A 128,556-nucleotide genomic window follows, 5' to 3' on the forward strand; every position below is an offset into this window, starting at 1 on the left:
TAGTTGGTAGGTCTTTTCACCTCAATTATTCTATCTAGAAAGTCCCTCACAGGCACTCCCAGAATTCGTTTCCATGTTTATTGTAAACCCAATCTAGTTGATAAGTGAGATTAACCATCACAAGTAGGTAACTTATTATTTCATTTTAGGTAAAATATTTTAAATTTTATTTTAAATTTTTATTTATTAGAGGGAGAGAGTATGTGTGTGATAAAATAAAGGAGACAGAGAATGGGTGCATCAGGGTCTCTAGCCACTGCAAATGGACTCCAGACACATGTGCCAAAAAACCTTCATTTCTGACCTGCAATACAAACCACCCACAAATATACATACCTGTAAATTAGAAGAGTTTGAGATGAATGAGGTTTCTCCTTGGCACTTGAGTTGCCAGATTACATTCTCTCATTTACCAACTACGTGGTCCTGGGAAGATCAGTTAGCTTCTCTTTTTAAAATGTTTGTTTATTTATTTAAGACAGAGACAGACAAAAAGAGAGTGAGTATGGTATGCCAGGGCCTCTTGCCACTGCAAGTGAACTCAGATACATGTGCCACTTTGTATTTCTGACTTTATATGAGTACCAGAAAATTGAATTTGGGCCATCAGGCTTTGCAGATAAGTTCCCTTAACCACTGAGCCATCTCTTGAGCCCCAGATCACTTCACTTCTTAAAGCCTCAGTTTCCTTATTTATAATAATGGAACAATAATACTATGACTAGAATTAATACTAGGACTGTCTATTATTATATAACAATTTGAAAGAATCCACTACCAATCATTTCTATTCCTGTCATATCCCCGTTCTGACATAGTGAACTCTTCATTTTCACTCTATTTCTATCAGAAAATGACCCTATGAAGTATGAATATAACCAAAAATACGGCTCTGTGATCAATAGTCACATTGAATATAGAAGGATGCTGTCCTTTGATATGTGTTTATGGGTCCCTTTTTGTTATGCTTTTAGAGGCAGGGTCTCACTACAGCCAGGCTGACCTGGAACTCACTTTGTAGTTCCAGGATAGGCTTGAACTCACAGTGAGTCTCCCTAGTGCTGGGACTAAAGGTGTGAGCCACCATGTCTGGCTTGGGTGCCTCTTTTAAACTGCTTAAATGTTTAAGACTTGAATCAAGAAGATTTTCTTTTTAAAATATTTTATTTATTTAACAGAGAAAGAGGGAGGGAGGGAGGGAGAGAGAGAGAGAGATTAGGCATGCCAGGGCCTCCAGCCACTGCAAACGAACTCCAGATGTGTGTGCCCCTTGTGCATCTGGCTAACGTGGGTCCTGGGGAATCAAACCTTTGGCTTTGCAGGCAAACGCCTTATCCACTAAGCCATCCCTCCAACCCAGAACCAGGAGATTTTCATAATGCTTGCCCAGTGAGGTTATCTTGCATTATGTTCTAGCAATCCTAAACCCAGCCAAGAGGAAACGTTTATAGCTGTGTGAGACATGTACCCAATATTATATCCAGCAGCGAACAGAATGTTCTCTAAATGGATCATATGATAGGACACAAAGCAAGTCTTGAAGAATGTAGGGAAACTGACATACTTTCAGATAGTCTATCTGACAACAGTGGAATTAAACTAGAAATAAACAGCAAGAATAATTACAGAATATGTACACATTCATTGAATGATGAATAGGTCATTGAAAAAATAAAAAAGGAAATAAATAAATTATTGGAATCCAATGAAAGGTAACATAACAAAACCTAATAAATCTGATGAAAGCAGTCCTAAGCAGGAAGCTTATGGCTATATGTACAGATCTCAACTAAATAATAATGTACCTTAAGAAACTTAGAAAAATAAAAGCAAGCTAAACCCCAAAGTAGGAGTTGGAAAGAAACAATTCAGAACAGTGAAAAAATTAATAAAATTTAACAAAAACAAAAAAAATTTAATCAATGAAACAAAAGGTTGGTAATCCTAGAGTATGTTTTTAATCCTAGAGCAGGAAAGATGGAGACAGGCAGATCCTGGGATCTTACTGACCAGCCAGACTAGCCTAAATTGGTGGGCTCCAGGTCGATGAGAGACCCCACTTGAAAAAAAGTTGGGTATGGGCAAGAGAGATGGCTACAAGGTTAAGGCATTTGCCTGCAAAGTCTAACAAACCAGATTCAATTATCCAGAACCCACATAAAGTCAGACGGTCAAAGTACCACATGCATCTAGAGTTCATTTGCAGTGAAAGCTGGATAGTGTTCCTGAGGAATGATATTTGAGTTTGATTTCTCACATCCATTCATGCACACGTGTGTGTGAGGGCGTGTGCACACTCCAAGAGAGTACAACAGGGTGAATGTGATCAAAAATATATTGTATAGCCAGGCGTGGTGGCACACACCTTTAATCCCAGCCCTTGGGAGACAGAGATAGGAGGATTGCCGTGAGTTTGAGATCACCTTGAGACTACATAGTGAATTCCAGGTCAGCCTGTACCAGAGTGAAACCCAACCCCGAAAAACTAAAATACACACACATACACACACACACTACACATGTGTGAAATTATGTAAAAAACAAGTTATACACCAAAATAAATAATGTAAATACACATTTTAATTTAAACAAAACCAAAATCCAAAACCAAAATCAATGAAGCTGAATTACTTGTGTTTGTTTGGTTGTAGTAATTTTAAAAATTTTCTGAATCCAGATAAATGCAAATCGCCTCATCGTTTTACTAATTAATAGCATGTACTTGGAAATTCAACCACCAATGCACAATAAATGATAAAGCTTATAATTTTTATTTATTTATTTATTTTGGTATTTTGAGGTAGGGTCTCACTTTAGCTCAGCCTGACCTAGAATTCCCTTTGTAGTCTCAAGATGGCCTCGAACTCACAGAGATCCTCCTACCTCTGCCTCCTGAGTGCTGTGATTAAAGGCATGTGCCATCATGCATGGTGAGCTTATAATTTTTTCAGAAAGAAAAAGTTACTTTCAACAACTTTGGATTTTTTTGCAGAGAATAGATGATAAAATAAACATAGAAATGGGGGTGACCAGTAAAGAAAAAAAAAGTTTGTTATTAAGAAGGCAATTATAGGGCTGGAAAAGATGGCTTAGAAGTTAAGGCCCTTGACTGCAAAGCCAAAGGACCCTCATTCAATTCCCCAGGACCCACATAAGCCAGATGCACAAGGAGGTGCATGTGTCTGGAGTTCATTTGTAGTGGCTGGAGGCTCTGGCATGCCCATTGTCTCTCTCTCTCTTTCTCTACCTCTTTCCTTTGTCTCTCTCAAATAAATATATAAATAAAATATGCCTTTCTTAAAAAGGCAATTATGGGCTGGAGAGATGGCTTTGTGGTTAAGGCACTTGCCTACAAAGGACCCAGGTTCGATTCTCCAGGCCCCATGTAAGTCAGATGCACATGGTGGCACATGTGTCTGGAGTTCGTTTGCAGTGGCTAGAGGCCCTGGTGCACCCATTCTTCCTCTCTCTGTCTCTAATAAGTAAATAAAAAATATATTTTTTTTAAAGAAGGCAATTACACTGCGTGCGGTGGCGCATGCCTTTAATCTCAGCACGCTGGAGGCCGAGGTAGGGGTATTGCTGAGAGTCCGAGGCCTTCCTGAGACAACATGGCGCATTCCAGGTCAGTCTGCATCAAAGCAAGACCCTATCTCAAAAAAAAAAAAAAAGGTAAATTTAAAATAAATAAATAAATAAGGGCGGGAGAGACTGCTTAATGGTTAAGGTGCTTGCCTGCGAAGACTAACGATCCAGGTTCAATTCCCCAGAACCCACATAAGCCAGATGCACATGGTGGTGCATGTGTCTGGAGTTCATTTGCAGTAACTAGAGATCCTGACATTCCCAATCTCTCTCTCTCTCTCTCTCTCTCTTTATTTCACTCTCATATACAAATAGATAAAAGTAAAATATAAAAATATATTTAAAAATAGAAGGCAAGTATAAGATTGCTCAATCAATCTAGCCCCTACTTTCTGTGATTCTCATCCCAAAAGGGCTGATGTCATTTCTTTCTTTTTGTTGAGGACTTTATTGTATGAACATATTGCACATTTTCCTCTCCTTTCCCCCATTCCACTCAAGACCCTCTTCAGTGGGGTTAGCAGTAATCACTATGGGGTCATGAATGCACCAGTCAGTCTTTGGAGGGGGTAGGGGCCACGAGATGATGCCTCAGAGTACACCTTCCCGCTCCGTGGCTCTGACATTCTTCTGCAATGTTCCCTGAGCCACAGAAGGCATGTGGTCATTTATTTTTTGAGCAGGCCCATTAGAATGAGCTCCCTGCAGACACACGATTACAGGTACACTGAAAGATGACACATTTGATGACAAAGAAAAGTTCCCCTTACAGAAAAGAATATAGACATAAATAGATGAGAGTTTGTCAGTGAGTGAAAGAAAGGAAAATGAGTGATGGATGATACTGAACTTTGAGTATACACCAGCGGCTATCTGTGTTAACCCTTCCTTCACTGGAACAACTCAATCCTTTAGGCGCTGTACTGTGATTTTTCCCTAATGTGAAATGAAGACGTTGAGGCTCAAAAACATTAAAAGAACCAGGAATTGCACTGCATACCTACCCCAGCACTCTGGAGGCTGAGGCTGGAGGTTTGAATTTAAGGGCAGTCCGGGTAGGCCAGTTATCAAGACCTACCATATGGCCCGACTTACAAGCAGCTGTACCACAGAAGAAAATCTATCTCCCTCTCCCAGAAACCACTAACTGTCGCTAGCTCTGTGTACTTACCCTGAGAAAGCAATGTCAGCCTACACTAGATACTTTCACACCCATGGCTATTCTAGCAGCATTGTAATAACCAAGTTATGGAATCGCCTTAGGTGCCAGAGATATACAAATAAAGAAAATGTGTTATATATGCACTAAATAGCATATTATGTAAATATTCTATTTAATGTATATATAATTATGTTATTATAAATAATAAAAACATTCTAGGGAGGCTCAACACTCATCAAAGTGCTGGAAATAAGTTACTGTTGAGTGGTCAGGGCTGAATGAGACATCTCTACCACTCCCTTCAGAAGCTCAGGGAATACTGTGGAGGATGGGGCAGAAAGAATGTGAGAGCCAGAGAATGGGAAGAAGTGCTCTGGAACACTGCCTTATGCATATGACATGACATGGCTGTTAAACTCATGACTCCACGGGGACTGCACAAGACCTACCCAAGACCAGGCCTCTCAACATCCTGTCGTGGATGGTGGGGGAGGGCACGCAGCTCTGATCACTTCTCAAGGAGTTATTGACAACTAGTAGGTGCTGGAGAAGAGCCATCTATTTTCTTCAGTGGTACCGCTGCTTGTAAGTCGCATGTGTTTTGGGAAATGGCTCTCCCCCCATGTCAGCACCCCATCAAACTCGGTGGGTTACACTCACTCAAGAGGGGTAAAAAGACATCAAAGCAGAGGAAACACTAGTTGAGAAGAGGGGTTCCGTGGGAAGGGGAGCCAAGAAAAGATAACAAGAGGACATTATGATCAAAATATATACATGGATAAAAGTTGTCAATAAGATAGCTGGGCGTGGTGGCGCACGCCTTTAATCCCAGCACTTAGGAGGCAGAGGTAGGAGGATCACCATGGGTTCGAGGCCACCCTGAGACTACATAGTGAGCTCCAGGTCAGCCTGAGCTAGAGTGAGACCCTACCTTGAAAAAACAAAACAAAAAATTGTCAACAAATAAATTAAAAAATGGATTCATGCCATTTATTGGTAAATGGGCAGGAGATCATTATGTTAAACAAAATAAGCCAGATTCGGAAAGACAGATATTATGCTTTCTCTCAAATGCAGAATGTGGATTTTTTCTTTAAGAAGACATGAAAGTAGAAAGGGGACTATTGGGAAAGTTCAAGGTTACCAGGAGAAAGTGGGGAAAGAAACAAGAGAGGGTCATTTGGAAGAATATGATCAAAGTACACTTAAGTGTATTATTTTGTACAACTAATATACACTAATAAAATATTTCTTAATAAAAGATCAATTTACTGATGGTGTATAGTAGAATCTGTATCCCATACTTCATAAGTTTAAAAATGTGGGATAAGGGCTGGAGAGATGGCTTAGCAGTTAAGGTGCTTGCCTGCAAAACCAAAGAATTTGACTCTCCAGGACACCTGTACGCCAGATGTACAAGGGGGCACATGCATCTGCAGTTCATTTGCAGTGGCTGGAGGCCCTGGTGTGCCTATTCTCTTCCTCTCTTTCTCTCTCTCTCTCTGCCTCATTCTATCAAATAAATAAATAAAATATATTAAAAACCAAAACAAGGCGGGTGTGGTGTTGCACACCTTAAATCCCAGCACTCGGGAGGCAGAGGTTGGAGGATCTCTGGGAATTCAAGGCCACCCTGAAAATACAGAGTGAATTCCAGGTCAGCCTGGGCTAGAGTGAGACCCTACCTGGAAAAAAACAAACAAGAATATATACATGTACATATATATATATATATATATATATATATATATATATATATGTGTGTGTGTGTGTGTGTGTGTGTGTGTGTGTGTGTGTGTGTGTGTGTGTGATGGGATAATACAAAAGAAGACAGACTTCTGTCAGAGAACCTGATTACCCTCCAAAGGTTAATGGTAACACCCTACTGCCAAAGACACCATTTACTGTTGGTACTGAACATAGAAACACCTGGCTGGAATCTGGAAGACAGCCAGTCCCCAGACAGTTAGTTTGTCTAGTTCCAGAAGGTGCTACATGAGCTACTGGGGAAAAATGACCAAAATCTGTTCAAAAAACTCATGCTCTAAGCTACTCAGCAGCAAACAACCTGAGGTGATGCTCACCCTAGTGCAATGGTGGCAAAAAGGCCATGGTGGTCACCAACTACTCTTGGATTGGCTAACGGATCCACTCAGTGGAATGGCACCCATAGGCGGAACTGGGAAACAACTCAGAATCATATCCAAATAAAGAGTTTGCTCTCCATTATCAAGCTCCCATCAATCTTGGGTTGCAACCCACTTAACCAGTGTCAACTTCACTCTCCTTTGGAGAATTTGCTCCTCTTTTTTAGATGGACACAGAGCCTGAGGAGAGAATCAGCTCATCACATCTCACCAGGGTCCCTGCTGCAACAGAGTAACCGGGAAAAGGAGCAAGAATGCTGCTTTCTTGGTGAACCTGACATCACCACAACGGTGAAGGAGACAGACACTGAGGACTCCTACCAAATGAGAGATCCAGAGATAGAGAGGCTCCCAAGAGCCCATCACTGAAGTTGACCTAAAATGAACCCAACTTGGCTCAGGGAAAGTCATGGAAAAGGGGGCAGAAAGATTGTTAGAGCCACAAGTTGGGACATAACACACAGAGACATTCCCTTTTCATGCATGACCTACAATCCCCATGGGGATAACCAGCATTCCCAACAAGGAGGGTTCCTTTGGAGACGGGGACAGGGATGACGGTAAGAATGGTACCAACATATGCTGTTTATACACTGAGTATGTTAATAACTAAAAAATATATATGTATATATAATTACATTTTTAATGGGATAATAGTACATAACCTGTTATGATACATATAAAATAATAGTTTTTTTTTGTTTGTTTTTTTTTACAAAAATAGTGCTTTCTCCCTGGCATTGGGTTCTTTCCGAGAGTGCAAGAATAATAGCACATAATTGTCCAGGAAACTTCAGGCTTTTGCAATGGTTATCTTATTTAACCAACCACACAGAGATCACGGTTTACCTTACTTAGCAAGCAATGTAATTACTTGTAGTGTAAAAGTGCGAACTTTAGGCTCAGGATTAAGTATTAACTATCAGAAAATTTAATACTAATCCCTGCTTTACATGAAAGGAAAATCCTGTTAGGTTTTATTGCATAGAACACATTGAACTACAAGGTGGGAAGAGAGAGAGAGAGAGAAAGAGAGAGGCCAAAGGAGATTGAAACAGGGCAAGAATGCAGTGAAGGGCTTAATTCTGTTTAAGCAAAAAAAAACAGATGAAAGACTGTTGGCTGGAGTCTGATTTACACTAGAAGCTGCTGATTTTATCTGGTTATAATTGCAAAGCTCTCTGTTGATTCAATAATTATATCAACTTAAAGATAATGAGTAGGCTTGATTCTAGTGCCATATTTCCAGTTATGCATCCCATTCTTATTATTTTAATATTAAAATCTTTATGATGCAAGCATCCAAAAACCATTTCCCCCCCCCAGAAACTAAACCCTAGCCAGTCGTTAGAAATCTGCACATCTCCCTCCATCATGGTTTGACATGACATCCTTCAGGTCAGCCTGGTCTAGAGCAAGACCCTACCTTGAAAAACCAAAAACAAAGAAAGAAAGAAGTTGGGGGCATGGCTCAAGGCAGGATTCTTGCCTACTATGTATGATACCCTGGATTTGATCTCCAGATAACAAAAGCAAATAAATCAAAACTAATGTTCTTTACAACTACCAGAATACTTTATTCTCTGAAATATACAGTCATTTCTGTGGGCCCTCCATAGTCTAGTACTGTATTCTGAAATATAAGTTTTTTTTTAAATTTTTATTTATTTATTTATTTGAGAGCGACAGACACAGAGAGAAAGACAGATAGAGGGAGAGAGAGAGAATGGGCGCGCCAGGGCCTCCAGCCACTGCAAGCGAACTCCAGACCCGTGCGCCCCCTTGTGCATCTGGCTAACGTGGGACCTGGGGAACCGAGCCTCGAACCGGGGTCCTTAGGCTTCACAGGCAAGCGCTTAACCACTAAGCCATCTCTCCAGCCCTGAAATATAAGTTTTTACATATAAAGATAAGATTCCCTGAAGAGTCACTTATTTGTTGTGAGTTTTATGAATGAGATTTATTTACTGCAGGCACCACAGACAGAATAGACAGAATACTTTGAAGAGCCAATTCAGCTGACCATGGTGGAGCACTCCATTAATTCCAGCATTCAGGAGGCAGAGGTAAGAAGATTGTGGAGAGTTCAAGGCCACCCTGAGACTGTTACTGAGACTACACAGGTCAGCTTGGGCTAGAGGGAGACCGTACCTCATAAAAACAAAAGAAAGGAAAAAAAAAAGGCAATTCTAACTCTTCACTACTGTCCTCTCAAAGGAAGAATGAGGTAGGAACAGCAGCTCCAGAGATCACTATTCCATTCTTTCAGATTTCATGTTGAGACTGGCAAGGCTGATATCATCCTGTCACTAATGTCTAGTTTGACTTAGTTTATTCTACTTTCATATTCCTAGTTGTCAAACTCAGCAATCCACCACCCCACCTCTATCGCTTAAATAAAACTTGCACTTAAATAAAAAAGAAAATTGAGAACAAATGGGTGTACCAGGGTCTCTAGCCACTGCAAATGAACTCCAGGTGCATGTGCCATCTTGAGCATCTGGCTTTACATGGTTACTGGGAGTTAAACCTGTGTCCTTAAGCCTTGCAGACAAATACCTTAACCACTGAGCCATCTCTCAAGTCTGCTGTCCTTTGTTTTTGAACAGGCACATCGAGTTTTTGTACCAAGTGCTCACTGGTAAAGTCCAACATTAATAGGAGCAAGTGAATAGATTAACAGGGGTGAAAAGGCCCAAAGTGAGGACAGGGGAAGAGATTGAGTAAAGGAAAGGTGGAGGGAGGGCTAATCAAAATCAAAGAGTATGCAAATAAATCATATGGAATCCTCCGATTTCAGACAATGGAACACTCAGGAGTCACAGATCGTTGTTAGAAAATTTTCAGTGCCAGGAATGGGATACCTCCAGTGAGTTGTTGGCCAGGGAGGTCCCTGATGCCCCCAAAACATTATAGACCATTGCTGAGGCCCTTGGTTTCCCACCAGGAATAGATGGTAAGACCCTATTGCTGAAGACTTCACATACTTGGGCTGCAAGGCCACTGAGAAATCTGATAACCTCCTCCATGTAGACCAGCTGACAGAAAGCTGGAAGAAGCCATTCTACATGTAGTTCAATGGGAGAAAGAGATACCACCAGTGAAGATACTCAACAGTGGACACTGCAAGCCTTATAATTGGCCAGCCAGGCCAAATGAGCCAACGGGTGCAATAGTGGCACATCTGTCATGGTGGAAACCAACTGCCCTCCAATTGGACTGAGGGCCAATCCATGGGAGAGAACACATCCCTGATACTGGAAACTTAAAACAGGGGTAGTCATGAGCCCTAGGGGTGTAACATCTGCTGATATCTGGAAAAATGTATACACTATGCTTATCAAACTGGTCAGTAAGCACTTCTCTTAATATTTTATACCCTTATATTAATGCTATTCTCTTTGGGTAAAGAATCTTCTCTTTTCAGATGGCAGTGACTTTGGGATGACTCAGAAGGTATCACAGTGCTGGAAAGAAGTGACTGGAGTACTGAGTAACATCTCGATCACACCTTCTAAGGCTCAGAGTCTGATGCGGAAGAAGTAGTGGAAAGAATGTAAGAGCCAAAGGAAGGGTAGGACTCCTTACAACATGCTCCCTCCAGACATAAAATGACCTGCATATCCATAACCTCATAGTGCCTGACACTACCTACACAAGACCATCATAAGAGGAGGAAAAGATGATGACATCAAAGTAAGAGAGAGACTGATCGAAATCGGGAGGGGATATGATGGAGAATGGAATTCTAAGGGGAAAGTGGGGTGGGGGGAGGGAGGGTATCACCATGGGATACTTTTTATAATCATGGAAAAAATGTTAATAAAAATTGAGAAAAGGGCTGGAGAGATGGCTTAGCGGTTAAGTGCTTGCCTGTGAAGCCTAAGGACCCGGTTCGAGGCTCGGTTCCCCAGGTCCCACGTTAGCCAGATGCACAAGGGGGCGCACGCATCTGGAGTTCGTTTGCAGAGGCTGGAGGCCCTGGCGTACCCATTCTCTCTCTCTCCCTCTATCTGTCTTTCTCTCTTTGTCTGTCGCTCTCAAATAAATAAATAAATAAATAATTAGAAAAAAAAATTGAGAAAAAAAAGATTAATAAAAAAATGCAACACCAGGGCTAGAGAGATGGTGTTGCAGTCCGGTTCACATTGCTGGTATAAATGACCCAACCAAGAGCAGCTTCTGGGAAAAAGAGGTTTATTTGGCTTACAGGCTCGAGGGGAAGCTCCACGATGGCAGGGGAAAATGATGGCATGAGCAGAGGGTGGACATCACCCCCTGGCCAACAGAAGATGGACCACAGCAACAGGAGGGTGTGCCAAACACTGGCAAGGGGAAACTGGCTATAAAGCCCATTAGCCCGCCCCCAACAATACACTCCCTCCAGGAGGCATTAATTCCTAAATATTCATCAGCTGGGAACCTAGCATTCAGAACACCTAAGTTTATGGGGGACACCTGAATCAAACCACCACAGATGGCTTAGTGGTTAAGGCACTTGCCTGCAAAGCTAATGACCTGCGTGGCCTGGGTTCAATTCCCCAGTACCCATGTAGAGCCAGATGCAGAAAAGTGATGGCTACAGGCCCTGGCATGCCCATTCTCTCTCTCTTTCTCTCTGCTTGAAAGTAAATAAATAAAAATAATAAATAATAATGCAAGGCCACATCTGAAATAATAAAAGAAGTAAAAAAAAAATACATAAAGTATGTAGTTTTATGAATGCAATTTCCCTGAATACTTCTTTACTTTAGATGTGAGGGAAGGGTAGTGGGCAAGCGAAACAAACAGCCTCTGGAAGACACTTTAACTCCCAACTCTGAACACCTCACTTTACAAAGAGATGAAGCAATGATGTTTGTCACACATAAAGTTGATCCCCTATGGCCTCTGACCAACTCTTTGACTTCTCAGTACAGAGAATGAATATTTTTCTTGGCACTCTTTTTCACTGTGAACAATTCCCTTCACTTTTGCTTCTGATCTGGCCTTAATACTGTTTCCAGGCCCTTGCTGGCTTCTCCCACACCTCAACTAGAGGCAACTGTACATATTTTTGGGTGAGTGGCCAGTTTTCAAAGGACTTCATTTGGTTTACCTCAGGACCTAGAATTTATGTTTCAGTTAAGGAAATATAGAAGTGTTAATTTTTTTTTAATCATAGTCCAACAAATGATGTTATTGAGATTTCATCATCTAACATTGTAACACAAATACTATTACAAAATCAACTGTGAATCTATTGGGTGCACCACAAAGTCTCCAAATCCGAGCACTGCTCTGGCTGTGTGGAAGGCACTTGTCCTACCCTTGCTGCTTGTGACTAACCGTATTACGTTAGAAGTCTTGCTCTCTGGAGGACTTACTTGATCTAAACGTCTTTAATTGCCCTCCAACATCACTCCCAGTTTTCCATGTATCATTTGTCACTAAAGTAAATGAGGTTGGGCTGGAGAGATGGCTTAGCTGTTAAGCGCTTGCCTGTGAAGCCTAAGGACCCTGGTTCAAGACTCGATTCTCCCAGCACACACGTTAGCCAGATGCACAAGGGGGCGCACACATCTGGAGTTCATTTGCAGTGGCTGGAGGCCCTGGTGCGCTCATTCTCTCTCTTTCTCTCTGTCTGGTGCTCTCTCAACTAAATAAATAAACAAAAAACAATTTTAAAAAAGTAAACGAGGTCATCTGACTCTGTTTTCACTTACTTCAGAGTAAAGTGTCTCGAGGCAAGCTTTATCTTATTGTGCAGTCAAGCTCTTGCTGTGGAACTCCATTGCGCATAAGCACAAGGTCCATAACTGACTCCTTACTTGCTTTAGTTATTGTCCTGTTAATCACGCCATTCAGTCAGGTCCATGTTTCTTGGCAGGTGAGAAGAGCTAACCCAAAAACCTGAATGAACCAGCCCTCCCAGAGGTTCCCCCATAGCTTGTAACACTGTGGTGCAATTATCTATATACATGCTGGGTCACCTACTGCCCAAGAATGCGCATGAGAACAATAGCAGTTCCAGAGCCAGGCTCAATACGTGAGTCATGCTCACATGACTCATGCTTGTGGGTAGGATAATTAGCTTTCAATGGATGGATAGTTATAAGCCAAGAGGAAATATTCATGGTCTTTCATCCCTTAAAAAATCTCACCTTGGGGGCTGTAGACATGGCTTAGGGGTTAAGGCGTTTGTCTGCAAAGCCAAAGGACCTTGGGTTCAATTCCTCAGGACCCACCTAAGCCAGAAGCACAAGGTAGCGCTTGTGTCTGGAGTTTGTTTGCAGTGGCTGGAGGCCCTGGTGTGCCCATTCTCTTTTGCTCACTGTCAAATAAATTAAAAATAAATAATACATATATTTTTTTAAATCTCATCTTGGGCTGGAGAGATTGCTTAGCAGTTCACTTGCTTGTAAAACCAAAGAACCCACGTTTGATTCCCCAGGACCCACGTAAGCCCGATGCACAAGGTGGTGCATGTGTCAGGAGTTTGTTTGCAGTGGCTAGAGGCCCTGGAGCACCCATTCTCACTGCCTCTCTGTTTCTTTCTCTCCTCTCCCTCTTTCTATCTCTGAAATAAATAAATAAAAATAAAATATTAAAAAAACTCAGCTCATTACTAGGTGCAGTAAGAAAATATTCCCCTATTTGCGGAGTTGACCCTTAAAGGCTCTACATAAGCCAAAAATGCTAATGTGGGATTCTTTCCTGTTGTAAAATAGCTACATTTTAACATTTTTATGATCTTTGATGTCTTCTGTAATTCAATACATTCACATTTCAGGAAGCTGCTTTAGCATGTTAACATCAACTTCAAGGTCACCACGGTGCAGTCTCACTCATTCCCATGGCCTCACACAAAACGATATACCTCACGTTCAATGCTGTAGCCAGGGTTAAATTTCTTTCAGCTCTCAATCATGTCAAGATCCCCTCCTTATCTTCCCATATCTTTACCTGGCAAACTTCTCATCTTTTCTATGAATGCTTAGATATATAGCTCTCACTGAAAGAATGATCTGGGGGCTGGAGAGATGGCTTAGCAGTTAAAGCACTTGCCTACAAAGCCAAAAGACCTGTGTTCAATTCCCCAGTCCCCACATAAAGCTAGATGCACAAGGTGGTACATGTGTCTGGAGTTTGTTTGCAGTGGCTAGAGGCTCTAGTGTGCACATGCTTCAAAAAAAAAAAGAATGATCTGGACTGGAGAGATTGCTCAGTGGTTTAAAGGCACTTGCTTGCAAAGCCTGAGAGCCTGGGTTCGATTCCCCAGTACCCAGTACCCACATAAAGCCGGATGCATAAAGCGGCTGGCACATGTCTGGAGTTTGTTTGCAGTGGCACTAAACCCTGTTGTGCCCATTCTCATTCTATCTACTTGCAAATAAATAAATCAAATTATACATATATATATATATACATATACATACATATATATATATATATATATATATTCCTCCCTGGCTCACAGAGGATCTTTCCTTTCCACAGGCTTCCCCATGGCTTGTGACACTGTATTATATTTGCCTGCTTAGCTACTGGGTCAGGTGCTACACAGTAAATCCTGAGAACAATAAGCAGCTTCCGAGCCAAGTTCAACAGAGTGTGTTGTTGACATTAAACACACTCGTGGGTTGAGTGGCTAGCTTTTACTTCACACACTCACTAGGTACCTTTGTGATGTGCTCCTATATTGTGGTTGGATTTTTTATCGTACCTAACAGTTAAAAGTACTAATGTCTGATTGCTTACCTCCTCCCATAGAGTTCCCAGGTAAAGCAGGCATTTGTACTTCAAGCTGTCAAGCTGTGAAACAAAGCCACGGAGGCCCGGCAATGGCTGACCTCACTCATTCCAAAGTAGGGCAAGCCACACGTGTTTTGATTTTGTCTTCACCACAGGATTGTTCAGGTTTTTGTACTGTTTCTCCAGGTCATTGGCATGTGCCTTGGTGGGTCACTGGCCCAAAGGCCCCTGAAGTCCCCCATCTGGACCTGGGTAGGTATGTTAGCTAGTAGGCCTGTTTCTTTTACATAGGGAGTAACAAAAACAGCTTTGATTAGAGATCTGGAAATCCATGTAAGTCACAGCCTTGGAAGCCTTCCCTTTTCTCACGGCCACTTTATGGCTATATATTGTGAAGCACACTTGCTGTGTCCACCACGTGAAGCAAATGAAGAGACGTTAGCAATCATCATAACATAAAACAGGTAACAACTGATTCACTGGTTACCATCCGATACAAGATCTCTTATGTAATTGTAAAACAACTAATAACTGAACTTTAATAAAACTCAGAATGTCAATAAAAGAAACAAGAAAACTAAATTGTACCAATTAAAATTTTTGATTAATTTTAAATTAATTAATATAAAGAATTAATTCCCTGTTAAAGTTATTCAAGTCTGGTAAAATAATGTACTTGTGAGCTGTCGGTACTTATATATCAAGGTATTATATTTTTTTCCTATTATAAATTTTACACATACAAAACATTTAATGTCATAATTGCTATAACTCAGGGTTTTATTTCCCTTAGTCACTATGATTGCTATTATTGTTTACATTAGTTTTATTATTTATTTATTTTACTTGGCAGTGCTGAAAATTGAAACCATGATTAATAAGATCTATGTCACTGAGGGGCACCCCTACTTACATTTACTGAGATACAGGAACAGATAAGGGTTGGAGGAACAAAGTTTCTAGGGAATAAGTATAATGTGGTTGTGTCCAGAAAGGAGTTCTTTCAGTTCTGACATTACCTTCAAGATTCTTTAAAAATCACGAGGGGCTGCTGGGAATATAACTCGAGAGCTTTGCAGCTGTAGGACTTGGGTTCAATCACTCGTTCGCACACACACAGTCACACACAACTTAGTAAAAGACAGAATCTATCGCCAATTTCTTTTTAAAAATATTTTATTTTTATTTATTTATTAGAGGAGGGGGAAATAGGTGCGTCAGGGCCTGTAGTCACTGCAAATGAACTCCAGACACATGCGCTCCCATGTGCATCTGGTTTGCATGGGTTCTGGGGAGTCCCACCTAGGTCCTTAGGCTTCACAGACAAGCGCCTTAACCACTAAGCCATCTCTCCAGGCCATCCATTTCTTTTTGTGGTGAGTGGGGGCGCTGGGGGTCAAATGCAGGGACTCATGCATATGCGGCAAACACTCTACTGAGCTATATCCCCAGCCCAAGACTAAATCTATAAGTGGTCAGAGGCAAGATCTTATATGTCAATATCTGAAAAAAAAAAAAAAAAAAAACAGAAAAGGATCATATCAAAAATTACCTGGTATAGGTTTCTCATGTTCCAAGTCTGGTCTTTGTCATAGACTAAAGCGTGGTTAGGATGAAAAGTGCAATAAACAATACCAGCAAGATTGCTACTGTAATAATAATTAATTTTGAGAATTTATTATATGCAGACATAAGTACAACATTGCACGTAACCTTAGAAAACAGCCTGAGATAAACCGAATGTCTTATAGCCTCTGAAGCCAGACAGACAGCCATTGGTCAGTGACTGCCACCTTACTGGTGTGTTTGAACTCTTGCAATTCAGTTACCTACTTGAGAAAACCTTCAACCTAACACATCCAGGTTCCTCATAAGAACGGGAGGGAAAAAGCACACCTCGCACCTTCCACTTCTCTCTACTGTTACAGAAAACTCACCCAGGATAGATCCCAACAGTCTTTATTGAAGATTATGTTTAGGAGGCTAGGAACACAGCCCAGTGGAAAAAGCACTTGCTTTGGTGCCTGAGTACCCGAATTCAGACATCAAGGACCCATATAAAAGCTGGATGCTGGGCTGGAGATGATGGCTTAGCGGTTAAGGTGCTTGCCTGCAAAGCCAAAGGACCCACCCACGTAAGCCAGATGTGGAAGGCGACACATGCGTCTGGAGTTCCTTACTTCCTTAGCAACTGGAGGCCCTGGTGTGTCAATTCTCTACCTCTCTGTATGCCTGTCTCTCTCTCTAAAAAAAAATAATAATAAAATTTTACAAGATCTGGATGCTGATGTGTGTCTATAATCCAGGGCAAGCCTGAGGTGAAAAGCAGGGGGCAGGGCACTAGGGGGCAAGACAGAGACCAGAGCATCTGCTGGAAGCTCCTGGGCCAGCTGGGCAGGTGAGCGCATGACAATGAAAGAACCCGCCTCAAACAAGGTGCAAGGTGAGGACCAGGACCAGGCTCCTACACCTGACGTTCCCTGACTTCTCCCCCCATCCCCAGGGTACACTGTGGTACACAAGTGCACATGCATGCATACACACACGCACGCACACGCACCATTATGTTGATAATGGACTCATTTAAAACTGATGGCAGGAGTTGTTAAGCAGGTCTGAAGGGCACGGGGATGGGTCGGCTGACATGATTAAGCCATTTGTGTGTGGCAAATGGCATTCAGCTGGACTCCTGTTCTCACACAGGAAAGGGGAGTTTGGGATTCTCTTGTCCAGCATGAGCGATGCCATTGAAGTCTCTTATCACACCAGTCTCTGGTTTGTTTGTGTGAAGTCTCCAAGCATTAGTATTCTGCTTTAAACTGAGAAATCTGATGCTGATTTTAAAAAATTTTTTATTTTATTTTATGGATTTATGAGGGAGAGAGAGAGACAGAGAAAGAGACAATGGGCACAGCAGGGCCTTCAGCCACTGTAAACTCCAGACGCATATGCCACCTTGTGACCTGGTTTATGTGGGTCCTGGGGAATTGAACCTGGGTCCTTTGGCTTTGTAGGCATGTGCCTTAACCAATAAGCCATCTCACCAGCCCCAGATGCTGATCTTAAATGTTCATTCCTTGCTCTGAACATAACCCCATGTTTGAACACCAGAACTTGAACACCAGAACTGAGCTTAACTCTCTCTTCTCCGTAGAGTATTCTGTACTGTTCTTATCTTGTCTAAATAAGTTCACAAATATTCCCTCTACCTAATTAAAGAGAAAAGTCCCAGCTACTGTGATATTCCAATCATAGCCCTGTTTTCACACCTGAACCAGTTCATTCAACTTCACACCCCACCTTTTCCCCACCCCTCACAATTCATCATGAGTGGCTGACAAGTTCTGACTCAGCCATCCAGGTTTATAATTGGGTCTTAAATGAGTTCCTGCCCTTCCTCCCCTAAGGGAACTTGGAGAGCATCCTACTTCACATACTTAGATAATGGAAGAATTACATTTCTGAGTTAATTTGAAATCCAGTCATCAACCAAGAGTTTATTAGGAAAAAAAATGACATCATTGTATGGTTATTTAATAAGTTATGATCACACTTTTAAGAGAGCTATTTTCCAACTTATAAATCCCCATGAACTCTTTCACCTTCTATAATCTTTAATCATTTCAACAATTCTACAAATTACTAGTGTCATGGCATTGTTAACAATTAATGGGAAATCCAAGTAAAAAAAATGAAGCCTTTTGACTTTTGATATCAACTAAGATCTAGAACTGAATAGAAAGGATCCGTCAGAGTTTGCCAACCTTTAACGTGAATCACCCAGGATCTTTCAAAATGCACACTGTGATTCAGCAGAGAGCCTAAGATTCTGCACTTCTAAAATCCATCTTGGAGGGGTATTTGTTGCTGGTTTGCCAACAGCGCCTCATGTACATGTCAATTTCTGTGGAGACAACGTCCAGATAACATGCAGGGCTTCCCCTAGGACTACTGTTTACACCGTATGCTCAGAACAAATACATTGGTATGGCACACGTAGAACAAAATTAAACTGAAGAGACAGTAAATGTTAGGAGATTTGGGATGATGGGAGAGTTACGTTTTCTTTCACTTTGCATTTCTTCATCTTCACAAAGCATTTTTCTCAAATATTTCTGCATGAGCAACCCTTTCCTTTTTAATAAGAAGTTTGTCCTTTGGGTTTTTTAAAAATAATTTCTATTTGTTCATTTGAAAGAGAGAGAGGGAAAGAAGCAGATAGAGAAAATGGGCATAGTTGGGTCTCTAGCCACTGCAAATGAACTCCAGATACATGCGCCATCTTGAGCATCTGGCTTTATATGGGTACTGGGAGTTGAACCTCAGTCCTTAAGCCTTGCAGGCAAATACCTTAACCACTAAGCCATCTCTCAAGCCTGCTGTCCTTTGTTTTATAAACAGTCACATGAGTTTTTGTACACACTCGTACTCACTGGTAAAGGCCAACATTACTAGGAGCAAGTGAAATGTAATGAATACCAGATGTGATAAAAGTTGTGGATAAAGGGTTTTAAGAGAGGTGGAGATCCAGCATTGTGGCACAAGCTATAATCTCAGAACTTGAGAGGCTCAAAGCTCTCAAACTGAAGGTCATCCCAGGCTACCTAATAAGGAGAGGAAGAGAGGGAGAGACAGACAGACAGACTTGCCTGGTCCATGGTGGTTATGTCACTGTGACTCTTGTTTTAGTCACACAAGTAGCCAGAAGGTCTCTGTGAGTATTTGGTATGTTTTTTCATCCAACAAACATTTTTGGATGATCATTATTTTCCTGTGAGGTAGAAGTTTTGTCAAGGAGCCAAGATCCAGTCATTCTGAGAGATATCGTACGCCGAGGATAAAGTACACTTCGGATGCTCCCGAGACACTTGTGAGCGGGGAATCTTCCTCTGGTCCCCACACAATGACAGGGTTCTGCCGGGATCAGGAAGACCTGGAAAGCAAATTCAATAGTCCTTCAACTATCACCTTGTATTTTCAGCAGCATGTTTATTTCAAGTCTATACACATGTTACAAGCAGCTACCTGGGAGGTAGGGCATCGCATTTACAGCTGATGTGGTGGCACACACCTTTAATCCAAGCACGTGGAAGGCCGAGGTTGGAGGAGCACCATGAGATTGAGGTCAGCCTGGGACTACATGGTGAATTCCAGGTCAGCGAGGGCTACATCGAGACACTCCTTCACAAAACAAAAACAAATCATCATCATAATTTTTTAACTTGAGATAAAATTTACTCAAGCATGTGGGTTTAAGGAATTCAACCAAACTGGAAAAATACAGGACCCCACCCCCACCCCCGCCGCCCCAACTCCTGGATCCCCTGCTCTGGAGGAAGGTCATGAGACCCAAGGAGATAAACCACCCCTGGCATCCCAGTGAAGGCCCGGGAGGCACCACAGAGGAAGTGGGGAGACAGCAAGAGTGCTGCTTCCATGTGAGCCTGACAGGGCGAAGGAGAGAGACCCCGAGGACACTCAACACCCACCAAAGCAGAAATCCAGTGGCTCCTAAGAGCTCACCACTAAAGCAGACTTAAAACACACTCACCCAGGCTAGGGAATTTTGTGGAAGAGGGGTGGAGCCACAGAGGAAGCTCCAAGTTAGCCTGTGCTAGAGAGACCTTGCCTTGAGACAACAAACCAAGCCAGCACTTCCATAGCTGCAGGGGTGGCGTAGGCCTTCGATCCCAGCATTTGGGGGCAGAGGTAGGAGGATGCCTGCGAGCTTGAGGCCAGTTTGGGACTACAGAGTGAGTTCCAGGTCAGCCCGGGCTGGAGTGAGACTTGACTTCGCAAAAAACAACACAACAAAGACTCTGGGAGCTGGGCGGTGGAGCACGCCTTCGATCAGAGCACTCAAGAGGTCAGAGGTAGGGGAACACTGTGAGTCTGAGGTCAGCCGGAGGTTACACAGTGAATTTCAAGTAGGCCTGGACTAGAGCAAGATCCTTGGGCAAAACAAAGCAAAAACAAAAACAAAAACAAAAACAAAAAACAAAAAAATACTTCTGTGGGCTGGGGAGATGGTTTAGCAGCTAAAGACACTTGCTTGCAGTCTGTCAGCCTGGGTTCAACTCCCTAGGACCCATGTAAAGCCAGCTGTACAAAGTGTTGCATATGAGAGAGAGAGAGAGAGAGGGGGGGGGGGAGGGAGAGGGAGAGGGAAGGGGAGGGGGAGGGGGAGGGAGGGAAGGGGAGGGGGAGAGAGAGAGAGAGAGAGAGAGCATAAAAACATTTAAAAAGGAAATGGGGCCGGGCATGGTGGCACCTGAGCTAGAGTGAGACCCTACCTAGAAAAAAAAAAAAAAAAAATATATATATATATATATATATATATATATATATTCAAAAGCCACAGGTTGGGATGTCATGCCCAGAGGCACCGCCTCCGCACCACTGACTGCTGCCCCCACAATGCACAACCCACAAGCTCACAGGGAACACCAGCAACTCCACTGAGGAGGGCCCCCTGCGGGATGGGGGCAGAGAGGAGGGAAAAGACGGTACCAAGACATGATGTATCCACACAAAGCATGTTCTTAATAATATCAATAAAATACAGAAAAGAGAAGGAAAGGAAACTACTGGGGCATCGCCAGCTTTTCTGAGACAAGAAGGCATCAGATATAAATCCCAGAGGGAAAACGAACGAACATGTCCTAAAGAAAGCGTTCAAAGCCGAGAGCTGCCAGGCTGTGAGTAAGTGTAGGCGGTGGGGGAAAGCTCTCCCAGCCCCATCATGCAGAGACCGTATTCCTTTAGTCTTAGCATGAGTCCTACCACAAGAAGCGAAGGTCACCGCTAAGAAACTCATCCATCTAACGATGGAAAAAGCTAGACATATGCCCCTTTTCTGGGTCATAAATGCAGAAGACTATTAGGGAAAAAAAGCAGACTGGGGATGGAGAGATGACTCAGTGGTTAAACGCGCTTGCTTACAAAGCCTGAGGGTCTGGCTTCGATAATCCCCTAGTACCCAGGCAAAGCCTGACGCACACCAAGTATCACATGCATTTGGAGCTTGTTTGCAGCAGCAAGAGGCTCTGGCACGCCCATTATCTCAATCTCACTCTCTGCTTGTAAACACACACACACACAGACACACACTTGTTGCACTCTACTGTTAAATACAAGCCTACATCTTGGATAGGAAGAAAAGCAAGTAAAATCATGTCATGTGACTAGTTATCATAGCCCATAACAGGGCAGTATTCTAAATATTTTCATTTAACTTAATCCTAGAAAGAAAACTCTATGACACTACTTATCTACCTACCTAACAAGTAAGAACATAGAGATTAGACACTTACCCAAAGTTACCCTTTGGTAAAGAGCTTGGAATCCAAAGAGTTGAACTCTGAGATGGCTTTCTGAGAGTGTAAGGATGTTACCTTATTTTATTATTATTATTAGTTTGGTTATTGGAAAAGAGTTTTTTTTTTTTTTTTTTTTTTTTTTTGCCTCCATTCAATATGCAGACACTGAGACATGGGATAAATCAGCCAAATGAATAAGCTCAGGTTTGATATTTAGCTGCCAAGGAGGTGAACCTTACTGTTGAGTTGCTACAGGAGGAGGATTCACTCAGGCCAATATTGCCTTTCATAGTCATCAAGTAGTTTTTTAAATGATTATTATTATTATGAACTGTACAGTATTGACATATTACATATTGGTCATATCTCTTCTCTCGTGCCCACATTCCTTCTCAGTGGGGTTGTTGGTATTCTTAGTGTGGTCAATGACAAGACATCTGACTGCTTAACACAAGATGAGCCATCTCTATCACACCTGCCAGGGCTCAATGACACTGTTGGAAGTGGCAAGTTTTTAAAAAATTCTTTACCAAAGGGTAACTTTGGGCAAGTGCCTCTCTCTATGTCCTTACTTGTTAAGTGTACAGGATAAGTAGTGGCATAGTTTTCTTTGTAGGAGTAAACATAAGGTTAATTGCCACTCTCTAGGATTTAAACATAAGTGCTGGGGCTGGAGAGATGCCTCAGTGGATAAGACACTCGCCTGCAAAGTCTAATGACCCAGGTTCAATTCCCCAGTACCCACATAAAGCTAGAAGCACTAAGTGACACATGCATCTGGAGCTCACTTGTAGTGACTGGAGGCCCTGGCATGACCATTCCCTCTCTCTATTTCTTTTCTTTCTATCTCTCTCTGCCTGCAAATAAATAAAAATATTCTATTTATTTATTTATTTGAGAGTGACAGACAGAGAGAGGGAGAGAGAGACAGAGAGAGAGAGAGAGACAATGGGCGCGCCACGTCCTCCAGCCACTGCAAACAAAGTCCAGACACATGCACTCCCTTGTGTATTGGGCTAATGTGGGTCCTGGGGAGTCAAGCCTCGAACCGGGGTCCTTAGGTTTCACAGGCAAGCGCTTAACCACTAAGCCATCTCTCCAGCCCAATAAAGAGATTCTCAATAAATAAATAAATAAACAAACACCAGTGCTGCTCTCACTGCTACCGTGACAACCTCCTTCAGGGAGAAGGTGGTAGATGCCAAGTAGACTTAAAAACTCGTCAAGGCAAGCAGCTGTGAACACAGATGAGCTAGAGGGTTGAATTCCTTCCTCAAGTGAAGGTATCACCAGCCTGCCGGGAATGATTCTCCAGCCAACAAGCCTTGCAGGATTCAAGGACATCAAGATGACTGTCATCCTTGTCATGAACGCGAATTAGAAAACCCATGAGGTCCTCAGGCATTTTGATTTTGAGATAGGACCTCCCTAGCACTCAAACACACCTGCTCAGGTATCTTCTGACTCCTGGAAATAAGTCCCTGCAAAGATCACCTATACCCGTGGGAGAGAGATGACCACAACCGCATTCTTGGCCTATTTAATAAGCACGTGGAATTACCATGTGACCCACACAAGCTATGTGACCTCCAGGCCAAAGTTAGCTCATCGGTAAAACTGGCAGAGCCTCGTTACCTTGCCTGCCAAGGGATCAGACTGCTGGAGGGCAATTCGAGTTTTAACTGAAAATATGGGCCAGACTGGAAGGACTGGGTTAAGAGCCTGTTCGATCTTTTCTCCTCAAAAGCCAAATCCCCACTCCTTTAGTTAACTGCACAGGAACACTCCTTCCTCAGAAGAGGGAAGCCTCTTTCCAAGGGCCTGCTTAATACTTCTGGGTGTTCCAAACCAGGCCAGCGTTAAAAACTGAATTGAAGTTGTTTAATGACAAAGGGGATAAATCAGAAATCCAAGTTGTTTCGATCTGCTCCAGACCTTTGTCAGCAGAAGTACTGTCAATTCATTCTTCACTATAAAGGTCACTGATCCACCCAGGTTCGATTCCCCAGGACCCACATGAGCCAGATGCACAAGCTGGCGCATGCGTCTGCAGTTCCTTTGCAGTGGCTGGAGGCCCTGGTGTGTCCATTCTAGCTCTCTCTCTCTCTTTTGCTCTCCCTTTCTCCCAAAATAAATAAATAAATAAAATATTTGAAAAAAAAGATTATTACAGTACTTCTAGCTACCTTTTCTTAAAAATATTTTTTGTTCATTTTTATTTATTTATTTGAGAGTGACAGAGAGAGAGAGGGAGAGAGACAGAGAGAGAGAGAATGGGTCTGGCCTACGTGGGTCCTGGGGAATTGATCCTCGAACTGGGGCCTTTAGGCTTCATAGGCAAGCACTTAACCGCTAAGCCATCTCCAGCCCTTCTAGCTACCTTTAAACTGGGTGATTTTCCTACAGTGCTTTCAGTGCTAAAATAATTTAAAATTCCAGATTAAAAAGATTAAACGCCTAGCATGGTAGCAAGCGCAGTTGATTCCAGCACCCGGAGTACTCAGGAGGCAGAAGTAGGAAGATCACGGTGAGTTCAAGGCCAGCCTGGGACTACAGTGAGTTACAGATCAGCCTGGGCTAGAGTTAAATTCTACCTTGGAAACAAACAAACAAATAAAAGAGATTGAATGTTTCTTGAGCCCAACGTGGTGGCGCAAGCTGTCAATCCCAGCACTGGCGAGGAGGAAGTAGGAGGAGGATCACGGTGAGTTCAAGTCCACCCTGAGACTACCTAGCGAATTCCAGGTCAGCCTGAGCTACGGTGAAACCCTACCTCAAAAAAAAAAAAAAAAAAAAAAAAAAAAAAAAGTTTTCTAAGGTTTCGTAAACTGGAGTAAAGATATTTTGCGGAGTAAACCCCTTTCAAATGGAATTTTACCTTCAAAGTTCAGTCTGGTCCCACCTCCCCCACACCCATTTCCTTCCCTAGCTTCACCTGAACCACAATGGGGAGAGGGGCGGATGAAAAGTACACAATAGCTCAGAGTGATAAGAAAAAATTTTGCTTTACTTCCTGCTCCGATTTGTTTTTCTATTAAAAAAAAAAGTTCATGTCGGCTTTTAAAGCAAGCTTTTCTTCCCCCCCCCCCCCACACACTTCCCAGAGAGCCGACCTCAATTCCCTTCTGCATTAGGTGATCACCAGCCAAAGGGGGAAACAAAAATGAGATCTGATAAGAGTTAGCTTGCATAACTCAACAGCTGTTACTTCAACCCTGGCTCTCTCTCCCTCGCTCTCTCTCTTAACTTAAAAACTTAAAAAAAAATACCTTTTGTCCCCGCAGGCAGCCGGGATGCGTATCCACCCAGGAAGTCTAAGGCTCCCAAAGGGGCTCCGTGGGCCTCGCTGAAGTCCAGCGCCCGCCAGGCTCCAGCGCTGGACTCCCCAGAAGAGCCCTTTGAAGGATTATCTCGCTTCCACCGAACTTGGACCATTTGCTCAGGCTCCAAAGTCTCGTTTCAGCCCCTGGGGGTGGGTGGGTGGGTGGGGGTGTCATCGGATCCGCGGACCTTGTCAGTGCCGCTGGGTGCGGAAAGTGACCGCGGTCACGCAGCGCTCCTCGGTCCTCGTGGTCGCGCGCCCCGTCGTCCCCGCGGTCCGCAGCACCTCCCGGGTCACCTGGTAATCCACGACGCGCACGAACACCGGCCTGGCCGGGGCCGCGGGCTCCCGAGGCCGGGCTCCTGGAGCTCGAGGGGGCCCCCCGGCTCCCCCATCCTCGTGGTCCCGGCTCACCTGGGGAAGGTCCTCCCCGCGCGGCCCCTCTGCGCAGGCCGGGTCCCCTGGCGTCCCCATCCACCTCTCGGGATGCAGGAGAAAGAGCACTTTCTCTCGGACCCAGGGCGCACACTCCACATTCCCTCCGGCTGGGGATGCGAAGTCCGGGTTCCCGCCGCCCAGGCTCCCCGAGCCACCCTGGCTCTGCGCAGGGATCGGGGCGCCGGGAGCCAGCGGGGATGCGCGCCCCTCCCTGGGCAGGAAGGACCGGGCGCCGACCGCGGGGCGAGGGGGTCGCCCGAACTCCATCCCGCAGGGAGGGTCGTTCACTGGTCCAGGGCGAAAGTCCAGGAGGCTCTGGGAAGCGCGGGGCGCGGGCGTTGGGCGAGGCCTGGGCGGAGCAGCCCCGGGGCCACTGGGGCTTCGAACCCGCCTCCTCTCTGGCCTCGCAGCCTCCACAGATCGAGGCTCTGCCCATCCAAAAAGGCCTGACAACAGCACCATTGGCTCCTCCTCTGCTCACTCTAGGCCCAGCCCCTTTTTTCTTTTCTGTTCTTTTTTCTTTTCTTTTTTCGAGGTAGGTTTTCACTCTAGTCCAGCCTGACCTGGAGTTCACTATGTAGTCTCAGGGTGGCCTTGAACTCACGGTGATCCACCTACCTCTGCCCCCTGAGTGCTGGGATTAAAGAGTGTGCCACCACGCCAGCCTTCTTTTTCTATTTGAGACTAGCCCCCAGGATGGCTCTGGATTTCCCATTCACCCCATCCTTTTCCTCCAGAGCTGAGGAGCAAGACACCCTCTCAGAGCAGTCCCTTCAAAAGTTCAACTCACCATTTCTTTCCACATACACTCCTTCACCTGAAGGAACAAGGTAGTTTAAAAAAAATATTTATCTGACTTCTTGCAACTGCAAATGAGCTACAGATGCACCTGATACCTTGTGCCTCTGGCTCTAAGTGGGGAATCAAACCAGGGCCAACAGGCATTGTCAGGAAACGCCTTTAACACCACAGTCATCTCTTCAACCCCAAAATTGGTGGTGGTTGTTGTTTTCCAGGTAGCGTCTTCATCTAGCCCAGGCTGACCTCAAACTCACAGTGATCCTTCTACCTCTGCCTCCTGAGTGCTGAGATTAAAAGGCAGGCGCCACCCCATCTAGCTCAAAGTTTGGCTTGTAATAATCTGATTAAATCAAATTTTGTTTTGCTGTCTGCTTTACAAAAGTGACAGCAATGGTGGTAATTCTTGCTGTCACCTGATACTGCCAGTTGTCTGGTAAAAGATACTTTGGGGAATAAAAGGACCTCCAGATGTCTATCAAATAATATGAAGCAAATTGTTGAAAGGGGAGAGTATGAAAAAGCACTGAGAAATAGCCTACTAGATGCCTGGCCTGACCTCGGGCTGGCCACTGCTAAATTACAAATGACATTTTTCATCACGATTTCTTTGATATCTGAGAACCTTGGAGCATTGGAGGCTAAATGAGTGCCCAGCGTCAAAGCGGGGCGCAGGGATGGGAGACAAGATTAAATGTTTGCTTCTGGCTGACCTTTAAATCACCTTCATCTCAAGACTATGAGTCCATGGTCAGCTGGGTTTCTTCACTTGATCAGTAATTACCATGTATGTGCTAAACGCCAGTCCCTTCTCATGGGGACATCTAGAGGAACAAGCCCAAGCCCAATTACTTCTTTCCTTTAAGTGCTCATTCTCAGAGATATAGCCACGTACTTAGATAAAATCCAGGATTCTACACTGAAGTACATAAAACCACCTGCAGATCAGTACCTCATTAATGAACCCATTGACTCCCTCCCTAAATCACCTATCGAAAGGCCAAATATAACCATTTTAAGTAGAAAGGCCCAGGCCTGATTTAGATAGAGAACTAGCCGGCTAATGTGCTGAACTTTTGCTTCTGTAAACTTTGCTTGCTTAACTGCCGCCTTTCCCCCTAAAGTTTCTGAGGAATCTCCATTTCAAGGGCATTCCAGAAACACTCCACTGCGGAGGCCTCCGGCCTCTGACCTGCTTAGATAAACCTGTCAATTCAAACCTTGTAAAGAACCACTGTTTGCTTAGCCCATCACAATGGAGATTACCTCATCTGCCTAGAGTGCCCCCAACTTTGCCCACCGAAAACCCGAACCAATCAGAACTATTTAACTCAACTACTTCTTTGCTCAAATTCCTATATGAACCCCTTCCCCCAAAAGAAAGGGGCTCTCTCCCATTCCCGCTGGCTGCGTCGGCCTGTGTGGATTGGGTCCCTGCCTAGGCTTGACAATAAAGAATCCTGCTGTTATTGCTTTCGAGTGTCTCGGCTTTCTCGGTTCACTGGGTGACTCCCGAGGACCCCAACTTCATTTGGGGGTCTTGGTACTTCACTATGAGAGCTATAAATGTAGAAGCCAGTGAGGGTTAGTAAGGCAGCCTATATCCCTTGGGTCTGAAAAGTGACAGTTGAACACACCATTCTTATGCCCTCTTAGGCCTGACAAAGACTATCAGTAAAAGACTGAAAGTCACACTGGATGGGCGAGGTGGCGCACGCCTTTAATCCCAACACATGGGAGGCAGAGGTAGGAGGATCGCCATGAGTTTGAGACCACACTGAGACTACATTCAGTTAATTCCAGGTCAGCCTGGGCTGGACTGAGACCCTACTGCTAAATAAATAAATAAATAAAAAATAAAAAGATGAAAAGTCAGACTGGGGAGATGACTCAGCACTGCTTGCTGCTTGCAAAGCCTAACATCTTAGATATGATTATCCAGTACCCATATAAACCCAGACATACAAAGCAAATGTGCATCTGCAGTTTGTTTGCAGTGTCAGGAGACCATGGTGTGCCCATACTCTCTTTCTGTCTGCCTATCTCTCTGTCTCCCAAATGAAAACAAATAAAACTATTTAAAAAAAGAGGGCAGGAGAGATTGCTCAGTGGTTAAGGCACTTGCCTGCAAAGTCCAATGACGTGGGTTTGATTCCCCAGTATGCATATAAAGCCCGCTGCACCAAGTGGCTCATGCATTTGGAGTTCATTTGCAATGCACGTGGAGGTCCTGGCTTGCTCATTTTCCTCTAACTTTGCTTGCAAATACATATACATATACATATACATATACATATACATATACATATACATATACATATATATTAAAAGATTACAAAGTCTATCAGGGCCTGGGTGCTCTCATTGTGCCCGTTAGATTTTTTTGTTTATTTTTATTTAGTTATTTATTTGAGAGCAACAGACAGAGAGAGAGAGAGAATGGGCGCACCAGGGCTTCCAGCCACTACAAACGAACTCCAGATGCATGCGCCCCTTGTGCATCTGGCTAACGTGGGTCCTGGGGAATCGAGCCTCGAACCGGGGTTCTTAGGCTTCACAGGCAAGCGCTTAACCGCTAAGCCATCTTGCCAGCCCTTGCCGGTTAGGTTTTTAATGTGTGTTTGTGCGCATGCGCACATGCACATCTGTGCTCGCGCTGGGGTCAGAACCAAGAGCAAGTGCTTTACGGTCCAGCTACATCCCTTAGCTACAGTGCCACCCTCAGGTACTCCAGTTCCGCCTCCGGAAGACCCATGCCCGCTGGGCCAGCTTCTGGCCTTTATTTACACCCATAATAATATTGTCTCCTCCCCTCCAGCTCTCATCTCCTATCAGATCTAACATCCTTGGGTTGAAAGACTGCTCTAGTAACTACTTTTCAACTGGTGAAAAAGTAAAATGTAGGGCTGGAGAGATGGTTTCGTGGCTGAGGCACTTGCCAGCAAAGCCTAAGGACCCAGGTTTGATTCCCCAGTACCCACACAAGGCAGGTCCATAAGGGGTCGCATACATCTGGGGTTCATTTGTAGTGGCTAGAGGCCCTGGTGTGCCCACTTGACATAGATATCTGCCTCTCTCTCTCTAGCTCACTAATATAAATAAATTATATATATATGTATATATACGTATATATATGTATATGTATGTGCGTGTATGTATGTATGTATGTGTGCGTACACACACACACACACACACACATATATACATACATACATATATATTGTTTTGTTTTTTGTTTTTTGAGGTAGAGTGTCACTCTAGCTCAGGCTCACCTGGAATTTACTCTGTAGTCTCAGGGTGGCCATTAACTCATAGCGATCCTCCTACCTCTGCCTCCTGAGTGCTGGGACTAAAGACGTGCGCTACCACGCCCGGCTTAAATAATAATTTTAAAAAAGTAAAACGTAGTCTTTCCGGCAGTCAGGATGCAATGATCCCAAATGAAAGCATTCGACGGTCACAGAATCGAAACACTGATTGGCACTAGGCTTGGATGAAGACAGACAAGGCATGTTTGTCAACTTTCTGCTGTTGTAACAAATACCTGAGACAAACTACTTAATTTAAAAAAAAAAAAAAGTCTGGTTTGGCTCAGGGTTTCACTGATTTGCGTTTACATCCCCTGACCTTATTGTTTTGGGCACACCGTGTGGATGTGGCACGTCATGGAGCCTGTGTTGGGAGGGGCCTGCTCATCCCATGGCTGTTGGGAAACAGAAAGCCAGGAAGGTACTTGAGAATAAATAAGTAAAATAACAGAAAAGAAAGCCTCTAACGCCATGGGCCGGAATGACGTAGAAACAGGGATGTACTCGGGGTCAGGAGGGTGGAGACCGATGGGGCAAACTGGGCTCAGAATGAAGTTACAGTTGTCTGACCACAAACTGCCTGAGGTGGCTCCGGCACCCGGAAGTACAGGGAATGTCAAAAGAACCAACATGACTCAAATGAATCAGGGCATTCACAGGGCTTCACTGTTAACTTTGCGTTGTGGAAAGTTTTCTGTTTGAGCAGATTGCTTACTGTTTTGTAGTTTTTAATTTATTGATTGATTCATTTTTAAGAGAGAGAGACAGAGAGGGGAGGGAGAGAATGAGTGCTACAGGGTCTTTAGCCACTGCAAACAAACTCCCGATGCATGCACCTCCTTGTGCATTTGGCTTACGTGGATCCTGGGGAATCGGAATCTCTCCAGCCTTAAATTTTTTTTCATGATAGCTGGCCATTCTGACTGGCATGCAGTGCAATATGTATGTCAATGTGATTATGTCAGTGTCAGGTATAACTAACAATAGTATCCAATGTTGATTAGGTTTTTTAGAAATATTTTTTATTTACTTATATGAGACAGTAAGAAGGAGAGAGAAAAAATGGGTGATCCAGGGCTTCCAGCCACTGCAAAAGAATTCCAGATGCATGTGCCTCCTTGTGCATCTGGCTTACGTGGTGGGTCCTGGAGAATTGAACAGGGATCCTTTGGCTTTGTAAGCAAATGCCTTAACCGCTAAACCATCTCTTTTGGCCCCTTGACTAGGTATTTAAAACATTTTTATTTATTCGCAAGCAGAGAGAGAGAGAGAGAGAGAGAGAGAGAGAGAGAGAGAGAGGTAGTAGTAGTAATATATGGGCATAAGCGTAAGTGTTTAGGGTTGGAGAGATGGCTTAGCGGTTAAAATGCTTGACTGCAAAGCCTAAAGGACCCAGGTTCTACTCCCTAGATCCCATGTAAACCAGATGCACATGGTGACACATGCATCAGGAGTTCGTTTTCAGTGGCTAGTGGCCCTAGTGTGCCTATTCTCTCTCTAATATATAAATGAATAAATCAAAACATAAAGTAAAAATTAAAAAGTGTTTAGAGGGCAATTTGTTGGACATAAAACATCCATCTAGTCAGACAACCGAAGTCATTGCTTCCCTAGGGTTTATGACATTCCTCAGCCATAGACTTTTGACTAGGTTTTTAGTACCATGATGTTCTCTCCTGTGGAGCAGGCCTCTACTCCGATCCAAGAACAGTTGGTTTCCTTCATAACAGAATATTGCACCAGTTGGTACTTTGGCCTGGCTGGCCAGCTATAAAGCTTGCAGAATCCACTGCTGATTAACACTGTTGGTGGCTTTTCTCTTCCCAAAGGCTGCAAGCTGCATAGCTTTTTCCAGCATTCTGACAGCTGGTCAACAAAGAGGAGGTTTGCAGCTCAGCTCCAGACCTGCAGCCCAAACATGTGAAATATTATCAGCAAATGGTCTTACCATGTAGTTCTGGTGGGCAGCCAAGAGCCTTGGCAATGTCCTATATACTTTTTTGTTGTGGTGGGGTGGGGGATCAGGGGCCTCCTTGACCAACAACTCACCAAAATGTATCTCACCCAACTCTATCCATTCTTTAAAAGGGTTTAAAACACAACTGAAAGTTGGACCATTATATCCATCAATGCAATTTGGTGGAAAAAGGTTTTCAAAATATGGTATCTGGCTGGGCGTTGTGGCACATGCCTTTAATTCCAACACTTGGGAGACAGAGTTAGGAGGATTGCCATAAGTTCAAGGCCGCTCTGAGACTAAATAGTGAAGTTCAGGTCAGCCTGGGCTAGAGTGAGATGCTATCTCAGAAAAGCAAAAAAAAAAAAAAAAAAGATATCTGGGCTGGAGAGTTGGCTTAGCAGTTAGGGTACCTACCCGCAAAGCCAAAGGACCCAAGTGCGATTCCCTAGGACCCACAGAAAGCCAGATGCACAAGGTAGCACATGCATCTGGAGTTCATTTGCAGTGGCTAGAGACATTGGCACACCCATTTTCTTTATCTACCTCTTTCCTTCTCTCTTTAAAATAAATAAATAAATATCTATTTTTAAATATTGTTAGGGCTGATGGTGGAGATGGAAAAAAAGATCATGAAGCAATGAGAGAAAGCATCACTTTCAAAGGATTCCCATACTACTTAAGAGGCCAGTTAATACAACAAATAAACCAGCTGGGCATGGTGGCACAGGTCTTTAGCTCCAGCACTCAGAGGCATAAGTAAGGGAATTACTGGCAGTTCGAGGCCAGACTGGGACCACATAGTAAATTCTAGGTCAGCCTGGGCTAGAGAGAACTTTGTAAGCAAGCACCTTTAACTACTGAGCCATCCATCTTCCCAGCCCCAGAGTCCTTTATCTGTGAGTTAATAAAAGCTCTTATGTGTGTATTGTCAAAATAAACACCAAAGGGAAGGTACTGAAACCGACACTCACAATTGACCATAAATAGAGTCAGAAATTTCCTAAATGTTCACATGACAATTTCTTCCTAGTCTAATGCTGCACTTCCTCAACTTCAGCTTCAACTCCAAAAAGAGACATAATCCATATCTTGCTCAGGAGCAAGACTACACAGCAAGGGGAGCCAACCAGACAGCTATTACATTATATTCAAATGTGTCTTATTGGACAGTTTTATTATTTGTTTTATAACTTGATTATCCAAGGCATAAATTTTTTAAAAATTTTTATTAGCATTTTCCATGATTATAAAAAAATCCCATGTTAATTCCCCCCCCACACACTTTCTCCTTTGAAATTCCATTATCCATCACATTACCTCCCCATCAGAATCATTGTACTTACATATATACAATATCAACCTATTAAGTACCCTTCTCCCTTCCTTTCTCTTCCCTTTATGTCTCCTTTTTAACTTACTGGCCTCTGCTACTAAGTATTTTCATTCTCACGCAGAAGCCCAGTCATCTGTAGCTAGGATCCACATATGAGGGAGAACATGTGGCGCTTGGCTTTCTGGGCCTGGGTTACCTCACTTAGAATAATCCTTTCCAGGTCCATCCATTTTTCTGCAAATTTCATAACTTCATTTTTCTTTACCGCTGAGTAGAACTCCATTGTATAAATGTGCCACATCTTCATTATCCACTCATCAGTTGAGGGACATCTAGGCTAGATCCATTTCCCAGCTATTATAAATTGAGCAGCAAGAAACATGGTTGAGCATGTTCTTCTAAGGAAATGAGATGATTCCTTTGGATATATGCCTAGGAGTGCTATAGCTGGGTCATATGGTAGATCAATCTTTAGCTGTTTTAGGAGCCTCCACACTGATTTCCACAATGGCTGGACCAGATTGCATTCCCACCAGCAGTGTAGAAGGGTTCCTCTTTTTCCACATCCCCGCCAACATTTATGATTATTTGTTTTCATGATGGTGGCCAATCTGACAGGAGTGAGATGGAATCTCAATGTAGTTTTAATTTGCATTTCCCTGATGACTAGTGATATAGAACATTTTTTTAGATGCTTATATGCCATTCGTATTTCTTCCCAAGGCATAAATTACACATTCTTAATTTGGTTTTTGGTAGGTTTGGGTAAAGCAAATGAATATCAAACATCTCTTGTCTGTTGGCATATGTGGAGGTGGAGGCAGAGGCAGGAGGATTGTTGTGATTTGAGGCCAGCCTGGGACTATACAGCAAGCTCCAGCTCAGACTGGGCTAGAGTGAGACTCTGCCTAAAAAAGAAAAGAAAAGAAAAGAAAACAACAACAACAAAAGACAAATAGAAGAGGAATATTTGTTCCAGAAGGAACTGTGTGAAGGATCATCAATTTCTACACATGGGCAAGGGAAGAACCATCATTTTTTGGAGCCACATGAGGCTGTTCATTTTGTTCCAGGTCTGAGGAAAGAAAAAGGCGCATGTAAATGGAGTACGAGTGTTGGAGGCCTTGAAGAGAGGAATTTCCACATCCTCTCATACAATCTAGCTATACAAATGGGCATACACTCATCCTCATTTTCCTAATCTAGCTTCTCATAAGCATTTTTATGTGAACTTTAATGTATGAACATATAGTAACCTGATTGAGTTCCCATCCCTTCATCCTTTTTTGTCCCCTCTCCCCCGCCCCCAGAGTGCCCTCCTCTCTCAAGGCAGTCCTTCCCCGGTTTTGTCTCACTCTTTTTGCACTTCTCTGTCCTCCGCGTCCAAGTGTTGGTCAGCTCAGAACTGTGCTAGTCTTGTGGGGCTATTGGGAGCCACGTGGGCTCATGAATGCATCAGTCTGTTCATGTTGGGAGGATGCTCTTGAGCTTTAAAATCCTTAACAACTCATGGTACTGTGCGGTTTTACAGTTTGTTTGGAATCTAAACTCAGGTTATGGTCATGACTTCATCACTTAAAGCCTGCATAACGTTTGACAAATCATCATTCATTAAGCCAGGGCTTGGCAATAGAAGAACGCCGTCACCAGGTTTAAATCATGTGCCGCTCAGCACAATTGACAGGACATATGAACTGCTCAGTAAGTGCTGGGTAAGTTGTCATCTAGAAGAAAATAAAGCTATAGTGGCAGTATCCTATGAGGCAGGAACTACTGATGCTGAGCCAAAGCTAAAGCTAATGAGCATCCCGTGGGCAGACATGCGCCCTTGCGTTCTCCCAAGAGTTTCCAAGTGTTCTCCCAAGAGTTTCATGGACGCCTGTTGTTTGGTGCTCTTCGTTCTGATACTAGTGACAAGTTTCTAGGTAACCACTGGCTAAGGATGACCTAAGCACACATTCACTCTTGAATCTTATTACTACTAACGTGTGTCCTACATTAACCACATTATGTCCTTTTCTTAGAATAAATACCAAAACTTTGATCTTTTCCTCCTTTTTGTGCTCCCTGGGATAAGAGGGCAATAATTTTTATATAACTAAGTTAACTTTATTGAGCCTGGATGAGTCTAACCAGTGTTTATGTGCTTTTATTGTAAATGGAGTACATAGACCATGTTATCTTTTCCTTCAGAAAATTGTTTATGGGCTAGAGAGATGGCCCAGTGGTTAAAGGCACTTGCTTCCAAAGCCCAGTGGCCCAGGTTCAATTCCCCAGCAGCCATGTAAAGCCAGATGCATATAGCGGTGCTTGCGTCTGGAGCTTGTTTGCAGTGTCAGGAGACCCTACTGTGCCTATACTCACTCTTTTTCTGTCTGCCTCTTTCTCTCAGATAAATAAAACTATGAGAGAGAGAGGGAGAATAAGAAGAAGATGGAGAGAGAGAGAAAAAGAGAGGGAAAAAACTGGATATGCCAGGGCCTCTTGCTGCTGCAAAAGAACCCCAGACACATACATCACTTTGTCTGCTTTTACCTGGCTGGGAAATTGAGCCCCAGTGATGGGCTTTGCAAGCAAGTGCCTTAACTGCTGAGTCATCTCCTCAGGCCCTATCTCTTCATTTATTATCCTTAAAAAATGCATATTGATCCAGGCTTGGTGGCGCACACCTTAAATCCCAGCACTCGGGAGGCAGAGGTAGGAGGATTGTTATGAGTTCGAGGCCACCCTGAGAATACAGTGTGAATTCCAGGTCAGCCTGGACTAGAGTGAAACCCTACCTCAAAACCTGAAAAACCGAAAAACTGAAAGACAAAACAAAACAAAAAAGCATATTGGTAGACAGTTGGAACCCAGATTTGAAACAAATAAAAGCAAGGACAGGTGAGTTGTCAAGTATTAATTTAATTATTTAAGCATTTAATCTCGATTTATAAAAAGGATGCATAACTGACCTCAAAAGTATAGAATTCTGGCTTTTCCTCCAGGACATCATAAAGAATAAAATCTTAACTATGTATTTTCTATGGACCACAAGTTCCTTTTACATGAGAGGGTTAAAGCTTATTGTATTATAAAAGTTATACACATATAGGAAATATGTGTGCAATTTCTATCCTCAGGATGAGATGTATGTTTACATGGCATTTTTATATGTGCATATATACATCTGCATATAAATCTCCATTTTTCATACAAGATCAGGTTATAATCCAGGGCAGGGATAGGTTATGGATAAGGTCTGCTCCTACGATTGTATGTGCTTGAGACCTTGAAATGCACATGGCTCATCATCCAAGGCAGCTGAGAAAACGTGCTGGAAATGCCCTGTGAGATGCCGTCTGAGCCAGGGGCTGTGGGTGAGGGGCCCAACCACGTGCACTGCGGCCTGTTCTCGGGGTGATTCTGATAAACATGCATTTGAACATCTCAGGGAAGCACTCTAGGACAGTGCAATAGCCAGGAGCAGAGGGCGAGTCATGAAAGGGGAAAGCGCAGGCTCCTTCACAGAGAACTCAGAGCAGAGCTCCGTGAGACATCCGGAGGTGGCGGGAGGGTGATGGCCCTAGGGTGGGTGTGATGTGAGAATACGGAGCAGAAGCCCAAGCAGCAAGGATGGAGCGGAGGCCACACGACCCTTCCAGGGTTGAATCACTGAGTTTCATTTCTACCCCCACGGCAAGAATGTCTGGCTTTAGAGTCTTCCCTACGGTGCTTCCTAAAGGAGGCCTGACAGACAGCCTTCTGTGCTCAGCCACAGCCACCCTGAGATAGGCCTGGGCATGGTGGCACACACCTTTAATCCCAGCACTCCGCAGGCCCAAGTAGGAGGATCGCTGTGAGTTCAAAGCCACCCAGAGACTATATAGGTCAGCCTGGGCTAGAGCAAGAGTCTACTTTAAAAAAAAAGAAAAAGCTAACAAGAAGAAAACTGAGGCAGGAATAGGCAGTCTTCTCCAGGTTCAATTCTCACCTCACTGGCAACCAAGGGTGAGGTGGATGTTCAGGAAAAGTAGGAAAAGGTGAACTAAGGGTGAGCTTGTCTGGAGAAAAGTGCGGGGGTGACAATAAGCCGGTGGAAACGACAAGGCAAGAACTCAGCCTGGACACTCTCCAGGAGGTTTATCGAGGCCCTGTTGCTGTCCAGGACATTTCCCTGAGCCGGGAAGCCCCGGCTCTGTAGTTTCCTGGCAAGCGTGAGGGCCACCAAGCGGCTGTAGCCCTTCCTTCGGTGATCGGGCAGGGTGTAGCCATGGCACATAGTGGCAAACTGGTCTGTAATGCCCCAGGAGAGTGGGTTTCCCTGGTTGTCGCGGACACACACGCTGGGGAAGCAGGAGATGAGGTTGGCAATGTACCTCAGGCACTGCTCATTGCCACCCCGAGACCAGGTCCTGTTGAGCAGATCGGCGTCAGCCACACTCAGATAGGTCAGCCTGGGGGGAGACTCTGTCCTAGAATAAAGCGAACCAAGGAAAAGAGTTCAGAATCACGTCACTGTACTCTCTTCACACTGATGGACAACGAGAAGCTGCCTCTGAGCCCATTGCAGTATGGATCACAGAAAGTGTTCCTGTTGTCAAGACAAAACAACTTACCTGTGGCCCAAGGACATTGGCACATCTTGTCTCTGGGATAGGAACTGCAATGTGTTTGAGATTTTTTAAAAAATATTTTTTATTTTTATTTATTTATTTGAGAGTGACAGACAGAAAGAGAAAGAGGCAGATAGAGAGAGAATGGGGCGCCAGGGCATCCAGCCACTGCAAACCAACTCCAGATGTGTGCGCCCCCTTGTGCATCTGGCTAAGGTGGGTCCTGGGAAATCGAGCCTTGAACTGGGGTCCTTAGGCTTCACAGGCAAGCGCTTAACCGCTAAGCCATCTCTCCAGCCCGTGTTTGAGATATTTTACACACTACCTTAGGAGGGTCACAGACGGCTGAGTTTCAGCCAATTACCAACAGCCTGCTGACCAGAAGGACTCATTCTCAAAAGAAGGCAGATGCCTAGCTATATAGCAAATCAATTCTCTATTTTGCTCCTGCACCTGGGTGTATAACTTACTGTCACACTGCTGGCTGGAGATCTTCAACCTACTTCACCACAGCCAGAGTCTCAAACCATTCTTTGTACATTTCATAAGCACTGCTAAAGTGAGATGATTATTAAAAAAAAAAAAACACTGTCCTGTGGTGTGTTCATCACTGAGATATCTCTGTCACTTCCTCCAAGGCTCAGGGACCATTGAGGAAGAGGTGGTGGAAAGAATATCAGAGTCTGGGCTGGAGGGATGGCTTAGTGGTTAGGGCACTTTCCTGCAAAGCCAAAGGACCCAGGTTTGATTCCCCAGGACCCACGTAAACTAGATGCACAAGGTGGCGCATACATTTGGAGTTCGTTTGCAGTGGCTGGAGGCCCCAGCATGCCCATTCTCTCTCTGACTCTCTCTCTCAAATAAATAAATATGAAAAACATTAAAAAAGAATATGAGTCAAAAAAGGGGCAGGAGTATTTTTTCAATACCTTCTTTCATGGTCCTTATGACCTCACAGAAGCTGGTGCTACTACATAAGAGCTGCGTAATGCGGGGGATGATAACATCAAAATCGAAGAGAGACCAGTTGGAAAGAAGAGATTCAGTGGAGAGGGCATTTGGGAGGTAGAAAAGAGAGGATGATGGGAGGGGATTGCGATCATGGTAACAGATGTTGTCAATAAAAAGTTAATAATAATTAACGAGCTGGAGAGATGGCTTAGCAATTAAGGCACTTGCCTGCAAAGCCTAAAGACCCAGGTTCCATTTCCCAGTACCCATATAAACCAGATGCACAAGGTGGTGCATGTGTCTGGAGTTCGTTTGCAGTGGTTGGAGGCCCTGGTGTGCCCATTCCCTCTCTCTCTGTCTCTTCCTGTCTCTGCCTCTTTCTCTCAAATAAATAAATTTAAAAACATTTCTTAAAAAACATTGACTTTAGCCGGGCGTGGTGGCACATGCCTTTAATCTCAGCACTCGGGAGGCAGAGGTAGGAGGATCGCCAAGAGTTCGAGGACACCCTGAGATTACATAGTAAATTCCAGGTCAGCCTGAGCCAGAGTGAGACCCTACCTCGAAAAACCAAAAAAAAAAAAAAAAAAAAAAAACATTGACTTTTGGTTCAAAACTTTCTCAGAGTTGTTCTTACATGGGTTCTAAGGGCTGCACTGAGGTCCTCATGTTTGCAACGTAACATTTAGCCACCTGAGCTGTCCTTCCAGCCCTGTACCTTCTGCCTTAAACCATAACAAAAAATAAGAAGAACTTTGGACTCAGGCAATAGAGATTATTTAGTGTTTTGGGGAAGGAAGACACATGGAGGGAAATGGAAGCCCTTACCATGAAAATGCAGTATCAGGAGTTCACTGGTAGTTATAGAAAAAGAGACTGACTTGATTTTCAGGGAACACACACACATACATACATGTGCACACACACATACAAATACACACGGTTTTGGCTCGATAGCCTGTATTCAAAATACCTAGACAATCCTTAGTGACAACAAGTATATTTAGCATTGTTATTGGGCTTCAGTTAATAGTAAATCTGTCCCCAAACATAGAACTTGCTTTACGTACAGGAAACTGGTGTCAGGCAGAGATGAAACCGGAGAGAAATGAACAGCCTTGAAGGAAGTCAGGTTTATGTCCACATCTAACTGCTTAGCACTGGCAGCAGCTTTGGAGACAGCATATAATTGACTCTGTAGCCCTGGGTAGATAGACATGGGAATGTGACCATTTCGTCTGAGCAAGTAAAGAGACATTTTTTTTTCAGTATTCTTATAATGGGTATTATCAATATCACCAGCCTGCTTCCCTGCGTCGTCATAGCTACTATCTCATTATATGCAAATTGTTACAAATATCCTCTATCTGACCTTTAAGTACACATCATGCTGTCCATTGTCATAACTGGTCAACATCTTTCAAGGAAATTTGTGCCGGAAATTATTGAAGGGAATTCGAAACTTCTTTTTTTTCAATTTTATTCACTTTTATTTATTTATTACAGAGAGAGAGAGAGAGAAAGAGAGAGAGAGAGAATGGGTGTACCATCAGCCACTGCAAACAAACTCCAGATGCATGCACCACCTTGTGCATCTGGCTTACATGGGTCCTGGGGAATTAGACCTGGGTTCTTTGGCTTTGCAGGCATGTACCTTAATAGCTAAGCCATCTCTCCACCCCAGAATTTGGAATTTCTAACAAGATTTTTTTTTTTCGAGGTAGGGTCTCATTCTGGTCCAGGCTGACCTGGAATTAACTCTGTAGTCTCAGGGTGGCCTTGAACTCATGGTGATCCTCCTACCTCTGCCTCCCGAGTGCTGGGACTAAAGGCGTGTGCCACCACACCCAGCAAGATTCTTTAAAAATATTTTATTTCATTCATTTGCAAACAGAGAGAGAGAGAGATGGATAGATAGAAAAAGAGAGAGAGTGAGTGTACAGGTATACTAGGGCCTCCAGCCACTGCATGCAAACTCCAGATGCATGCATTGCTTTGTGTGTCTGGCCTTACATGGGTTCTAGGGAATTGAACCTAGGCCATTAGGCTTTGCAGGCAAGCACTTTATCCATTGAATCATCTCTCCAGCCCAAGATTTCTTTTTTGATTCCTCAGATTGATTTTTAAACTTCCTTCAAGTAAGTGGCAATGTTCTATAGCTCTAAAAGTTAATGATTAAGCATTTTAACTGTAACTGTGAGAGTTTAGATTTGTTTAGCATAGCAAGGAAGGCAACTTTAAAGTTTCATTTCCTGGCTGATGCCAAAATCCTCACTATGGTATTTCCTGTGTAACCTCAGGGTTAATGAGATTTATCCTGAACCTACGTCACTCAGGTCCCACTACTGTTTTATATCTATATTACATTATTTATAACTTATTGTTCAGTTCCTATTATATATAAAGCATTGTTCTGGGAACTGCCTCATAGTGCATTAAAAATGGTATGTTCTCTATTCTTTCTTTCTTATTTATTTATTTATTTTTGAGGTAGGATCTCTCTGTAGCCCAGGCTGATCTGGAATTCGCTCTGTAGTCTCAGATTGGCTTCAAACTCACAGTGATCCCCCTACCTCTGCCTCCCAAGTGCTGGGATTAAAAGCATGCTTCACCATGCCTGGCTGGAACTCTATTCTTACAGAGAGCATAGCATTAGCCTTCTCTCATTTCCCCAAGTCCTCATTTACTCTTCTCCAATCTGACTCCTTATAGACAGAATCCTCTGGAACCTGATTTTCTTCTTCCTTCCATTTTTCATGAGAGATCAAGATTAGAATGCACAACACATCTCTGTTGTCCCCTTCCTGTTTGCAAGCTCCTTCTCCACGTGACCCTGAGAACAAGACTGGGAGAGAAGGCGTAGGGGACACACGGTGATGCCTGAGCCTTGGTTCCTCCCTCTGGGAGCTGAGCCTCAGAAAAGATGAGCATGTCTTCAAGCTAATGTTATTAAAATTCCAGATGCTGCAGGGCTGAGGAGATGGCTTAGCAGTTAGGGCACTTGCCTGTGAGGCCCAAGGACCCATGTTTGGCTCTCCAGGTCCCTCGTAAGCCAGACGCACAAGGTGACACAAGCATGCAAGGCTGCAAATGCATACAATGTGGTGCACTCTGGAGTTTGATTGCAGTGCCTGGAGGTCCTGGCATGCCAATATTCTCTCTTTCTCATTAATAAAAAATTAAATAAAATTACAGATGCTGTAGCTAGCATCTCATACTGTAAACTGAATCACATCTCAGTACTTAAAATCTTACCTTATTATATTTTAATTTTTATTTATTTGCACACGTAGTGTGTTGTGTGTTTGTATGTTATGTGTGTGTGAGAGTATGTTAGGGTCTCCTGTAAATGAATGCTTGTCTGGCTTTATGTGGGTGGTTGGGGAAATGAACCCAGGCTAGCAAGTTTTGCAAGCAAGTACCCTAGCCACTGAGAAATTTTTCCAGCCCCTAGTTTATTATTTGTTTGAAGCAAGGTCTTATTGGGTACATAGCTCAGGCTGGCTTGGACCCTCCCGCCTTTGCCTCCAGTTGATGGGAAATATGTGTGTTGCCATATCCAGCACTCAAAAGATTTTCTATGAGAGAAAAATAAACTACCACTTAGAGATAGTCTCATATCACTCCAATATAGAAATAGCAAATATCTAAAGTTTATATGCATATGCATATCTACATATGACCCTAGCTCTTTATCTCTCATATATATGTGAAACACTGATCTAGAACTCTGATATACATGATAAAAAAAAAAGAGAAAATTGAATGCATGATATATGTCTTGAATGTGACCTCACCTTGTATTTGAAAAACTTGGTCCCAGTTAATAACATCATGTTCTTCTAGAAGCTCTTGGTAAGCCCTGACCTCTGTGTAGAACACAGCATAGGCGTTAGTATAGTGGTCGAGGTTATCTGTCTCAGCCTAGGACAGAACACATGGTTGAAACAACATAAGCGTCTCTTCTGGATAAGCCAAGTCCTGGGCTGATTACTCATCAGCCCCTGGGCTTGTCTAGCTAACTTTTCACCACCAAAATTGGACATCTAAAAATGGGGACGTAAGTTAGCCTGTAGCCGAGCATGTTAATCCCAGCACTCAGTAGGCAGAGGTAGAAGACCTGCTGTGAGTTCGAGGCCACGCTGAGACTACATGGTGAATAGGAGGTCAGCCTGGGATACAGCAAGATCCAGCCTTGAAAAACAAAAGCAAAACTTAAAAAATGTGAGCCTCACTTGTGATAGTGAGGCAAAAGGAAATACGACTTTTGTTTGATCCTCTGTTAAGGCACTAGTAAGCTTTAAGATCATTTACATTTTACTAATTTATTTATGAAATTAAAAATGGGCCAAGTGTGATGGCCTGTACCTATAGTCTCTGCTGAGGGAAGCTCTTGGGGGCCTAAGGCACAAGGATTGTTTGAATCCAAGAGGTAGAGACTAGCTTAGGCACCATAGTGAGACCTCATCATAAAGGCCAAAAGAGGGATTTTCTGGGGATGTAACGCGGTAGTAGAGCAGCTGCCTAGCATGTGCACGGTCCTGCTTTAGCCTCCATTTTCCCAAAGAAATGAAACCAAAAATGGAAGGGCAATGGACCCAGCCTGTAAGAACCAAAGCTCTCAGGGTCTTCCTAATGTGTAGGGCAGCGTATCTCTGATCACATGAGCTTCTCTGGTTTCAGAGGCAGAATGGGATCCAGTGTGATTTCCATAGTTGTCCTCCATATTTACCTATATCACCCATCCCATCAACCATAATATATCACGTAGCCAGTGGACATGCTAATATATGTAAATTGCATATTTCACTCTTCTAGAGGTTATGAAACGCTAGGAAACACACTTGGAGTGGAGGTCTTCCATGTGCCCAGCACCTCAAAGCCAGTCAGATTACAAACTCACGGTGAAATACATAGCATGTAAAATCAAAATGCACAACTGTTACAGCTATACTGTTCTCATCGAGTCTGTTCTCTCTGGTTCCTGTCACCTTTACTTTTAACTTAAAAAAAAATACATATTGGGCTGGAGAGATGGCTTAGCGGTTAAACACTTGCCTGTGAAGCCTAAGGACCCCAGTTTGAGGCTTGATTCCCCAGGACCCACATTAGCCAGATACACAAGGGGGTGCACGCGTCTGGAGTTTGTTTGCAGTGGCTGGAGGCCCTGGCGCCCCCATTCCCTCTCTCTCTGTGCCTCTTTCTCTCTCTCTGTTTCTCTCAAATAAACAAAAATAAATAAATAAAAAAAATAAAAATGCATATTTTATTTATTTATTTGAGAGAGAGAGAATAACTGTTAACTTTGACTTATTTGCTTTTCAACAAGATACCTCTCTCTGTCGCCGAGTGATGACAGCTTTGAAGTCTGGCCACGAATCCAATACCACTTCTTTGTGAAAGGGATTGCCACGATTTATGTTCATCACTGCTCCATAAACCTGAGCCAGAAAATGAAGACAAGGCCATCACATGACCAGCTGTTTCCAGAGGGTGACCTTCTCCCTGCTCTATTCCAATATCAGGGTGGTGAGAGAAGTAATTCTAATTGTATTCACACGTACATACAATACACACACTGAAAAGTTTACACTGATCAGTGCAAAGGTACACATGAAATCTATTTTTAAAAAAACATAAGAAGGTCTCTTCCAGCTTGTGAAATCACTCAGTACTCATAGGCTTATAACTAGGTGAGTACTTAACACACAGGTCAGCCACAAGCACTTACATAATGAATCAGAATCTAGTGATTGGGTGTGGTGCTCACATGTATTTGAAAGTCCCATGGATAATCTTTTTTTGTTTGTTTGTTTTTGTTTTTCAAGGTAGGGTCTTGCTCTAGCCCAAGCTGACCTGGAATTCGCTATGTAGTCTCAGGGTGGCCTTGAACTCATGGTGATCCTCCTACTTCTGCTTCCCAAGTGCTGGCATTAAAGTCATGTGCCACCACCGCCCGGCAAGACTGCCTTTTTTTAAAAAAAAAAATACAACATTTTATTTATCTATTTTATTTATTTATTTGAGACAGAGAGAAGGAGAGACCGAGGGAGATAGAATGAGAATGGACACACCAGAATGGGCAGAACAAGGCCTCCAGCCACAGCAAATGAACTCCAGACACATATGCCACCATGTGCATCTGGCTTATGTCCTTTATCACTACCTTAATCCATATGACCCAAATCGCTCACTTTTCCTCAGTCTAGAATATAACATAGTTTTTTTTTTAAATTCCATTTTACCATATATAGACCTCACTCAAATATTGTCAGAGAATTTCTCTTTTCACATTGAGTCAGGCCTACAGTAATGTGCCATGTGGATCAAGCCGCAAGCCCATGAGTGAAGGTAGCCCATGAGGGTCACGTTTGCTCCATTAAAGCTTTAAATTTTCTGACTGACTTTCTTCATGCACAGTGACACTCACAAAAATGGTTTACTTCAAGGCGCACGTGCACCCTCATTCAAGAGCTTAACTAGGTATGATTCAAATATTTACAATGCTAAAAAAAAAAAGAAAAGAAAAAAGTCATTCATGTTTAGATTCTGAAAGACAAAAGTCTGGTTTACAAAAGATTTGGAATGAACTGAAGGCTTTGGTATTGGTAAAAATCTCTTTCAGTAGCTTTGTAGGCGGATGAGCATTTGTTTGTACTGGGGTGGGGACGGCAAGAAGGACTGACGTTGCTGGACAAGCAGTTAGAGCTTGTGAAGGGAGATTGGGAGGGCACTTAATCCCCTCAACTCTAAGCTTAGGTTATAAAAAGCATAGTCATAATCTCCAAAGCATGGAGGCAGGGCAAATAAACCAAAGTATGCTTTCTCTTTATTAACAGTTCAAAATTTTCTTAAATTCTTTTTGCCTCTGGGAAGGTCACCAAAGCCTTTTTAGTTAGGTCTGGTGGAAGAGGTTGCCAGACCTATTATGAAAGCAAAGGGCCTACCGTCTTCTCTCACTGATTCACCTCCCTATCAGGATGCAGAATGGGCACATTTAGGTCACGCTGTCTATTTGTTACTTTTTATAGCCATATGATACCAAATCATTACTCACATGGTTCCTCCCATGTACAGGTCAAAGGCGATCCAGAGGCAAGGTGAGCATATTCAGTCAATGCAGCTCCATGCACTTGAGGACTCAACTTAGATTTTTTTCTCTTCAATTTTTTTAATGTATGTAAATAAGGGTTATCTGGGAGGCTAAAAATGAAGAACCCTGGGCTCTAACGTCAAAACTTCTGAGTCATTCATTAGGTTTCCTTTGAGAGACTTGAATTCCACTTGATTCTATTATCTATTAATCGATCTATCTATCATCTGTCTATCTAGCTGATCAATGTATGTATATATATCATCTATTTTATTTAGTTATTTATTTGAGAGGCAGAGAGAGAGAGAGAACGGGCTCGCCAGGGCCTCCAGCCACTGCTAACGGACTCCAGATGCGTGCGCCGCCTTGTGCATCTGGCTTACATGGGTCCTGGGGAATTGAACCAGGCTCTTTTGGCTTTGCAGGCAAATGCTGTAACTGCTAAGCCATCTCTCCAGTCCATATCATCTATCTATGTATCTATCTATCATCTATCTATCTGTCTATGTACTATAAATTTTGGGGTGTGTGTGTATGTATGTGTGAGTGGTGTAGTGTGTAGTATGCCCATTGAGGTCAGAGGAGAACTTGGGGTGTCATTCTCAGGAAGGCTACCTGCCTACCTTGAGAGAGTCTCTCATTGGTCTGAAGCTCACCAATTAGGCTAGACCAGTTGGCCAGTGTGCCCCAGAGATCTTCCTATCAGCACCTCCCTAGGGCGCTGGTATTACAGGCATGTGGCATCATCACACACTCAGCATTTTATGTGCATACTGGGGATCGAACTCAGGTCTTCATGCTTGTGAGGTGAGTCCTTTACTGACTGAACTCTCTTTCCAGCCCTCCCCCGCCCACATTTTAAAGCTGTGGAGCTGTCTCAGGAATTCCAGTCCTCCAAGGTAATTTTAATAGTAAGGGCTTACAACAGTTCATCTTGCATTTATGGTAATGCTTTGATTACTGACACCTTTCCCAGTGGCACTGAGTTACTTGCAGGCCCTCCTAGACTTTGGTCCAGGGGCTTGGCTGACTAAAAGACATTGAAAAGAATGTTCCGGCTGGGCGTGGTGGCGCACGCCTTTAATCCCAGCACTCGGGAGGCAGAGGTAGGAGGATCACTGTGAGTTCGAGGCCACCCTGAGACTATATAGAGAATTCCAGGTCAGCCTGACCTAAAGTGAGACCCTACCTTGAAAAACAAAACAAAACAAAACAAGAATGTTCCATAACCCCTCACCCTCAGCCCCATTGTTCTAGGTCATATTCTTAGCTTCAGTGCCATGCAGTCCATACTTACAACAGTTTACAACTCTAAGTTACTCTAATTTATTTCTCTGGTTTTATTTATGTATTAAGTGGTTTTATTTATTTGTTAAGTTTACACTACCTTGAGAGATTCAGGAAAGTGACTCTTCAACAAATTCTCCAGTATCAGCAATTTGGTAGAACAGTTTAGTACCAACATCTTCTCCCGAGTTATGCAATTCCACACCTAATTAGAAATGTGAAGATACACATTTTTCCCTGTTAACATTTTAACCTACTTAGGAAAATTTCAGGTCAGTCTGAGCTAGAGTGAGACTCTACCTTGAAAAACCAAAAAAAAAAAAAAAAAAAAGGAACATGTTTGTTTTCCTGTGTTCACTGGGTGTAAGTCTGATTATTCCTTTAGAGGGAAGAAGCTGGAAGGCAGAGAGGTTCTGGATGGGGAAACCAGAGAATTTACAGAAATAGAGAACTCTAGACATAAGCCTGGACAGATGGGTAAGTCTGTGGTGGATCTTTCACTTTTTCACATTCAATATCCTGAACTCCCCCTTCAGGAAATGTATGGTAGCAGTACATTTACATTTCTCTTTGTGTTCCTTGACTGAAGTGTGATAAAGAAGGGCCTTGTCTGCTTAGTGCTCCATTTTAATATTTTATTTATTTATTTGATAGAGAAAGAGGGAGAGAGAGAGAAAGAGAGAATGGGTGTGCCAGGGCTTCCAGCCACTGCAAACGAACTCCAGATGCGTGCGCCCCCTTGTGCCTGGGTCCTTTGGCTTTGCAGAAAAACAAATGCTTTAACCACTAAGCCATCCCTCCAGCCCAGTGCTCCATTGTATCTAAAACACATGCCCTAGAGCCTGGCGAGTCAGTTGTGGTATGAAGCTCAGGGTAAGAATGTTTGGGTTAAGCAGAGAAAGTTGCTTTTCATAATGTAGGGACAGCCTCGAGTGGCTTGTTTGAAGGTTCAACTTGAAGAGGTAGACCAAATGAAGGATGAAAACTTAGTCATAGGCAAAAGCTGGAATTAAAATTTAACCAGACAAAATTAATGGTGAAAATGGCCCAAGTGTTTATCACACTCTCTCTCTCTCTCTCTCTCTCTCTCTCTGTGTGTGTGTGTGCACTTGTATGGGCACACCAGGGCTGCAAATAAACTTCAGATGCATGTGCCACTTTGTGCATCTGACTTCATGTGGGTACTCGGGAATTGAACCCAGGCTGGTAAGCATTTTAAGCAAGCACTTTTAACTGCCGAGTCATCTCACCCCTTGCATTTTCATGCACATAGAATCTGTTTGGAGGATCTACTTCTTGTGTTTTGACCCCACACCCTCCCTCCCTCCATGTTCTAACTTGGGCTTGACTGAACCAAAGGAAAAAAAAAAAATCTCTGTTGTCAGTATAGTAAAGCTTATCCACCTATACTGACAGGCACTAGGATGGCAATGATAATTCAGTCAGACCCGAGGACTTAGTGCTTCTGGGAAAGCGAGGATGGCTAGACTCATTGCTTTGACATAATTCCAGGATAAATCTACTTGAATTTTCTCCATGTGAGACCACAAGATACCCAGGCTGCTTGCTTGAGACTTGCCTAGAACAGACTGTTCTAGTTACCGTCTCACTGCTGGGACAGAATATCTGACAAAAATCTGTTTATGAGAGGAAAGCTTTCTTTCAGCGTACAGATCCAGGTTACAGTCCACCATGGCCGCGGGCCAAGGCGGCAGAAGCTGGTGAGGATGTGGAGCCATGTATGCTGCGGGCCGCATGGTGGGCTGGGGGCTCAGCCAGTTCTCTGCTTTTTATAAGGTCCAGGGTCCCAGCCTGTGAGATGGGCTGCCCACATTTTGAGTGGGTCCTTCAACCTCAACTCATCTAGCTAGAACTTCCCCACAGACCTGATTGGAGATTTGTTTCCACGGCGATTCTACATCCTGTCAAGTTGACAACCCGAGATTAACCATTGCAACAACTCTCAATTTTCTCATAGTGCGTGAGTACAAACTTCTAGGAAGCATTGAAATGAGCCTTGTGGACAGGCTACATTTAATTCTGCTTCTCCTCTCATAATGTAAATAAGTATCATTTTCATCATCCATTTGGTGCCCTTAATTCACTCTCTGTTTTTCACCTTTGTGTTTTTTGTTGGTGGTGATTTTGTTGTTTTAAATAGCAACAATAACACTGGTTAGAGAGTTTCTAAGCACAAAAAGGTTGTGATGTGTCTTCAGGAAAGAAATATGTGTTGGATGCTTTATTAAAGTATGGGTTATAATGTTACTGACCAGTTCAACGACAGCAAGTCAACCACATATATATTAAATAATGTCTTATTATTTGCAAGGAGAGAGAGAGAGAGAGAGAGAGGGAGAGAGAGAGTGCACATTAGGGTCCCTTGTCATTGCAAACAAACTAGACACATGTACCACTTTGTGCTTGTTTTTTCACTCCCATCATCTCTAGATGTCCCTTTACTTGCTAAGGTAAAATGGCAACCTGCTCATGTCTATCTGCGGGGCTGCAGGACAAAGTGTCGTCTGTTTCCAAAGACACGGCCAACGCAGGGCAGTTGGATGGAGATGTAAAGCTGAACCTCAGGGCTGATCCTTGTTCTCCCGTTTCACCTCTTGCCCGACACCACTTTCCTGGATTTGGGTTCTGTGATTGGGGCCCAGTTACTGTTACCACGGTTCATAACAGTACTAATACACTTGGTATCAGTAAGGGATTGTTGCAGTGAGGTTCGCATTGCTGGTAGAAATCACCCAACCAAGAGCAGCTTCTGGGAAAAAGAGGTTTATTTTGGCTTACAGGCTCGAGGGGAAGCTCCATGATGGCCGGGGAAAACGATGGCATGAGCAGAGGGTGGACATCACCCCCTGGCCCACATAAGGGGGACAACAGGAACAGGAGAGTATGCCAAACGCTGGCTTGGAGAAATTGGCTATAATACCTATAAGCTCGTCCCCAACAATACACTGCCTCCAGGAGGCATTAATTCCCAAATCTCCATCAGCTGCGGACCTAGCATACAGAACACCTAAGTTTATAGGGGACACCTGAATCAAACTACCACAGGGGTGTTTAGGCATTTGCAGTCTACATCCTTGATCCGATGTGTCGGGACATTCTCTTTTTCTCTCCTGTATTCTTCCCTGCCTATAATTTGCCTGAACATCAAAGCACTTTTCCTATAGCTATTAGTGAGTTCATAATACTATATTTTCATAATGTCTTCCAGTTCCATCTATGTGTCTTCCTTCCCTAAACAACTAAATAATCTGTTAACAACAGAAATACTTACTTTCTATAATCTGTACCAAATCAAGTGGGCATAAAACTAGAAGAGTTTAATTTGGCATAATATCAGAAATGAATCCCTGGAAGTTGCTTGCTAAGTGGGGTGTGGTGGGTTCTAACTCACCAAAGATTCCAGGCATGGGCTCAAAAATGGTTTCTTGTTTTCAGTCAGGGTGAAAAGAACAGTTGTTTATAGTGACACAATTCAGAGCTCCTTTTCTTTAATTTTCTAGTATCAGAACTCTTCTCCATTAGCTGTCAATCAACCTTTCTAGACTGAACTCTTGTAACTCAAAAACAAAATCACTGTAGTGGCAAGTTAAATTCAGGGAGCCATTTTCCCCAGGGGCTCTTACAGAGACGGCATTGTGCTTTGAACACACATCTGAAAAGACCTCTTCAGCAATTCCTACAAATATCATAGGATTCCTTCATTAAATGCAAAGACTGGTTTTCTTAAATGCCACAGAACAGAATATAGAAGTCCCCATAGATAGAAAAACATTTTCACACATTTCTTGAATTGTATTAAAAAGCCATGCCAGCTATTGCTTCTGATGGCCACAAGATAAGAATATTATATCCTTTTCACCCAATTACAGGCTCCCCATCACCATCATGTGCCCTAAAAGTGGAAAGGAAGGGGTTGTTACTCACTTATACAGACTGTTATCAACAACAGACTCACAAGCAGAAAGTCTTTGTCAAGGAAAATATTTTCTTAACTTTTAACAACTACAGCTTGACTGGGAATATTTGAGTGTTCGTCACCATAGAGAAAGCACCTGAAATATTTCAGTAATATTGATCATACAAAGAAAATAAGGCTATCTCTTGGGAAACTTAATTCTTATAAGCAAATAAAACAAGATCTGTTCTCACGATGTAATATACCGTTCATAATATAATGACAAGCATTTTTTTTTTTCTTTAACAAGGAAAAACGCTTCTTTTCAAGTGCGTGGATCCAATTATATGTCATACTATAGGCTTTCTGTTCTTCTGTCACTCTGGCTATCATCGTACTACAATGCAAAGTTTAATACTTTCGCAATGCTTATTTTCTTGTCAAAAATTTAAAAGGGAAACCAAAAGTTCAGCAATACCACCACCAAAAAAAAAAAAAAAGAGCGCATTTCTTTCCACATAAGAGAAATTTTCCCTATTCTCCCATTTCTTCCTCTAATGACGAACCAGTGATTTAGAATAAGTCTCATTTTAATGATTAAATACATACCTGTGTTGAGTGTTCACTCCGATACGGTATTTTAGCTGTGTACTTGTGCAGTAGTTCCTGTTGTATAAAGGGTAAGTTTATACTGAGAGCTACCTGCCTAATTAATCCTTGGTGGAAAGGGGAAGAAGAAAAGTGTCCACACTTGTAGAAGGGGAGGGATTTATTCTGTCGCTAAGATGAAGATTGTCTCAACTACAGCACTGCTATTTCTACTCCATATTTCTTTCCCTTGCTGTCCCATGTAGTCTTATGTAAAGGGGAATGCATGGTCAGCTTGAGTGGGAGATGGATACTTGGATATTTTAAGACACGAAGCCTATCTATTCTTTAAGGTTGTATGGTCAGGAATGAAATAGGGATGGAACCCACACAAAATTAAAGTTGAAAAAAAAGGATAGATGTAACAAGGCTTCAGGTATTTTTAACTATTCTCAAGAAATTTCTCTTCCTATTAAACCCAGAGAAATGGATGGACCTGTTACTCCATTATATTAAAGAAAATAACTTTGCTGCCCTAAACTTTAAAGGTTGAAAGCAGGGAGTTTGTGAAAAGAGTAACTGTGGAATTGAGAGTAGTTTTGAGAATTTCAAGTCCTTCTTTTCATTGAAGCCATTGAGTTTGTCATTTAAATGCCTGTGATTTCAACCAGCAAGTAAGCATTTACTTGACCATCTTGGCACATCAAATGATAACCGAATGTTGCTGTGGTAAGCTATAGGAATATCTCAAGTGACATTCGGAGCTTCAGCGTGCAAGTGCCCCAGGGAGGATGCTGTTTACAACTTTGTTTCACAAATGCTGTGCCACAGCATTCTTTACTACAAGACACTGGACTACGCTGTAAAATGGGTAGTTGTCTCATCGAAAGAGACAACTATCTTGGATCAGACAGGGCTTTTGACCCTGGTTACTGAGGGGGGGGGGAGTATACAAACTATGTGTAGCTCTCTAAGAATCCTATATGTGTGATTTTTTTTTTCTAAATATTAACCAAGCTATGTATATGTAACAACAGTTGAACAGAAACTCTTCCGTATAATATCTGAAGGTGGCGGTAGGGGGATCAAATTATGACATGTATCTCCAGACTAAGTAAGGCAAACTTTCAACTCTGAGCTTGAAAGGAAAGAGTACTTGTATTTGGGAGGGTGCCAGTGTAAGGTCATTTAAAGGGAGTTTCTTCAGGGAGCATAAACCTGTACTTCCTATTAAATCCAGGGAAATGGATGGACTTGTACTCCATTATATTCGGTGGTCCCTTCTACTTGTAGCCTAGTAGGAAAGTTCTGAGAGGTCAAAGTTTTGTTTCTTTACTTCCAAGTTCTATCACTTGCTCCTGTGAGAAAGTGGCTCTGTGGTAGTTTAGTAGTGCAGAATCACACCGGAGAGCCGTAGCTGGTCAGAGCACAGAAAAGGCCCAGCCACTTTCTCTGTGCCAAAGACCCACCGAGCAATTTGAATCTCTGCTTGGTTTCCTTCTCTTTCCCAGCATTTCTTGACAGAGGATGAAACACGAGAGGATTTAACTTCGGTTTAGAAACTAGGCCAACGTGAACCATCCGAACACTAATTTTGACAGGTGCAGCTGCATAATTTTGGTTGAGAGAATGCCAAGAAATTTATCCAACCAAATGGAGTAAATCCTTTAATTTTAGGTTCCACTGCAGGTGTTTTATATTAAACAAGGCCTAATTTGTGAAGGATTTGCCCAACAGAGTTGAGGAAATGAAGGGCTTACATAAAAGATTTCAAATAACTGACATTATACCAAGGCCACAATATATCTATGCAGACGGTCACCCTAAGGGTGAGACCAAGTTAAGGCTCTTTAGCAGAATGGCTGGATGCCCATTTTTGTCAATTTTAAAATAAAGCCTTTGTCAATCTAATAAATGAAAACACTTTTATGTGATATTGCTCAAATGCTTGATCTTTTATAAATCTTTGAATTATCTACTTTATCAGTACTTAACCTACATTACCAGTATTTTAGAGCTCTTTATTTTTTAAATATATTTTATTTGAGAGAAAGGAGAAAGAGAGCATGAATGAGCGCGCCAGGCCCCAGCCACAACAAACTCTAGATGCATGCGCCCCCCTGTGCATCTGGCTTACATGGGTCCTAGAGAACTGAACGGGGATCCTTGGGCTTTGCAGGCAAATGCCTTAACCGCTAAGCCATCTCTCCAGCCCCAGAGCTCTTTATTAATAAAGACTTTAATGTATGTTCTTGTCTGTGGTACACTTGCTTGGTTTCTTAAAACCTTAAAAAAAAATCCAACATTTAATATAATTATCCTTTTTTTGTGACTTAATTTTTGCTTCTAAGGACACAGGGATTTTGCTACCCTGACATCTGCTATTCATTCATAATTTTTTAGTTATTAGAGTCCAGTGGGCATCAAGTAATATTCACCATCTCCTAGTGCCTGCCATGCGGTCAGCCAGTTCTCTTTAAGTCATTTATTGCACACGTATTTTGTGCATTTCATTTGCAACGCTGTCTTTATCACACCTTGTATTTTATACGCTGTCTCCTCTCAGTGTTAAACTCATCACTAGAGAAGAGCTGCTCTGCAGCCACCCTGACCAGTGGATGGAGAACTTTGACATGGACAGCATTTACTAGGATTGCTGTTTGAATCATTGGGGACATGTGCAGTGGAAATTTCATTTTATCTGGATCTGTAATTAACTTTTAAATTACACATCAAAGTATACTAGAATGAAGCATTTAGAGAAAGTATTATCTATGTCTGGATTGCCTGCTATGTGCCAAATAATACTATAGAAATAATAATTATTATTTTTGTTTTTTCAAGGTAGGGTATTCACTTTGGCCCAGGCTGACCTGGGATTCACTGTGTAGTCTCGGCGTGGCCTTGATGACCATCCTCCTACCTCTGTGTATAAGTAATATGTTAAGTAATACGTAGGCCTACTCAAAAGAAGTGAGGTTAGCTGGGTGCGATTGCGCACACCTTTAATCCTAGCACTTGTTAGGTGGAGGTAGGAGGATTGCTGTGAGTTCGAGGCCACCTGAGACTACACAGTGAATTCCAGGTCAGCCAAAGCTAGAGTGAGACCCTACCTCGAAAAACAAAAACACAAAAACAATCAAAAGAAGTGAGGTTTATAAAAAATGGTTTTTACAGCTTGACATTAAGAGTACTGTCTTGGTCACAGCTGCTGTCATCTTGCCTACACAGTGACTTTGGCATGCATTCAGCACTCTACAGGGTAAATAAAACTGCTACAAGAATCAGCTGAGCACTAATGGCTGGGCTGTCTTATAAGTGACACTTGAATGTTAATAGTTCAAGGAAGCCCAAGTACATTTTTTTTGGCTGTGGGCCACTCTTTTCTTCCTTAGCATATAAACCCTGTCTCCTTACTGCAAGTCCTGGAATTCTCCTGCTGCTGACCAGGACATACTGCTGCCTCAGAGCCTAACAAATGAAATTGTTTTGTAATCCAGGATTCCAGGTAAATGTATTTAGGCTTCTTTGAAATACTTAAGAATGTGCTTTGAAGGTGGTAGCAATTAGCTGATATCTAATCACCCACCAGCCAAAGAAAGAAAAGTTGATGTCTTTAAGTTATAGACACCTGGAAAATCCTAACTAGTCTCTCCAAAGGCTAGGAAGTCTCCAAAAGAAATATGGGAAGTTCCGTACTTCCAAAGGACAAGAGAGAAATGCAGGCTATGACCTCAAGGACGAGCACTCACGTTTTCATTCATCAGCCACTCTATACACTCATCTCTCATACAGTGACTCAGCTTCTGCTGCCAGCAAATGAGCTCCACTCAGACACTCTAAACACTAGATCATGCCTTTTTGTTTTAAAAAAATCATTATTTTATGGTTTTAGACACAAAACTGAAGATACAGCAATATAAATACAATTTTCCTACATTTAGCAATTACTATAAACAGAGACTAGTAACAGACCCACAAAGGCTAATGATAAAGTGCGTATCAGGGGATAATGAATCGCACAGAATCATTAGCTCTGGAGCCTCACCACAGGTTAAGCTGTACAAATTCTGGCTGTGTGTGGTGGCACAAACTTGTAATCCGAGCACTTGAGAGGCTTAGGCAGGAGGATTGCTGTAAATTCAAGGTCAGCCTGGGCTACATATATAGTGAGACCCTGTCGAGAGAGAGAGTGAGAGAGAGAGAGAGAGAGAGAGAGAGAGAGAGAGGGAGAGGGAGAGGGAGAGAGGGAGAAAACCAATAATAATTAAAGAGCTGTACAAATTCACAAACATTGAAAGGAACAGTCTAAAGCAACTAAACTCTTTAAGAGACATCAAGTTTCTTATAGGCTTCTTCAATGAACACAGACAAGTTCTTCACTGGTGATGAACTATGAAGAATATCCAAGTCCTTTAGAAGCGCATTCTGGTTTGGAATTAGTTTCAATATTTCTTCCTGTAGGTAAGAATACAATTAGTTCTTAACATTTTATTATGAAATATAAAATCAAATGTCTACCATTCAGACGGACGTGCACAATAACATCAGCAACCACCACCAGTGTTGCTGATCTTCAACTCAATGCATTCACCTTTCAAATCCATCTTCCCCTGTGTTCCTGCTCCTCTCACAGCTGGTACATTAAATAGGAAAATAAATATTTACACTATACTATACAGATATAATGCTGCTTCACAAAGTATCATATGTCATTGTTGGAAGCAAAAACCAAAGACAACTGCCAACAATTCCAGAGAAGCCGGGCGTGGTGGCGCATGCCTTTAATCCCACCACTCAGGAGGCAGAGGTAGGAGGATCACCTTGAGTTCAAGGCCACCCTGAGACTACATAGTAAATTCCAGGTCATCCTGAGCTAGAGTGAAACCCTACCTCAGGAAAAAAAAAAAAAAAAAAAAATTAAAGAAAATATGTAATGAAATATGTATAAGTATGTTAGCAGGTAATAAGAACATTTCTCAGTAATTTGTAAGTACAGTGTATCTGTGCAATGGAACATTACAGGGCTCCTGACAGGAATGAGGAACTTAAACTCAAAAGGAAAAGATATTCCAAATATAGCCAAAATGGGAAAAGTAGTTTGCCAAAATGTTTATATCAGGATTTATGTTTAAAAAAACCCAGCAGGGCTGGGCGTGGTGGTGCACACCTTTAATCCCAGCATTTGGGAGGCAGAGGTAGGAGGATTGCCGTGATTTTGAGGCCACCCTGAGTCTACATGGTGAATTCCAGGTCAGTCTGAGCTACAATGAGACCCTACCTCGGAAAAAACAACAACAACAACAACAACAAACAGGATATGAACCAGGTGTGGTAGCACACGCCTTTAATCCCAGCACTTGGGAGGCAGAGGTAGGAGGATCACCGTGAGTTCAAGGCCACCCTGAAACTACATAGTGAATTCCAGGTCATCCTGGACTAGAGCTACCTCAGAACACAAACAACAACAAACAAAAACAACAACATGCGGACACACACACACACACACACACACACACATTCATACATAATACAAGATGAGAGGTAATAGAGTCAATATGGTAAATAGGTACTTACTTGAAGTGTGGGTGCGTTAAGGCTTTTCTGAGAAAGTTCTGGGAGTGAGAGAACCCTATTACCGTCCATTTGAAGCACCTAAATAAAGCAAAAAGTCAGGGATTATTTCAAAAGGTTGACAGTGCTCATTTTATTATACTCAAAAGTTGTCTTACTAGATTTTAAGCACTAAAAATTGTGTCTAAATTACAGCAATACACTTTTTCTAAAACAATTACCTGTTTCATCTTTTCTTCCTCCTCTTCTACCTCATGTGTTAGAATCTGAATTTTGCTCTTCAGGCTCTGAATGGTACCAGTCACTAACTCGGTGTTTTCGACTAATTTGTCTATTTCTTCCTAAGTCAAAAAGACAAAAAGTTGTTATTGTTTCAAACTAAATACCTTGTCCAAGCCAAGCTTGGTGTCACACACCTTTAGTCCCAGCACTCGGGAGACAAGGACAGGAGGATCACTATGAGTGTGAGGCCAGTCTCAGACAAAGTGAGTCCCAGGTCAGCCTGGGCTAAACCCTACCTCAAAGCAACAACAACAAAACCCCATAAGTAAATAAAGGCCTATCAAAGAAAGCCCTAACAGATTATGCATACATTCTTGCCTCATACATTAAAACACTTTTGGGAGAAATGTTGAATTTTTTTTTGCTAATCTTTTCAAAAACGGATGTCCTAGAAAGCTATTTTGTTTTACTGGACTAAGGAAATACACACACATGCACACTCCACATATGCACACACATACATTCCATAGAAACACACTACACACACACACACACACACACACACACACACACAAAACATGCCCAAAGCTCTTACTACTGCTCAGCAACAGCCGCTGCTATATCTGTGTCATTTGTAAATACTGGGAACAGAACTGTGGCTGGCTAAATTTTCTTCAAAAAGCATGGCATGGCTTCTAAATACTAGTTGGAACGGGGGGAGTTGGAGAGTGGGCTTAGCAATTACAGAGAGTGAGATGAAGGCCAAGTCTGGGCTACACGAGATCCTGTCACAACTAAGTATTTCAACTTTAAAGGCCCAAAGTACAATGAAAGGCTTGGCTTTCATAAAAAAAATAATAATTTATTGAGAAACCTAATTCAAGACCTGTATTTATTACTAGAAATGATATAAAATATTTTGTAGCCTCTTCCCCTAAACCCTCTAATTAAGGATTCCTCATTCGAATGTCGTACCTGCAGTAATGCCAGACCCTCTTCATTAGCTCTTTTCTGTGCCTGTGCCGTTTTCAATACATTTGATACATTAGTTAAGTAGTTCAACTTTCTGGGAGGGGCTTTCAGCGTATCACACTGTTGTAACAATCTTAAGAACAGAATAAAACATGATTTTTTTTTAAAGTTTTGAACATTATTATTACATTTGTTTTAAGCCAGCTTTCCTTTTCCTAACCCTTTTATTTGTAGAGGCTATAATATTCTTTTTTAAATAGTGGCGAACTATGGGGCCTCCCAAAACCAGCCGCAACAAATGAGCACTTAATTTTTTCAATTTTTAAGATTTACCTCAAATTATTGAGCACTGATGATCTATATTTAAAGAACACTTTACACTTCATGCATTTATTTATATACATTTTAAAATAAAAATTCCATCTAATTATGCTATAATGTTAAAAAACACACCACACATTCTGTGTAGTGAGTAATTACACAATAATGGCACATAAATCTATCACTTACTATGGATTACTGTGGAAGAGAGAATACTCATCAAAAAGTCTTTAACTGGGGCCAGGGAGATGGCTCACATGTTGAGGCGCTTCCCTGCAAAGTTTAATAACCTGTGTTCGATTCCGCAGTACCCATATAAAGTCAGATGCACGAGGTGGCACATGCATCTGGAGTTCATTTGCAATGGCTACAGGCCCTGACATGCCCATTCTCTCTCTCCCCTTGCAAATAAATAAATAAAATTAGAAAAAAAGTCTTAACTTTGATCCTGAATCCCAAAACTAAATGTTAAAGGAACTTTCATTCTAGCTAATCTAAATGTTTTCAGAACACTGACTTCCAGAGTTTAAAGCAAAAAAGACACTCATATTAAAGTACTTTTTTCTAAACTACTACTAAGTGATTTACAATCAATATTCACAGTAAGCAATCTTCCTACAGTATTGAGTTGGTCAGATCACAGCAGAAACTAACCTACTCTATTCTCATCTCAAGCAGAGAGAAAAACGGCTTTCTCAAACTGGGTTCTTGACATCTATGAGGAAGAAAGCAAGGAGGATCAAGTACACTTGATTGCCTCTACTTGACAGCAGCATCTTGGGGTTCTATAAAATATCCTGTCATAACTCAAACATGCCAAAAATCTGAAATGCTTCAAAAACTGAAACTTTTTGGGTGTCAACGTACTTCCACAAGTGGAAAAATCCACACCACAGAATTCTGACTCATGTACTCAATTTTTTAATTTATTTGCAAGCGGGGGGGGGGGGTGGGGGTGGGAGGAGAGAGAAAGAGAGAGGAGGAGAGGAGACAGACAAAGAGAGAATGGGCATGCCAGGGCCTCTAGTCACTGCAAATAAACTTCAGATGCATGTGCCCCCTGTGCATCTGGCTTACTGAGTCCTGGGAATCAAACCTGGGTTCTTTGGCTTCGTAGGCAAATGCCTTAACTGCTAAGCCACTGCTCTAGCCCTGACTCATGTACAACATTCTTAAGGATACTATATAAAATCAGGGGCACATGATAAATGAGTTATGAGTTTAGAGTTGGGTTCCAGCTCTTAATATTCCCTACTGTGTATATGTAAGTCTCAAATTTAAAAAAAATTCCCAAATTGGTAACATATCTGGTCCAAGTATTTCAGATTATTCGACCTATATTTAAGATTTGAAGGAATCTGAGTAACTGTAGAAACCGAGATTTATCCTTTTGGTATTATGCTCACAATTTTACATTTTTGTTTACTTTCTAAAATTTACTTTTTCCTATTTGGGGGGAAGGAGGGAAAAATGTGATGTGAATGTATGGATGCACCAGGGCTTCTTGCTACAGCAAATGAACTCCAGACACACATGTCACTTTGTGCATCCAGTTTCAAAAGTGTACTGGATTATTGAACCCCCAGGGTTGGCAGGCTTTGCAAGCAAGCACCTTCAACCACTGAGCTACTTCCCCAGGCCCCTTTTAAATTTTTTGAGATAGTGTCTTAGGTAGCCTATGATGGACTCAAACTCAGTATGTTGCTAAAAATGACACTAACTTCCTGATTCACCTACCTGTTTCTGTCTCCCAAATGCTAGGACTGTATGTGTGCACCACCACATCTAGCTTACAATTTTAGTTTTTATAGAGAAAAGTTGGTAGCATAAACTGCAAAGCAAAATGATTCATTCTGAGGCTGGAGAAGTGGCTTACTGGTTAAGGCACTTGCCTGCAAAGACAAAGGACCCAGGCTCATTTCACCAGGATCCACATAAGACAGATGCACAAGGGCGCATATGCATCTGGAGTTCGTTTGCAGTGGCTGGAGGCTCTCGCATACTCATTCTCTCCCTCATTTTCTCTCTCTCTCTCAAGTAAATAAAGAAAAATAAAAATGTTTTTTAAAAAATTCATTCTTTCTGTGAGAAAGAGAGAGAGAAAGGAAGACAGAAAGAGAGAGAATGCGTACACCAGGATCCTCCTGCAACTGGAAATGAAGTCCAGAGACATGTGTCACTCTGCGTCTGGATTTATATAGTACTGGAGAATCAAACCCTGGCTATTAGGCATTGCAAACAAGTGCCTTTAATTGCTGTGCTATTTTTCCAGCCCCACAAAGCAAAATTCTTATTAAGCTGTTAAGATAAATTTTTTTTTAAATTTTTATTTATTTATTTGAGAGCAACAGACACAGAGAGAAAGACAGATAGAGGGAGAGAGAGAGAATGGGTGCGCCAGGGCTTCCTGCCTCTGCAAACGAACTCCAGACGCGTGCGGCCCCTTGTGCATCTGGCTAACGTGGGACCTGGGGAACCGAGCCTCGAACCGGGTTCCTTAGGCTTCACAGGCAAGCGCTTAACCGCTAAGCCATCTCTCCAGCCCTGTTAAGATAAATTTGATTAACAATAAAATCCTCAGCCTAGGGTATCCAACAAAACCTGTCCAAGTTTTCCTCAGAGGCATAAGTTTTCATCTTTTAAAATTAAAATAAATTTTCTATTTTTTCTAAATTTATTAAGTCATTTATGTAGAAGCTTCAATCAGTTTCAAATGTTCTAAACAGGTTGGATTTCCAGTAGCCTCAGAAACTCTTGTTAAACTAAAAGTGGACCTTTATTATACTGCTTATACAAAGCAGTTTCCTCCATAATCTATACTGAAGAACAGTTTTGTCTACCTAATAATAGTTTTTTATCTGTTCATGGGAATAGACACATAACTCAATTCATACTGAAATTCACACAATGAAATCGTTCCAAGGACAGCTATCTTACCTAAGCCAGTCCGATCAAAGACCATCCAGAAAGTTTTAACTAAAGCTAAAAAATATTTTTTTTAAAAATTTCATTCTTTATTTATTTGATAGAGAGAGAGAGAGAAAGAAAAAGGGGGGGGGGGAGGGTACCCCAGAGCCTCTAGCCATTGCAAACCAACTTCAGATCTATGTGCCACCTTGAGAATCTGGCTTAGGTGGGTACTAGGGAACTGAACCTGGGTCCTTAGGTTTTGTAGGCAAGCACCTTAACCACTAAGTCATCTCTCCAACCTGTAAATAAGATTTTTTTGCCCCTTTTCCTTTATAACCTTGGAAAGATATGTATAAGGACATAATGATACAAGGAAGCTTTTACCTATGTAAACAAATGAAAACTTAAAACAATAAAAAAGGCATTCAAGAAGCTGAGGGTAAGCTGGGAGTGGTGGTATATGCCTTTAATCCCAGCACTTGGGAAGGCAGAGGTAGGAGGCTTGCCATGAGTTTGAGGCCACCCTGAGCTGCACTGAAACCCTACCTCAAAAAACCAAAAAAAAAAAAAAAAAAAAAAAAAAAAAAGAAGCTGAGGGCAGATGACCAGGAGCCCATGCCCATGGTTAAGGAGGGCTACACAAAACAAACACACCAAAAGAATGAAGTACATTTGCAAAAAAGGAAGGAGTGAGCCTAATATATGAAAACAAATGGTAATATCAATCTGGAAGATGCTGGGTTAAACAAAATTTCTTCTTTAGGTTTTTTTGTTTGTTTTTCCTTTTTAGTTTTCAAATTTGTATCTCTGTGTGTGTATGGGTGCCCCACACACACTTAAGGATGTCAGTTCTTTCCTTCTACCTTCTTTGAAAGAGGGTCTCTCTCATTGTTTTGCTGCTGAACACAACAGTCTAGCTGGCCTGTGAACTTCCAGATTCTCCTGCCTCTGCCTCCAACTGCCACAGATGCAGTGGAATTGTAGACAAGTGTGTCACTTGTGTCTGGGTGCTAGGGAATCAAACTCAGGTCAGCAGGCTTACAGAGCAAGTGTCTTTAACCACTGAGCCATCTCCTCAACTATCTCTTTAGAGTTTTAATATGCTAATGCATCCAAATATAATTTATCAGGGTCACTTTTGTTCATAAAGTATCTTTAAGACCAAGTGTTTTAAATATACTTGAGAAATGCTGCATATACAGAAAAAAAACTGTTCCCAGTTCCAATGATGATTTGATGAGCCCTAATAGTACTATGCTCTGATATATCAGTAGAAGTAAAAACTTCTTGGATATGGCTAACTGCTAACTATAGAACTGAGTTGTGAAAGTAAAAGCGGGGATGAACTGGGCATGGTGGTGTACACCTGTAACCTTAGCACTAGGAAAGTGGAGGCAGGAGGATCAGAAGCACCAGGTCAGCTACATAGTTTGAGGCCAGCCTGAGCCACAACTGAGACCTTATCTCAGAAAAAAAAAAAATTAAAATGTGGAGAACAGAGAATTATATAATGCTACAATTGCATGTGATGAAGAGACTGCCTGCTTAGTATCTTTTCTGATAACTTAGCATGCTCATTAGGACAGCAACTATGCATTACAGTACTCTTAAACGCTGAATATGAACTACTGGTCCTCAATTAAAAACAGACCACAATATGCATTATTTCATTACACTTGAATCAACTTAATTATATTTTTTGTACCCTCTGCTCTTTAGTATTAGTCTACAACACATGTAAATAGTTCAGGTATTTCTGTATCTCCATAGGTGACCTGTTACAGGCTGCGGAACAGTACCTAAAATATGCTCGTGCCTTGTGCAAATCAAGTCGTACACTAGGAGGGGAAGGAGAAATGACAGGGCAGCTGCAGGAAGACAGGCAGCAGCACGAGGGTACAATCAGAGCGATGAGAGGTCCACCGCTACTTTAAGTTGTTAAAAATGAGCTTTCATGGAGTCAAAGCGGATGCCACGCGTTTTCAAAACCTATTCTCATTTTTACAAACAAATCCCAATACTCTATATTCTAGCATTATTTTAGCAACACAGAAGCAAATATTAAAAAATAATAATTTTTATTGGATATTACCTTTTCTTTAAGTAGTTTAGATGATACTGAATTTGTTCTTTTTCTTTAATATTTTTGCTTAAAATTCCTCTAGGGACAAAAGATTGAAAAATATTAGTTTGAAACATAAGCAATAAAATCTTACATTTTCTCTCTGAATTCTTTTAAGTGATCCTTCTGACTATACATAGGCACAGCCAATCATGTCTTCATTAAAAAATTAAAAAAAAACATTTAATGTAATTTATTTGAGAGAAAGAGGCAAGTGCTTTAACTGCTAAGCCACCTCTCTAGTCCACATCTTAATTTTCATACATTATTAACTTAGCTTTAATATAAGTTCACAAAATTAGGAAACTTTTAGGCTGGGATGTAGTTTACTCAAAGGCTGCTTGCCTAGCATGCACAAGGCCCTGATTTCAACCCCTAGCAACACCAATAAAAGAGCAAAGATTTTTATTATTTTATGTCTGTTTTCATTGTTTTAATGAGACAAAATAGTGGGCTTCATTATATTTTCATAAATGTATATATGGTAATTTGGTCATATTTATCCCCTCTATACTACAGATACAGTTTAAACAAAACAATGACATTCCTTTAAGCCATACTGTGCTGCACGGTGTGCCTGACTTCAGATGCAGCTCAGTTCTACCACAGCAGAAATTAATCTTACTTTGTGCACCATGGAGCTACGGCACAGTGTGGTGGCGCACTCTGAACTCAACTTTTTACTAAGGAGCACATATTGACAGAACAAGTTAAAATCGGGCTATAAGGACTTGATCTTTATTTCACTGATGGACTATCAAGCTTCTAAGATTAGTGACGATGATGATGATGGTTATTTTTTGCTGAATGCTCATGATCATAGGATATTGAATATTTTCTTCTGAAAACAGAGCAATACTCTATTGTCTTAAAATATTGTTATAGTTTGCATGTGACACATCTAAGCACAGGTATATGTACTACATGTTTGGTCCCTAGCTAGTGGAGCTATTTTGGGAGATGGTGGAAACTTTAATAAGAGTGTTGCAGTCAGGTTCATACTGCTGGTAGAAATCACCCAACCAAGAGCAGCTTGTGGAAAAGAGAGGTTTATTTTGGCTTACAGGCTCAAGGGGAAGCTCCACAATGGCAGGGAAAATGATGGTATGAGCAAAGGATGGACATCACCCCCTGGCCAACATAAAGTGGACCATAGCAACAGAAGAGTGTGCCAAACACTGGCATGGGGAAGCTGGCTATAACACCCATAAGCCCATCCCCAACAATACACTGCCTACAGGAGACACCAATTCCCAAACCTCCATCAGCTGGGAACATAGCACTCAGAACACCTAAGTTTATGGGGGACACCTGAATCTAATCACCACAAAAAGTCAGGGTCTAGTTGGAGGATATAGGACACTGGGAAAAAGCTTTTAAAGGTTATGGTTCCTGGTCCCTGCCTTGTGCTCTGCTTCCTGACTACAATGAAATGAATACACTGTCACATACCAGCTCCTACAGCCATGAGAAATTCTGCCTGGTCCAGAATTAAGTGGACAAAGGACTATGGATAGAACCCTCTAAAACTGCAAGCCGAGACAAATCTTTCCGCTTAATCGTGTGTGTGTGTGTGTGTGTGTGCATGTGCATGACTGTGGCAGCTAAAGGGCTGGGCGTCTTCCTCTTGCTCTGTCTTACTTATGAGGCTGGTTCTCTCCCTCAAACCTATAGCTTGTCAATTAAGCTCATCTATCATGCCCCAGGGATATTCTGTCTTCACCTCCTGAGAGCTGGAATAATCACCTGCCAGCATTTTTGTGGGTGCTGGGGATCCAAACTCTAGTCCTCATGCTTGTGTGCCAAGTGATTTATCAAGTAAGCCCTTTGCCAAGCCCCCAAATCTTCCCTCTTTTTGTTACATTAGATATGCTCTTACAGTCATGAGAAAAGTACTGATACAAATATATAGTAACTTCTGGAAAAGTATCTATAGAAAACATGTAAAAAGGAGACAAGAAGGAAAAGCAACTCTTTAGCTCACATGATTGCCGACTCCATGACACTTTGCAAATGTTCCTTGGTACTTTTTGGGAGAGGCTGCCATGCTTTCCACTTGCTGGGTGCAATTTTGATTTGTTTTAGACCATTATGTTCTGTATGTCCTATTTCTGATGGTGGAAGAGACTCATCAATCCAAAAGTTTGCATATTTTTACTTAAAAAAAGTCATTTTAACCTAAAAAAGCTAATAGCATCGTGAGAATTATAAAGATTGCATAGATTGTTCAATTCACTTATTTATTTATGAAAGAGACAGAGAGAGAGAGAGAGAGAGAGAGAGAGAGAGAGAGAGAGAGAGAGAGGGAGGGAGGGAGGGAGGGAGGGAGGGAGGGAGGGAGAATGGGCACACCAGGGCCTCTGGCTACTGCAAATGCCACATGCATCTGGCTTACATGGATTTTGGGGAGTCAAACCTAGGTCCTTAGGGGTCACAGGCAAGTTCTTGAACTGCTAAGCCATCTTTCCAGACTTAACATTTTATTGCACATCTATAACATGCCAGGTATCAATTATGACTTTCCTGTTATTGTTAACTGCATATTCAATGACATTATAATGCTAATAAATATAAGCAAAGAATCAAGCTACAGTTATTATGTGGTTCTCAGAACACCTTAAGAATTTCATTGAGAGCTGGTGAGATGTAAGACACTTGCCAGCAAAGTCTAAGGACCCCGGTTTGATTCTCCAGTATGCATGTAAACCAGATACACAAGGTGGAGCATGTGTCTGGAGTTCGTGTGCAGTGGCTAGGGCCTGGTATGCCCATTTCTTTCTCTCCCTTAAATAAATAAATGAAATCTTAAAAAGGAAAAAAAAAAGGGGGGGGTTAAAAATAGAGCTGGGTGTGGTGGTGCACACCTTTAATCCCAGCACTCTGCAGGCAAGAGTTAGGAGGACCGCTGTGAGTTTGAGGGCAGCCTGAGACTCCATAGTGAATTCCAGGTCAGCCTGGACTAGTGAAACCCTTAAAAAAAACAAACAAACAGATTTTCACTGAGAAGAATGGAAAACAATTTCTACTAAATATGAGAACAAAGACAGACTGGTCAAAAGACAGACAGACATTGAGTACCAATGCCATCAGAACTATTCTACTTTCATAATGACTACTTCTGGAGAAAAGAGGTGTTAACCATATCACAGGTGCACAGAATATCATCAAAGGAAAAAAAAAAAACACCTTAGCAAATATAAACCCACAACCTGATCTCAGAGAGCAAATTTTCCCATGAAGTGATGTTTAAGGAAACATGACTATGCTGAAATAATTTACTTAAAAAAAACTTCAAATAGTGCTTCCAAACTAATCTACAAAGTAGTGACAGGACAGAAAGCATAACTGCCTTGAGAGAAACCTGACTTTATTTTTTGTCACAAACCAGTAGTATTTTTTTTAAAGCATGAAACACTTTAATCTTCTGTAGTTCATATCAACATCACTGCATTCCAGCTTCTACAGTATATTGTTAAGAGTTGTTAGGTAGATTTCAGTTGACCCAAATCATAACCAATTTGTATAAAAATGCGAACGTGGCTATTTATGACCATCATTTGCCTTTGCAGAAGTCAAGACCTGAGCATGTTTTCCTGAGTTTGGGCAGCTAGGAGGAGCCATTCATTAAACAAGATAGAGAAAAGAAATACCTTCAGAAGGCAGCTGCGGTGAATGCTTTTTGCTTCTTTTTGCTGTGTTTCTAACCTAGACACACAGAATGAAATATCTGATAATGGTAGACAGAAAAGGGTATACTGTCACTTCTATAGAATTGTGCATATACATTTATTACAGGTAGAGAATATACTAAAGGATATGATATAAATTACAAATTGTTACAAACTACCCTTCCTTAGCCTTCACATATTTCTAACAGAATAGACATTTTCAGAGGCCTAAAGGACAGACTTGATGTCTTCATCACCTCTTTATCTGACCGCTCCACTTCTTCATCAGCCCTTCTTTTGGAATTCCTCTTTAGCGGCTGAGACTTTTTTTTGGAAGCACTTGCTTTCCCAGACATCCTGAGCTAAACTGTAGAATAATGATGCACACAAGATCTGCAAGCGTGAATAGAACACAGAGAAGTGGGGGAACAAAGATCTGTAAAATATTTTATTGAAAAGACTATAATTACTCCAAAATTACTCCATCTTTTAAAATAAACTTTTAACATTTTTGTATATGTACAAAATTTTAAAAAATATTTAATTCCTTTATTTATCTGAGGGGGGTGGGGGGAAAGGAGAGAGAGAATGGGAATGCAAGGGCTTCTTGCCACTGCAAAGGAACTTCAGATGAATGCACCATCTTGTGCATCTGGCTTATGTGGGTAGTGGGGCATTGAACCTGGGTCCTTAGGCTTCATAGGCAACTGCCTTATTTGCTAAGCCATCTCTCCAGCCCTACAAAATATATTTTAATCATAGTCTCCTTCTGTCCCTCTTTCATCTCCATTCCCCTTCACCTCTTTCTTTTCCAACCAGTCAATTATATTTTTTTTCCCCTTTCTTTTCCATTTTTCACGTTCGGTCTTGCTCTAGGCCAGGCTAACTTGGAATTCATGGTGCTTGTTTTACTTCTGCCTCCTGAGTGCTGAACACTCTTATGCATGTAGGGACCAGAGGCTGATGATACTGGGTTTCTTCCTTGACCACCCTCGGGCCGAATCTTTGTCTAGATTTGATTTCTTGAATATATTGTCTTAATTCTCTTAGATTATGAACCACCTACTTCCCAATCCTTCCAAACTACTATAGTTCATTTCTCCATCAGTCTATGAGCTCTTATGATTTCTTCTAGTTCTGTCAATCATTTTCTCTAGATAGTATTCATCCAATAATATATAATTCAGTGCTATTGTAAATGTAATTTGCAAACAGGTACAACCTCCTTTAAAAATATATTCGCTTATTCATTTATTTGAGGGAGGGAAAAATCATGAATGTGGGTGTGTTAGGTAGGGCCTCTTGCCCCTAAAAATGAACTCCAGATGCATGTGCCACTTTGTGTCTGGCTTTACTTGAGGAACTCGAACCTGGGCCAGCAAGCTTTGCAAGTAAGCACTTTTAACCATGGTACCACTTCCTCATCCCCAATCCTTTTTTTTGTTTGTTTTTTTAAAAAAAGGAAGCATAAAATTTCTATAGAAATTTGACAAGGTTTTTCTTTTTCTTTTCTTTCTGGAGGCAGGGTCTCACTCTAGCCAAGACTGACCTGATTCACGATGTAGTCTTAGGGTGGCCTCAAACTCAAGGCGATCCTCCTACCTCTGCCTCCCAAGTGCTGGGACTAAAGGCGTATGGCACCACACTTGGCTTGACAAGGTAATTTTACTTACCAGTCAAATCATCCAACTATTACCCTTGTGTTTTGAAGTTCACTTTCCTCATAGTTGATATTTAAAAGTAGATTTCTAGCAAAATGGGATGGGAATGCTGCCTGGACAACCCCACTCACTACAACTTCCCTATCAACATTCCGTATCAGAGACACAACTGCTACAACCGGTAACACCGACACTGACACATTGTATCTCCCTAAATTCTCATCTTACTATAGGGTTCACTGCTGATGACTTACGAGTTTAATAACTTTTGTTTTTGTTTATTTGAGAGTGACAGACACACAGAGAAAGAGACAGATAGAGAGAGGGAATGGGCGTGCCAGGGCCTCCAGCCTCTGCAAACGAACTCCAGACACGTGCACCCCCTTGTGCATCTGGCTAATGTGGGTCCCGGGGAATCAAGCCTCGAACCGGGGTCCTTAGGCTTCACAGGCAAGCGCTTAACCGCTAAGCCATCTCTCTAGCCCGAGTTTAATAATTTATTTTAAGTTGTATTTTATGAGTATCAGTTGTATGATTAGAGAGAAAAGATGGTCCTTAGCAGTTTTAAGAAGTAGCATTTTCATGATACCTACTTGAGGTCATAGACCACGATGCAAGAAATTTCTCAACTTTAGCATCATTAATATTTTGGATGGTGTTGGGATTTAAAGTTGAGGTTTTAACCCACTCCATACCTGCCTTGATGGAAAGGTGCTGATCTCCAGCAACTGCTACATTTGATCAATCTTTTATATGCTCTCTTCATAAATGGTCTGCTATTCTTTTCTGTTTAACAAGGCTGACATGTTGCCATATTTCTTCTGCCGCCCTCAATACAGCAGAGCTGGCCACCCTATCTTTAGTTCCTCCCTGTTCTCTTTAGACAGGGTAAGTCCATATTCTCTTTTAAGCATAGACTCTGTGATGGTGAACTTTTAGGAACAATCCCCAGGCGAATTCTCTTTAAACTCCCTACTTAGTGACCTCCTCTGGCCTACACGCTTGACAGTGGATAGATATGCCCCAGCCAAGGGCCCAGCACGGCGACCCGCGTCCCCTCGGGGAAAGCCGTTCGGAAACGGAGACAAGACCCGTTAAACAAAACCACGCCTTTTACCCCTAAACGCCAGAGTCCCCAACCGCCTCTACCAACCAGGACCCCGGGCACTTTAGGCGCTTCCCCGGACTCTCCACGGTTTCTCGCAGGGTCTCTCGCAAGCGCAGCAGACGGGGATTCGCGCCCAAACCTTCGAAAGCCTGGAGACCCGGAAGTAGGTGGGAAGAAAGCGGAAACACTTAAAGCGGGAGGCGGGCCTGTAGGCACGTTTCTGACGTCACCAAAAAGCGCCGGCACTAGCGCGATTGGATTGGCTGAGAGGAGGGCGGTGCCGGAAGGCGCCCTCTGATTGGACGGGCGGGCGCGCTCGCTCTGTCGCATTTGCGGGCCGCCAGCTGTGGGCGACCGGTCTGTAGCGGGGTCGGAACCGCCGGCCTGTGAGTAGGAATGTGTACTTTGGTGGGCGCTGGGCGTCCGTCCCTTTTTTGTTTCAGACTCCTCTGTCTGCTCTCCCGCTCTGCCCTTTTTTCCTCCCACTCTTCCCGTCTTTCCCTTCCTGCTGGGAACGGAGCCCACTTCCCCCCGCCTTCTTAGGGGTAGGTGTTCACCTCGACTGGCCGCTCATTTTCTCCTCCGGCCCAGGGAACTCGCGGCTGTCTGTCTTTGTCGCCCAGGGTCCTTGTCCCTCCCTTCCACGGCCACGGCAGCGCCGGCGAGGCCGAAGTCCCTGGGTGTGTGTGCATATATGCAGAGGTGCTGGCTCCAGGCTGTGTGGTGCTCTTGGGGGATTTTGCAAGAGATGGTGGAATAAAAAGTAGGCGAGGTTAGGCGTGAGAGATGGAAAAGGAAAGGCAAGTTTAAGTTGACTTAAAATTGTAAATTTGTAATAACGTTCTCAGCTCTGTCTAGAATGACAGCTGGCTTTCAGAAGCTTGAGGCCTAGGGTATGCGTGTAAAGTTTTAAACCACTTGCTGATTTTCTTCCTGCACAGTTCTGTGTTTAATGAATCATTCATGCAAATACTAACTTTCCTGTGTTTGGCTAGGTTCAATCCAAATTGAACACTGCAAGTGGCCAGCCTTATTTAAGTATTAATATGAAACCTCTTTTAAACAGATAAGCTTGGAAGTAACTTGCTTATAAGTTAGTCCCCCCCAACCCCACGTAGCGATATGTTTCTGAGGCGTGAGTCTGGACTTCATTATTTCTCTTGAACATGTTTTAATCAAGAACTTCAGTTTACTTTGCACGTTGCTGCTTTGAATGCTTGAAGCCTCTTTGGCTTCCAAGAAAAGTTTTAGAAATCCTGCTGTCATCAACAGTACTTCCGTTCTGTTTCTGTTCACCAAGACCCCGTTTGATTTTTTAAATCTTTTATTTATTTGCAAGCACAGAGAGAAACACAACATATGTGTGAGAATGAGCTGGGTGTGATGTTGGCCCATGCCCTTAATCCCAGCACTTGGGAGGCAGAGGGAGGAAGATCACCATGAGTTCAAGGCCACCCTGAGACTACATAGTGAATTCCAGGACAGCCTGGGCTAGAGTGAGACCCTACCTTGAAAAACAAACAAACAAACAAACAAACAAACAAACAAAAAAAAAAATAATGAGAATGTGCCAGGGACTCTGGCTGCTACAAATTTCAGATGCATGTGCCACTTTGTGCATCTGGCTTTACATGGATACTGTGGAATTGAACTGTGTTCATTAGGGTTTTCAGGCAAGTGCTGAACCACCTTTCTGGCCCTGCCTTTTGATTTCTTACGGTCTTTGTTATATTCTTGGCGGGACTCTTTCCTATCATTTGTTCTGTTTTTACAAAAGGTTTATGTGGGCTGGGAAGACAGCTTAACAGTTAAGCCACTTGCCTGCAAAGCCAAAGGACCCAAGTTCAGTTCTCCAGTACCTACCTAAAGCCAGATGCACAAAGTGGTGCAAGTACCTGGAGTTTGTTTGCAGTGGCTAGAGGCCCTGGTGTGCCCATTCTGTTTCTGAAATTTTGTTTCTATATCTGCCTTTCTTGTTCTCTCTCAAATAAATAAATAGAAAAGTATATTTTAAAATATTCATGAGTATTTTGTTTGAAATGGATATTCTAATTTCAGACATTTTTTCAAATTTTTAAATATTGTTAAAGAAATGGTGCAGTTGAAACTAAATAGTCACCTTTAATTTATTAATAATTTATATTTACAATTAACATCATAGAAAACATGCCCATCATAAATATACAGTTTAATATTTTCCACAAGCACAATACATCTATATAAATAACATCCACTCTTTTATACTTCCCTAAATTGACAGGTAAGAAATGATATGGGAAATAGAACTTGAAATTCACATTTGCCTTATTAGTATAAAGGAACATGTTGAGGCTAGAGAGATGGCTTAGTGATGAGGCACTTGCCTGCAAAGCTTAAAAACCCATGTAAGCCAGATGCACATGGTAGTGCATGCGTCTGGAGTTATTTGCAGTTGTTAGAGGTCCTGGCCACTTGTTCTGTCCCATAAGTAAATAAAAATGAATACAATTTAAAGGAACATGATGGAATGACTAATGAATTATAAAAAGATAGGCTTTATGTGTTAATTTAGGAAGTTGATTACTTTTCTGCATGATAGTTGATAAAACCACTTTATTTCTTTATCTTTCTGAAATCTAATTTCTGCAGTTGTAAGTGAAATTGGGCTCAACCACTATAAGAGTCAGATAGTTATCAAGAATATATAACTGTTGCGCTGGAGAGATGGCTTAGCGGTTAAGCGCTTGCCTGTGAAGCCTAAGGACCCAGTTCGAGGCTCGGTTCCCCAGGTCCCACGTTAGCCAGATGCACAAGGGGGCGCACGCGTCTGGAGTTCGTTTGCAGAGGCTGGAGGCCTGGCGCGCCCATTCTCTCTCTCCCTCTATCTGTCTTTCTCTTTGTGTCTGTCGCTCTCAAATAAATAAATAAATAAAAATTTTTAAAAGAATATATAGCTGTCATGTTGGAGTAGTTTGTAAACTAGCAGAGAGATGTGTTTTTCAAGAGGTCAGTTAGCCCAGCTCTAGGGATCAGGGAAGGATGTGAGTTAATGGAAGGACTTTGAACTTAGTCTGTGCAGGTTTAAATGCTGTTTAGGTTTTTATGTGCCCCAGTTTCTTACTCGGTACAATGAGGATAGTATTAGCACTGACTTGGTATCGTGAGGATTCAAATTGCACTCTAAAAAGTTTTAAAAAAATTTTTTAAATTCAATTTTTTTTATTTATTTGAGAGTGATAGAAAGAGGGAGGGAGGGAGGGAGAGAGAGAGGGGGGGAAAGGGAGGGAGGGAGGGAGGTTCGCCAGGGCCTCCAGCCACTGCAAAGGAACTCCAGACACGTACGCCCCCTTGTCCATCTGGCTAACGTGGGTCTGGGGAATCGAGCCTCGAACCGGGGTCCTTAGGCTTCACAGGCAAGTGCTTAACTGCTAAGCCATCTCTCCAGCCCAACATTCTAAAAGTTTTTTCTACTTTCTATGTGCCTGTCCCAATGAAACTGTATGTTGGAGATAATACCTTTGCTAAGTTGTTCAAAAACAAATTATCAGAATATTCTAGGTCAAAGGAAGTATAAAAACAGTTTCATAAATACTTGGTATTTGCAAATAACTCTAATATTCCAGTATTTCTAGAACACAACGTGTAGATGACAAAAGAGACAAATCCTGGAAGCCTTGGATGCCTGTTAGTCTTAGTCCTGTTTTTCTTCATCAGTTAATGTAATGCCTACCATAAGGTAAAGGCTATATAAATGTATTTTAAATTGAAATTTACTTGGGACACCATTTTATATCTTCCAAATGTGTTGAAGCTTTGAACATTTTTCAAAGGTGTGAGGAGCGTGATGTAATCAGATTGGCTTTGTGTCGGCCTAGGATAGGTTAGATTAGAGGAGACCAAGGTGGGTCTGTAAGACTGGACAAGGGGCTGTGCAGGAAAAAGACTGGATCTAGAATAACAGCAGTTGTGGAGAACAGGCAGCTCTTGTAAAATGCCAAGTACAGGAAGTAGAAAGGGGTAAAAGATGACGTGAGACTAATATACCATCTTTTTTCCTTCCCACCCAAAGCTCTGGTTTTTCTTCTTGTAAAAGTATTTGGACTGTTTATGTTTTATTTCCCCCTAGGTCAGTCCTCATCCCTTTTGGGGATTTCCATGCTTTACCATGTTGAGGGCTCAGTGTCAGCTTTTTGTGTCATCACCCCATTACCTGAAGCAACTGAAAGAGTCATCAGGGTCCAGGCTCATATGGAAACGGCTTCTCCACCAGCAACGACCACTTCACCCAGAATGGGCTGTCCTGGCCAAAAAACAGCTGAAAGGCAAAAACCCGGAAGACCTAATTTGGCGGACCCCAGAAGGCATCTCCATCAAGCCTGTATACTCCAGGGTGGACACCAAGGACTTGCCTGAAGAACTTCCGGGAGTGAAGCCATTCACACGTGGGCCATATCCCACCATGTATACCTATAGACCTTGGACCATCCGCCAGTATGCAGGCTTTAGTACTGTGGAAGAAAGCAATAAATTCTATAAGGATAATATTAAGGGTGAGATTTTAAAGTGAAGCATTTATGAAAAGAGAGGCTAATCTCTGTAAAGACATTAGTCACTTTTATACTTTTGTAAAGCCTATGTTGTGGCAAAAATACTTTTCAGCTTCTGTAAAAAAGATGAATGACTCAGGAAGAGTATAAAATTTCGGAAGTAAATCACACTTCTCAGTATTTTTTACAAAAGGAATGAGGTGAAATTATATGAAGAAAGGAGGAGATGGGCTTTGCCTTTGGTAATTTTTAATTATTTTGTTGAGATAGGAATTGGAAGGGAAGAGACTATAAATGATGGTCAAAGAGTAATAAATGATAAACTGGTATTGATAGGTTTAGTGAATTCATTTTTGGAAAAATTAAAGGTGTGATTTCCTTTTTACTAATTTATAATAAAATCTTATTATTTAAATGCTACACTTGAGGATTTCTAGATTTGTATTGCCCATGAAGAGAATGTATTTGCGTTTTAGTTATTTGGGCATCTTCCGTGGGGACTGGTAATGTAGCTGAGTGGTAGAGTCGATACCTACCATGGTCAAGGCCCTGGATTTTATTCCAGCTTCATTTAAAAAAATGGGTGATGAAGGTGGTTTTTTAAAGTTCTTTTTCCTGAATATTTGAATAGTCAAGACATCCTAGAACCATGTTAAAGAACAACAACAAAAAAAAGTAACCATACAAATACTAAATTATGTTTATTACATAAAAATGGCTAGATCTTTTCATTGATTTTAAAAGTAATCTCAGTCAATTTTAAATTAAAAAAAGTTTGAACAGTTCCTCAGACCTGGAGTTAGTGAAGTATTTTGTTACTTCTTTTTCTCAGTGAGGTCTGGAGCTCAATTTGTGTGACTTACCATATTGGAAAGAGCTGACTTTTATGAAGTAAAGTATTAGGAAAGTGTATCTGAGCATGGAAATATTATGAAGATATTATGCTGAGATAAATCTGCTTTCAGTACCATTAGAAAACATCAGTTCACTTTGTGCCAGACTCTCTGATGTGGTGATTTTCTTTGTGTGTTTAGCTGGCCAGCAGGGTTTGTCGGTGGCCTTTGACCTGGCAACCCACCGTGGCTATGACTCGGACAACCCTCGAGTTCGTGGTGATGTTGGTATGGCCGGAGTTGCAATTGACACTGTAGAAGATACCAAAATTCTTTTCGATGGAATTCCTTTAGAAAAAATGTCAGTTTCCATGACCATGAATGGAGCAGTTATTCCAGTTCTTGCCACCTTTATAGTAACGGGAGAAGAACAAGGCGTACCTAAAGAGAAACTTACTGGTACCATTCAGAATGACATATTGAAGGAGTTCATGGTCAGAAATACTTACATTTTCCCTCCAGAACCATCCATGAAAATTATTGCTGACATCTTCCAATATACAGCACAGGTACACTATACTCTGCTGTTACAGATTTTACAATGGTTATATGAATGTAGGGATTTTCACAAAATGCTGTAAGTTTGAATTAAGTAACTGAGTGAGTTACAATGTCAACACTTTATTGATGTGAGGTTTTACACTTTTGTCTTTTAAATATTAATTTTTTACATTACCTGGGCAAGGTAAAAATGACTGTTTTTTCTTTAATGTCTAATCCTCTGGTAATTGTTAGCATCAGGGAAGTCTCATAATGTATATTTAATATAGTTCCTCCCAGAGTTCAAATGGACTAAAAGTAGACACTGGTGTCAAAATAGATGGGCATGAGAATATCAGCTGTATTTCTGCTGAAAGCTGACTTGGCAGAGACCATTATTTGTCTGCAAATGCACTGAGCCCTTGATATTCCACTCCTGAAGTAGCCACATCTTGAACCTGGCCAGTGGGAAAAGAAGTTTCCTATGGTGTTCTTATAGAAGCAGCATTCCCTCCACAGGGAATATTTTACTCCTTTGACCAATTCATATGTTTTTCCACCCCCCCACTAATCATATTTTGTTTCTTGCCAACTATGCTTTCCTTCTTGCATCCCTTAAATATAGTCCATTATTAATTGGCTAAAGAAACATCTCTTCTGCCTCAAGCCTCTTAAGCTTATTCACACCTTGCTATGTCAGAACTCTTACAGGCATTCCCAACACCCTTCACTTGAGATTTAGCCTTTGTGTTTTGCCAAATATATATTTTTATGTGAGTTGCATTTTACATAATTGTGTATTTCTATCACATTTTAAAATATTTTATTTTTATTTATTTATTTATTTGACAGAGAAGGAGGGAGAGAGAGAGAACAAGAGAGAGGGAAAGAATGGGCACGCCAGGGACTCCAGCCATTGCAAACAAACTCCAGACGTGTGCGCCCCCTTGTGCATCTGGCTAATGTGGGTCTTGGGGAAGCGAACTTGGGTCCTTTGTCTTTGCAAGCAATTGCCTTAACTGCTAAGTGTTCCCTCCAGCCCTTCTGTCACATTTTTAGATTTCAAAGTCATACACGTAGGAGGGCTCTGTTTTGCAGTGTGACAAATGCACAAGTAGCAGTAACTTAAACCAAATAGAAGCTGCTTCTGTTTAAGAAGTCACAAGCTAGGCTGTAGGGGTTTGCAAATACGGAGCTCCACAGCCTGCGGGGTTCCAGGCTCCTTTCGTCTCACTTTTTCTTTGTTGTTATGTGTGGGCTCAGTAAAGAGAGGAGGTAGGTTAGCCCAGCACCTCTAAATTACAGTAAACTTGCAGAAGAAACACACCAAATTTCTACTCAGTGGACATATATAGTGGTAAGACTACTTTGTTATTTATGTGTGTGGCTATATAGTAATGAGTATGGTATATATACATATTGTATATTTAATTTATACCACATATAAACAATGCCAGTTAGCATTTTTTTTGAGTGCCCAATCAATACTAGAATAATACAGTGGTACATATGAGTCATGTTAATCCTAAAACAGTTCTATAACGTTATTACCTTTATTTTGTAGTGTAAGAAACCAATGAATAACACTGCTAAAATCTGTGCTTTCCAACTCCAGAGCCCATGCTCTTAACCACTGTACTATTTCTCTGCTTTAGCACGCGGTATTTTATGTTTAGTTGACTTGGGAGGTATAATGATTTATTTTGTTAGGAAATTTGTGATTATTTTGTTTTAAATTTTTACGCATACGGGAGAGAATTGATATGCCAGGGCCTCCAGCCACTGCAATCAAATTCCAGACATGTGCACATGTATGACCTTGCGTGCTTGCATCACCTTGTGCGTACGGCTTACATGGGACCTGGAAAGTTGAACATGGGTCTTTAGGCTTCACAGTCAAGCACCTTAACTGTTAATGACTGTGGTAGAAAGGAGCTGGGATATGCATGCATTAAGTATCATAGTCAGGAAGTGGAAGTGAAATCTTTGATTTTTAAGCCGTGCATTTTATCTTGTGTTGTTTCAAAGAATTGTACTGTAGATATCAAATCACTTTCTTTGATTTTTCATTATGGACTTGTTCAGGTTTGATGACCTTATTCAAAGAGAACAATAACTAGCAAAATTAACATATTAGTTTGGAGTTAAAGATGTCTTCTTTCAGGTGTAATCATGTAGGCTTGTGTTGTAGTTACCTTTTCTTTTCTGAAAGGATCACCAGACTAAAAATAGCTTGTGGAGAAAAGGGTTTGTTTCAGGCCTACAAACGCCAGGGGAAGCTTCACCCTGGGAGGAGAAGCTGCCTCACCTCCACACATCCATAGCAGAGGGACAACTGCCATCATCAGCAAGCACACACCGCCAGAGCCCACGCTGGCTCCCTCCATGACTCAAGATCCACCTCCAGTGACATGCCTTTAGGACTAAATGGGAGGGGTGGAATGTGGTGGTTTAAATAGATGGCCCCCAATATATTCAGTTTTTTATTTGTTTGTAGTTTGCATCTGCAGCCACCTGGTTGGAGGCGGTGTCACTGGGTGGATCTTAAGGTGTGGTGGTGGGTTTCAGATTTCAATCTAAAGATATGCAAAGTGTGCCTAGCTGGAGTTCCTGAAATGTGCTGTGTGGCTTTTGGCTTTTGGCTTGTGCTTCTCTCTGTCTGCTCAGTCCTGTGGAAGCAGGCCAGCTTCTTCTGTCATTATGGAACTTCCCCTGGATCTGTAAGCTTCAATAAATCCCTTCCTCCATAATGGTGTCTGGTCTGAAAGTTCATCTCATGCGAACCTGAAGCTGTTTGCTACAACCCACCTCCAGTGACATGCCTGCCTTAGGACTAAATAGGAGGCTTAATAAAAAATACCTGAGTCTGTGGGGTACATACATTTACATTCAAACTCCCACAGATGGCTAATGCAAATTCTTTTCTACTATAAAAACAAATAGGCATTGTGAAAGATGGTAGTTCATGGATCCGTCATTTAAATTTGAGAGAGAATTAAATATAACAAACATTAAATGGTTTAAGTTAGCATTACAAACTCCCCAAGTGTAAGTTGAACATCATTTAAATATTTGCTTTTATAAAACATGTTTAATATGAACTTTAATACTTTCAATCATTGTTATATTTTCTATTTTTATGTAGCACATGCCAAAATTCAATTCTATTTCAATCAGTGGATACCATATGCAGGAAGCAGGGGCTGATGCCATTCTGGAACTGGCCTATACAGTAGCAGATGGATTGGAATACTGTAGAACTGGACTCCAAGCAGGTTTAACCATTGATGAATTTGCTCCAAGGTGAGAAATTAAACTTACATATTGTCTCAACATTAGAAAAATGTAAAGAACTCTTTTACATCTGCACTGCAAATTGATAAATAAATTTGTAAAGGGGAATTGTCATGCAATTGAGTAGTTTTTACTGGAAGCATAGAGTTGTCATAGTTGTTTTTTGTAAGGCTTACAGGTACATAGATACATGTGCATTGCTTCTAACTCAAATTTGGTTGTTTGTGAAATGTGCACATTGATTTTCTAGGATGTGATAAAATTATTTTTATTTTTTTAAGGTTAAGCAAAATCTGGACTTTGCTATTGTAGGTTGTCATTCTTTTGGGGAATTGGAATGAATTTTTATATGGAAATAGCAAAAATGAGAGCTGGGAGAAGACTGTGGGCTCATCTAATAGAAAAAATGTTCCAACCCCAAAACTCTAAGTCTCTCCTTCTAAGAGCACATTGCCAAACATCAGGATGGTCACTTACTGAGCAGGTATGGATTGAATTTAAATAGAGAATTTTTTTTTTTTTTTTTTTTTTTTTTGGTTTTTTCCAGGTAGGGTCTCACTCTGGTCCAGGCTGACCTGGAATTAACTCTGTAGTCTCAGGGTGGCCTTGAACTCACAGCGATCCTCCTACCTCTGCCTCCCGAGTGCTGGGATTAAAGGCATGCGCCACCACACCCGGCTTAAATAGAGAATTTTAATAAATAAAAGAAGTATTTTATTAAGCATATGGCACAATTGGGAACCATTTTTAAGAACCTGACTGCTGATAGTTAAAAATCATAAATATTATTTTGACATACAGTGAATTAATCACGATGGCTCCATCTAGTGGTTAACAGTATATAACCTACCATAGGGTTGTACTGCTTTATTTTTTTTTTTTTTTTTTTAAGTTAGAATACAAATAACACGTTTCTTCCTGGCTCCTTCATATATCAGTGTCATTATAGTTTGTTTTCATTTGTTTCCTTCTACTGCTCTCCTCCATGCCTCCTGCTCCCATAGCTGGTTTCTTCTTGCAAATACACACACATACACACAGTTATGTTTTAAATAAGGAAACTGACATGTAAAGATTATTATCATCTGGATAATTGGATTTTTATTCCATTAATATCATATGGTGATAATTGCTTCAATGTGCATTAATTTTATATGTTAAAATACCATGGTCAGTATAAAATAATTACAGGTTTAAAGTCCCATGCCTTTCACACATTCAAAATCAAGTAACAACAGCCATCCTTCTTATAGAAGAGGTCTTAAGGTTGGAAGGAACTTAATAAACTTGGTTGCCATACTCTACTTATTTTTATAGCTAAGAAACTAAAATTTACAGAAGTCCAATGACTTGTCCAAATCATAATTTGGAGTATAATGATCTGTCATCCAAATTTTTCACCTCACAGTTGACTGTTTAGCAGTTTATTGAATGCTTCCTTGGTACACACAAGAGTGGTAGGTCCTCTGGTGTGTACAAAATTATTAGAAGGTAGTGAGTTAGGCAAAAAGGTTCATATAATTAATAGAAATTTATACTTCATTATATATTTGTGGAACAATATATGGGCAGTATAAAAGTTAACACAAGAAATGTCTGATAATCAGAGGATGAAAAATGACAGTGTTTTTGTGCATAAGCACTAGACACAATGGCTCTACCTCCACGTCATTCTCTCATTTGTCTTAGTGTATATATTATTCTTTTTTTAAAAAAAAATTATCTTTGTTTTTTAGAGGGGGGGAGAATTGGCATGCCAGGGCCTCAGACACTACAATGGAATTCCATATGCTTGCGCCACCTAGTGGGCATGTGCGACCTTGTGCTTGTCTCCCATTTGTGCATCTGGCTAACATGGGATCTGGAGAGTAGAACATGGGTCCTTAGGCTTTGCAGGCAAATGCCTTAACCTCTAAGCCATCTTTCCAGCCCTAAGTTTATATAATACATAATGTTCTAAAGCCAGTGTTCAATCTGTTGTAAAATCACTTTGGGTTTTGGCAGAGTCGTGATTTTAGATTTGCCATCTCTGAACTGTTTTCATGTTTTAAATTGTGGGCCAAATGTTTTAGGATCCATACAACAACATTGTCCGTACTGCAATCGAAGCAATGGCGGCTGTGTTTGGAGGGACTCAGTCGTTGCACACAAATTCTTTTGATGAAGCTCTGGGGTTGCCAACTGTGAAAAGTGCTAGAATTGCCAGGAACACCCAAATCATCATCCAGGAAGAATCTGGGATTCCCAAAGTGGCTGATCCTTGGGGAGGTTCATATATGATGGAGTCTCTCACCAATGATGTTTATGATGCTGCCTTGAAGGTCAGTTTCTCTTCTCTGCAACTTTTTTCCCCAGACATATAGCATCATAAAGATGTATAGCTTTACAAATTTAGAATTAGGGATTTTTTTGATGTGTAAATCTGATCATTTTTAGTTTTATACTAAAAAGCCAGATGTGGTGGCACACGCCTTTAATCCCAGCACTCGGGAGGCAGAGGTAGGAAGATTACCATGAGTTTGAGGCCACCTGAGATTACACAGTGAATTCCAGGGCAGCCTGGGCTATAGTGCTCTGCCTCAAAAAACTCAAATGCTTATGAGAAGAAGTGAAATTTAAAATTGATTTAATAGTTTCAACACTGAAACTAAACTTAAAAGTGCATTTCAATTTTTAGCAACACATTTCATGCAGAAATAGACAACTACCATTAAAAAGTTTATTCAAAACAATTGCAGTCTTTTGCCTTTCAATTACTATTTTTCCTTGTTCTGGAGTACGCAACATTTATTCATTGTGTTTGCATATATATGGTTTTAAATAACACTTGTAAACCATTTCTTCTAATTTGATCTGTTTTAGATATTAGATAAAACTTTAGATATTATCTGTTGTTTATTTGGTGTGATAGTTTAGCACTTTAGTTATTAATGTCTCTTCTCCCCACCTCCCTTTGTAAAGTAAGTGTAAGAAAGCAAAAGAGAACATTGTACTTGATTTCTACAGACAGACTATTTATTGAGAAAAACAGCGAGGGGCAGCAGCCTTCCTGTAGGATGAAGGCTAAAGCCCTGAGCTAGGCTGGGATTCAACCTTATAAGGAGGGTCCTAAGAAACAGACTGTACCAGGTGCAGTAGATAAGAAACTTGTAGCTGTTTCTGTCCGTGTTCAGAACAGGCTGCTTCAGCCAGGAATGTGTACAGGACGATACCCAGATGGTTTTTGGTCCTCCAAGGCCATTTGAGCTAAGAGAAGTTTATTACTCAGAGGGAGTAGTTGGGCCTGTCAAGGTCAAATGCCTCTGAGGCTTCTTAATTACCTGTTAGTCTTAGGGATAGTTATTAACTCTTTAGTTTTCTCTAGTTTTCAGGAAGACTATTAACCCTTCACCCTTCCTGTCAGTGTAACTATAATTAATCTTAATTCTGTGCAGTCTCTTGACTTAGGCTGGTTTCTCTCCTGGCCTTGTGGCAGTCCTTTGGCTTCTCTTGGCCATCATTTTGGGAATATTTCTGCACCTCTCCCATGTTGAATCCTGAAACCTAAGTCTCATGTCTTTCTCTGTTGTTCTAAAGCATTTCTTAAATCACCTTCCTAGGATAGTGCATGGAAGGGGAAGTATTTTTGAACTAGAAATGTTTGAAAATGCATTTATTTTGTTCTTGTTCTTGATTGATAGCCTCACCCGGGTTGGAATTATTTTCATTAGGGAATGTATAAGGAAATTTACAAAACTCAGTCTGCTTTCTCGTGTAGCATCTTATTCTTGTCTCCAATATTTCTGATGGAAGATTTAATAATGCAGTCTTTCTTTCTGAACATGTTAGGATGCCTTTATTTCTTGTGTTGATACACATCCTGATGTGTGATTTTTTTCCCTACATTAAAGCAAGTATTTGATGAATTTTTCTCCTTTCTTTCTTATTTAGTTTTTTTTTGAAGCAAAGCCTCATATAGCCCAGGTTGAACTTAAAGTTGCTATGTAGCTGAGGATGGCCTTGACCATCCTGCCTTTACCTCGCAAGTGCTGGAATTTCAGTCATGTACCACCATGTATACCCCATCTCACCCTTTTCATAGCTCTGGGACATTTTCTTGTATAATTTTTGATAATTTCTTTCTGATAATTGTTCTACTGTTTCTCTTTCTAGAACTTTTAGTTCTAAGATTTTTGGTGCCCTTAATATTATGATAATGCTTTTTTTTTCCATAATACATCTGTTTCACTTTTGTTTTCTCAACAATTTCATAAAATGCATCTTTTAATATTGATATATTAAATTTTTGTTTTTAAGTGCTCATCATTTTCTGTCTTTTCAGCCTATGTGCCATATGTTTTGTTTTGTTAGTGCAGACTCTCCTTTTTCTCAGGATATTAATGATTTCTTTTGAAATTTTCTTATATATTCTATATTCTCTGTAATTTTATTATGCAAACTTAAGGCTTTTATTTTAGTAGTATATTTACCCTTGTCTCTTCTGTATTTAATATTTGATGGTTAGTTGCCTCATTAGTTCATTTTTGACAGATAGTAAACTGAGTCTTAGGAGAACAGGGGTCAGTAGTTGGAAATTTGTCTTTTTAGCATTAAGTCATTTTGTCTTCCATAGACTTAGGTACAGATTTTCTTTTTTGAATACTTCATGTGAAACTCTTTCCCTGGGGAGATGTAAACATAAGTCTTCTAACCCCAGATAGGGCACAAGTGACCAAACCACAATCTGCACCCAAACCAGTTTTGGTGAACCAGTTGAGTTTATTGGAGTTACAGAGATTGTAGCATGAGCATGGGTGACTCGGAGGCAGCTGCATCACTGAAAAACCCACCCTGATCCAGTTGACAGCTCAGGGAAGCTGCACCTCTCAGCTCTCAGCACGCTGCCCCACTTGCAGTAGCTTTACCCGAAGCAGTAGGGAGGACTATTACAATTTTTTTTTTTTTTTGAGGTAGGGTCTCACTGTAGCTCAGGCTGACCTGGAATTCATTATGTAATCTCAGGGTGGCCTCGAACTCACAGTGAACCTCCTGCCTCTGCCTACCAAGTACTGGGATTAAAGGTGTGGGCCCCCATGCCCAGTATTATAAGTTTTTTCTCAGACTTTATCTGATTCTCTTGAGCCTCCTTCTTCCCTCAGGAAGTAATGTTTCCACTTCAGAGAAAATTATTACATAACACTGGTCAGAAACTGCCCTTCAATTGTTTATTGCTCCAATAACCTTGGGGAGTAGTGGTATAACCTTGTAAGTTTCAGTACTTCCCAACTTGTTGATTTCCTGAGAAGCCTTGATTTCCTGAGTCTTCTGAACCTCCTTCCTACCTTCCAGGGGAGTATTTCAGTTCCCGACAATATGCTGTACAACATCAGGGAAGAGTAAATTTGCTTTTCTGTTTTGCTAACCCTTATTTCAACATCTTTTTCTATATATCTGTTAGGATGTAATTGAGGGTTTAGATATTTTCTGCTTTTATTCAAGATAGTCATGTAATTTCTTATTTTTAAAGGAAAATTGCATTTTAAAGATTATTTTTCTTAAAGGGTTTAAGTAGCCATTTAAAATTATAAAAATGTAACTAAAACTAAGGTTTATTACTGGATTGGTGTTGTACACCTGTAAGACCAGCACTTGGGAGGCTGAGATTCAGGAGGGCAAGGCCAGTAAACGTTACATAGCAAGTTGGATGCCAGCCTGAGTTACATGAGATCCTATCTCAAAAGATGAAAAATAATTAAATAATTTTAGAGAATTGTTGTTATTTTTTAATTTTTAAATTTATTTTTATTTATTTGAAAGAGAAAGAAAGAGACAGATAGAATGGTCATGCCAGGGCCACCAGCTGCTGCAAACAAACTCCAGTCCCATGCAGTACCTTGTGCGTCTGACTTATGAGGGTTCTGGGGTGTTGAACCTAGGTCCTTTGGCTTTGCAGGCAAGTGCCTTATCCGCTAAGCCATTTTTCCAGCCCGCTTTTCATTTTTTTAAAATTTGCTTATTTTTTTTTTTTTGTCTTTCTTTCTTTTTATTTATTTATTTTGGTTTTTTGAAGTAGAGTCTTCCTCTAGCCCAGGCTGACCTGGAATTCACTATGTAGTTTCAGGGTGGCCTTAAATGCTTGGCAGTCCTCCTACCTCTGCCTCCCAGAGTGCTAGGATTAAAGAAGTGCACCGCCACACCTGTCTCCCTCCCTCCATCCCTCCATCCCTCCCTGCCCACCTCTCTTTCTGTCTCTTTCTCTCTTTTTTATTTTTTTCCAGGTAGGGTCTCACTCTGGTCCAGGCTGACCTGGAATTAACTATGTAGTCTCAGGGTGGCCTCGAACTCTTGGTGATTCTATCTCTGCCTCCCGAGTGCTGGGATTAAAGGCGTGCGCCACCATGCCCTGCTCTCTTTCTTTCTTTTTTCTTTTTTTTAAAAATTTTTATTAACATTTTCCATGATTATAAAATATATCCCATGGTAATTCCCTCCCTCCCCACCCCCACACTTTCCCATTTGAAATTCCATTCTCCATCATATTACCTCCCCATTACAATCATTGTAATTACATATATACAATATCAACCTATTAAGTATAAATTTGCTTATTTTTATTTATTTCAGAGAGAGAGAGAGAGAGGCAACTAGATAGAGAATGGGTGCCAGGGCCTACAGCTACTGCAAACAAACTCAAGATGCATGCACCACCTTGTACATCTGGCTTACATGGGTGTTGGGGAATTGAACCGGGGTCGCTAGCCTTTGCAGACAAGTGTCTTAACTGCTAAGCCATCTCTCTACCGCAGTTTTTATTTTTTATTGTCTTTTAAAAATAACTTTAAACATAAACATTCTCATTACTTCCCTTGCTATTTATTTAATTTCTTCCTTGGAAAATATTGATGATTCACATGCAGCTCATCATCTATTAATGCTCATAGCAGCTGTGTAACATTCAGAAGTAGCTTTAGTACTTTAAAAATTTGATCACCTCTTTTTTATTTTAGAGAGAGAGAGAGAGAGAGAGAGAGAAACAGACAGAGAATGAGAGAGAATTGGCACTACAGGGCCTCAGCCAGTGCAATGAAATGCCAGGAGCTTGCACCACCTAGTGGGCATGTGCGTCCTTGTGCTTGCCTCACCTTTGTGCGTGTGCTAAGTGGAGCCTGGAGAGTAGAACGTGGGTTCTTAGGTTTCGTAGGCAAGTGTCTTGCCTTAACCAGTAAGCTGTCTCTTCAGCCCTCTTTTGTTTTTTTCTTTTTAAAGCTCATTAATGAAATTGAAGAAATGGGTGGAATGGCCAAAGCTGTAGCTGAGGGAATACCTAAGCTTCGAATTGAAGAATGTGCTGCCCGAAGACAAGCTAGAATAGATTCTGGTAAGACAGTGTAGAAAAGTTTACATATGAAATTGAGTATTTAAAGGAGAAATGCCAGCTTCTGTCATAATTACCATGTATAATTAATACATAACAATAAAAGATTTTTAAAAAGTAAAAGAAAAGTATGGGAGAATAAAGTTTTAAAGAAAATTTCCCAATTCTGTATATTCACATGTATTTGTATTCCCATATCTTGTATTTAAAAAAAATATTTATTTTAGCCAGGCGTGGTGGCACACACCTTTAATCCCAGCACCCAGGAGGCAGAGGTAGGAGGATCACCGTGAGTTTGAGGCCACCCTGAGACTACATAGTTAGTTCCAGGTCAGCTTAGGCTACAGTGAGACTCTACTTTGAAAAACCAAAAAAAAAAAAAAAAAGTATGTGTGTATATGTGTATATATACACACACACACACACACACGTATATATATATATATATATATATATAAATTATAAATGAATTATATATATATAATTTATTTATTTGCAAGTAGAGAGAGATAGAGAGAAGAGACATAGAGAGAATGGGTTTTCCAGGGTCTCCAGCTTCTGCAAACAAACTTCAGATGCATGTGCCACTCTGTGGCTTTACCTGGGTACTGGGGAAATGAATTTGAGTCATTAGGCTTTGCAGGCAAGTGCCTTAATTACTCAGCCGTCTCTGCAGCCCCCATATCTTGTAATTTTGCATGTGTGGACACAATCCACAAGCATACATTTGTAGGTGTGGGTGAATGCCCTTCATCTACACGCATGCACCCTGTGAATATTAGCAGCGAGAGGATGAGGATGAGACTGTTTCTGGTCATTGTGCTCTACACTGGTGTGTTTACTCAGTCACTGAATATCCTTTTTGTAGGTTATGTTTGGGCCACGTAGTAATTCTGGTCATGAAACTATGAATAAACAGACATGAAATGTGCAAATAGAACTTTTTTCTAGGATTTGGAGAGATGGCTTAGCGGTTAAGTGCTTGCCTGTGAAGCTTAAGGACCCCAGTTCGAGGCTCGATTCCCCAGGGCCCACGTAAGCCAGATGCACAAGGGGGTGTACTCATCTGGAGTTCGTTTGCAGTGGCTGGAGACCCTGGTGTGCCAATTCTCTCTCTCTGTCACTGTCAAATAAATAAAAATATTTTTAAAAAAGAGCTTTTTTCTAGTAAAAGAAAAAACGAGTAAGTAAGCATGTAAATAATTGCAGATTGTTTGAAGTGCTGTAAAGGACTTGAGGACTTATCGCGTGAGTGGAGTGACAGGTCGTCTTCCGCTAAGAGTAGCATTAGTTTGAGACACAATATGTTCTTTGCATCACAACTTTTTTTGTGGGTGTAAACTGGTTTTTGGGTTTTCAATTGTGAACTTGGTAGATGACAATGTTGTGTTGCAATATCAAAAGGTAACATACACTCTTCTAGCTGGAAAAGTATGTAGTTTAAGAGATGATGAAAGTCTTTCTTTGCAGAGATTCTGACATGTAACCGTTCTTTCCCCATCATGCTAATTCCAGAGCAGTATTTGCTGATTCGTGTTGAAATTTCATCAAGAATTAAGAATACTACTAAAAAATAAAAGCTTACAAGGAAAATGAATACTAATCAGAGGGATATTGCTAGGAGATTATTTGTGAATTGAATCTACCTATGTTTTCCTTTGGGAAATCAACAGGTTCTGAAGTCATTGTTGGAGTAAACAAGTACCAGTTGGAAAAAGAAGAATCCGTAGAAGTTCTGGCAATTGATAACACTTCAGTGCGTAAGAAGCAGATTGAAAAACTCATGAAGGTATTACTAACTATTACTGTAGCATTAGCATTTCTTCCTGTGTTCTGGACACTAAGTCCTTAGATTTTTTCATCTCATGTTTGCCACAACCACATCAGGTGAATTATTTCTTATGACTATAAAGAAAGATAAGAAGAGAAACTTGCTTGGAATAAGTAACTAGATAGCGATGACTCTGTAGGTCTGTTGATCACAAAAACTTACCTTTTTTTCCCTAATACTTTTGTCTATTTGCAAGTGTTGAGGGAGGGAGAGTAAGCTTGGTTCTTTTTCTGTTGCAAATGATTGCCAGATTTTGTGCATTTCATTTTATGTGGGTGCTAGGGATTTGAACCAGAGTTGGCAGGTTTTACAAGTGAAACAGGAATTTTGAGGTTCCTTGCCAATACACCAATGCATCAATAAGTTTAGGGTACCCAGCGTTCGTATCTTACGAACTTAAAGAATTAAAATGCACAGACTAGAGGGTAAGGTTTAGAGACTTAGATTAAGAGCAGAGAAGAGGAGGAAGTAGTGTACTCCTGCCCAGAGGGAGGCAAGAGGAGGTAGAGCCCCAACTTAGCTGTTTGAAACCATAGTCTCTGCCTCGGTGAAACTCAGTGTAAATATTCAAAACTACTCCTATAACAACACACCTTTCATAATTTAGACATTAGAACTAAATTCTGTATAATTATGTAAGTCACTCAAAGTAAAAACAAAATATAGTTTAGGGTCACTATTGAAACCTAGGACCCTCATGGTAATTTTTCCCAGTAGAGCATGGTTCTTGGTACCATTATGAAAGAATGCTTTGTTTTTTGACATTTAAAATTTATCTTTATTGAATAGTGATTTGGCAAGCTACAGTATAAATAATGAACTATGTTCATTTTAAGTATTCTGTGGATGTTCATTTTGATAGTATTCTATATATGTTTATCTTGATAAGTACTGTTTCCCTTTCATTTCCAGTTTTCTCACTGAGGTCATTCAGCTGTATGAAATATGAAAATAGAATACTTATTTTTACTATTTTATCATTTTGTCATTTTAAGGGCCCTTTTTATCAAGTAACATCTTATCTTCAGTGATCACAAGTCTCAGTACTTGTGATATTTTGAAAACCCTTTACTCTGTTATGTTTTTGGTTCTTATTAACTTCCTATCCTTAAATCTTGATGGTTTCATTTGCCAGAAACTATGATAAGCCTCATTTATAAGAGAAACTCAATAATGAACGTGTAGAAATAGTAACTACTACCTACTACTCCCTTTCTGTGTACCCCACACTGTATTGAGTGTTTTCCTTCATTGTTTTGTGGATTTTTAGCAAGCAGTGGTTTTATTTCTCTACAGACTAGGGAACTGATGATTGGAGAATCTTTTTTTCTCGCTGGTAAGGTCTCACCATGAATGCAAGAGCTGGGAATTCAGTGACTGCTTCGTGAACGCTCCCTCTAGTGCCCATTTAGTAGAAATGGAGGTTCTGATATAACTTTCTTTTCTTAAACCTAAATCACTTCTCAGGACCATGACCAAATCAAGCTGCTTCCATTATAGAAAAAAGTAACTCACAACAGGTAAAAATCAAGCAACAGATAAAGCTTAAATACATTCTGCTGTGGTACCATGAGCTCTTTTTTTTAAAAGAAATATTTTTATTTATTTGTTTGCAAGCAGACATAGAAGAGAGAAAGAGAAAGAGAATGGGCACATCAGAGCCTCCAGCCACTGTAAATGAATTCCAGATGCATGTACCACTTTATGCATCTGGCTTTACATGGGTCCTGGGGAATCAAATTTGGGTCATTAGTCTTCACAGGCAAGTGTCTTAACCCCCGAGCCATCTCTCCAGCCCCCATGAGCTCTTTTTAATGCTGGGCTAATGTTTAGATTTTGTGTTTTCCTTTTACAAGTGGTTATCACAGTATTTTTACTTGTAGCATAGTGTTTTTTGTTTTCTCCATGCCCTAGCCCCAGCTGATTTTAGTGTATAAACTTTAAAGTTCTTTGTTTTTATTTTGCATTATTAATCCATACAGAAGCAATAGAAATGTAAATCTTGACAAGCTTACAACTGAACACCTGAGAATCTGTACACATTACCATTTAAGCAGTATTACAGGGGAAATTAACTGGTCACTTAAAACGAAGGTTTGCTAAACCCCATTGTTGCCTCAACTCTCAAAATTATAGATTAAGATTCTACCTTGCACTATTTACAAGTACCAAATTAAGACTATATAACTTACATAAAATCCATTAATATAACAATTCAATTTAACACCTTTGTTCAGAGCTCTAAGGGAGGGGAAACAACTATTTGAACATATTGATAAAAGGCCAGAAAACAGGTTTCCATGAAGTAACTGGAGCTGCCTGAGTCTGAGAATATATTATCCGTTACCTGAGAAGACAGTTGACTTTGGATCAGTCACAATGAGCACATGGTTAAATATATAGCTAACCCACCTGACAAAAGTAGCAACTGAAAGTCTCAGATGCTTGTGGAAAACTAGTTGTGTACTGGTCTTTTGACTTGGAGATGGTTGGCATTAAGCAATGAAGTGTTAAAAGATTATGGGGATTCAATCTCCCCTCAAATTAACTCCATTTACAACTTAAAACATGCAAAACACACACTATACATACAAATAAGGCAAGAATAATAATTCATCATCAGATAATAAACTCATAACAGAGAAACCATCCAAGTACAAGTGCACAACAGCACATGATTGGCCAGACTTCCCCCAGGCCAAGAAGAGGCAAGTATTACTCTGGGTGGCCGCCAGGTGGCAGTTAGCTCATGGCAGAGAAGTCTTTCAAGGGTTCAGTTAAACAAGTTTCCAAATCAAATTCATCCTCCACTTGACAGTCCACGTGTCTGACTTTGGTGGGTGTGCCAGCATATACATCAAAGTTATCTTGTGAGCTGGTCTGAGACTCAGAACTGCTCTCTTTGAATTCTGTCTCCATTTCTCCAAGGTCTACAGGTTGTATTTCTTGCAAATCATGTCCTTCTTCAGCTGGAGGATCCCAAAAATGCAGAGCAACCTTCCAGAGTTTTATCTGCTGGTCCCATGACCGCCGGCTATATTTCTTAAATTTGTTGGGGGTCTTGGGATGGATTCCAGGTTGTCGAAGGTGTCTGGGAACCTCTTTAATATAGCGATCATAGGCAATAGTGTTCTTTCCATAGTTGATCTGCTTCTGCCTTCTCATCAAGACACTTTCATCAGTCTCCACATCAGCTGGAACTGCAGACACAGACTCCTTTGAATCAGAACTTCCCGATGATGATTTTCTCTCTCTTCCAAAGTCATGTATGAGGAGTTTTCTTTTATATCTTGCAATTTCTTTGTTAACTTTGGTCCTCATCTCATCTTCTTCAACTGCACTTGCCCAGTCTGAACATCTAGAACGTGGTTTAGGGCCTTCAGGAGTGGTAAAGCTCTCAGGTCGGTGGTCAGCCGCCCGGCGCTCGCCTTCCTCGGTGTCCTCGGGCTTCCTGTGCCTCCCGTCGGCTCTGCGCTTCCGTCCGAGACTCCATCTCGCAGGGGACGGCGGGCTGGAGACGTCGTCGCGGCGGCTCCTGTACCGGGATGGGCTTCGCGGCCGATAGGCCATGGTAGCGGCGGGGACCCAGGTGATGCGAAGGCAGCCACAATCACACTCGGAGAGCGCTGACGAGATCTAGTGTATAAACTTTACACCATGAATTTTACACATCTGTTTCCCAGGTGATGGCAGCTCACTACTTAATTTAAGGAATGCTAGGTTTGTAGTGAGCCTGCAGTGTGGTGCTTTGCAGGCTTTGCCTCAAATGCCGGCTTATCTAAGAAGCTTACTGCAGCACCCTTCTCCACTGTTCAGTCACATATTTGTTTACTTTGCTTTATTATATCCTCTTAAGTTGAACATTTATTTGTTTATATATTTATCATTTTCTTTTAAAGTCCAGGAATAAGATGAAAGGTTATAAGGGTGTGGAATTTGGTGTCTTAACTGCTATATCACTGTGACTACAGCAATGCTGCTATTAATTAGTATTTAATTAATACTTATGTGGTTTAATTAGAAAATGTTGGTCAATGGTAATTATTGTTTGAGTTGAATACTTTAGAATATGATGTACTTATGAATGTTTTTATGTTCTAAACATAATTGTCAAAAGTATATACTAAAGATTGAATTGTTAGAACATGTGTTAATGTGGATTTAAATATTTTATTTATTTATTTATTTATTGGGTTTGGGGGAGAGGATAGAGAGAATAAGTATGCCAGGGCCTCCAGCCACTGCAAATGAACTCCAGACATATGTGCTGCCTTGTACATCTGGCTTACATGGGTCCTGGGGAATCAGAACTGGGTCCTTAGGTTTTGCAGGCAAGCACTGTAATCACTAAGCCATCTTTCGAGCCCTACTCTGGCTTTAATACAGCTGATACTTGGAGAAGCTTGTTTTCTAAAATTGCAATGTTCTAAATTATTTTTTTAAATTTTTATTAGCATTTTCCATGATTATAAAAAAATATCCCATGGTAATTCACTCCCTCCCCCCCCCACTTTCCCCTTTGAAATTCCATTCTCCATCATATCTAAATTATTTTTATTTTATTTATTTATTATTATTTTTTTGTTTTGTTTCTTCGAGGTAGGGTTTCACTCTAGTCTAGGCTGACCTGCAATTCACTCTGTATTCTCAGGGTGGCCTTGAACTCTCGGCGATCCTCCTACCTCTGCCTCCTGAGTGCTGGGATTAAAGGCGTGTGCCACCACACCTGGCTAAATTATTTTTATTACTGATACTTTTATAAAATTAAGATTTATTGAGTACTTGAGCTCTGCCAGCCACTTCTGTAGTTAAACATTTATTCATTTAATTCTCACAAGAAACATTATTCTTTTCATCAATCCAGTTTGACAGAAATTTGGTGTGGAGAGTTGTGAATACATATCTTATTTCTTGTCAGGTAGTAAATCCCAGTACTGGAGGTTGAGCCCACATGTTACTTAACTCTTCTGTTTACTCTCCTCACTCCCTACTAGTGGTTCTAATTTTTTTGACCTTACATCACAGTAGGAAGTGTGTTTTACCTGCACGCCTATCTGTGTGCACTGTGGGAATGCACTTGTAACCAAAATGAGTCTCACAAAGTACTTCTGAAAACTGTGCAGTGTACTTAGATGTTTTTTATTCTACTTAAGTTCTTTAAAAACGTCCAGTAATACAGTAGAATCCACAATTCATTAAGCATTATGTTGTACTACCTATCTCTCTAGAAGAGAAATTTGGACTACAAAATCTAGACTTAAAAAAATAGGCATTTTTTAATAGAGAACTTGGGGGTTGGGTTTTTGTCTCAGTGTGTCTCTTCTACCCCCTCTGATTTTAGATACCATGTGACTATTGTGGCATCTTAAACATTGTCATATTAGATACTGCTATAGGTGGCATGGCCTGTAGAAAGGCATATTTGGGTCACTTTGATTGTACAAGTTGGCAGAGCGGAGTGGAGTCAGGACTGAGGAAATGGTTTTATCCAGGCTTGTCATGATCTTTCTCGGTTCCTTTATGTGTTTGTCTCCATCTCTTCTTGTGATTATTATTTTTTAATGCAGATAATAGCAATGCATACAGATGTATTATTAGCACCATATTGCTAGCTACATAAAGGAAACTTCAAATATAACTAAACTATTCTCTAAGCTCATACCTGCCTTTTCTACTACTAATCTTTAGTGTTCCTTGGCAGTGCTACTATAAAGGACTCACTTGTTTTCAGTGTCTTTCTACTTTAGAAAAACCTCAGTGGTTACTTGGAAAGAGCAACCATATTTCCTTGCTTGTAGCAGTTTGAATAATCTCCCCCCCCCCCACACAGATTCAGGAGTATATTAAAACTTCTTGTATTTCCAGCCATCTGGTTGGAGAAAGTATCATTGGGCAGGTCTAGCCCTAAGCTGTGGTGGTGGATTTGAAATTCCAGTTTAAAGATACACAAAGTTCCTGGGTTGTTCCTGAAGTGTGCTATGTGGTGTGGCTTTTCTCTCTCTGTTTGGGCCTGTGAAAATGGGCCAGCTTCTTCTGCCATTGTGGAACTTCCCCTGGCTTGTAAGCTTTAATAAATATCCCTTCCTCCATAACTGTGCCTGGTCTGGAAGTGCATCTCAGTGAGTGTGGCTGTCTACTGTTCTGTTCTTTTGTCATTTGCCAGCCTTGTACCAAATCAGAATTATTTTAGAATACCAAGTGAATAGCTTGAGTAAATGAATGTACTTATTGGGTAACATGTGGTTTTCTTCATTTTTTTTCCCCACTGATTTTTGAGGTTAGGGTTATGGACCAAACTTAATATAGTATGTATCAGACTTTCTTTTTGCCATGACAGTTTCACTCCCCTCTCATGTAAGATGTCCCTTTCCATGTCTTCGCCTCAGGTCAAATCCAGCAGGGATCAAGCGATGGCTGAGCGGTGTCTTGCTGCTATTACCCAGTGCGCTGCCAGCGGAGATGGGAACATTTTGGCCCTTGCTGTGGAAGCAGCTCGTGCCAGGTGAGGTGCCAAACCTTTGGCCAGGGGAGCTTTGCCAAGTATGCGTAAATGGAAGGTTGATCTGGTAAACTCTGGGAGCCAAAAGAAAGCAGTGGAAGTTATCATAAAGTCAATTCTTGTTTTTCTCATGCATCTGTACATTTAAAATATTAATACACTTTGAGGCGTATTAATTCTTGTGTAGTCCCTGTTGCTCAGAGTGTTTTCTTAAATTATGAATTATTAAGTTTATTTAGGGAGAAATTACAAATTGTCGGGTTAGGATGGTTTTTGAAGTTGTTTTATTGAATCCGTCTTACTGATTTGCAGGTTAAAATCTGATGTATGCTTAAGCATGTCGTCAAGGTCATGTGTTCTCTTGTGGAGTGTTTGGGAGTAGAGGAGAAATATCTGGAGAGTGTTAGGATAAGTTGTTATTGGGCTAGGGAGATGGCTTAAGGGTCAGGAACTTGCCTGTAAAGCCAAAGGAACCAGGTTCAATTCCCCAGGACCCATGTAAGCCAGATGCACGAGGGGGTGCACATATCTGGAATTTGTTTGCAGTGGCTGGAGGCCCTGGCACACCTACTATTTCTCTCTCTCACCCCCCATGCCTATTTCTCTCAAATAAATAAGTAAAGGAAGATAAATACTTTAAAAAAGTTGTTATGTAATAGCTTTGAAATATTTATTAAAAATTTAATTTGTGTGTATGTGGGGGGGGGCATAGCCTCCTGCCACTGCAAACAGACCCCCAGACACTTGGACCACTCTTGGGATACGGCTTTATGTGGGTGCTAGAGAATTAAACCTGGCCTGGCAGGCTTTGCATGTAAGTGTCTCTAACCACTAACCTATCTCTTCAGACCCCAAATATTCTTAATCATGAAATAGCCAGAAGAATTAACCTCTCCCTAATCCTTTCTATCTTGCTGCTACACTGTGTATTATTTGAAAATGAAAGTGGTAGATGGTAGCCAAAGGGAGCGGGAAGAGGGAAGGTGAGAAGAGTGCTTTTCAGAGTTGTTCATAGTTTTATATCCTCTGTTAATGCTTTATACTATTTTGCTTGACTTCTATGATATATTCGATTTTACTGACTTCACCATTCTCTCTTTTTAATTTTTTTTTGTTGTTGTTGTTTTGAGGTAAAGTCTTGCTGTAGTCCAGTCTCAGGGTGACCTTGAACTCATAGCATTGCTCCTACCTCTGCCTGCCAAGTGCCGGGATTAAAGGCATGTGCCACCACACCTGACTTCTTTTTAAATTTTCACAATTTTTAAAATTTTTATTTGAAATAGAGAAGGAGAGAGAGAGAGAGAGAGAGGGAGGGGGGAGGGAGGGAGGGAAGATGGATGGATGAGAATGAGAATGAGAATGAATGAATGAGAATGAATGCCAGGGTCTCCAGCTACTGCAAATGACCTCCAGACGCATGCTTCACTATGTGCATCTGCCTTCTGTGGTTACTTTCAGAATACATTAAAACCTTCTTGTTTAAGTTTCTGAATTCCTAGTTTTACTTTGTAATAAAATATGTCTAACTGTATTTATTATTATTATTATTATTATTATTATTATTATTATTACTGTTATTTTGGTTTTTGGAGGTAGGGTCTTACTCTAGCTCAGGCTGACCTGGAATTCATTATGTAGTATCAGGGTGCATTGAACTCACAGTGATCCTCCTACCTCTGCCTCCTGAGTGCTGGGATTAAAGGCGTGTGCCACCATGCTCAGCTTATTGGTTTTTTTAAACTATTTTATTGCTTTATTTTATTTAGAGAGGGAGCAAATGAGTGTGCCAGGGCCTCTAGCCACTGTAAAACTTCCAACACATGCACCACCTTATACATCTGGCTTACATAAGAACTGGGGAATCAGACCTGGGTCCTTAGGCTTTGCAGGCAATCACCTTAACTTCTAACCCATCTCTCCAGCCCCTATATTTATTATTAAAATAACGAATATCTGCTTAATGCAAAACAGTGGTCTTACTGGAACTCCTTTTGAACACTGCAGATGTACAGTTGGAGAGATCACAGATGCCATGAAGAAGGTGTTTGGTGAACATAAAGCCAATGATCGTATGGTGAGTGGAGCCTATCGCCAGGAGTATGGAGAAAGTGAAGAGATAACATCTGCTATCAAGAGGTACTATGTGAAATTTTTATCTTGTTGTAAAAAGTTCTATATATCTATTTGCAAGGAGAAAGATAAAGGACATTTCAGGGTCCTTTGCCACGGTAAGTTAACTGCAGATGAGTGCACCACTCTGCATCTGGCTTTACATGGGTACTGGGGAATCAAACCTGGGCCATAAGGCTTTGCAAGTAAGCATCTTCAACCACTGAGACATTTCTTCAGCCCCTATGTGAGGCTTCTGAAGCTAGAATTTCATATTTTGTGTTACTGCGATCCCTTTGAATCTTTTGGAGGCTTAGTTTTCTCACTGCTTGGGAAATATTTGAAGTGACTTTCCTATTAGTAACTAGACTAATAAATATTATACAGCTATATGTAATATATAATTAATACATAATTGCTAATGTTTACATAATTTATTCTTATATGATTCTTATATAATTATTTATGCAACCTTTAATTATAAATATATACTCATGTACCACTGTAGGAAACATTCTTTTAGCAACAGTGGACCACATATACGTGATGATCCTAAAGAATCAAAATAGAACTACAATATTCCTATACCCTAGTGTTGCAGTCAGGTTTGCATTGCTGGTAGAAATCAGCCAACCAAGAGCAGCTTCTGGGAAAAAGAGTTTTATTTTGGCGTACAGGCTTGAGGGGGAAGCTCCGTGATGGCAGGGGAAACAATGGCATGAACAGAGTGGGGACATCACCCCCTGGCCAACATAAGGTGGGCAATAGCAACAGGAGTGTGTGCCAAACACTGGCATGGGGAAACTGACTATAACACCCACAAGCTCACCCCCAACAATGCACTCCCTCCTATCATTCAGAGCACCTAAGTTTATGGGGGACCCCTGAATCAAACCACCATGCCTAGTGATGGCGTACCCAGTGATGTTACAGTCCTAGCCACAGTGACATGGTGGCCCCACGGGCAGTGGTCATGTGCTGTGATGCTTCTGGTATAAGCCTATGTGCTGTCAATCTGTAGAAGTAAAGCATATATACTCATGTAGTATGCAGTACTTAGTGAACAACTTGGTTGCTGGTTTGCTGTACTTTACATTATTACAGTGTACTCTTCCTCCCAATGCAAAATAGAGTTTCTGTAAAATAACATGGGTAGCAGCATCTGTTGATTGCATAATTTGATGTAATCTCTCTTCTTTTTTTTTTTTTTTTTTTTTAACAACATTGCTATAATGGCCATATTGTATGATATAGCCTGCTACACTTCTAGGCTATTATATGGTAATGCTGACTGTGTAAAATTAATTAAATAGCATATGTACACCCACACATCCATATACATACACACTATAGAGCCTTGATGTATAGTGGGCTATCACCATCTAAGTTTAAGTATACTGTGTAATGTTCGCACGATGACAAAGTCATCAGTGACACATTTGTATGAGTGTGTCCTGGTTATTGAACAGTATGAGACTGTATAAAATAATCTGCAATTCTATAAAATATGATATTTATTAACTATTTAGGATAAATGTAAATGTTAAAAATATTCATTTTATTAAAACTAATTATTATTTAAAATATTTTATCTACTTATGAGAGAGAGAGAGAGAGAAAGAGATAGAGAGAATGGACATGCTAAGACCTCTAGTCACAGCAAATGAACTCCAGACGCATGTGCAGTTGGTGGATTTGGCTTTATGTAGATATGAGGGAATCAAACTCCATCCTTAGGCTTTGCAGGCAAGCGCCTTGACTGCTGAGTCAGCTCTCCAGTCCAAAACTAATTGTTTTAAATTTTACTAGAGTCCTCTTTAGGAATTTTTCCATTTCAAATGCTTGTTTCTATAACTAACAATGCTACTACTACTAATAATGCTTGATATCCTCCAGGAATATAGCATTCACTCATATTACTATAGACTTTAATATTTTCTTAATTGCTTGAGAAATTATAAGCCCTGGTAATTTATAAATTATAAATTCTAGTAAAATCCTAATTTTATTACTTGAAAATAAACATCTGATTGCTATTAGTGCATAAATTAAAATCTGTCTTCACTGAACTGACAGTCACACTGCCACAGTATGACATGGAGATGGAACAACGTTCTCATGCTTCTCAAGTATAAAAGTAGCCTTGGGACAGGTGGTATTCCCAACCTTTGAAATAATCTCTTTTCTGAACACTTTGTGATAACACTTATATACTAATACAAAGGTTAAAACAGCCCAGGTACATACCATCAAAAGGAGTATTTTTTTTCTTTCAAAAACAATGTAATGCTTTATTTAGTTTGGGAAACATTTGTTATTTTAAGTAAGCAAATGTTTAATTATACATCCTGAATATTAGTTTCAGAGTACTCCCTCATGCTTTTCTGGAAGCCATTGAAAGCTGTTGTAAACCCTTTCCTCATGTGCTTCTGCTCAGGAAGGCGGAGCGCCCTCTCTTTCCATCTGCTGCACTGTGCTGTTTGCAGTGCTTTCCTCTCAGTGCAAGATGTGCATATGCAGGTCTTTAGTGGCATTCTCAATGTAAACCAGTTACTAACACGATACAGCTAAACACATTAGCTGTTCTTGGGAGACTTGCTGTGAACAAATTTGCTCTGTCTTTGTCCAGTTAATATTTAAATACTGTTGTCATTTAAAATGTTCCTAGAGTTCAAAAATTCATGGAACGTGAAGGTCGCAGACCTCGTCTTCTTGTGGCAAAAATGGGACAAGATGGCCATGACAGAGGAGCCAAAGTGGTTGCTACGGGATTTGCTGATCTCGGTTTTGATGTGGACATAGGCCCTCTTTTCCAGGTATTAAAAACTACTGGGAGCACCTTCAAAGTGTACCGTAAGTCACATTAGAAAAGTGGTAGAAAAATGATAAGATGATAAGCCAGATGTGGTGGCTCATACCTTTTTTGTTTGTTTGTTCTTCAAGGTAGGGTCTCACCCCAGCCCAGGCTGACCTGGAATTCATTATGTAGTCTCAGGGTAGCCTTGAACTCAACGGCAGTTCTCCTACCTCTGCCTCCTGAGTGCTGGGATTAAAGTTGTGTGCCACCATGCCTGGCATGATGTTTTTAGAGGAACAAAAGAACATGCTTAACACATTTTTTCACTTTTCAGTATACGTGTATCATCTAATTAATTAAGACAACTTAAATTCATGTTAACCTAGATTTTGTAAAAGTAAATGTAAGTTCAGAACTAATATCTTTATCTGGCTCTGGAAATTGGAGTGCTTTCAGATGTTTTATTCTTTTAGGATTGACTAGTGTTTTATAGTCTTTGTATTAATTCTTTATCTTGAAGATTTCTTCAGGGAGTTATTTGTTGTTGTAACGTAGACCTAATTGATAAATACCAGTGCCAGTAGCAAGTACAGCTTTGATGTTCAAGGTATCTGTTGTTTTAATGCTACTTATAATTTTAAGATTGATTAAATATGGAATATAGTCATTTTAAGATTTTCAGTAAAAAAAAAATGATTGACTAAGTAGCATCACACTGTGCAACAGGTTTTTCTCATCATTATTTGCTCATAAGCAATGCTTGTCTCTGTTTTCTGATTGTTTAGACTCCCCGTGAAGTGGCCCAGCAGGCTGTGGACGCTGACGTGCACGCCGTGGGTGTGAGCACACTTGCTGCTGGTCATAAAACCCTTGTTCCTGAGCTTATCAAGGAACTGAGTGCCATGGGACGGCCAGATATACTCGTCATGTGTGGCGGCGTGATACCACCACAGGTATTTAATCTCTGTAAATGAACTCCAGATGCGTGTGCCCCTTTGTGCACTTGGCTAACGTGGGTCCTGGGGAGTCGAGCCTGGAACCGGGGTCCTTAGGCTTCACGGGCAAGCGCTCAACCACTAAGTCATCTCTCCAGCCCTAACTTCTGTACTTTTCTAGTACTATGTTAGGAAACCTGAGTAATGTTAGTGTTACAAAGATGCATATGCTCGAGATATAGAGTCAAGTCATTTCCTACTGATGTCATTAAGTAAATTCTACAGTTACCGAAAGTGGACAGTGTTACTCTACTAAAGCTATAGTTTAACTCATTATGTGTCATTTAACAGTTTACAGAGGTTTTATGAGAAAAATAGCCCCTTGCAAACCAGTAACCTATGATAGATTTCTACCTTCTTCATCTTCAATTAACAATGGTGAGGAAAAAAACAGGGTAAAAGCAATAACCTCACAAGTAGAATAGAGAGGAATGGTGCTCATGTATTGAGTAGTCTATCGAATCATGGACAGAGGTATAGGAGAGTTCTTTGGGTAGCTTGCTTCTCTTGTAGATTGTTTCCTCCATACCTCCGTACCTAAATGTTCCCCTATCTCAGAGCTATTTCAGTTACAGTACTGTAAAACTACTTCACTAGCTAAGCTAATTTGACTGGGGATAGTTGTCCTGGAGCCCAAAATACTCAAATGCCAACAAATGGAATCAGGTTGTCTTGAAACATATAGGCTAAATGGGAAAGGAAGTAATCACATGAACAGAAATGTCAGTGCTTTCAGAAAGGAGAAATGGCTGGTAAGTAACAATAATGTCAATGATATGGAAGGTTACCATCCATGTATTATGTTCCTGTTGAGTTTTAACATACTTAGAGAAGATATAAAAAGGGCCTATTTCTAGTAATACTAGGTTTTCCTGTTTGTTTTTTTTTAATTGAGATTGGAAAAACTAGTTAGAGCTACATTAGGTGACTGTTCAGAGTATGTGATTTGTAGACACTACAAAGACTGAACTGCTACACCCAAAATGAATCAGTGAAATGTTGTGTTGCTTCTGGCTTTATACAGTTTATTCCTCTATTACAGTATTATTAATTAGTGCTTAATCAAACAGACATTACACCTACTTGTGAGTTAGTCCTTTCTGCAGATCTGGAGCTTGCTAGTTTCATTACCAGTGTACTGCTACAAGCAGGATCTTCTGGCCCTGGCTGCAGCAGTGTCCTCATTTACTCTAGGCTAGTGTAGTAAGCACATGAGGCCGGCTTACATTGTGAAGCAGGACTGTTCTGGCTCAGCATGTGGAGGACATTTAAAAAATAATCTTGTATCTGGAAATAATTTCAAATTAACATGTAAAATATACAAATAAGAATAGTACAGAGACTATGTACATGTCCTTTGCCTACATTCACGTGTTACTAACATTTTACCCTCCCATTAAAGTATGTTTTACAAGGCTTGTATGAGAATTAGGCAACTGCAGCATTTCACAGTTCCCTGTCAGTTGAATACCCCATTACAAATCCATAACAGGATAACGCTGTGGCACATAGCATCATGAGAAGAGAAAAGGAGATAACATCAATCAACTAGTCCCAGCTTTTAGATGATTGATATTAGATGCTTCAGTCAATTTTCTTGTGAGCCCTTAAAATGCACACCACTTGTTCAAGCACAGAGATGGGTTTCAAGTGCCTTTATAGCTTAAAGACTGGTGATACAAAGCTGATTAGACATGGTAAGTGCTCTCAGAAATTCAGATATGAAAGATACATATGCACAAGATACATATAATAAGTTTTATTAAGTGCCATTGCAAAGTTATAGTATTGTAAGAATGTTACAATGATATAATGGAGACATCAAGGAGGAGTTGGAGGATAGTTAACCTGACCTTATAATCTGGTTCTGATCACTTGAGAATGGAAATGGGGGTGATAAAAAACATGCTGCCACAATTAACTACAAACTAGACCATCTGTCCTGCATGATAGGATGTATCAGGGATTTAAAACACATCCTGAATCTGATATTATAGCTATATGTATGTTCTCATGCTAACATGGGTTAAAGCCTAGGGCAGTATTTGAGTATTAGGAATCCTTACATTAAAACTTTCGCTATCATAAAAAAATGAAACTACAGCAACAGAATAAATAACAAATTAAGTCTTCATTTATAGGAAGTAAGATATTATTATTAGGTCAAACCCAAACCCCAATTCACTAGTACCAGGAATAATACCTAGGAGGAAATAAACTAGTTAACTCAAAGCGATATTATGATAGGAAATTTGACACAAAAAATGACAAGCAGTGAAAATTTAGATGGTAGAAATTTAAGACTTAAAGCTCAAAAGTTTTTATTTAGGGGCACACAGCTTTCTAAGTCAAATAACATGTAAATGTAGTACTTTGTTTCTTTTTTAAAATTATTTATTTGTTTGAGAGAGAGAGAATGAATGAATGAATATGGGTACACCAGGGCTATTGCAAATGAACTCCAGACACATGTGCTGTCTTGTGCATCTGGCTTATGTGGGTACGGGGGAACTGAACCTGGGTCCTTAGGTGTTGCATGCAAGTGCCTTAAGTGCTGAGCCATCTCTCCAACCCTGAGTGTTTTGTTTCTAAATGGCTTGGGGTCTGAGGGTGGTGCTCTTGGCTATTAGCAGACTCAGGAAGAAGTTCTTAACCTCATGTTGCAGTCAAGTCTGCATTGCTGGCAGAAAACACCTAACCCAAGAGCAGCCTGTGGGGGAAAAAGTTTATTTTGGTTTATATACTCGAGGAGAAGCTCCATGATTGCAGGGGGAAATGATGGCCTGAGCAGAGGGTGGACATCACCTCCTGGCCAACATCAGGTGGACAGAAACAGCAGGGTCTCTCCCCCAACAATAAAATGCCTTCAGAATTGATGGCAAATTTCCAAATTACCATCAGCTGGGGACCTAGCATTCAGAAGAGGTCAGTTTATAAGATATACCTGAATCAAACCACCATGTTTTTCCCCTGGCCCCCATAAACTTATGTTTATGTAAAATGATGTAAAATGCAATACATTCAGTCTAACTTTAAAAGTCACCATTTTTTTTAATCAATCTTAATAATTTTCAAACATCCCCATAATCCAAGGTCTTTTAACTGAGCCATAATACCAAAAAATCCAACCCCTCCAAACCCATAATTGCACAGAATAAACACTCACACTGCAAAAGATGTCATTGGGCATAGCAAAGAAATATTCATAGTACAAGGCTTAAAACAACCAGGGCAAACATGAGACTCTATAGCTCCAAGTCCAACAACTCTAGTCAGTGACAAATCTCCTAGTCTGATAATTCTAACCAACAACGAGTCTCTGTAATTCCAACTCCACCCTTCTAGCTAGGCTACTCACAGTCTTAGAAAACTTCATTCAGGGCTGGTAGTGCTCCTTGGCAGCCATCTTGTGGTCCTGGCATCTCCAGTGTGTCTCCACTGCAACCTGCGGTTCATCCTCACTAGTCCATCAGGCCTCCATGTAGGCCCCCAACAAACCGGCATCACACTGCCCATGGCCATTTCCAAAACACAAGACCATGTCGCAAATTCAATGACCCTCTCTTTCCTGTATTTTGTATACTCCATAATGCTAGATAGGCTGACGACTTATTAGTCCAGGGGAAAATAAAGCAGACTTTGAAGAACAGGACACTCTTTGAGCATTCAGTCCCCTTTAAAACACTGACTCTGAATTCATTCTATTATCCCAATGCAGGTCAGCTGGCCCAATCTCAGTGTTTGTAATCTCTCATACAATTGCAGCTGAACAGGCAGTAGTTTAGGCCCAAAGATTTAATTTTTTTCTGTGCCATATCCCTGTGCTCACAGCAGTCCATTTCTATGCACTGCAACCCTGCACAGATTCTCAGGACACAACCATAACATCAAGCCTGTCACACAAACTGCTAGCCCAGTCCAGGCAAAGCTTTTTCTTACCACAGTACTTCCTGCATGGCAGTCTTTCAACTTTGACCAGAGTGGTCCATCAAGCTGTACTTACAGCACTGCAAGGCGTCTCTTAGGCCACGTTTTAAAATTCATTCACATCCTCCTGCAAAACAGTTCTAACAGGCCAAAGCCACACAGCCAGGATTCTAGCAGCAGTGACACCACTTCTCTGTACCAATTGTACTGTTGCAGTCAGGTTCACATTGCTGTCAGAAAACACTCAGCCAAGAGCAACTTCTGGGGGAAAAAGGGTTTACTTTGGATTCTTGACTCGAGGAGAAGCTCCATGATGTCAGGGGGAAACAACAGGCATGAGCAGAGGGTGGACATCACCTCCTGGCCACCATCAGGTGGACAAAACAGCAGCAGTGTACCAGACACTGGTAAGAGGAGGCAGATGATAATGCCCATAAGCCTGCACCCAACCATACACTGCATCCAAGAGGCTTTAATTTTCAAATCGCCATCAGCTGGGGACCTAACATTCAGAGCACCTAAGTTTATGGGAGACACCTGAATCAAACCACTTTGGAGAATATTACAGGTATTGTTGATGAAGAAGAAAAGATCCATATTTTAAAAAATTGAAATTGAAAATACCTCTATTAACAAATTCTTCCAACAGGATTATGACTTTCTTTATGAAGCTGGTGTCTCCAATGTGTTTGGTCCTGGAACGCGAATTCCTAAGTCTGCTGTTCAAGTGCTGGATGACATTGAGAAGAATCTGGAAAAGAAACAGCAGTCTGCATAAATCTGGCTTTGTTTTATTCCTTCTGAACATTCTTTTGGTTATGATCAAAGGAGAGAGTACAATTATATCTTGAACTTAATTTCATCACTACTACCTGCATTCCTGGAAAGCCCTATGTTACATACCTTGATTAGAAACATGGAGTCAGGCTAATAAGTTTATATGAGCATTTTGACTTTAAAAATAAAGGAAGTTCTACAAGCTATCTACAGGAGTCCTTTATCATAGGTGTTTAGGAAATCATAGTGACTTATTACCTAGAATCATTCTTATGTCACTTTTTATTTTGAAAATTAAACTTTACTGATGAAAAATTTGACTAGTCCTTTTTTCAATGTAGTATTGATGTGAGCACTAGAAAATAGAATCCATGTATTAATAAAATCTTAACATATAACTTTAGAGAAAATAATGGAGACTATTTTTGTAGGGAACTAGATTATGTTTATACCAGAATTACCTCAACAAGAATATTAAACCAGATAGCTGGGCGTGGTGGCGCACGCCTTTAATCCCAGCACTCGGGGAGCAGAGGTAGGAGGATCGCCGTGAGTTCAAGGCCACCCTGAGACTCCATAGTGAATTCCAGGTCAGCCTGGGTCAGAGTGAGACCCTACCTCGAAAGAAAAAAAACAAACAAACCAGGGCTGGAGGGATAGCTTAGTGGTTAAGGTGCTTGCCTGCAAAGCCAAAGGATTCTGGTTCAATTCCCCAGGACCCACGTAAGCAGATGCACAATGGGGTGCATACATCTGGAGTTCGTTTGCAGTGGCTGGAGGCCCTGGCATGTCTTCTCTCCTCTCTCCTCTTTTTCTGTCAAATAAATAAACAAATAAAATACAAAAATAGAATATTAAGCCAGACCCTTCAGGGGAACAAATGGCAGAATATTGATTATACTTTCTCCTTAGTATGAGTATGTGACATTGTTCGTGCTGGGTTTGCTCGGGACAGGAAGGTGTGTGTGTGTGTGTGAGCCTTCTCTCAAAGAAGTGCTGCTGTTTGTATGGCTGCCCTCCTCTAGAAGGGTGATGCAGCTCTATGATGTAAAAATAAGTGAGTTTTCTAGACCTAGAAGCATGCTGCCTTGTGTGGATTTTCTCCTTAAAGGTAAGTTGTCAAACTAAGCATGTCCCAAAGAGCGCTTGTGCTTTGCTGTTAAAATATTTGCTCATTAAAGGAAGAAAGTTGTCCTGCATTATTAATGTAGCATATTAAATAAAGATAGAATAAGTAGCAGTGGTTCTTTTGTAATAAATTTCTACCTTATTATGGGTCAAAGAATAGACTTTTGGAAGGTAGAATATTTGTCTGTAGGTGTAGAATTTATGAGTTACATCACAGCCCAGCTTAATTTTGAGACCATGACTCTTTGGGCACTAGTAAGCCATGATTACTGTTCCTGTTTCCAGATGGGCAGTCTGACTTCAAGTCCAGCAGTACTGGCCTTGTCACTTTATTGCCCTTCCCTCTTCTTTATAAAGAAATGCATATTAATTCAATAGATACTTGGTTTCTGTGATGCTCTCTGCTGTGTGCAGGGTGACATGACATCAACTCATCCCTTGTGTTAACAAGTCTTGACATTCATTGTCTTTTTTTGTTTGGTTTGGTTTGGTTTTTTGAGGCAGCGTTTCACTCTACTCCAGGCTGACCTGGAATTCACTGTGTAGTCTCAGGGTAGCCTTGAACTCACTGTGATCCTCCTACCTCTGCCTCCTGAGTGCTGGGATTAAAGGCGTGTGCCACCACCCCCAGCTGACATTCATTGTCTTTTTTTTTTTTTAAATTAGTTTTGTACTTAGTGAATACAGTCAAGTCGGTACCATTATTAACCTCCTCCCTGTCCTCCCCCCTCCACAGGGACCCTTCTTGTTGGGGTTATATGGGTTGTGAATTATGGGGTTAGCCATCAGTTATGGGTAGGAGGAAATGTCTCTGTGTATCATGACCCAACGTGTAGCTCTAACATTTTTTCTGCCTCCCCTTCTGCAAATTTACCTGAGCCATGTTGGGTTCATTTTAGGTCTGCTTCAGTGATGAGGTCTTGGGAGCCGCTGTGTATCTGGATATCTGGATATCTTGTTGATTGTTCTCTGTGTCTTTCTCCTTCACCCTTGTGCTGGTACCAGGTTCACGAAGAAAACAGCACTATTGCTTGTTTCCCCAATTATTCTTAGTTTCAGCTAGGGCCCTTTTGAGGTATGATGGGGTGGTTCTCTCTGTTTAGGTTCTACGTCTCTCTGAAAAAGCAGATTCTCCGACGGAGAGTAAAGTTAGCACAAGATAAATGGGATAACCATTATTTATTTTAGAGAGAATTTTAATAGGTGTAGGCCCTCTTTTTTATTTTTGTTTTTATTTCCTTATTTGAGAGAGGGAGAGAGAGAATGGGTGTGCCAGGGCCTCCAGCCACTGCAAATGAACTCCAGATACTTGTGCCCCCTTGTGCATCTGGCTTACATGGGTCCTGGGGGATCAAACTGGGATCCTTTTGGCTTTGCAGGCAAACACCTTAACTGCTAAGTCATCTCTTCAGCCCTTCATTGTCTTTTCAGAAAGGCATTTTGAGAAGAATCACAGACAAATGCTACCAGATTTTATATCCATGTATTTTTTTCCTCCTGAACCTGAAAGTACTAGTGTCTATAATCCCACTGTTTGAAAACCTATTTCTTGATGTATTCAGTGGCATTACTTATAGGAATTAAATTTGGCCTGACTCTACATTCAGTCTTTATCATCATTATTATATCCAGAAAATGTAAAAATTTAAATATTTCACTGTTAGTTCCCAAAGAAATGTATCTGTAACTTTTTTTTTTTTTTGTTTGTTTGTTTCTCGAGGTAGGGTCTCACTCTGGCCCAGGCTGATCTGGAATTCACTCTGGAGTCTCAGGGTGGCCTGGAACTCATGTGTAACCTTTTTTTTTTTTTTTTTTTTTTACAGTTTTTATTTTTAAACTTTTTATATTGAAAACCTCTATAAACAGTAAACCATGATCATAGTCCCTTCCCACCACACTTCCCAGATCCCCCTTCCTTTGAACCACTTCTTTCTGAGTAATCTCCCGAGTATTTTGATGTTATTATTTTTCCCTCCTGTCATGCAGGTCTTGTGTAGGTAGCACTCGCCAGTGTGAGGTCATGGATGTCAAGGACACTTCGTGTCTGCAAGACAGCATTGGTCGCACTTCTCCCCTTCCTTTGGCCCTCACGGTCTTTCCACCTCCTCTTCCACAGTGGTCCCTGAGCCTAAGAGCCCGTGTGCGTCTAACGTTTCTCACTGTCCTCATTCAAGACCTCTGTGCTCACTGATAAGTGCATTAGTAAACATGGCCAGGACCAAGTATAGAAATAAAGTGAATTTTGTATAGATAAGCTGTGCCGTAGTCATAAAAATTATAAACTGATACAGGGTCAAGAAAGCTCTCCTCTGACTTTCTGATGAAACTCAACTGGAATCAAAGTAAAGATTCTATTGATAATTGCACACAGCGACCCATTACATCTCTTACTTAGCTACTGTGTCACAGGTTAGCACTTTCATCAGCCATTGGGGAATCCAGAGCACACATCCTCATCATAACTCTTTCATCTTTTTTTTTTTAAAATTATTTTTATTTATTTATTTGAGAGCGACAGACAGAAAGAGGCAGAGAGAGGGAGAGAATGGGCATGCCAGGGCCACCAGCCACTGCAAACGAACTCCAGACGCGTGCGCCCCCTTGTGCATCTGGCTAACGTGGGTCCTGGGGAATCGAGCCTTGAACCAGGGTCCTTAGGCTTCACAGGCAAGTGCTTAACCGCTAAGCCACTTCTCCAGCCCATAACTCTTTCATCTTTAATCAAACATTCATTTAATCATTTGTGATGCTAGTGAGGGCAAGATGTGGCATTCACATCCAGCGTGATGTAGGATGCTCAGGGCAATGGCAGTCTTCAAAGCATACCCATGCGCACATGCCACTGCACCCAAAGCAAGGAAACATCTATCAGTCTCAACAAAAAGAATGGGTGGGATGGGTCGTGTGTTCGATGACTGATTGTGAGCAGTTGGCTCACACAACTACGGAGTCTAAGACTCGAGCTACGGGGCACATGCAGTCCAGCTTCCTTCCTCTCTGCAGGTCAGGAAAGCAACTGAAGATCCAGTTTCTGTCTGGAGTAGGCAGAGAAAAACTTCAAGCACTTTAAAAAGGGTATTTATTTGCAAGCAGGGAGAAACAGAGAGAATGGGTATGCCAGGGCCTCTAGCCAGTGCAAATGAATTCCAGATGCACCACCCTGTGCATCTGGCTTTACATGGGTACTGGGGAATCGAACTCAGGTTGTTAGGTTTTGTAGGCAAGCACCTTACTGTTGAGCCATCATTTCTCAAGCCCTTAAAGCCTTTTCTTAAATTTATTTTTTTAATTAGTTTTGTACCCAGTGAATATAGTCAAGCTGGTTCCATTGTTAGCCTCTTCCCCGTCCTCCCCCCTCCCCCTGCCCCTCCTTGTTGGGGTATATGGGTCATGCGTTGTGGGGTTAGCCCTCAGTTATGGGTAGGAGGAAACGTCTCTGTATCATGACACAGAAAGAATGTCAGAGGCTTAAAGCCTTTTCTAAAGGACTCCCTGAGTCAAATGGCATGATCCATTCAGGATAACCTCCCATTTGATAAAGGCAGCTGAGTATGAACTTTAGATATTACAGAATTCCTGCTCAGCATTATATGAAAATTCAGGCTTGATTAACTGGGAGTAGGTGTGTGTGTGTGTGTGTGTCAGACTATTCTCAAATCTCTACCTTTTTACTTTCAAAAGAGACTGCCTTTGGGGCTGTGGGGAAGGCACAGTGGTTACACTTGCTCTGCAAGCCTGCCAACCCAAGTCTGACTTCCAGCACTCACAATGCCTGATGCAAAGTGGCACACACATTGGTAATCGCAGTATGCCCATGGCAATGGGAGGCAGAGCTAGGAGATCCTGAAGCTTGTGAGTCTATTCTGGCCTTCCCAGTCACAAAAGAACAAGAAAGATGCTATCTCAAACAAGGTGGAAGGAGAGGACAGGCACCCTGAGATTGTCCTCAGACCTACACACACACACACATACACACAATCTTTGAAACCATATTAAGTGGCAACGTACATTGTTCTAGCAGTTATAATATGTTTCTATATTCCTTCTCAAAGCTCCTGTTATACAGCGAAACCTGTAACAACTAGGGTTAGTAAGCATTTGAGGTAATTTGGACATGATCATAACAGTCATTGTTACACAGACTTGGTACACTGTTCTGTAATCGAAAGATGGCTGTGGTAGATATCATTTAATTGAACTCTTCTATTCCAGTGGTCTAGGAGTAGATGCAATTTGTGGCTGTAATAGATGGTGTCACAAAAGTTCAAAGAAGGTGAACCATGTATATTGCAGTCAGGTTCGCATTGCTGGTAGGAATCACCCAAACAAGAGCAGCTTGTGGGGGAAAAAAAGAGGTTTATTTTGTCGTACAGGCTCAAGGGGGAAGCTCCATGATGGTGGGGAAAATGATGGCATGAACAGAGAGGGTGGACATCACCCCCTGACCAACATAACGTGGACCATAGCAACAAGGAGAGTGTGCCAAACACTGGTATGAGGAAACTGGCTATAACATCCATAAGCCTGCCTCCAACAATACGCAGCCTCCAGGAGCCTTTAATTTCCATTTGCCATCAGCTAGAGACCTTAGCATCCAGAACACCTAAGTTTATGGGGACATCTGAATCAAACCACCACAATCACAATATATTTCTAACAAATGGATGAGTTGTTACACAGAACTTTTTTACATACCACCCCTCCCCCACCCAAGAAAAACCCTCAAACATTGGAATAAAAACTCTAGAAAGGGGAAGTCAATTGTTGAGCTCTAAACTCTTTGAGTCCTTTTAAGGTGTTGTTAAAAAGTTAGATAACATATATAAAATACAATTCCAGATTAGAGAACTCAACTAGGTCTTCAAATAACTGATATTTAAGTGTCTGAATCACACATTTCATAAAAGTGAGCAGATGGTTGTCAGCTTTCATTCAGAGATTTTGTTTCTCATCTCCAGCAGTTCTGTTGGGGACTCTTGTACCTTTCCAGTTCTCATACTTTATTTAGTCCTGATTTACTGTACATCTTTGAACATATTTATAAGATGTATGTCAGCTATGCTAATATTCTTTGCAAGATAATTCTATGTAATTCTATGTTGGGCACTGCCAGGCACAGGCTGGAGCCTTCACGAGAGGGGCCTGAGCTGCCAGGCATGGCTAAGGACCCCGGGTTACAGGAGGCCACTCCTTCTCCAAGCCTGGCACACCTGAACTAAAGCTCTCCCCATAGCCCCGTGACCTTTGACCAGTTGCCTAGGAAACTCCTTAACCAGCACCTTCACACAGCCCATCCCCCTGAGACCCTAGATCACCTGACACCCCCCCCCCCAACTGCCTACATGCTGGAATGAATGTCCCCATATGCTAATTAGGCATCAGCAAGAAACCTTGTACATCCAATCTCCTTAGGACCTTCAACTGTTTATAAATCCATTTCCCTGACAATAAACCAAAAGAGCTGTTCACTGAAACTGACTTGTCACGTGTGCACAACCTTGGTCTCCATGGTTGCATGGAACGGGGAACGGTGGCCTGCCCTGGAGGACATAGGAACCCACAATTCTATTTATTTGTGTTATGTTGAGGATTTTTACCTACTGACTTTCTCCCCTCTGGTGGTGAGATAGCTCAGTCAGAAGATGCCACACAAGCTGAGGAACTGAGGTTGGGTCTCCAGCACCTATGTAAAAGCTGGGTGTACTGGACCTGTAATCCCAGTGTTGGGGAGGAAGATATAGGGAGATCCCTGAGAATTGCTACCTAGTTTATCTAGTGTGAGCACTGGGTTAGGTAAGAGACCCTACCTTAAGAAAGTAAGGTGGATGATGATTGAGGAAGACACTTGATATTGCCTTTGACCTCATGTATGCACACGCACATGCACCCATACAGGTGAACATACCTATATACCCATACCACACGCACATACACAAAAGTAGACAGCACAAATGATAAATAATACCGATGTCCAAAAGAAACTTGAAAAGATACCATCACTACTCATTAGCCACTAAGTAAATGAAGATAATACCAAAATGAGATTTCACTTTATTTCCATTAGAATGGCCATTGCATAGTTTAAAGATATGGAAATGAGCAAATGTTTATAAGGACATGGAGAACAGTGCATTGCTTGTAATAACTTATTGTGTTTACCCATCGTGGAAAACAATATAAGGCCTCCCCAAAGGTAATCATAGAATTACCATAAGGGGTAACAATTAAACTTATGGGTATGTAGGTTTATTTTTTTTTAGTGAAAGCAGAGATTTGGATGGACATGCATCTGCACACTAGGTGTTTTGTACTATATATGTCTTCTTCAAAATTCATTGTTTGAATTCTAATAATATGGTGAGATTTTTAGGTTAGGTAAGGCTGACGGACCTGTGTGTCATAAGAAAAGGCCAGAGTGATCCCTCTCTCCACCTATCCTTTCCTGGCATGTAATGATTCAGTAAGAAGGGAGCAGCCATCTTCAACCTGTCCTTCAACAGGTGCTGAATCATGTGACACTTTGATCTTTAACTTTCTCATCTCTGGGACTGTGAAAAATACGTGTCTGTTGTTTAAGGTACTTAGTCTATAGTATCTTCTTACAGCATCTCGACAGACTAAGACATTAATGTCCTTCATGGTATTATTCATAAAAGTTCAAAGATCGAAGCAAGGGTCTGAGGAGATATTGCTCAATTGGTAAAGTCCTTGCATGAGAAAGTTAGGCATGAGAAACCGAGTTCATTTTCCAAAACCCACGTAAAAACAAAACAAAACAAAACAGGTGTGGTGGCATGGGGATATAAACTCTGGGGAGGTGGAGACAGGCAGATCTGTGGCACTGGATGGATGGATAGTGTAGCTTACATGATGAATTCTTGGCTAGTGAGAGACCCTGTCTCTAAATAGGTGGACAGTGCTTGAGAAATAACAACTTGACATTGTTCTTTGGATGCCACCGACATGGACACACATGCACCACACATGTGTGCATCTGCACACACTTGCACATCCATATAGTGCACACATTCACACACACAAAAGTAGAAGCAATGAAAGTGTCCACTGACAGATGATTGGTTGAACAAAATGTGGTATATATTTACAATGAAATATTCCATCTGGAGTAGGGAATATTAATTCATGCTACAATATGGATGAACCTGGAAGACTTTATGCTAAGTAAAATAAGCCAGTCAGCCAGAAAGGACAAATATTTTGTGATTCCACTTATATAAGGTTTTTAGAGTTGTTAAACTTATCCACAGAGAGAATATGTATTCTGCCAGGGAGAATATTATATATTCCTTTCAGAGGCTCGTAAGAGAGTGGAAAAGAGAATCACTGTTTGGCGGGGAGAGTTTCATTTGGGGAAGATGGGAGAGTTCTGGATGCTGGTGAGAGTTGCAAGGCAATGTGAGTGCACGGGAAGCCGCATGAGTGTGTAAAGCAATCAGCTTCATGTGTGCGCATTTTACATGATTCTGTGCTTAGCACAACAATAAGTATATGAGATAGGCTTTATAGTGTAATTATTCATAGCTGCTGATATTTAAAAAGTATGTTTAGTTATTTGCAAGCAGAGACAGAGAGCGAGGGTGAGAGGAGAAGGGGGGTCATGCCAGGGCCTCCCGCCACCGCAAACAAACTCCAGATACACGGGCCACTCTGTGCATCTGGCTTTACGTGGGTGCTGGTGAATTCATCTTGGGCCTTTAGGCTTTGCAAGCAAGTGCCTTAACTGCTTAGCCATCTCTCCAGCGCAGCTAATAGTATTTTACTGTATTAATATCTTTTTCTTCCTTCCAATCAATAAATGGTAAGGTATGAATCACAGAAGGCTGGCAAAGGCCAGGCCACCTAGAGGTTTGTACAGTTATGGGATTTGAATTTTTATCCTGAAGGCTCCAGAGAACATAATGGTTTTAACCAGATCAATCCTCTGATAGGTCTCACGCTTCAGCAGAGCTGTGTGTAAGCTGAATGTTCACGGGAGCAAGAGTGGAGATAAGAGTTCGGTTTGTGAGGACGCAAGAGAGAAACTCTTAAGTGTGTACGCGTATCTGCTCAGGTCCTCCTCAGAGACGATGCGATGGAGTGGGATGATCCTAGTGCGGAAGACTGACTTGATAGAAATGGAGTTTTGTGCTTAGAGAAAATGTGTGGACGTGCGGTATTGCTGTATGCCCACTGCTGTCTCCCACCGACAGCGTTGCTTGTTTCTCTGAGGACACGGCTGGACACGATGATACAATGTCAGAGTCAAGAAAAGACAGGTTGGAGGCTAGAGAAATAGCTCGGATGATAAAATGCTTGCAAGCATGGGGATCTGGGTTCCATCCCCGGAACATATGTAAAAGAGCCAGGCATGGTGGCTCGCGCTGGTAATCTCAACACTAGGGAGGTGATGACAGGCCAGCCGGTCTAACCTGGTGGGTGAGTTCCAGGGAGTGAGAGACACTGTCTCCCAAAACCTGGATGACACCCGAGGAACTATACCCAAGATTATCCTTTAGCCTCCACATGCACATGCACACATGCATGCACACGCGCCCACATAATACATGTGCTCCCACGCGTATGCACGCTCACACTCAGATGCATACAGAAAGGAAGGTAAAGTTATAGGATTCTTGTCACTTTTTTTTTTTTTTGTCAGTACTAGAGCTTTGTGTGCCTTGCTGAGTGTGTAAGAACACTAGAATGATGATTTTGTTGTGCACCAAAGACATCAAAATCCTTTCCCTGCAAATACCTGTCTTGTAGTAGTTTGATTCAGATGTCCCCCATAACCTTGGGTGTTCTGGATGCTAGGTTCCCCAGTTAATGGCAACTGGAAATTAAAGCCTCCTGGAGTCAGTGCTATTGTTTGAGGAGGGGTGGAATTGGAATGCCAGAGACTTGCTGGTTAGAATATCGGACTTGGAGATTTGTCACTGGCTAGAGTTGTTGGACCTGAACCTACAGAGTTTGATGTTTGCCCTGGTTGTTTAAAATCCTGTATTGGTTGAATATTTCTTTGCTATGCCCAATGCCATCTTTTGCAGTGTGAAAGTTTACTCTGTGCCATTATGGGTTTTTTGAGGTTATTTTTTGGTATTATGGCTCAGTTAAAAGACCTTGGACTACGGGGATTTATGAACATCATTGGAATTGATAAAAACTATGGGGACTTTTATTAAAGTTGGACCGAATGCATTGTATTTTATATCATGTATGGATATTGGTTTATGGGGGCCAAGGGTGGAATGTGGTAATTTGACTCAGGTGTCCCCCCTAAACTTAGGTATTCTGAATGCTAGGTTCCCCAGCTGATGGCAAATGGAAATTAAAGCCTCTTAGAGGCAGTGTATTGTTGGGGACGGGCTTATGGATGCTAGAACCAGTGTGCTCTTGTCATTGTTTGGCACTCTCCTGTTGCTGTGGTCCACCTTATGTTGGCCAGGGTTGATATCCACTCTCTGCTCATGCCATCATTTCCTCCTGCCATCGTGGAGCTTCTCCTCGAGCCTGTAAGCCAAAATAAGCCTCTTTTCCCACAAGCTGCTCTTGGTTGGGTGATTTTTATTGGTAATGCGAACCTGACTGCAACATGCCTGGTACTGAAAACTTAATCAAACGCCTAGGGTGGGGGAGGTCATGAGCCCTAGGAGTGTAACACCTGCCCTTGTCTGGCTAAGTGCATATATTATACTCACCAAACTTCCCTGTAAGTACTTTTCTTAACATTCATACCCATATATTAATACTACTTTCACTTTTAGTTAGAAGAGCTTCTCTTTTCAGATGGCAGTGACCACTGCGATGACCCAAGAGGCACCATAGTGTGAGAAGTGACAGAGGAGTATTCAGCCCTGAAATATCTCTAGCACACCTTCCAAGGCTCAGGGTCTGTTGTGGAAGACATGGCAGAAAGAATGTAAGAGCCAAAGGAAGGGCAGGACTGTTTACAATGCAATTGTCCAGGCAGAAATTGGCCTCGATATCCATGACCTAGTGACTAGCACTACCTACACAAGAGTCTCATAATTGGAGGAAAAGATGATGAAGAACAATGTAAAAGACTAATTGAGATAAGGAAGGGAATTGACGGAGAGTGGAGCTGTGAAGGGAAAAGTAGGGGCAGAGGGAATTATCATGGTCTATTGTCTATAATTCTGGAAGTTGTCAATTAAAAAAGTTAAAAAAAATCCCTTTCCTGAAATGTAACCAAATTTTAAGCACTACCTAAATAATAAAATCATTAAAAAAAGGGAAGAGACTTTCAAGACATCGTTTCTGACAAAAACCTGCATAGGTAAATAAATTGGAAAAAAAAAGAAAAGAAACAAGAAAGGGCTGGAGAAATGACTTAGTGGTTAAGTTGTTTTCCTTCAAAGCCAAAGGACCCAGGTTCAATTCCTCAGGACCCGTATAAGCCAGACGCACAAGGTGGTGCATGCATCTGGGAGTTCTTCTGCAGTGGCTGAAGGCCCTTGGCACACCCATTCTCTCTATCTGCTTTTCTCTCCCTCTCTCTCAAATAAATAAAATAAATCAAAAAAATCTGCATGGAAATAGGACATGTAAATTAAATTAATTTAAAGCAAGGGAACTGATTGATTACTTTTCCACTTCAGGAGTTGGAATTCACCTAATGGTGAAACTTCTATTTAAATATTTAATTAATTTATTTGAGAGAGGGAGAAAGAGGAAGAGGGAGAATGGGTATGCCGTGACCTCTAGCCATCGTACACAAACTCCAGATGCATGTGCTATTTTGTGCATTTGGCTTATATGGGTACTGGGGACTCAAACCCAGGTTCTTAGGCCTTGCAGGTAAGTGCCTTGAGTGCTGAGTCATCTCTTCAGCTCAATGGTGGGACTTTTAAATGGTTCGATCCTCCACTTAACAAAATCATGACTTCTGTCTTTTGTTATTACCACCTTCCACTTGTACGCTTGAATTCCCATATAATTCATACTAGTCACAAACCTATTCTTTAAAGAATGACTCTTATGGGCTAGGGAGATGGCTCAGTGTGTGAATGCTTACCACACAAGCATGAAGGCCTGAGAAGGCCTGCGTTCAATCCTTAGCACCCACATGAAAAGTTGGGCATCATCACATATTACTGTAACCCCAGTCCTGTGGAGACAGGATCACTGTGGCTCCCTGGCTAGCAAATGTCAGCTCCACATCAGTGGGAGACTCTGTCTCAAGGCGACAACACAGGAAAGAAAGAGAGGAGAACATTTGATGGTTTTTTTTTTTTTTCTGGCCTCTGCATGTATGCACACAGTACATGTGTGCTTGCACACACACATGCCTACACTCTTCATACACACCAATACAGTATTACATATATGCCAAAAAATTGTGTCTTACACAATCAGGAATTTAAAGGTATAAATGCCTCTTTTTTGTTTTTTTTTTTAAATTTTTATTTATTTATTTGAGAGTGACAGACACAGAGAGAAAGACAGATAGAGGGAGAGAGAGAGAATGGGCGTGCCAGGGCTTCCAGCCTCTGCAAACGAACTCCAGACGCGTGCGCCCCCTTGTGCATCTGGCTAACGTGGGACCTGGGGAACCGAGCCTCGAACCGGGGTCCTTAGGCTTCACAGGCAAGCGCTTAACCACTAAGCCATCTCTCCAGCCCTATAAATGCCTCTTGATGTGGAATTTAGCAGACCAGACATATTGGTATGGATATATATACATTGGTATGTATATATATACATATACATACATATATATATGTGTGTATATATACACACACACACACACACACATACATACACACACACACGTATATATATATATATATATATATATATGATGTGTGTGTGTGTCTAACAGGTGCACGCGCATATATGCATGAGCATATGGAGTCCAGAGAACCACCATGGGTGTCATCTCCCAGCCTCCATCCATCTTTTTTAAAAAGTTTGTTTATTTATTTATTTGAGAGTGACAGACAGAGGGAGAAAGAGGCAGAGAGAGACAGAGAGAGAGAGAGAGAGAGAGAGAGAGAGGGAGGGAGGGAGAGAGGGAGAGAATGGGTGCCCCAGGGCCTCTAGCCACTGCGAATAAACTTCAGACACGTAAGCTCCCTTGTACATCTGGCTAATGAGGGTTCCTGGGGAATCAAGCCTCGAACCAGGGTCCTTAGGCTTCACTGGCAAGCACTTAACTGCTAAGCCATCTCTCCAGCCCCATCCATTTTTTTTTTTTTTTTTGAACCATGGTCTCTCACTGACCTGGATCTCAGCAATTAGACTGTCTTTGCCTCCCTAGCTCTGGGATGACAAGCTGATGCCACCATGTCTGATATTTTTAAATGGGTTCTTGGGATGGAACTTACATCAGTGCCTTCAAGGCAAGCATCGACTGAGCTCTCTCCAGCATTCCACTCCACAATACTTTTATCTTAACTGAGGAAAATATTAATGAAATTTATTCATAATGAAACATACAAAGACTAATGCTGTGATGCTGGTGACAGCCAATATTATTTTTACCAACAGGAAAATTCTGACTTGCTGCCAAAGGATGCTGGGCTTCCACTAAGCTATTAGACCAGGGTTGCTTTTAGGAATAACTTAAAGATGAAAGACAAAATTGGGTGTATACTTATGTGTATGCATCTACTACACAGGCATTCTTGTTTGCCATGTTTATTAGTATGAAAGTTGCTGAAAACATCTTTTATATTACTTCATATTTAAAAATATTTTCAAAAAATAATCAGTTTTAGGGCTGGAGAGATGGCTTAGCGGTTAAGCGCTTGCCTGTGAAGCCTAAGGACTGCGGTTCGAGACTCGGTTCCCCAGGTCCCACGTTAGCCAGATGCACAAGGGGGCGCACACGTCTGGAGTTCGTTTGCAGAGGCTGGAAGCCCTGGCACGCCCATTCTCTCTCTCTCCCTCTATCTGTCTTTCTCTCTGTGTCTGTCGCTCTCAAATAAATAAAGTAAAAATTAAAAAAAAATGAACAGTCATATTAGTTTTGTGGTTGTTGGAATTTGTTTTTCAGTTCTTGGTACTTTATACTTTTTTTTTCTGTCTTTCCTGTAGGTGTCTCTCTAAGCCCAGGATTATTCTAGTTCTGTGTAAAATGGGGTTTATTTTAGAAATCCCAGGTCTTAAGCCGTTTCAGAAAAAGCCTACCTGCTTAACAGTCTACTTAGATGTTCTTAATGTCACATCCTCTGATTTTTCTCTGTCATCAATACATCTCAGTGCTGATAATTGCTCATGAACTTTTTTGCACATTGCTGCTAAGATAGTTTATAGCAGTGAAATGAAAATGCAAATAATACTGAATTTTTTTCTGTACACCCACAATTCAGTGTCACCTTGTCACTTCACATTGAATCATTCTAAATTGATAATCTTTTAAAAAAAAATCTCTATTTATTTATTTATTTGACAGAGAAAGGAGAGAGAAAGAGAGAGAGAGAGAGAGTGAGAGAGAGAGAGAGAGAGAGAGAGAAAGAGAGAGAGAGAGAGAGAATGGGTGCTCCAGGGCCTCCAGTCACTGCAAACGAACTCCAGACGCATGCACCCCCTTGTGCATCTGGCTAGTGTGGGTCCTGGGGAATCAAACCTGGGCCCTTTGGCTTTGTAGGCAAACTCCTTTACTGCTAAGCCATCCTCCCAGCCCAGTCTTTTTCTTTTTATATTAGGGATTGAATCCATGGTAAGCAATTTGTGATCCTTTACCTTGGCCCACATAGTTGGGATTACAGGGCTGTGCCATGATGCCCAGCTTAAGTTTACTAATTCTTTCTTCATGGTTTATGTCTTCCATTCTCAAACCTCTTTTATCATATTGATCTCTTAGTATTTACTGAGAGCAAGATATGATATGTAGGGTCTTTTGCACATATTCGACAATATGTAGTTTCTCTGTAGTCCTTAAAAAAGGGAAATGTAGAGCTGGGCATGGTGGCACACACCTTTAATCCCAGAACTGGAGAGGTAGAGGTGGGAGGATTGCAGTGAGTTCAAGGTCAGTGTGAGACTACATAGTGAATTCCAGGTCAGCCTGGTCTAGAGCAAGACCATACTTCAAAACTCCCCTGTCCCTGCCCCCCCCCCCCCAAAAAAAGAGGAAATGCAGCATTGTGAACTCTTTTTAGGACTATATAATATATTTTTGATTCTGAGATCATAGGCAAAATGCTAAAAATAAATGCTGTGTTTTTGTGACAACATATTTTTTATTTAATTAGTTTTTGTTAGGTTGAAATATACTATCACTTTGCAAGACAAAACCACAAGGGATTTCTTTTTCTTTTTCTTTTTGTAATTATTTTGAGACAGGGTCTCTATATAGCCCAGGCTGACCTTGAACTTCCAATTCTATTGCCTTACCCTCCTCAGTGTTGGATTACAGATGTGCACACCACCATGGCTCTTTCTTATGTTTTTACAGGGTTACAAATCCAATATGCATTTCATAGCACTACAGTGAAGGGATAATTTTGCTGTTCAGTTCTTTCTGTAAATGTAAAGCTCCACCTTGAGTTTTCTTAAAGAGATTTGAGCAACAGTACTGAGACTCTTAGGTTTCACAAGCCATCTTTACGTGACTGCGAGTATTCTCTCCTACCGTCCCTTTACTGTTGTCAGGCTTGTCATAGCATATGGTCATCCGAGCAACATCAGTGACAATTTTCTGCCAGAGAGAATAAATCATTACCTAGACATTAAGTACTGAAGGACACAAAGCAGATGGCTCTCACTGTCTCCAGCATGTTCTCTTTGATTTAAGGCATTAATGTTTCTAAAAATATGCTCTAGGATTGCAAATACACCTGAGAAACCTGAATACTAAGTTGATCATTTTAATTCTAAAAATGCTCAGAGAGTCATTGCCAATTGTAAATAGCTTATGCATTGTTTAACTTCAGAGAGAGCTGTTTACTTTGACACCAAGCACTGTCATAGCTAGTTTCTGCAGCCATTTTCTATTTAATGAAAGGATAATAGAGACCTACTAAAATGTTTGGTGTAAGGATTGAATGCAATAATGTGTGTAACACCTTTGGATTGTGTAGTATACTGTAAAAGCAAAATAGATGTTTGCTGCAGAAATTATAATACGCTATGAGTTCCACACTTCTAGCCCTTGGGGATGAGATGTATGAAGGCACACATCACGGTTCTCCTTGAGGAGCTGGTAGCCTGTTTGCAGAACACAAACTTATATAAAGACTGTCATTACATGTCCTAAAAAAGGCCTCTGCGGTGCTTTGAAAGCGCAGAAGGATTTGCTAATTTTCTCCTTGGGACAAGTGAAAGCTTCAAAGAAGAGGCAACATCTGGAGCCTAAACAAGGAGAGGAATCATGTGAGCAGAGCTGTGAGGATGTGTAAGAGGCGCATGGAGACCCAGCATGTTCAAGGAGCAGGGAGAAAAGTAGGGAGCAGAAGCATAGGATTATGGAAGTAGATAAAGTTGAAAATTTTGTTGAAGGATTTTATCATGTTTTACCATCTCCTCTGAAATGTTGCCTAAAATCAATTTCTTCTTGGTAGCTCGAGACCTCAAGTAGAAAATATTGATGCAGCCAAAAAATTCTCTCTCTCTCTCACTTTTTTAAAATCTGGACTTTTGGGCTGGAGAGATGGCTTAGTGGTTAAGCACTTGCCTATGAAGCCTAAGGACCCCGGTTCAAGGCTCGATTCCCCAGGACCCACGTTAGCCAGATGCACAAGGGGGCGCACGCGTCTGGAGTTCATTTGCAGTGGCTGGAGGCCCTGGCGCGCCCATTCTCTCTCTCTCTCTCTCTCTCTCTCTCTTGCTCTCAAATAAATAAATATTAAAAAAAAATCTGGACTTTCATACTTTTTATGCCTTACATCTTTTCTATATCTGAGAACTTAGTGATGGACGATTGTCTTCTCACGTGCCAAAGGAACAGAGGCAGAAGGATATTTTGCATATGATTGGCCAGTCCCCTTGCAATGAGGAAGATGTTTCTCAAGATACAACATGCAATCAGCCTTATTTGGAATCTTTTAATGATTGCTTGTTGAAAATGTTGCTTACCTCAGTGTAGAACTCTTAATTTCAATCCATTTTGTGAGCCCCACATTGAGATTTGGGATCATTGCACTCAATCTATGTTATAGGCCACAAGGATATTTGACAAGTAAACTACTGGCAAGCCATTGCATTGTTTGGTAGGGAAATAGGCTTTTTCAGATATGAATCTTATGCATACTTAGAAAAGCAACATAATTCCTAAGTATTTCTTTTCATTCATATAGCTATGTCTGCTCCAGAATATTTTTCTCCATTCTTTGTGTTTATTTGCAAGGAGAAAGAGAGAGAGAGAAAAAACAGATAAAGGGAAAGAGAGAGAGAGAGAGAGAGAGAGAGAGAGAGAGAGAGAGAGAGAATGAATATGGGCATGCCAGGATCTTTAGCACCTGCAAATGAACTCCAGAGTAATGTGCCACCGTGTGCATTTTGCCTTACATGGGTACTAGGGAACTGAACCTGGGCTGTTAGCCTTTGCAGTTAAGCCCCTTAAACTATTGAACCATCTCTCCAGCCCCCATTAAGTAGATTTAAACAAGAAATAAAGAGCAGAGAGGCAATTTTTATTTTTTGTTTCCATACTTAGTGTTTTCTTTCTCACTTCAAAGTGTCAGAGCTTCCTGTAGAAAACAAAGCATCTGATTTGACTGTGACTTCCATTTGCTAGGAACCAAGGGATGCTTCTTCAGCCATACAATTTTTTTTAAAGTTTTTTTTTTTTATTTTTTTATTTGAGAGTGACAGACACAGAGAGAAAGACAGATAGAGGGAGAGAGAGAGAATGGGCGCGCCAGGGCTTCCAGCCTCTGCAAACGAACTCCAGACACATGCGCCCCCTTGTGCGTCTGGCTAACGTGGGACCTGGGGAACCGAGCCTCAAACCGGGGTCCTTAGGCTTCACAGGCAAGTGCTTAACCGCTAAGCCATCCCTCCAGCCCAGCCATACAATTTTTAACTAATCAGTGCATACCCACTTTGTAGTGGAGGAGAAATAATCAAGTAGTATGTTTTCAGAAGTGATACTAAATTTTAGTTTCCTGAATGCTAAGTTTTTCTGGAAATTCTTTCTAAGTAGACTACATCTTTAATTCTAGGTAGGGTAAAAATTATCTAAATAACTCTGAAATAGGTACTAATAATCTTCCTTATATGGTTTTACATGTACAAATTTTGATGTGGGATGGATTCCAAAGGGGATAGGGATGTGAAAGACAATTAGTGTGAATGGAATGGGGAAAAGAGCAAGAGGAAGGATTGAGGTTCTTTCCTGTAATACGTTTTCCAATAGGGTATGCATATTGTCTTTAAAGATATTTGAGTTATACAGTTTGTCTCTTGTCACTCCTACTAGTCTGATATTTACCCCAAAGAATATACAACTAGAGAGGCCAAATTTGGCTCAGGAATTAGGATGTCTCAACATATGAAAAAAAGATGCTTTCTGAAGTGATTATCAACAGTAACTATACTGCACAGGGAGTTAAGTGGAAAGGAAGCCCTTGCACGTCTCCTCTCTAGACATACTTCTTTTGTCAAATTATTCTGATTAAGTAATTTGACTTTTCTTTTTTATTAAAGTTTTATATTTTTATTTATTAATTTATTTATTTGAGTGTGACAGACAGAGAGAAAGATAGAATGGGCATACCAGGGCCTCCAGGCACTGCAAACGAACTCCAGATGCATGCACCCGCTTGTGCATCTGGCTTGTGTGGGTCCTGGGGAATTGAGCCTTGAACCATGGTCCTTAGGCTTCACGGGCAAGCAATTAACCCCTAAGCCATCTCTCCTGCCCAAATTTGACTTTTCTTAACACTCATCTATGTGCACATATGTGTAAATGAAGTAGAAGTGACATAATTATTGGTGTTGATGAATATATTACCTGGCTTTTAATAAGATTATCCAAGTTTGAAAATAAATTTCCCTATCATTATTTCTGTTCTTTTGATCAGGGCTTCACCCTCCCTTCATGCTTGATTTTTACTCCACACTGTATCGCCCAGGCTGTCTTCACACTAGCAGTCCTCTTGTCTCGGCTTCCCGGGCACCATCGTTGGGGGTTACAAGCACGTACCATTGCAGGTGGCTTTCTCTTCAGGCTTTCACGATGGCACACCCGGAACAGGACGACCCAGCTCATTCTCCTCCAACCAAATCAATGTGAGGAGAGAACACTGACTTGAGCATTAAGCTGATGCAAGCTCTGGCTCTATTTCAGTGTGTGGATTTGGGCTGTTATCTACTTGTTCTGACAAACAGATTTTCTTAACAACGCAATGTTTTCTTTCAATGCTCTTTACATGAATGCATGTCTCAGATAGAGTTAACCGAAGGAATGTTAGTCTTTTTTTTTATTTTACTATTTTATAAGATAAAGTGAGATGGGGGGGGGGATTGGTATGCCAGGTCCTTTAGCTAATTAAATCGAACTCCAGATGCATGTATCAACGTGTGTGCATGTGCGACCTCGGCGCTTGCATCACCTTGTGCCTCTGACTTACATGGGATCTAGACAGTTGCAGACAAGCACCTTAAGCACTAAGCCGTCTCTCCAGCCCAGGAACGTTAGTTTTTAATTCCCTTAGTGAGAGAGATGACAAACCTATGCGGTGAGAAGTAGCATGATAGATAAAGTTTTTTGCTCAGTTAAGATAGGAAGCAAGGGCTGGAGAGATGGCTTAGCGGTTAAGTGCTTGCCTGTGAAGCCTAAGGACCCCGGTTCGAGGCTCGGTTCCCCAGGTCCCACGTTAGCCAGATGCACAAGGGGGCGCACGCGTCTGGAGTTCGTTTGCAGAGGCTGGAAGCCCTGGCGCGCCCATTCTCTCTCTCTCCCTCTATCTGTCTTTCTCTCTGTGTCTGTCACTCTCAAATAAAATTAAAAAAAAAAACAAACTATTTAAAAAAAAAAGATAGGGAGCAAATCAGATTTTCCATTTTCCATTGACTACTAATGATCTCAGAAGATACTGGCACATCAGACATGACGTTTATTTAGTTTCCGAGGTGTGGATTTGTGATACGTGGGAACCCATAGCAGCACGTTCACAGTTCTGCAGATGGATTTGCTTTGAGTCACCTTGTCAGTTGAGAAATAATATCATAAATATAAATGAAAAAGTCCCCAGGAAAGGCAACAGACATGCTGCTTTGCTAGCTTTCACAAAACCTAATTTTCTTATGCAATCCCTGGTGCATTAAAAAAAATAATAAAATTTACCAGGAGAGTTGAAGGGTGCTTCCAGATGGCCTTTTATTAGCTTTGGAGAAGAATGCTGCTTCTATTCTCCATCAGCTGCACACATCACAGCAACAATTTTCACCTTCCTATTCAGTAAGATCTTACTGTTGCGCGGCATGCTAAGTGACAGTTGGAGGGACAGGCCCTTGAAATATTGCTATACAGGACCACAAATCTGGGTTTCCCCGATTTCCTACAAGGTCAGACAATGCCCTGCTTTCTCATTATCTCTGCTTTTGACCTCTCTGATGACATTTCTACTGGATATAATAAACACAGGAATATTTGAAGTGGGTACATAGACATTATTGTTAGTTTATTTATTTGAAAACATTCCAATTGTTCAAGACTAGAATTTACTTTGCAGATCAGTTGAATGATAAAAAAAATTATGGAAGATGAGATTAATTCCTAGCTCGGCTTTACCATTATCATAAGTAGAAAAATTTCATTGGTCTGGAGAGATGGCTTAGTATTTAAGGTGGTTGCTTGCAAAGGGAAGGAATCCAGGTTCGATTCTCCAGGATCCACATAAGCCACCTTGTGCATATATGGATTATGTGGAGTTCATTTGCAGCAGCTAAAGGCCCCGGCATGCCCATTCTCTTTCTTCTCCCCTCTCTTTCTCTCAAGTAAATGAATAAAAAATAAAATTAAAAAAAGATTCTAAAAAAAATCTTTGTTTACTTTCCATGCCTTACTTTGTCATTTTATGGGGCTCTCTGCTTTTCTGGCACTATTTTATAGCAATGACCCAAAAGTATATCCATGTAGAATTATTTAGAAGTACATTTTTAAGAGGACAAAGCTAGGGCTGGAGAGATGGTGCAATAGTTAAGATATTTGCCTGCAAAGCCCAAGGACCCCATGAAGCCAGATGCACAAGGTGGTGGATGTGTCTGGAGTTCATTTGCACTGGCTGGAGGCCCTGGCATGTCAATCCTCTTTCTCTCTCTCTCTGCCTCTTTCTCTCTCCCTCAAATACATAAATAAATAAAAATAAAAAGAGGGGGCTGGAGAGATGGCTTAGCGGTTAAGCGCTTGCCTGTGAAGCCTAAGGACCCTGGTTCGAGGCTCGGTTCCCCAGGTCCCACGTTAGCCAGATGCACAAGGGGGCTCACGCATCTGGAGTTCGTTTGCAGAGGCTGGAAGCCCTGGCGTGCCCATTCTCTCTCTCCCTCTATCTGTCTTTCTCTCTGTCTGTCGCTCTCAAATAAGTAAATAAATAATTAAAAAAAAATAAAAAGAGGTAATAGGGCTGGAGAGATGGCTTAGTGGTAAGCGCTTGCCTGTGAAGCTTAAGGACCCCAGTTTGAGGCTTAATTCCCTAGTACCCACATTAGCCAGATGCTTAAGGGGGCACACGCGTCTGGAGTTTGTTTGCAGTGGCTGGAGGCCCTGGCGTGCCTATTCTCTCTCTTTCTCTCTCTATGCCTCTTCCTCTGTCTGTCTGTTGCTCTCAAATAAATAAAAACAGTGAGTTTCATTTCTCACTACTCAGAGATTCTTTTAAAAAAAAGAGGAAACAACTAGGAAGATAAAGAAAAGTCTAGGTTTAATAAATATATTTTAGGCTACATTCTGGAAAGATGCTAAAATGTGAATGTGGATTTGCATAGTTATTGAGAATGCGAGGGCCATGTCTTGATAAGCTTTGACCTAGCAAGAGGAATTAAGGATTGACAAGAAGAAAGCACCCAACTGAAGGAAGTCAGGGACTTTGCTGGCCTGCTTATTGCTGTCCAACTGACCTGTGTGAGCTGTGGGGAATGCCCTACCCCTTTGCACTATCTAGAAGAAAGCAGAGAGGCGTATGGCAAATGACCAATATTCATCCCACGAACCAGCGTTCTTGTCAAATGACCTTGGGCCCCAAAATAGTCCTTCAATACTAGGATAAATTTCCCTTATAAATGGACATGTCAAATGGAGGGAAAAGAAAGCTTAATAAATTACTGTGATATACTGTGATGATGAGGTTCTCAGTCAAAATGAAAAAGGCATGGGAGACAGGGAGGAAGAATTGAGCAGATGTAGGATAAGAGACGGCATTTGCTTAGGCTCTGCTGGTGATTTTACACTTAGCTACCACAATCAGCCCAAGGAGGATGCTGTGATTCTAGGCGCAGATGAGAAATGAGGCTCAGAGTGCTTGAATGGCTTTTCTGTTGAGCAGTGTAGTCGTGAGTTTAAACCAGCAACACTGCAGTTTGCTCCACATCCACAGATGGCTGCTTTATTCTTCATGCTGTACCTGTCTCCTCTGGAGAGCTGTTGAGGGCCTGCCAGGCTATTTTAGCAGGAGCCAGACACATTTGCCTTGGCCATTTGTGTTGCCTCCATTGGATTGAGTATTGCCCCCCCCCCCCCACTTAGCTAGAGTCTATAAGGACTGTTATCACCCACTGTTCTCTCTGGTTATCCATTCCAAGTGACTCATGAGCCCAAAGCCTCTTAACCCAAAGTTAACATTTTTCGACTTATAGGAAAAAACAAACAATCAAGTGTTTATTTCTTGATTCAGGTGCCTACAGGGAACTAACAGGGAGTATTCCCCAGGATACAAGCAAAGACCA

General features: G+C 41.3%; 5 protein-coding genes and 1 long non-coding RNA gene across 8 annotated transcripts; 1 reads left to right on the top strand and 5 right to left on the bottom strand.

Annotated features, from left to right (window-relative positions):
* Positions 1-18,098: 18,098 nt before the first annotated feature.
* Positions 18,099-25,378, bottom strand: LOC123462926. The gene is made up of 2 exons (XR_006638567.1): positions 25,217-25,378; positions 18,099-19,561 (listed from the first exon to the last, which is right to left on the bottom strand). It is a non-coding gene; the product is annotated as an uncharacterized LOC123462926 (long non-coding RNA).
* Positions 25,379-25,461: 83 nt separating this feature from the next.
* C8H6orf141 (chromosome 8 C6orf141 homolog) lies at positions 25,462-26,169 on the bottom strand. The gene has a single exon (XM_004649719.2). The coding sequence runs from the start codon at positions 26,167-26,169 to the stop codon at positions 25,462-25,464; it is 708 nt and encodes a 235-aa protein (XP_004649776.2).
* Positions 26,170-37,133: 10,964 nt separating this feature from the next.
* Positions 37,134-47,210, bottom strand: Glyatl3 (glycine-N-acyltransferase like 3). Its single transcript, XM_004649718.2, has 5 exons — positions 47,133-47,210; positions 43,986-44,093; positions 42,450-42,576; positions 39,723-39,855; positions 37,134-37,560 (listed from the first exon to the last, which is right to left on the bottom strand). Exons 1-5 carry the CDS (start codon positions 47,208-47,210, stop codon positions 37,134-37,136), a joined length of 873 nt encoding a protein of 290 aa, XP_004649775.1.
* An 8,204-nt stretch (positions 47,211-55,414) lies between these two features.
* On the bottom strand, positions 55,415-70,253 carry Cenpq (centromere protein Q). Of its 3 annotated transcripts, none has more exons than XM_045156955.1 (9): positions 70,140-70,253; positions 67,583-67,718; positions 67,308-67,362; positions 65,642-65,768; positions 63,628-63,696; positions 58,308-58,437; positions 57,332-57,451; positions 57,114-57,191; positions 55,415-55,994 (listed from the first exon to the last, which is right to left on the bottom strand). In XM_045156955.1, exons 2-9 carry the CDS (start codon positions 67,679-67,681, stop codon positions 55,863-55,865), a joined length of 810 nt encoding a protein of 269 aa, XP_045012890.1. In that variant the 5' UTR covers positions 67,682-67,718; positions 70,140-70,253; the 3' UTR covers positions 55,415-55,862. The 3 variants fall into 3 exon arrangements, with proteins under 3 accessions (XP_045012890.1, XP_045012889.1, XP_004649774.2); XM_045156954.1 differs by having other exon boundaries at positions 70,104-70,240; XM_004649717.2 differs by having other exon boundaries at positions 67,583-67,692; positions 70,140-70,221.
* Positions 70,254-70,391: 138 nt separating this feature from the next.
* Mmut (methylmalonyl-CoA mutase) lies at positions 70,392-105,891 on the top strand. Its single transcript, XM_045156885.1, has 13 exons — positions 70,392-70,480; positions 74,200-74,623; positions 75,655-76,022; positions 79,139-79,296; positions 79,600-79,771; positions 81,360-81,608; positions 86,533-86,644; positions 88,315-88,430; positions 94,859-94,974; positions 96,976-97,107; positions 99,749-99,896; positions 100,663-100,830; positions 105,449-105,891. The coding sequence occupies exons 2-13, from the start codon at positions 74,239-74,241 to the stop codon at positions 105,575-105,577; spliced, it is 2,253 nt and encodes a 750-aa protein (XP_045012820.1). The 5' UTR covers positions 70,392-70,480; positions 74,200-74,238; the 3' UTR covers positions 105,578-105,891.
* Positions 90,828-92,066, bottom strand: LOC123453204 (histone RNA hairpin-binding protein). Its single transcript, XM_045156886.1, has one exon. The coding sequence runs from the start codon at positions 92,040-92,042 to the stop codon at positions 91,215-91,217; it is 828 nt and encodes a 275-aa protein (XP_045012821.1). The 5' UTR covers positions 92,043-92,066; the 3' UTR covers positions 90,828-91,214.
* Positions 105,892-128,556: the final 22,665 nt, after the last annotated feature.

This window comes from Jaculus jaculus, chromosome 8 (genome assembly GCF_020740685.1).
Source record: "Jaculus jaculus isolate mJacJac1 chromosome 8, mJacJac1.mat.Y.cur, whole genome shotgun sequence".
Lineage (NCBI taxonomy): Eukaryota > Metazoa > Chordata > Mammalia > Rodentia > Dipodidae > Jaculus > Jaculus jaculus.

Bases quoted from the DNA above. Each gene is read 5' to 3' on its own strand.
- C8H6orf141 (XM_004649719.2), bottom strand. From the start codon at position 26,169: ATGGTGCTGTTGTCAGGCCTTTTTGGATGGGCAGAGCCTCGATCTGTG.
- Glyatl3 (XM_004649718.2), bottom strand. From the start codon at position 47,210: ATGTTGGTACTAAACTGTTCTACCAAATTGCTGATACTGGAGAATTTG. The intron at 44,094-47,132 runs GTAGTGTAAACT...TTTCTGGCTCAG, and splicing joins ACTTTCCTGAATCTCTCAAG to GTTTATGGAGCAGTGATGAA. The intron at 42,577-43,985 runs GTATCTTGTTGA...GTTCTGTCCTAG, and splicing joins TCACTCGGCGACAGAGAGAG to GCTGAGACAGATAACCTCGA.
- Cenpq (XM_045156955.1), bottom strand. From the start codon at position 67,681: ATGTCTGGGAAAGCAAGTGCTTCCAAAAAAAAGTCTCAGCCGCTAAAG. The intron at 65,769-67,307 runs GTATTTCTTTTC...TTCCACCATCAG, and splicing joins ACCGCAGCTGCCTTCTGAAG to AAATAGGACATACAGAACAT. The intron at 57,452-58,307 runs GTACGACATTCG...TTTTTGACTTAG, and splicing joins AGGGTCTGGCATTACTGCAG to GAAGAAATAGACAAATTAGT.
- Mmut (XM_045156885.1), top strand. From the start codon at position 74,239: ATGTTGAGGGCTCAGTGTCAGCTTTTTGTGTCATCACCCCATTACCTG. The intron at 94,975-96,975 runs GTGAGGTGCCAA...TGAACACTGCAG, and splicing joins GTGGAAGCAGCTCGTGCCAG to ATGTACAGTTGGAGAGATCA. The intron at 99,897-100,662 runs GTATTAAAAACT...CTGATTGTTTAG, and splicing joins ACATAGGCCCTCTTTTCCAG to ACTCCCCGTGAAGTGGCCCA.
- LOC123453204 (XM_045156886.1), bottom strand. From the start codon at position 92,042: ATGGCCTATCGGCCGCGAAGCCCATCCCGGTACAGGAGCCGCCGCGAC.